The sequence below is a fragment of the Natrix helvetica genome (genome assembly GCF_964273705.1).
Source record: "Natrix helvetica genome assembly, chromosome: 2".
NCBI classification, from domain to species: Eukaryota; Metazoa; Chordata; class Lepidosauria; order Squamata; family Natricidae; genus Natrix; species Natrix helvetica.
Window position 1 is genome coordinate 39,079,136 of NC_138552.1, and position 144,179 is coordinate 39,223,314.

The 144,179-nt window shown below is 36.4% G+C and overlaps 2 protein-coding genes across 7 annotated transcripts; one reads left to right on the plus strand and one right to left on the minus strand.

The window, feature by feature from the left end:
* Nucleotides 1-5,828: 5,828 nt before the first annotated feature.
* TMEM167A (transmembrane protein 167A) lies at nucleotides 5,829-15,785 on the minus strand (the record flags this gene model as incomplete). Its single annotated transcript, XM_081942972.1, is given in 5 exon segments — nucleotides 5,829-8,820; nucleotides 11,584-11,618; nucleotides 14,453-14,562; nucleotides 15,691-15,708; nucleotides 15,711-15,785. Coding segments are annotated over 5 exon segments (309 nt in total). The 3' UTR covers nucleotides 5,829-8,749.
* A 1,283-nt stretch (nucleotides 15,786-17,068) lies between these two features.
* On the plus strand, nucleotides 17,069-120,959 carry XRCC4 (X-ray repair cross complementing 4). Of its 6 annotated transcripts, XM_081942971.1 has the most exons (9): nucleotides 17,230-17,369; nucleotides 27,885-28,036; nucleotides 28,939-29,129; nucleotides 56,185-56,351; nucleotides 59,048-59,200; nucleotides 63,588-63,691; nucleotides 79,300-79,444; nucleotides 117,051-117,196; nucleotides 117,354-120,959. In XM_081942971.1, the coding sequence occupies exons 2-8, from the start codon at nucleotides 27,898-27,900 to the stop codon at nucleotides 117,154-117,156; spliced, it is 1,005 nt and encodes a 334-aa protein (XP_081799097.1). In that variant the 5' UTR covers nucleotides 17,230-17,369; nucleotides 27,885-27,897; the 3' UTR covers nucleotides 117,157-117,196; nucleotides 117,354-120,959. The 6 variants fall into 6 exon arrangements, with proteins under 6 accessions (XP_081799094.1, XP_081799097.1, XP_081799092.1 ...); XM_081942968.1 differs by lacking the exon at nucleotides 117,354-120,959 and having other exon boundaries at nucleotides 17,069-17,236; nucleotides 117,051-117,325; XM_081942966.1 differs by lacking the exon at nucleotides 117,354-120,959 and having other exon boundaries at nucleotides 117,051-117,325.
* The last annotated feature ends 23,220 nt before the right edge of the window (nucleotides 120,960-144,179 follow it).

Consider the following 144,179-nt stretch of genomic DNA (forward strand, 5'->3'; position numbering starts at 1 on the left):
TGACCTGGCTCCCAAACAAGACAAACCCTCTGTAGTTAAATAACTGTTTCCTTTATTAAGAGTGCCAGCATCCCGGGCAAAAAGTCTCTCTTTCTCACAGCAGGCTAACAAGTGTGTCCGGCAGGGAGACTAATAGTTGTCAGCCATATCTATTCATCTCCACCCCTTGCCTTTTAACCCCAGAGCTAGTGTGGGGCTTTGCTAGCAGTGGTCTTCCGTCCCAAGAATTGGCCCATAGATTTCCACTGCTCTTCTCTTCTCCTCTGCATCCACGCATCAGGCACTGGACCAAGTTGTTGTTCCTCCTCCTCATCAGCCACCTCCAGACCTGGGGACTCTCCATTTGAGGGCTGATGGGTGGCCACCTCTCTGTCTATCTCTGACAGCTTCATTCCCTGTTCCCCAATGGAGCTCTCAGGTTGCCTCGATGTTGGCCCTGACTCCCACCCTGCCTCATCTGATTTGGCTGCTGGAACGGCCAACAGCCGACAAGCCACAACACCTGTACTATTATTCGGTATATGAGCCAGTTTGTCTAGTGGTTAAGACACCAGGTTAGAAACTGGGAGACTGTGTATGAAAGCCAGCTGTGTACCTTGGGCCAGACATTTTTCCTCTCAGCCCAATTTACCTCAAAGAGCTGTTGTGGGGAATATATAAGGAGTAAGGATATTAGATTTTTTCTGTCTTGAGGTTTTATTAAAAAATAAATAAAAGTGGAATATAAATAAAAGAAATAATAAACAAAACTACTATTATTCCTATCCCGAGTTTGATAAACAATGCCATTGTTTTAAATATGGCTGTTATTGCAGGCAAATGAAATCAGTCTGCAAGAAGAAATGGAAGACCTCTACATAAATTTTATTTCTTCTCAGAAACATACAGGAAAAGAGAAATTGCCTTTGAGGTGGATCATTTTTCAACTTTATCCTAGTAAGACTCCTTAATGCCTGGAAAAAAAAGAATGTCTGCTTCCTCCCACAGATTTCTACAAATGTTTGATCTCATCAATGCTTGAAAAGCTCTACTTTGTAAAATTAGGAACTGTTTTATTTCAGAATAATATGTAACAATCAGATGCAGACTAATGTTGTTGTAAACCTAGCATTAAAAGTGCTATAAATCACAGGAGTAGTTATGTTTCACTGTCCAAAACATGTGTGGGAAGAGAAATCACTTTTTTTTACTGCACTTCCATGAGTATATTCTCATATGTATCATGTTTGTGAACAGCAATTTCTAGACATAAATTTTACAAGCGAAACCAGCTCTTCAGAACTACTGCAATAAACATTGCCTCCTCAAGGGGACCACTGGGAGGCATTTTCAAAAGAACGTTTGTTGTTCTGGGAGAAAGTAAAACAACAGAACTATGACAGGTCTCTTTTTACAACAGTAGTAAATATACTAAGACCACTGAACACTGTATTCATACCAGATCTTACATAATTGTTACAACTTCAGTGAGTAGATAATCATGTTCAAATTCCTGTCTTATGTATGTAAAATAATATTTAGAATAAGTCCAAATATAGTGGATTGGATCAAGCTGCTATTCTATGAGCAGAAAAGTGAGATTTAGTGGAGGCTCCAGTTCTTTCAAGTGGATGCTCTAGTGAATAGTTTGGAAGGAAGTGATTTTTGGCAATTCTCCATCCCATCTGCAATTTTAGTATCACTCACCCAGAAGAGAATTTTGAAGCAGTCTTACAGGAAGAGAAACCAGAGAATACCACTCAACTCTAACTCTTAGAGCACCCATTGCGTACAATTGTGCTTTGTGCAAAATGTTACTATCCAGAATAACCCCTCCCCTTTTTAAAAAATGCTCTGGTTTTTACCCCAAACCACACTAAAACACACACACACAGCTTGTTTTTTCATTTGTTAAAACCACATCACAATATAATATATCCTAAATATTATTGATAAAACATGATAGTACCTACCTACAGAATCTCATATGATTCAAGCCTAACAAAATACTTGTTGACTTAAACCATATTTAAGCTAAAGTTTATGTACACTGGAACAACCAGTCAGTCATCCTGGACTGCCTAACAAACAAACACATCTATTTCTCCATTTAAAATGTGAAGAGGAACTGGTGGTACACTTACATGTATTTGAATAAACCGTGATGTGGTTGATGTGGAATTTACGTGTTCTGAGGAAGATGAGAGCTATGCCAGAGATCGAACCATAATGGACAGGTCTAGTCAGAGGAACCAGATGAAGAGTGTCTCTCCCATAAACAAAGTGGTGAGACTTAGTTTACAGAAACCCATATTGGATTGGTCGTTGTTTGAGTCAACAAGCACTGTGTTAGGTGTTGGGAGTTTCTGGACAACAGACTTTAACCTCCCTGCTTCAGCCCAAGCCTTCTGAGGTGGACTTTCAGCAGATGTTTCAACAGATTTTAAAGGGACAGGAGGATTTAAAAAATCAATTTAAGGAGATGAATGATTAGCTTAGAGAGAACCAAGACCGGGTGATTAACAACTCACAGAGACTGGATCTTTTGGAGGAGGAGACGGCTGAGATGAGGGGGGAGGTGGGGGGAGTGCAGAAAGGGAACCAAGAGCTAGAGAACCACCAGATAAAAATGGAATTTGAAAGAATGTCCTTTTTCCTTAGGTTTCAAAATGTGATTGAGGCAGATGATGAAGATTTAAGGGACATTATGACAAACCTTTTGGCTGAATACATTAAAAAAGACAAACAACAGATGGGGTGGGACATGGACCTGGTTTATAGAGTAAACTCAGCATACGCTAGAACACATAATGTTCCAAGGGAGGTACATATTAAATTCCTTAGAAAGACTACAAGAGATGAGATTGCACAAAGGGGGCAAGCACTAAAATACCAGGATAGAGAAATAGTCATTCTGAAACAGATCCCTAAGAAAGTGAGAGAGAGAAGAAAAAACTATTCGCTACTAGCGAAGAAATTATACCAGAAAGGGGTGTGGTTCAGATGGCTGATGCCTGAAGGTATGCTAATTTTCTGGGAGGACACAAGAGTCAGAATTAATACAACCATAGAGGCTCAGGCCTTTATGGAAAAAAATAGAGCCCTCCTAGATAAGCCTGATGATACTACACCAGACACACAAGACACGGGAAGGGCCGGAGCTCTGCTGGCGGGGGGAGAAGGAGCAACATCGAGAAAACTCAGATCACAAAAATGAACAAGAAAATCTGTTTGATGTAAAGTGATTGAAATTATTTGAAGATAAAAGTTTATATGCTGACAAAATACCATCAATTTGTAATAATCTAATGTATTAATGAAATGTATGAGTACGGGGGGAGGGACCACCTCCTGCATATTGTAACTGCCAAAATTTGTAACTTATTCCACTACCCCTTTCCTTGTTTATTTTTTTAAAAACCAATAAAATTTTGTTTAAAAAAAAAGAAAAGAAATAATGTTACTACAAATCACGTCCAACGAGATCACGTTAACACCCTCGGTACTGATAAATCATCATCAACCAATTGTAAAAGGCAGGTTTACTTGGAACAGCTTACCTCCTGTAGAGATACCTTTAACACCATGGATTTGGAAAGGACTCCATAGGTGGATTAAAATGCCAAATCCATTGGCTGACTCTGCGAAAATTCATATTAATTTATTAATTTATATACTACCTAATACCCAGCATCTCTGGACTTGACTGAAGTTGTTATCCCAAAGTTAACTGAAATAAGCTGGCATCCAGTTTGAAATAATCAGAAAGGAACTACACCTCTGGTAATATATTCACCTCTGTAATATATTCAAATATATGGACTATACAAGCTATCTTTTATTTTAAATATATAAACACATTTAAACTGTCACCAATGGAGAGGATGCCAGCCTGAAAAGAGAGAAACTAATATACATTGGAGGCAAATTGTGTCTTTTTATATTGAAAGCTTAGAAAAGGAGACAAGCCCAAAACTTATTTACCCCTAGAATAATCAGATCCACTTCGGGTCCATTATCAATTTTATTAACTATTCTCACATTTTATCCTAACAATATTTAGCATATTTTTATTCCTAGCATGCAAGTTTGGAATAAAAGAATACTTACATGCAATACCTCAAGCTTAGCCAAAAAGACCGCTGGCTTACCTGAAAAGTTGTTCTCTGTGCGCTGAGGGAGAATCCAAGCATAGGTTAACTTTTGTCTTTTTGCCCAGAGACTGAGTTAGAAAAATCTTGACCATGCCTCCTCTGCTGGATGGAGCTCAGTTTTTTCAACTCAGTCTATCCTAGGGAGATGTAATCAATATTTCTCCAGCTCAGCCTAAATCAAGTTACCTCAGCAGCCTGGATTTTCCTACAAATCAACAGCACTTTCATCAATTTAGTTGAGCAGAATATTTGGGTTGTTTTTTGGTGTCTCCCGAGCCATTTAGTCAGCTGCAGGTGAGTGTGCTGATTTTCCCTGGCCACCGACTAGAACCGCCACAACAAAGCTCAATTGGCTCCACTAATTCAAGTTCCAGGGAGTTCTCCAGCCTGGAGATACTGCCCGATCACTTGGGCTAGTCTCCAAAAGCCGCGCTTTTGCTTTTCGGAGACAGGAGAGCCGGTTCGCCACTCTTGCACCAATTTTTCAGTTTGAAAATCACGGTTTGTTTTTAGTGCCAGGAGAGCCGGTACGCTGCTCTCGTGCCATTTTGCAACTTGCATTGCTCATGTTCGGATTGGAAGCTTCAGTTCTGAACCAGAGCAGTATAATGTGAAATATACTAAATATGACAGCGAGATCATGCAGTTTAGTTTTGAATACAGCAAATTACCTTTTTTCAAATATGGGTTTTCCAAATTATTTGAGATTAGGAAATATCTTCTTGCCTCTAGTTAAGATACCATGAACAAATACTATTTTTTTTCAAGTTTGAGGGTGTTTTTAAAAAAGCTTTTCTTTCCCATCTCAGAGAAAAAGCAGTAAGTGAAAATGTATAAAAATACATTTCAATAGCCCATAAGGATTGCTACAGGAAACAGGTGCTCAAGTGTGGTAGATTTAGGTCCAAATAAATGAGGAAGAGAATATGGGGTCAGACAGAAGGGTGAAACCAAACGTTCAGTTCTTCATATAAAACGGATTTCTTTCCCCTCTCCAAACTATTATTATGATGGAACCAAACATGTTAACTTTTACAAATTTTGTTACTCCCACATGGTTATATCTTTTCATAAACTTGGCTATAGGAAAGAACATATTTTGCCAAACATGTGATATGCACAGATTATCTTTCAGACCAGGTGGTTTGTTAACAAACTGAACATTTCTTCTTTTTTACTTTTTAATACTAAGCAAGACCTGCGAGTTGTCTAGCTTTTTCACATTAGAGGCATCAATGTGCAGTTTAAGCAAGATATATTGTCCCTCGTTACATTTTCATGAAGTCACATAATTATTTATAAATTTGTGCTGCTTTTCTATTATATTTCAATATGAGTATTTTATAAAAGTCTTTCACCTGTAAAATGGGTACTTTTTTAAAAAAAAGTGAAATAAATGATGGAAGCAGTGAAAAGAATTATTCATATTACTACACTGGAATAGAACCTTCTCTCCTACCTTGCAAATATAAAATCCATTTACAGGAAAGTTTCAAAAATGATCTTTCACTTAACATTTTATCAATGTTTATTCATTGAAACATTTAAGTAGTATTGCAGACTTGATAAATATAACCTCCATTCTACCTTTCTAGGATTAATGTCATTTAAAAAAAGTTTTTAAATATAGGTGAAAATTGCAAAATAATTGTTTGCCACAAGTGAAACTAAATAATAGACAAACATTTAGGAAAATAAGAATATTCACTTTAATTACAGTAAAGTAATTCTATCAAAGAAAGATAAAAAATTATCATAACTTAAGTACTTTTGGTCTTTTGCAAAATATGCATTTGACTACTGCCATCCTTTATAATAATAATTGCTACATATTCAATAGGAAGTTTTGACAATTCTCAAACTTGCTTTTTTGCAACTCTTTGGGATAATACTACGCAGATTAGCATGCAAACAATTTATCAACACTAGCTTCTTATGCTAATTATTCAAGTTGTAAAGGAATTACATGAATGTATTTCGTTCAGATTTAGTACGTTATAGTTTTTACATTAAGATGTTGTAAGATTCAAGCCAGACATCTTTCAGGTGTGCTGGTTTGGATTATAATCCCAAAAACTGATGACTATAGAAGACCATGTTATCTGAAAATATGAAAACAAGTTATGAAGGTTCTGAAAGTGTTCCCCACTCCCCACCATTTAGCTTCCAAACCTTCTAATACATTACTTAAGCAAATCAGTTCTCTTGAAAATATAGTTTTTAAAAGAACTTTTTAAAAGGTGATTTGGTGAAAATAGACTATCGTAGTAGTTTACAACTAAAACAGTTGTGCTCTAAGTATTAAGATGTAAAAATACAGATACGGGGGGGGGGGGGGGTGGAGGAGGGAACCAGTATGAACTTCCCATATCTTTCTAGAGTCCTCATTCTTAGTGAGGTTCTCTTCAAGGAATGTAAGATATTCTTCTAATCTCAGACTGAATTATTCAAGAAAAAATATATTTTAAAATCCTTATAAATACCTGGAATGGAACATCCCATTTAGGCATCATTTAAGGAAGTAGTTCTTGGTATCATTATCTTCTTTACCAGACTTTAAATTAAAATAGAATTTATCATTCCTCCAAACTGGTAAGCTTCTGAAGAGCATCATGTAGCACAATTATTCCTTAGAATTATTATAATTGCTTACTACACAATACATCACTCCTTACATGTTTTATTTTGAAAATATTGCATGCATGTTTTACAATGCTTGCAAAGCAGACTTCCCCCCTCCTAACACTTATACAGTATGGTATTTTTTTTCTAATATATGTCTTCATATTCCAAATAAATACCATATTGTATCATTTTCAATGTTTAACAATATGTACTTCGTAATATCGCTTTATTCTTCTCATGCTCCTTCAAATTAATCTACAAGTAATCTTTGCTTAATAACAGAAACTGGCACTGGAATATCTGTTGCTAAATGACATGGACATAATATCACACAACCTTGCTAGTTACTGACAACAGTTCCGGTAGTCCAAGTTACCATGATTGAGATCGCAGCAGATAATTAAGCGAGGATCTCATGTTATTACGATTTCTGACTTCCTGCTGGGGAAAGTCACAAATTATGATAATGCAATGTGGGAATACTGCAATGGTCAGAATTTCAAGGACAGATCATAAGTACTACTCAGTGGCATCACAAGTTGGAATGGTTGCTAAATGAGTGATTATTAAATGAGGACCAGCTGTATAGTAATAATTTGAAAAATCAATTTCATAATAGAATTTTCATAGTAGAGCTGTTTGAACATAATTTGTATAAATTTAGATTTAAGGATCATAAAACATTTCTCGTTATTTGTAAACTAAGTTAAAAGTCAAAGGAGTATAATTATACTGATACACTAGGTAGGTAATAGGCAAATAACAGATCAGATTAGATAATTTCAGTGAACACTAAAATAATATTGTTTTTTCAGTTTTTGAAGTGCTATAATAACGTACTAATAAATACTGGTGAAATGATTAAAAGACAGTATTTGGATGTTTCTGGAAAAAAAATCGATTGTATTCCATTTTCCAATAGGTGACAGAAATACATGCATGAAATTTAAGTCCAAATAGTTAACAACCATAAGTTTATATAATTGTTTACAAAAAAGCAGATTCAAGGTGAAACATAAATATTAACAGTTGACTGTATTACATAGAAACGTTTGTTTAATAAAGTCTAATAGAATAGAATCCAGGTTTTTTAAATTTTCCATTGCATGTACTTTATAATGTGTAAAACCTATAGATGTAATTAGAAAAGCTATCATGAAATGGATTTGAAATCTTCTGCCCCAAATCGTTTTAAGTTTAACTCTCCCTTACAGTTTAATATACAGATAGTTCTTGACTTATGACTACAATTGGGGCCAGAATTTCTATTGCTAAGCAAAGCGGTTGTTACGTGAATTGTGCCTAATTTTACAAACTTTTTTGCCATCACAGCAGTTGATAAGGAAATCACATGATCATTAAATGAATTTGGCTTCCCCATTGACTATGCTTATCAAAGACCACTTGGAAAGGTTGCAAATGGCAATCACATGATCCTACAACTGTTGTAAATAGATGCCAGTTACCACATGACCATAGGGATCCTGCAATGGTTGTAAGCGCAAGGACCAGTCATCACTTTTTTTCCATGTTGTTGTAACTTCAAATACTCACTAAATCAATAATTGTAAGTCGAGGACTATCTGCATCTGTTTTCTATTATGATACAATTTTACTTTATTTTTGTCTATAATTTAAATATTTTTTCCTAAAACAACATGAAAAAAATAAAGACTTTTAAATAAAAAGCATTAAAAGGGTTTTGGAATTAACATCAAATCAACATTGGCAGACATAACTCACTGTTGTACTCTTAAAAAGCCTTTACTGAAATATAGAATAATTAATATAAATAAAGGTTATCCATTCAAAAGGATTGATTAATAGCTGTATTTTTTCCAACATCACTGCTCTTTAATCAAAAATACTGAAACACAAAATTTTCTTCTCCAAAGAAATTGAGGTGTAGAATGTATTTTTGTCTTCTATGTCTTCAAGTCTTTTATTTGATTGCAAACTGACAGCAGTATGTTCTTAACATTTTCCCATTTTTATTGTACAAACAGAATACTGAAGGCCATTGCAATGCAGCATATTGCTACGTAAGGGCTCTTCCGTTCACCTGGAAGAAGAAACAATACTGAATTACTCTTTTTATACAAACAAGCTTTTTTTCCTAATTTGAATGAAATAAAATACTACTAAGTCTGCATGTGAATACAATAAAAGAATGGCTGATGGCATATTCAGGTGTAAATGTTGTAACAGTTAATCCACAAATTCTCCGAAATCCACATTTTCCACAACTAGTAAATTGCACACAGACGCGCACACACACTTCAAAGATTCTTTTGATAAATTAAGCAGCACACTGGTAATAATTAAAGTATTTTTTCTTTAATTAAAGATCTAAATGCCTGATAAATAAAATGGTTTATGCACTTTTAAAATATTGGCGCAATAAAAAAATATAATTATATTCTTTTTAACAGGTAATTTTTCCTCAGCCAGAACAATTCACCATTTGTTCCTTTAAAGCAAGATTATCAAAATTAATATTATGAGACATCATTACTTGACAGATATGTAATTAAACTGCATATATATATATGAATTAACATATGCAATTTCATATCTATTTAGAATTAATATTGAGCTAGTCTACCTCATAATATTCATGTGTTGAAATTTCCTGTTCTTAATTTTCTTGAAGAAAGCATCCATCATTCATTAGGATTACTTGTCTGTTAACAATACTTTACAAATAGGGAACAGCTTGTCTGAAAGGTGTGAACATTTAAAAGACTACTTAAGTAAAAGTAGCAGAGTTTCATTTTGCATTAATGAAAATTTATATACTGTTAAAATAATCAAAAGGGAAAAAAATCCAGTCAAAATACTTAAAGGCATCTGGATTTCTAAGACAGACACTTATGTATACTTACAGGATCATACAATGCCAATTATTTCTAAAGGCCCAACTCAGTAATATATGGTTTGTTGACAAATAACAAGCACTTGTTATGCAAAACAGAAAGTCCCCTAGCTTCAAACATTGGGAAACTGTTGTTTTTAGGACACTTCATTTAACCTTTTCCTGCAATCTGATCTTCCTCCTTTCTGTGCAAGGACAAAAGTAGAAAGACATCTTTTCCCTCATCCACAGAAGAGAGAGATGTATCTCTGTGTGTGCACATACATGCCTAAAGATTACTGATGTACAAAACAAAAATGGTGAGAGATTATAGTGCTGAAACTTTCAATCATATTTAACTATGATTTTAAGGTAAAACCATTGAGCATTCTGTAAAAATTAGTCCAAGAATCAAACTATGCTGTGCATTGTTTGATATCTGATGTTTTTAAAATAGACCAGAAATCTGTCTTGTTAATGCAGAAATACAAGATCATATATAGTTATTCTCTAAATGAAAGAAAATCAGCCTTAATGTCAGTGTAATTTTTTTTTTGGAAATATGTGAATCATATTATCTTGGCATACAGTAAGGATGAAGTTATCTTGGCAAACCAAGCAACACCCATCCTTGCTCTATTTGACCTCTCTGCAGCTCTCAATACTGTCAATCACGGTGTCTTTCTTGATCCGCTCAAGGAATTGGCAGTACTGGTTTTGTTGGTTCACCCCCTTTCTCCATGTTTGGTTCCAAATGGTGGTTAATGGGGAGGGAAGATTCCATCCCTGGTCCCTATATGGGGTGCCATAGGGTAAGATCATTTATCATGAAGTGTCATCAATATGCTAAGTGATATTGTTGATATCTTGAGACAATTTGGTGCAGTGGTTAAGGCATCAGGCTAGAAAATGGGAGAGTATGAATTTTAGTCCTGGCTTAGACACAATGCCAGCTGGGTGACTGGGCTAGTAACTTTCTTTCAACCTTATGAAGGAGGCACTTATCGAGAAAACTACGGAGACTCAGGAAATCTCTGAGCCCTGGACAGAATTAAATGGAAGTAAAAAAATGGATGTCTTATCCCAGTGTCTGGAGGTTCCTGCTTGAAGAACAGGTAGAAGTCATGATTAAGAGGGCTTTTTTATGGCTTTGTGTTGTTCATTAATTATACCTATTTCTGGATCAGGAGTTGGGAGGCTCTGTTCACAATTACTCATACCTAGTAGTCACATCTCCCCCACATTGGATTACTGTAATATGCTCTATATGGGGCTGCCCTTGAGCAGTATCCAGAAACTTCAGCTAATGTAAAACGTAGCAGCAAGTGCAATTCTGTCTGCTTCTAGACCAGCATATGCTATGCTTAGGTCCAATTTAAGACATGGTTTCTGATCTTTCAAGCCTTCCATGCTATGAGGCCAGGTTATTTGAGGGACCACCTATCCCCAATTACTTTTGCTCATCTCATCAGATCTAGCAAGAGAAGGATGCTGTGGGTCCTATCCCTCAGGAAACTATACTTGGCAGGCCCAAGGAACGCAAGCATTCTCTATTTCATATATTTATGAAATATTCCTCCCTACGCATCTGAAGTGAGATTAGCTCCATCTCTCATTTTCTGGAAATCCCTCAAGGCCCAGCTTTGTCATCAGGCCGGGGGTGGTGGTGGTGGTTCTCAGGTCCAGTGAGATCTTCAGGAGGCTCAGTGGCTGTTTGAATCATGTGTGCTTGAGACTTTTAAAAATATGACTGTGTTTGATATGTTTATTGGCCAGAATAATTTCTTATGAGCTTGGTAGCCGTATAAATTTGATAAATAAGTGAATAAATTGTGGGAACTAATACTACCACCAATTTGCATTTTTTAACAAATTTACACATGCTTAAATGTTATACTGAATTGTATTGTTCGACAATAGTGTATGCATACATGTATATATATGAATGACTAGAAACTAGAAACTACTTACCAATTCTGGCACACTTCCAGAATATGCCCAATAATCTGAAAAAATATTAATTGTAAGAAACAATTTTATATTTGCACTATGATTAGATGCAAATTGCAATATTACAGATACAATAGTAATGACTAATATCCCAATACTTATTTTTAGGAATTGTTAATCTGCTGATGTTTTTTCATGCTCATAAAATATTTTTGAACTGCTACATGCGCCATAAAAAGTGACATGCATAATTTTAAGTATTGCCTTGTAAATCTTGAGTTTGCTCATTTAGCTCAAAATGGATATTATAGCCTATTGTTATAATAACGCCAAGTCATATGATACAGCAGAATAACCTAAAGCTCATTAAAGCATTAATTTATTTTATATATTTATTTGTTAAATTTATTTGTTGTCGACTGCCATGGGATTACTTTAGGTGCCTTACAATAAAAAGGAAGAAAATGAAAGGAGTGTAAACAGAAGTAAAACAATACAATCATGAAATAAACAATGAAAAAGGAACACAAGAATACTTCAATTAGAATACCAAGAAGATGGATAGGTGGAGAGCAGGGAGAAAGTGGTGGGGTGGTCTGCCATCAATGCAACCGTTAGTCTCTAGGCCAAATGTCAGAGCCAGATCTTCAGGCTCATGTGGAAAGATAGGAAGGTAGCACTAAAAACTGGTTCAATGACCGTGGAATTACTGTGCTTGATTGGTCTCTCCAGTCTTCCTCCATACTCTGGGTCCTTGGTTTCCAAATGAGATGCAAAAGTTGCTCTCATCAGAAAAGAGGATTTTGGACCACTGAGCAACAGGACTTTGGACCATTGTGCTTCATTAAGACTAGGGTCAGCGCTGTCTACCAGGAGATTTTGGAGCACTTCATGCTTCCTTCCGCAGACGAACTTTATGGGGATGCTGACTTCATTTTCCAGCTGCCCACACTGCCCAAATCACCAAAACCTGGTTCAATGACCATGGGGTTACTGTGCTTGATTGGCCAGCAAACTTGCCTGACATGAACCCCATAGAGAATCTATGGGGCATTGCCAAGAGAAAGATGAGAGACATGAGACCAGGCAATGCAGAAGAGCTGAAACATCCTGGTCTTCAATAACACCTCAGTAGTGCCACAGGCTGATAGCTTCCATGCCATGCCACATTAAGGCAGTAATTGCTGCAAAAGGGGCCCAAACCAAGTACTGAGTACATATGCATGCTTATACTTTTCAGAGGTCGGATATTGTTGTATGTACACTCCTTGTTTTATTGATTGCATGTAATATTCTAATTTTCTGAGATGGTGGATTTGGGATTTTCATGAGCTGTACGCCATAATCATCACAATTATGACAAATCACGGTTTGAACTATCTTGCTTTGCATGTAATGAGTCTTATCTCATATATTGGTTTCACCTTTTAAATTGCATTACTGAAATAAATGAACTTTTGCATGATATTCTAATTCTTTGAGTTTCACCTGTATGTCCCAAAGGGCAGGTGCTGCAGCAGAGAAGGCTCTTACTCTGAATCCCGATAGAGTTGTTTGACCAACTGGATCCAAAGCAATCTCCCTTTGCTGGCATAAGTAGGAATGGCTTGTCCTCGTGGAATGAGGAGGTTCATCAGGTAGCCTGGACCTATGCCATTAAGGGCTTTAAGGGTCATAATTAACGGAACTGCACTTAGCAGATTAGTAGCCAGTAAAGTTCTCAGAGCAGAGGTGCAATATGACCCATTCTAGGGGCCCCAAAGTCTGTTCTCACTGCTGCACTTTGTACCAAAGGCCATTGAGAGATCAAGAAGAGCAAGAATGGTTGCTGCTCCCATCAGAGATTGTCCATGAATGCAATGAAGCTCTCCCTGCCCCATAGCAGGGCATGACTCCTGACTGAAAGGGGTTCAGGAAATCTGTGTCACCCAGGATCCCCTGTAGCTGCCGAATAACCACCTTTTCCAAGACCTTCCCAAAAAGGGAAGATGGGAGACTGGACAAACGTTGTTCAGGCAGGTAGGGTCAAGTGTTGGCTTTCTAAGGAAAAGACAAACCAAGGACTCCTTAAAAGGTCCCAAGATTGTCCCTCATGCACTAAGGAATGTATCACTTAGATGTGGATTCCAGAGGTTTCCAAAAGCTGTAGCCAAATTTTTATCATTAATGCTTTAGAGAAAATTATTTAACAATTGTAGTATACTAAAATATATTTGAATTGTAAAGATTGGCTATATTTTAATTTGGCTTTTTAAGCCAAATGGCCTTCTTCATATCAGGTTGCTTGGAAATTCAATTTAGCTGCAATCATTCTTAAAGTCCTGAGTTTCAAAGAAAAGGCATGATGTCAAAAATATAGAATGAGTTCTAGAAAAGATGTGCTACTTATATTGCCTATTTTAAAATGATATCTATAAAATTTTATTTAGAAAGAAGGTTTTTAGATTAGGCATTTTAGCTTAATTAGCATTTTACTGAATAAGTATTAAAATTGTAAGTTATTTTATGTATTTATTATGGGATTTGTACATTGTCAGCTTCAAACTAAGTTTCAGCTATTTACAGTCTTTAAAATGCCAAATAAAACCACAGAATTGTAAAATCTCTATAAAATAATAATAAAAACCCAATATAGAACACTGGGGATAACATTAACTTTACAATTATTTTCTCTAATGGTCTATATAGTGAAATCTCATACTTCTTAGAAAGGCAGACTCCATTTTAAGAAAATGAAAATGTTCTGCGGTTATGACTTATACTGTAATTAAGCTTTTGAGGATTAACAATGATTTGTATCAATGAGTCAATTTCAAAAGAATCAATATAGTAAAATTAAAAATAAGCTTACATGCATATCCTTTCCCCAAAGTTCTAGAAATTCACGTACCCTGTTTTATTGTTATCCAGTAATTTGGGAGCCAAGGATCTTAAGTATGCACATGTACATATAAGCAGTAAGATTACTGTCAGAAGACTCTGAAAATTGAAGATCGCAGACTGAAAGAAAAGATAATATATTAAGTTACTCATGAGTTTGTAAAAGTTCTCTTTACTATATTCATTTACTTCTTCCCATAAATATTTACAAAAAAAAAAAGAAATTTAACAGCCTATTACTATTTATAATTCTATTATATCAGGAACAATGAAATACTAGATAATTTCTTTTTCAAATTATTATTGAGAGTTTCAGATCATTCATAAATTACTTGCTTTGCAAATTAAAGTCTTAGCTTATATTCTATTTCAATAATCAAAACAAGTTAGTTGGGTATCGGGTTCTGATATTACAAACTTAGGCTTTTAAAGCAAAACTTGGAATATACCAGGCTAAAAATCAGGGAACACTGAGTTCTAGTTCCACCATAGGCATGAATCCGGTTGTGTGACCTTGGACCAATCACTCTCTCTTAACCCAACCTATCTCACAGTGTGGTTGTTACGGAGCAAATAGGAGGAGGAAGTTGTGTTGGATATGTTCGCCTCCTTGAATTATTGGTAAAAATAATAAAGATGGGATACAAATAAATATTCTAATATGTCCTCTCAATGAGATGACTGTATAAAGTTATGAGAAAAGGGCAGATTTTGCTCTCACCAAAACAGTACCTCAAAGTGCAATACAGACATACATACAAATGAATTAAGTCACGTATAATTTAGATGAAAACCTGGAGAGGTCGGGATAAGATTTAGGTGCAAAAAGGCCCAGCTGTAATCCTTGACATCTAGTTTGGGTTCAGAAAGACCATGTTGATTTGTGCTTTAAGCCTTGGAGAATTGATGCTAATTAGTAACACTCATATTTAGTGGTCTCATTTGTTATACCAGGTTTGTTTGCTCTCATCATGGATTCTCATTTTTTTCGATTAATCAATCAGAATAGAGCTGAAAGGGACCTTGGAAGTCTTCTAGTCCAACCCCTACTCAAGCAGGCCTACCAGTATACCATTTTGAATAGTGAACATACAATGTGGAAATTGAGATTCTTGTCTTATGCACCCAAAAAAGCAGGGATTTGAACGTGTAACTTCAGAGACAGATAAAAACAAGAGAATAAAAACAAATGAAGTAGAATTGGCAGAATAACAAACCCAGTGGAAAGAAAAGCTTCAGTCACCTCACCAAAAGCTTGAGTGAAGAACCAGGTCTTCTGGAAGCTTCAATACATCTTCATTTAAATGAAACACTTCATTTACCATGATGTACAAAGTAGCCATAGTGTAAAAACGAAAAGGAAAAATTTTCTAGACCAGTTCTAAAAAAGTAGTTCTTATAATCAGTGCTGCTAAAAAATTCTTAATCCTCTCAAGGATCTCTTTCAAAACACCATTTTTCTTGCTATCTCACATGGTTAGGATTGCATGCATTTCTTCTTTTAGGGACCTCTGCACTCAGTACCTAATATTTTCCATGAAGTTTGCCTGCCATACTGCAATTAAGTTTGTAATTAAATAGAAGTGACACAAATGGTCTAATTAAATGTCACAATTCTTTCACTCTGTCCCCTACTTTTTTGCCCCAATTGTAATAAAACAAGGCATCACAAAATATACAATACAAGCTTATTTTAAATAGAAATGGAAGGGCACCCAACTTAATGCGGTACAATTATTTCCATGTAAATATGTCTTATATGTATTACTAAATTACAGATTCTAATCTGTCTTTGTTGGGGGGGGATTATGTCATTTTTTAAAAAAAATCACATTAACCATGTTTTAACTGTTGTCCACAAAGTGCTGGGAATCATCAGACTGCAGCACAGTACAAGTATGATAAATAGTAGACTCTGCTTTGTGCTTTAGAAACAAACAAGGCATCTAAATATTTTGCCTTGAATTTCTAGAAATGGTGGACAATTCTATGTAGTAAATATTTGCTAGGACACCAGGGACAAGAGATTATAAAATCAAAAGTAAACTGCAACAACCACAAGTGCAATTGATCACAAGTGCTTTTAATACTGATTACAAATGCAATTTTTTTAGAGAACCCCCCCCCCAAAGTATTACACTTCTTTGAATAATATAAAAGCAGCAGGCACAGAGGTAAGGCACGCTTTTACTGTATACATACAGGGGGTTGTGTCCACACAACCCATTTGTATCCACCATTAACTTAACCCGCAGTGTTACTGCACCCTGAATTACAAAGGAAAGATTCGCACAAAACTCTTGAACCGCAAACCAGCCAGGCTACTCGGCGAGGCAAGATTTCACCACCCGTAGTTTACACAGAGAATAAGACGACGGAGTAAAAAGTGATGCTCCCTTTTTGAGCCACCACCTTTCACGGCGTCTCCAGCTAGGCCTCTTTCGCAAAGCCAAAGGCGGAGAGGCTACCTTGGGGAAAGGGGCCCAAGCGGCCTTCCACGCGCGTTATCACGCCATTGCCAAAGGGCGCGCCAGCCAAAGGAGCCACAAGGCCCGGCCGCCCCTGGTTCCCAAACGGGAGGCCTCTCTCCCGAACGCCGCTCTTACCATAGTTACGCGCCGCCACGAGCCACATCACACTTCCGGTAACCAGGGGAGGGGCGGGACCTGGAAGAAAGATGAGCCTCAGGCGCCTGCCGATTGGACGGAGGAGAGACGCCGACGAGAAAGTGTAGGGGTTGTGATTGGAAGAAGGGCAAAGAGAGCGGCTGAGCCTGGGGTGGGAATGAACGGCGGTAGGTTCTCCATAGTTCGTTTTAAAAAAAGAGAGAAGGAAGGGAGCAAGGCCGTTTATGTGTTCCTGTGTGTGTGTGCTTCCGTGTGCGCATAAACCCTCAAACACAGGCGGAGTTTACGCATAAAAAAACGGTAGTGAAATTTTCAATGCTGTTCCAGGTAGGAAAGGGAGGGTGGGAGCAGAGGAAGGGCAGCGCGATCGTATTTGTTGCAGCGCTCTTATTGTTACCCTGATTCAGGGAAGAACCGGCATAGTTGGATATACACAGACACATAGGGACACCCCCCCCTCCCCGGCCACACTCATGCCACAACCATGGTATTTGGTGTAACAGGTATGCTTATACCAAGGGTAGAACATAGACTAGAATAACAGAGTTGGAAGGGATCTTGAAGGTCTTCCACTCCAACCTAGGTAAGAAACCCTACACCACTTCAGACAAATGGATACCCAACATCTTCTTAAAAACTCCCAGTGTTGGAACATTCACAACTTCTGGAGGAAGTTGTTCCATTGATTAATTGTTCTAAATGTCAGGAAATTTCTCCCTAGTTCTAGGTTGCTTTTCTCCTTGATGAGTTTCCACCCATTGCTTCTTGTCCTGCCCTCAGGTGCCTTGGAGAATAGGTTGACTCCCTCTTTTTTGTGGCAGCCCCTGAGATATCTTAGGTCACCAGTGATGCTCTCTCCCGATTCGTCTTTTTTGTTGTTGCCTGGGTCCAAGCATCATTAACAATTTCTTGGCATTTTTCTATTGGTTCAACAGGATCCCATTTCTGCTTCCCCAAGCTTACATTACATTAGCTTCCTCCTTCTTGTGTCTTTGCATGTGATTGTAAGGTAGCAGAGGGTAAGAAGAATTGGTGGACAAAGGTTACACTTGGTGAGTTTGTGCCTTAAGGATTTTTGAGAACTCAAAAGGTTTCATGTGTAGGCTGAGGAATAATATAGTATTTTTATTTTCCCCAACACCTAAAATTTTCTCTTCCTAATATTGCAAATTGGGAAAAAGGAGAGTGAAAACTTCTGTGATGTATTGCCATTTGTGAGCTGATTGACAGAAATACCCTTTCTATGTCACAGAAACTCTTGTGTTTTCTTATAAAGTTCTGATAAGCTGCTAACTCTTGTCAGGGCTTGTTTTATAGAACAGATTGATGCAAAGGTGATGCCTTTCTCTGAAAGCATTCAGCTCTGTAGCATGGTATATTGATATATTTTGAAGATATGTTATTGATGCTTGATTTGGCTTATGTGGCCAAATAACTTATCAATCAACCACTTACTAATAACTTATCAATCAACCACTTACTAATTGTCAAATTGCTTTTATTGCTAGACTTTTAAATTAGTGACTACTTCCCTATATTTTCTTTTGCCATTCAGTTGAATTTTTGCTTCATTACTCATAGCATTGAAAGTTAATTCCCACCCCCTCCCCTTTCCGGTATTTCGAAGTATTTCAACATCAAACTACCCAGAAATAAACATTAGTGAAATAAATCATAAGTATGGATATGATGACCAAATCTGGTATTAATGTGCATCTTTTAATCATTTTCTTTAGCTTTTATATTCCTTCCTTTAGGCTGTCTGCCATGGCCTAGATTTTTTTTCCTGGTTAGTCATTATAAGTATATGTGCAGAATTGGAAATTTGGTTCCTATGCATCATTATAAATTTACTTTTATTGAACTAGATTTTCCATTTTATTACCTGATGTTCATACACATGTTTTAATCTTGTGTAAATTTGATGCCAACTGCAAACTTGACCATATGATTTGTTAGTCTTAACTTCAGATAATTTATAACCTGAAGCACAGGCCTAAAAAGGATCTTTGGGGAATGCCCTCCACTTGCTTTTGGTATATGATTATAAAAACTGGTAATGTAGTCATACTGTTTCCCATTTTAAAAATCATATATTTATTTTCTATTATCTCATAGCTATTGAATTTATTCAAAAGCCTTTGACGAAAGATTTTGCCAAAATATTTTTTAAAAATCTTCAAGTTTATAATGTCTCACATATTGTCCCATCCAAATACTTTTGAACACTTCCAAATAAGTTTAAACATCAGTACATGAGATAGGACTTATATCTGTAAAAGACTGATGATTCTGCCTCAACAAATATTTTGTTCTTAATAATCCTTTTTTATGTGAAACAACATAAAGTAATACATTAGGGGAAAAAACCCTCTTTCTCGATCTCTGCTCAACTGTTCCATTTCTGTAAAGCCACCAACAAAACCAGAACCATGTCTGCCTTGGGGAAATCAGTGGTAATAAAATGGTGGGCATAACTGGAAGATTAAAGTCCCACTTCTTTTTATATGGGGCCATACACATTGCATCCATACTAAAAAAAAGGCAGGACTTTGATTGCCATTTGCACCCTCTCTTTTGGTGCTGTTGACTTCCCTGTGGATATTCTCCAAGTATTTATTTGTTATAAAATTAGTTATGTTTCTGTAGATATGAACTGGAACAAATACATTGTTTGTTTAAAAGCTGTAGAATTAGTTCTTTCCAGCAATCTTTCTCACATTCCAGCTGCACCTATACAAAACCAGTCTGTTCCTGGGTGAAGAACAGCTTTCTGTTCTTTTTGTTTTGTTATGCATATTAGTTTATTTCAGCTCCTCTGATGCTTCCTTTCTTTAATTCCTGCCTTTTAACTGAATATCACTGATATGGCTCTGTGCCATTATTTACACTTGAGTCAAACTGTACTGATCTTTGACCAGATTCCAAATGATGGTATCCGCAGACAAATTCATCCTTGATGATAGTCAGTACATCCAGTGGTTGACTTAATCCCTTACTGTATACGTTGTGCTAACATGACATCACTCTGCAGACTATGCCAGCCCTTTCCAATCTTGTCCAGCACAACATGGCATAACTCTTGCCAGATTCACATTCTTTTCTTCCTGTTTCTTCTTGTCTTCATCTTTTAGGCCAGCCTTTTTCTGCAGCCAAAATTCCTCTTCTTCATCACTATCACTCTCCAAGAACTTATAATCATTCTTCTAAATAAACCAAGAAGCCAAAAAGAATCTACCTCAGCAATATCTTTTCTTTACCTAAAATACTTACATTAATCCTTGAAGGAAGGGAAGGGAGGAAGAAAGGAATATATTATCACTCTAAAGTGCTGATTCCCTTTTTTATCTCATTTTTGATCCAGAGAACTTTTTAATCATGTTATAAAAAGGTTCATTATCTCCAGGAATAGAGTATATACCAATAGTATACTAGTGTCTATATTCTCTGTTGGCTACTTCGGAATAGTAAGAAAAAAAATATCAGGTCTTATTCTATATTTGAAAAAAAAAATCCCTCTCTTTTGGTCTAGCAGAGAGCATACTCTGTCTTGATATTTTTTTTTCCTTTTCAAATGAAAAATAATTTATTTTCTTTATAAATTGATTTTACATTTAGACAACACCAAATATTATTTCTATTTTTAATATTAATTATGCTTTTTTCTATGAAAAAATAAACAGTAAATTGGATTGGTGCCGGCCGATTTGAATGTTTAACAGAAAGTCATTTTAAATGATCCAGCGTGACTATGAGAATAAAGAGCAAATTAACTGTGCACTGTGGAATACAGGTGGCAGGAAATGGATCATAGCTGAGTTTAAGCTTTTGATAAGCTTTAGATTTGGGTGTCTTCAATAGTTCCAAAAAATTTTCACAACATACTTTGCTAGGAACTGAGTTTTATATTAATATAATTATATTTTTATTATTTTGGGTCTGTCATCTACTTTAAAAGTAAATGTGATTTTCTATTGAAGAAAAAAGCAAGCCTCAAATTTAGACTTCTTCAGATGTTTTGACAAAAGGACTGTAAAAAGTAATATCTACATGTCTTTGTTCCTTTACAGTTTTCATTTAATGCACATAGTACATTTTCATTGAGAAAATCAATAGTACAGTTACTTTTTAATGCTATGCTGATATTGAGTTGATCTTAAATTAATATAAAATGATCCCATGAGAAATGCAATATAATTCAGAAATATAGGTATTTTAACACATTAACAGGTATTTTTGAAGAATTCAGCAGATCCTTACATATAAAGGGAATGCTGTATACAGCAGCAAAAATATCATTTTGATGGATTTCTTGGGCTCGTTTTAGGGATTCCATCCTTATAAACTTCAGCTCTGTTATATATAAAACATATGTCGTTAATAAATTAGAATTTAGTATTTATGGTCCACTTGATAAAGTCTACATTTGGACTGAATTTAAAACTTATGTAATTAAAATTGCCACTAATATGACAAATATTGAAAAATAAATTCTTTTCTGTCCATGTTTTGGACAAGTTTATTATTTTATTTCATGTTTTGGACAGCATATCTTTTTCCCGTGCGCTGCGGTCCAAGCAACGGGTTAAATCCTGTCTTTCTGCTCAATGGACTGAATTGAATTTACGGCCACGCCTCCTTGTCTCCTCACATATCCAGTTTTCAATTCAGTCCATTGCCCATTCAGACATATTTTTTGTGTCTCCTGATATTGCAATTAGATTTTTGTTTTTTATTTGGTGTGATTGTTTCCAAAGTATTGATTTTTTCCTTTCCCTTTGCTTGAATGACTAGTTAGGTTAGCTTTCACTTTCTCTGTCAGCATTCAGTTTCAAGGCAGGCAAGCACAGCTCTACCACGTCAGTGGGCTTCTGCCCGGGCACAGGGGCGACTTTTGTCTTAAGCGGATCTTCACCGCCGAGATTGTCCATTCATTGGTGACTTGCGCAGCTTGCCGCTTTTTCATCACCTGCCTTTCATCAGTGCTGTTCGGCTCTTGCATCTTGTCAAGGTTTGGAGTGGAGGCTGTCCTAATCGACGGAGCCAACAGCGTGGTCTTCACTGGGCGTGGCCATTTTGGATTCCCTCCTTCCGGTGGCCATTGTGGGCTGAATTTCTCCCGCCACTTCCAGCAGTACTCTAGCGGTCGCTGTTTTCTCCCTGAGTGTCGGAAGCAGCGAGGCAGTGTTTTTAGAGTTTTTGGCTGTAGCCATCCTCCACGTAGCTCCCTCTTCTGTCTTACCTTAACTTGGCAACCACCTTTTCAGTCCTGCTTGCCCACACTCTCAGTGAGGACCTTCTCTGCGACCTTACCTTCCACAAGATTGAGGTTTGGCGATCACGCAGCCCCGTTACCACGGCTGATGACATTGTTGAAGCCCCGGAACCGGCACGCCGGGTCTACCAATGTTCAGGCCAGAACTTTTGCCAGGAAAGCGGGCAAGGCTGCAAGGGAGGCCATCAGAGGGGCCAGAACCGGCAAACCCTATGCCGGCAGGCCGACCAAGGGTCAGGATAGGGACTCCCTTAGGTGCCAAAAAGCAATCAAAAAACAGATTGCCAAGGCCCAAAGACAAGTGGTGGCCCAGGTTCATCAACCAGCCCAGCCAGAACCCCTAGCTGATCAGGGAACGGCTCATCCCATCAGGTCCCATTCGGACAGTGAGAGGGCCTCTCAGGCCTTGTCCATTGATGTTGCTAGATCAGGATCTAGATCCCCTTCTCCTTCCCTTGGGGGTGATGCTGACCTTTTTGATTGTGAACTTGATTTGGAAAGAGAGGACCCCCTTCCTCTCCCCTGGACAGGGATCCTTCTCCCTTGTCCGATTAATTGATTTGTAGGATTCCATCATTCCCTGTTTTGTTTGTTGAGAAGTTTAACTTCCACTGTATTAAATGTAGGAAGTGTCCATCAGCAACTCCCTGGTTACAGACTGTAATATTTATGAGGTTTTTGATTTCTGCCTCTGACCCTATCTTTTATAAAACGATAGCTGCTGTTTGTTCAATATGATTTACTATATAATAAATTTGAGTAGAAGTGCAGTTTCTATTTTCAGTCTGTATCCATTGTAATAGTCAAGCGAATAATTCCAATAAACTGCTTTTGACTTTTTTTTAATACTACAGTTCATTAAAAAGCATTTTGAAATCTCAAAGAGAGCTTTCTTACACTGAAAAAATATCTTATTGATTTTCTTTTCACTTGTTCTTATTCATGTCCAATATTTCCCAACCTCCTCCACACACCCCCCCCCCCCAACCCTTAACAAAAACAGTATGTTTTTCCAAAAGAAATTGTGGTGGTGATTATAGTATTCAAAATTATAATAATCAGGCTTAAGCAAATTATTATGGTTTGAAATATTAGTTAAGAGATCGGGGTCAGCAAAAACTAGAGAAATTTCTTTATCCTTGTTTACATTTCCTTGTTTACATTAGTGCAGTTTCAGTGAAACCCATTTGCAAGGCAATAGGGTCAAGGCTGATTTGAACAAAATGTAGGAATTGTATAAAATGGGAGAAGAGTTAATTTCATTGTAAAATAGCATCCCTACTACAATCCTTTTTCTTTAAATTAGAAGTCTAAAATAGTAACCTTGTTTGTGTTGACAGGATGTATTCTTTCCTTTTTCATCAAAACTTCCATCCATTTTCCCCACTTTGATAGCATCTACTAATAGAACTCTCAGAGTTGCCAAAGAAGCATGATGTGGAAAATGTATTGCACAGATTGGGAACATTCTAACACTTATAAAATCTGTACTCTAAATTTAACATAGGATTTTGAGAATTAACAGTTAACAAGGTGTGTGTAAGTCCAGTATTTCAGGCTACTGTTGTTTTCAAGGTTTTAAAGTTCTAAAATCTAAATGAAAGGATACGTGAAATTTTATTTTTTTAATCTGAAGAGGTCTTTGTTCTAAAATATTACTGTAAAACAAGCCATGAAATAACTGTTTCAACGTAGATGCATATGGAGAAGATGTAATAATCCTCCTTACTAAGTACGGTAGCTTTTTAAACCTCTGATTAAATAGATGCTTATACTTATCATGTGTCCTTCATAGATAATGCTTTTATCATGTTCTGAGGTACCAAGAAACTAGAGAATAAGACAGATAGATTCCTTACACCACAATTTAGGTATTGTATATTTCCCCAAGAAATAGAGTCGATGCTGTATGATTAATTGTTCTGGTTTTTCTTATATGACTCACCATTTTCCTCCGCCCCTAGTATACGTCTACTCCTGGGCAGGATTGGACTATGAATGTAACTCCTAAAGTTGCAATATATTTTTTCTTTTAGATCTACATGTTCCCAAAGCAGAATGGCTGAAGTTTGAGGCACCTGTTACTAAACCTTTTTCTTAATCAAAAGACAGTTCTGCAAGCCAGAAATGAAAAGCTGAAGTTGAAATATCAATGACACTCTGTAGTGCAGTGAAGGAAGCCAAGAGTTGGCTTCTGTATTGTGCTTGAGAGTTACCCAAAGCAGCATACAAAATGATTTGTCAGCTAATTAAAAAAAACTGTCTTGTTTATTCATCAGAACTGTGGACAGTCATTGTTTGGGAGCAGACTCCAACTAATTACATGCCAGCCAACAGCTGATTCTCCCCCAGAAGGAAGCATTGCCTAATAAAGATCATAGATGCCAACCACTAAATACACAAAGTACTAAAGATGAGCAGTTCAATCGCCAACTGTCTGGTTTTTCTCAATAAAGCTAGTGATGGACAAATTTGGGTAGAACTTTGCTATTCCCACCTGAAAGTCAATCTTTGTTTCTTACTTGTCTTATGGTGAAATATGGATATGAAATATGATTCTTTTGTGCAGTTAGGAGAAATCACTAGCCTTTCTATTATCATAATCATTCTTTTTAAAAATGCCTGTAATGATTAAAGGACATTGGCACCAAATGTTTTAATTTTATAAATAAGATTAGACATGTGTCATTATTTATTCCTTGAAAGTCGTTTCAATCCATTTGACAATGGTTATTTTGTGTGATGCTAGAATGCAGGATAAACATTCATTCTCAGGAACACACATACTTATATTTCTAGGAAATTCTGCAAATCCATAAATTGTAACGGTAGGTTTGTGATCCTAAGTAGATAGAAGATATTCGTGAATCTTTATTAGATCTTACATATGCCTTTTATTTTATTTTATTTGCTAGTGCTTCTGATATCTCTTCAATTACATGGAATGTTTTGTGTCATTAGGCTACACACATGGATAAGACTATCCTTGTGATCTTATTAGGCTAGGGCAGTGGTGGGCAACCTTTTTTTTCAACTGAGCCAAATCTCGCCAAAACCACGATTGAAATTTACTTTGAGAGCCACATTTTTAAAACCGAAAATACATAGGATGGTACACTGTTTTTAGTTTCAATAAGTTTTTATTGAGAATATTCTGCATGCAAGTATCCACATAGGTCGGGAGGATACAAATAACACAACTAATAAAACAAAAACTTTAGAACGATATTATTTATCGATAATGTTAAATTCCGTAAAATTTGCCTTACAATGTAGAGAAAATTACATCCTGACATTGACTGACAAAGTCACAACCACTAATGTGAACATTGGCCTTGCATTTCCTTGGATAGTTTGAGTAAGTCAGGTTTGTATGTTGTTGTTTTTAATTTCATCTCTCTCTCCCACTTTCTTTTTTTCTTTTTCTTTCTCTCTCTCTCTCTGGCTCTTTGTCTCTCTCTCCCTCCCTCCCACATCTCTGTCACTCTGTGTGTGTGTGTGTGTCTGTCTGTCTCTCACTCACTCTGTGTGTGTGTGTGTGTGTGTGTCTCTGTCTCTCCCTCTGTCTCTCTCCCCTCCCTTTCTCTCTCTCTGTCACTCTGTGTATGTGGGTGTGTCTGTCTCTCACTCATTCACTTAATCACTCACTCTGTGTGTGTCTCTCTGTCTGTCTATCTTTCTCTCCCTCCCTCCCCCTCTCTGTCTGTGTGTGTGTGTGTGTGTGTGTGTGTGTGTCTGTCTGTCTGTCTGTCAGTCTCTCTCTGATTCCCTCCCTCACTCCCTCTCTCTGTTCCTCTCTCTGTCTGTCTTTCTCACTCACTCACACACACACACACACACACTGTGGTCACCTTGTTGAGTGTTCTAATCACATTTGAAACACTCAACAACTGGCCTGCATTTATGGTATTTTGCAGCATTCTGCAGTCATAGGACCAAAATTGGTTGTCACTCGCCCGGGCTTTTGCAGAAGCTTCCCTCCGAAGCCCGAGAGGAGGGAGGGGAGCGGGCACCCGGCACACAGAAGAGCCGCATTAAAGGGTGTAAAGAGCCGCATGTGGCTCCCGAGCCGCGGGTTGCCCACCACTGGGCTAGGGGCAACAGGAGGTTGGAGAAAAAAACATTGGCAGAAGTTATGAAGATATGTGTGCCATTTAAATCTTTGTGTGAGCTTCATTTTCCAGAGTGAACTAATTTTTTCTGCCATATATTATATATAAATTTATGGGAAGATCTGATCTTTAAATACTCCTATCATATCCTCCTATACTCGGGCTGATGGAACCCGCAACATGCCTCTTCTGCTGGCACAAGTGATACAGGCCAATGCCAGTGGGGTGAGACAGTCCGTCAAGTAACCTGGACTTATGACACGAAGATCTTTAAAGGCAATCACCAACACTTTGAATTACATCTGGAAGAAGAATGGTAATGAATGCAGCACATGTGGCAGTGGTGTTACAGGTGCCATGCTTGGGGCTCCCAAAACTACCCAGGCTCTGCACTCTGCATCAGCTGTAGCTTTCGACTGCTCTTCAAAGTAGCCCCATATAGAGCACATTACAATATTCCAGTAATCAGATGACTAGGAACTGAATGTCTGAGTGCAGGGAATCCAGGAAAGGCCACAACTGGTGCACAATACAAAGTTGTGCAAAAGATCTTCTAGTCATGACTGCTACCTGTTCCTCGAAAGGAGCCACAAGTCCAGGAGAGCCCCCAAATTGCAGACCAAGTCTTTCTGGGGCAGTGCCATCCCATCCAGAGTCAAAGATGACAAAGTCCCAGATCCCGGGCTCCACATGCCCAAAGCCATTTGGTCTTACCAGGGTTCAGTTGAAGTCTGTTGTTTCACATCCATGCCCCCACAGCCTCCAAGCACTGTGCAAGGGGGCCTGGAGTATCACCTATGTCACCAAGCATAGAAATATAGAGTTGGGTGTCATCAGCATACAGTATATACCTCAACCCATGGTGATGGATGATCTCACCCAGGGGTTTCTTATAGATGTTGAAAGGAGTGGAGAAATAACCAAGCAGCTGAGGACTGGACCTCTCTCTCCCTACCAATATTGACTGGGAACTGCCACAGGGAAAAGATTTGAACCAGCGCATAACTGTGCCACCAATCCCCATCCCCTATTAAGATTAATAAGGATATGTTTACATAGATTTTACATCTAAAAACTGAATGTGGCATTCATAAGCAATTTTAAGATACATTTAATTATATACTAAAACACTCCATTTTATGCTTAATAATACTGAGGTCTCTACAATACTGAATGTTACTTATTGAATGTTTGCATATAAAAACATTCTTTAAACACCCAAAGCTTAAATATATCTTCATAATAACCTTTAAAAATAAATTTTATCATTTATAGGAAAATGAAATTATTTTATCTAAATATTTGCATTAATCTATAGGTTAACAGTGCTTGTGAATTTTGTATTTTGAAATTTGCTAATGTTCACTGAAATGGAAATATATGTGCTGCTATCCTCTTAACTTTTAATGTCTGTTTTTTTAAAAACAGTGACTAGAAAAATATGGAGAAGAAACTGAGGCAGCTGTGTCCTATTTCTGATCCAGACACAACATACTTTCTGCAAATAACTTGGTGCAAAGATCTTGGTATGGGTTTTGAGCTTATACTAAGCGATGGCCAATCATCTTGGATTGGAAGAGGTATAATAGATTTATAATAAAGTATAATAATATGATAAATTACTGTATGACTTACTATCATTGATTTATTAAAGGGTTACTCACTCCCCCTTTTCTACTAATATTCTATTTACCCCCAAATAAGCTGAAGTTTCCCCTATCCTCACAATTATTTTTTAATAGAAAAAATTGTCTTTTGTTCCCTGAAGAGACTCTAGAGCTGATTCTGAGTATGGCAGAAACAATGGAAGCAAATTTTCCCTTTTCTGCCTCATTATAGCCCTCTTTATTGGGCTACAAAGACTGTATGAAATCAGTAGAGATTATAGATTATTCTAAAATCTATATCCTATAGATTATTAATATAACATCCAAAAGATTGATCCAGGCCAGTATTCTGAACCTACCATCCCTATCCATATACTTATAGAAACTTCTGTCACAACTTAAATACCATGATAGCTTTCTCTTTATATTCTTTAGTAGTTGGTATTTAGAGATCCTCTGACTATTGTACTGGAGATACTTTGTTCTCTTAGTTACTGATAACTACGGTAGTGTTTCCTCCATAATCATCTTTTGAAGTTGGTAATCATTTCTACATATAATTATGTATTATAAAACAGACTACTTCAATTGTCTTGGTTTTTAATTGTCTTTTTAAATATAACCACAGTGCTGTGATCTGTAAAATGTTTGCTCAATTTTAAAAATATGGTATAAGAGGTTCCTTTGTGTAGGAAGGCCTCCTGCATTTTTACTATTTTAAAGAAAATCTAAAACATGTAATATTTTGGTTATATTTTAAGAAAATTGTGATTTCAAATAAATTGAAATCTCTTTCAAACCTATCTATTTATGTCTCAACAACTATACTGGCCTTTCTTTCAAATTTACTTTAATTCTTTGAATTACTGTCTCAGTGTCTGAAGAAGAGATTTCCAGAGAGGCTGCTGACATGGAAATGAAACAAGAAAAGTATGTAGAAGAACTTAAAAAAGTACTGTTGTTTGACCAAGAGTTCTCAGATACATACCGTTTTGATATTTCTAAAAAGGAAAGAAATGGAGAATCAATTCATTTTTCATATGAAAAGAATTTGAAGGATGTTACTGTAAGTATTGCTTTGTTACATTTATTTATCCATTTTTATGTTATAAATCAACATTTGATGTCAAATCTTAAGGAACAATGGATACTTAGACCTTTGTCTTAAACCTCAGCAATTATAAATTCCTGTATACTACTGAATTATTAGCATAATATTCTGTTTTAAAAATCAGTACGAAATATTGTGCTTATGAGAATGTTTTAAATTCTATAGTAAGAATAAAAATTATGTTGACTTTTCAGTTCCAAACTTTTGTAAAGCAGGATTCATTTGTTAAAAATGAATCTATATATACAAACATAGTTACATAAACATGTGCATGTAGATATGTATATATATGTTCATAAACACACTACTGTGATTTGAAACATTACTAAATTTGTTTTAATATACACAAATATATATCATTTATTTATTTATCTCCTGTATTTATATACTGCCAAATCTCTATGATGTTTTAGAAAAACTTACATGGGCAAGAACTACTATACTAGTCCAATTGACCTAGTCCCTAACTTCACCCAATGGAGTTTGAAATCCATCAATACCAAAAATCTGGGAGGGGGATCCATACCAGTGTATATTGTTGATATGTCTACTTTTGCCTACTTTTTTCTATCAAGGAACCATGAAAATCATACTACATAGAACATGATCAATATCATTGATCAGTATCATTTTAATAAATCTCTGTTGTGTGTATTTATGTAGGTCTCTTGTTATATGCAGATACTCTCCAATTTACAACCACAATTGAGATCAGAATTTCCATTTCTAAGCAAGACAGTTGTTAAGTGAATCACGCCTAATTTTATGACCTTTTTTTGCTATGGTTGTTAAGTAAATCACTGGTGGTGTTGAGTGAGCCATGCAGTCATTAAGCAAATCTAGCTTAACCTTGACTTTGGTGTCAGAAGCTGGCTGGGAAGGTTTCAAATGGTGATCGCCGGACCCCGGGACGCTGCAATCATTGTAAACATATGTGTGTTGCCAAGTACCTGAATTTTGATCGCATGTCCGTGGGGATGCTGTAATGGTTGTAAGTAGGAGAAACAGTTGTAAGTCTCTTTTTCAGTGCCGTTATAACTTTGAACAGTCACTAAATGAGTTTTAAGTCGACGGCAACCTGCATTTAAGTATTTAAGACGTTTATATAGTATTTAAGCCTATTCTAGAAGCTGGAGTTTGAATCAAACTGATAGGAAATTGGTCGGAAAACTGAACTAATGAATTTATTTTTTAATGAAATGTATCTTTCAGTTGTACTTCCAACTTAGTTAGTGCATATGGTATTAAGAATTAAAAGAACAATAGGGAAAACAACAAAGGGAATCACAGAATTCTAAAAGATGTATCAAATAGCAGGTTCAAAACCAACTTGCCCCAGGCTTTTTGAAACAGCAACTCTTCCAGTTAAGAACAAGCTTTGCAGAAACATTACTGTAAAGTGATAACCTTCTACAAAAAGGATGCAACCTTTAATGGTAGCATGATGCTCTTATGTGCACGAGAGGAATAAAAGCAACATAAAGAAACAGCAGAATTTAACAAATTAAATGGTGTGCTCTAGTTTCTTTTAACTAAACAATGCCATCTTTTGGGACCTAGGAAGACTGCCTTCTGAGCCTGTTTTTGGAACAGCAGCACTCCAGACATCTGTAAAGTTCTTATATTGGTGATTTTGAAAAAGTCAGAGAAAACCTGGCTGTTGGCATTTTGGGTCAAGGGTGTGCTGCTAAGTCCTTGTAGGATATACACTTGATTATATTTTCTTTCTGATTCACATGGTCTCTGTTTTTTAAATTGTTTTTAACAATGTAAAGCTGCCCAGAATCTTATGGAGTTGAGCAGCCTCTAAACACCAAAAAGAAACAAAAGGAATTAAGGCCAGGAATATGGTGCATGTGATATATGGTTGTATATGATATATGACTGCACAGCTTCAATCTATCTTTGGATACTTACAGGCCCTGATTATTCTGGATGTTGAAATTCATTCTAACATATATTAAAAAAAACGAATGTTACCAATTCATGAGTGGTAATAGAATTGCTGGGAGCTAGATTGAAATGACTCCAGTTGTATTCCTGCAACAGTTCTAGTCTATTTCTCTTGTATTTTTCTGCAGATATTTTTCAGTTGCTCTATGCGATGCCATGAAAATATATTTGATAGTGCTATCAGAAGATAAATGTAAATTCAAAGATCGACTGAAAGAAAATTAAAATTGCTGTACATAACTATACTTCCATTGAAGACAATGGAATATTTGAGAGGCTGCCACAGGAGAGAAGTGGGCTATTCTCCAAAGCACCTGATGGCTGGACAAGAAATAACAGTTGGAAACTAATCACAAAGAGATCCAATCTAGAACTAAGGAGAAATTTCCTGACAGTGAGAATAATTAATCAGTGAACAGTTGCCTCCAGAAGTTGTGAGTGCTCCATCATTGGAGGTTTTAAAGAAAAGATTAGACAGCAATTTGTCCGGAATGGTTTTGGATCTCAATAAAGGAAAATATTTGTAGCACAGATTGAAATGAAGTGTCCTGGTGCTATCTGAGCTTGGTTGTTTTCTTGTAGTAGTTTCATCCCCAAAATTAGGTATAGGATCTCCTGCCTGAGCAGGGGTATTGGACTAGAAGACCTCCAAGGTCCCTTCCAATTCTGTTTTACTGTTATTGAGATTATAATAATAAAATACTATATCTCTACAATGATTCCATACTAAATTAATTTTCTGTTAACATTACTTGGGTTTGAATCTATATAATGAAGACACTAAACTGATATATAATATTGCATTCATTAATATGTTTGCTTGTATCTTATTAAGCTTGCAAATAAAAGAACATGGGTATCTGTAGATGAAAAATAATAAGGATGAATTGCATTTAATCATTAGCAGATTGTTTAAAAACAAGTTGCTTTGTTTCACGACTTTTTAAACTTTTAACATCATCTATAAAGTTTTTAGACTGATAAGGACAAACTAAATGGCTGAGAATCATTTTAAAATAACAATAGGCCTGGTACACTGTAGGGCTTGTGTGTCAAAGCAGCTGCAGAGGCAAAATGGGCCACACACACTGAGAGCTCAGTAAGGGGCCATTGAGGCTTGGCCAGCTAAACTGCTGCCACCTAAACAAACACCATAACAAGAGTCAGAGATTTACTGTTTGATCTAAGTAGGTGACCACTTGGAAGTAAATCTTTCTGAGTACTTCACCTAGGAGCTCTCTGCACATTGCAAATAATGGGACTCCTGCGAGACTTTCTCATTGGAGGTGGCAATTAAATTGATTAAAGAGCTCTTGATAAACAATATTTGGGGAACTAGCAAATCTTTCAGTACAGCCAGGTGGCAGATATTGTAGTGTCTTGTGAACATTAGTAAACTTTTAGCCTAAAGAAATTTCTGTCATATGCAAAATTTGGCTCAAAAAAGAAGTCTGAGTAATTTGTTTCATATTTCCTACACCAGCATTTTATTGTTCAAAAAGCTTAAAGCAAGAAAGTCATTTATCGATTCAATATACATTTTCTATTTTTTTTAAAAAAAACACCTCTAAATGTTACCTAACACTGATGATGTTACCTAATTTGGGTAAGCAAACATCTGCAAGAAAACAAGCAAACTTAGAGAGCACCAAGAACCCCTCACCTCTAAGTGCTTCCAAAATGATTACTCAAGGGCTTAAACTCTGTGAGTATCATTTTCATGTTTTGGAACATATGCTCTGTGCTATAGTTTTTGGTGCTTACAATTTCTTGCTCAGTTGAATAGAAATAATTTCCTGTGAGGAAAACTTTAAAATCCTACATTATTGTCTTTTCACCTTAAAAAAAATAAGTTTGGCAACATTATCTAGTAGACTCAAACTTTGTTTTATTTTATTTTTAATATTAATAGAATTTAAGTTAAATCAAATATAAATATCAGTGGTGGATTTCTAATTTTTTTTACTATGGATTTGCTCGTGCTTTTGTGTGCGGAAGTGTGTGGGCATGTGCGCGGAGCCTCCTGCTGCCACTACTACCAGTTCGCCTGATCCGGGCTGAACCGGGAGCAACCCACCTCTGAATCTCATGTATGTAAACACCCTGCCTACCATTGGCCTTATTGAAAGAGTAATTATGGAGTCTTTGTTGATTATAACTGATTGTAGGACATCATAAATAAAGATCAACAATTGAACTGAAGCTGGAGCACAGGAGGCTTAAATATTTCTTCCAATGCATTTCCTTGAATTAATCCCAATTTTTGCTCATATACTGTTAGCCTTGCATGTATCTAATCTTTACATTTACTTTTTTGCAACCCATAAAGAATTTCAGAAATTGGAAGAGGAAGTGCAAAGTAAATCTTAAAATCTCATTTCATGGTCTTAATGCAATAGGGAGATACTTTTTAAAATGTATCTTTCAGTCTTTCTGTTGTTGTTTTCCCTTTATCTGTCCTGAAATCATGAAATTAATCAAATTACTTTGAATCTCTGACTTTGTACTGCTGTCTAGTTCTAAAATGATTTCGTTAGATTCATATTGGTTAGTTGTATATTGTGTGAAGAATATTTTGATTGCCGCAAGATATATTTGATTTAATTTGATTCATTATTTTAGAAGGTTTAATTTAGTCATTTCATCATGATTTTTTCACTACTTAGATTCTGTAAAAAAAATCATTTAAAAGTTATTAGCAGACACATATTTTAGATTATAAGGTTATAATCTAATAAGAATATAAATAATTCTTTAAGATATGAATATTGCACTTGTATTTTGAAGTAATTAGGAGCTGAACTACGTATTTATTCGAGTATAACGCGCACACGTGTATAACACGTGTATAACGTGCACCCCCTAATTTTCGAATAAAAATAGGTATAAAATTTTGTTTCACACCAAGCATTGTAAGGGTCTATTTATCTATTTCATTAACTTTTACTGAACCAATGCAAGTACTATTATTTTAGTATAATTCTCATTACATTTTGTTTATATGCTAAATATATTATATCATTTTGTTTGCTGTCCTATATCTCACGGAATCTTTTAAAAAATGATTTCCTTTTGATTTTGTTGCATATGCAAAAAGAAATATTTTTGATTGAATACATGTATAGAATAGAAATTTGGAAAATGTCTAGCTTTTTAAAGCTTAGAAGGAAGATGGGTTATTAAGGAAATAGGTTATTAAGGAAAAAATCCCACTGACAATGTAGTGAAGCAGAGGCACATGGAGAAGAGAAAATATGACATCAGTATAATGGGGGGAAATTATCTTTTACCATAAGTTCTAAGAATCACTGTACCTGCTACTCCCAGTAAAATATCTGCGTGCATTTATGCTATAAGTAGAAATTCTGTTGCAATTGCCCCAATTGGTTCACATTTAAGGGAAATCCTCCTGCCGACTGGAGGAAGAGGGTGAGAGGCGGGTCCTGTGAACGGCGGCAGCAGCGGCGGCAATAGTCGCAACTCAGCTGCCTGCCGCCTTTCCCCTCCTTTGTCTCCCAGCCAGGGCGGCCCGCCACCGAGTTGCGACTATTGCCGCCGCTGCTGCCGCCGTTCACAGGACCTGCCTCTCACCCTCTTCGCGGGTCCTGTGAACGGCGGCAGCAGCGGCGGCAATAGCTGGGAGACAAAGGAGGGGAAAGGCGGCAGGCAGCTGAGTTGCGACTATTGAGCACGGCGTGGCGCCGCCTGAGGCCGGGATCGAGGCTGCAGTCCGGAAATTTACAATTTACAATTCGCCTGCGCCCTCAAAACCCCAGCCCTCGTTTATAACGCGCACCCACACTTTGATTCCTTTTTTTGGTACAAAATTTTGCGCGTTATACTCGAATAAATACGGTAGTTTAATTAACTTGTGTTTAAGGATAATTTTGCCAAGATGTGCAAAAAGAACAACCACCATTAATTTTTAAGTGGTATTTAAAAGTTACTACTGCCTGATCTCTAAAGCCAAAAATTTCCATCAGATTGCTTTTCTCATTTCTTTTGAAACATTGGTGCTCATATTTCTTGAATAGATTACCCTTCATTTGAAATTTATTATAGTTAGTATTATGGAAGAATGATTTTGTAATTTCATAGCCATCTTCTGTTTTTCAGCAGTAGCACAAGCCATGGTACCAAGTAGTGAAATTAGTGACAAGAAAATGGATGTGACAGTCTTACTCCATTTTCATTTTGTTATCTGTTTCTTTGTGCCTGTAATTTTGTTGTGTTAATTACCATATTTTTCAAAGTATAAGATGCACTCCCCCCCCCAAAGTGGGTGGAAATGTCTGTGCATCTTATACAGTGAATATTGCACGGGGGAGGGGGATGGTATGGATCAGCTGTTCTAGAACGAGTTGTGGCGAGTGGGCTGTGGCGAACGGACCAGATGAATAACGGATGGATCCTGGGAAGCAGAGGCAGGTTTATATATTTCTTCTTTTCATCCCAAAAGCTAAGTGCGTTTTGTAGTCCGAAAAATACGGCATACAGTTATTTTCTTAAAGTTAAAGCAATTTCTTCAAAATTTTTCCATCATCAAATGAAACCATACTCCTTTGCAGTCTGATTAAAGTAACAGAAATAGACCTTAATGTAGTTATCAAATGATGTTTTCTTTAAACTGTTTAGATACTGAGAAGAATTACCTTTTAATTCCATTTATTCGTAACATTATACATAAATTGATGCTTAAAGTGAAGAAATAAGTCACATCACAAATATGCTTAAAATAAATTGACTTACAGGTTTATAAATTAATTGCATAGATCTTGACTTATTGTATATCTTATAAATGCCTATTAATATGTAGTTGTCTCATTCCTCACAATTGCTTAAAGGATATAAAAAGCACATATATGATGACAAAATGTGGGGAGCCAGTTTACTGTCACAGTTAAGACATCAGGCTCGCCTTTAGCAAGAAGGCAAAGGTTTTCTGAAACATCTTGCCAAGAAAATGGCAAGGTCATGCATTCTCTTGGACTTCCAGGCGGTTTCTGAGAATTCGACATGATTGAACAGAAAATGAATAATATTATTGAAAAGCGCATATATTGTTCCAGTGGATATATTGTACCCTGTTTTCCCGAAAATAAGACCTCCCCAGATAATAAACCCAATTGGGCTTTTGACAGCATGCGCTAAACTAAGTCCTCCCCCCCTGAAAATAACCCTCCTGGAAAATATTACAACACAGCAACAACCATGAGGTGACCACGCTTGCCACTTCCTGCATCTCAAAAATAATAAGACCTCCCTGAAAATAAGGCTAAGCGCTTATTTTTTGGGAGGGGGGGCTCAAAAGAAAATAAGACCCTGTCTTATTTTTGGGAAACCACGGGCATGCTGGTATCTATGTTACGTCTACTATCGAAAAGTCATTTGCACAATTATATATGTGTGTGTGTGTGTGTGTAAAAGAAAGCTGTGATTCATGTTTGTTAATGAGGCAGAAAGCAAACTAATGCATTTTTCACAATAATTGGTATTTTGCATAGCCCTAAATCCAGGTTTCATTGCATACAATACAGTACCATATAACTACCACAGATACTGACAATATACCTATTATCATAATACAAATTACAAAAAAAGTATTGTGAACAGTAAATTGTAAGTTTATTAGATCTAATGAATAAATCATGGTTGAAAAGCCTATTTGAAATGAGAAGATGTCTCAAATGAAAGGAGCATGTATCATTTCAAGTCCTGTGGCTTTTCTCTAGAACATCAAAAACATCTGTAGTTGGGACAATTTTTCCCCACTTAGCATCATTTCCTGGGAAAGAACAAGATTTGTGCATTTATTTAAATTATTTAGAAAGCTATCTCCAATCAGCGATTCTTAACTATGAAACCTAGCCTACTTTTTAGGATTGAATGAGCCTTTTGATAAAAGCTGCTGTGTTAGATTTATGTTTAAAAGTGGCTCTAGCATTCTGACTTACCTGGCACGCAAAAAAGTATTTCCAGCCAACTCATTTACTAAATATTTGTCACTCTGGATACATGGAATCTAAACTAGAAAACCTGATTCATACTCTTCATAAAATGTATAAAATAATATGGAAAGAATTAATATTTTTGACCTATTCCATAGCAGCTAACAGGAAAATGAGACAAAAGTTGTTTAGATTTAAATGTAAGCATTTAAATGGTTTATTGAGAAAGTCGAGGGTAAAGCCTTATGAAGACACTGAGAGTTCTACCCTATGGGGTCTGCTGATCCCCTTCCTGAGCTGGTTTCTTATAAAAAGCAGAAGATGTCAGAAAAGTCTTCTGTTCATGTACATCAGGGATGGGGAACTGTTGGAAGTTATCACCCAGCCCTCTCCCAGAAAAATGAAATATCCTAGGAAATATTGAAAAGGCAGAATATTTCTCTGGATGTGAAAAGAAACATGTTTCAAAAAGACAAGGTAACTCTCCCTGCAGCTTCCTGCCCCCACCTTTTGTCCATGAGCCAGTAAGAAGGCCAAGCTAGTCCACTTTACATAATAAAGAGTTCTCCTCTTCAGCGCTAGAGTGATGGGAATGAAGGCATGGTAATATAAGCCTTTACTCAACTGACCACATGGCATCTGAACTCAAACCTGGATTCAAAACTCAGCCTAGAGGATTGCCCCTGCATGGGCACATGGGAGTCTGAAACCAATCAGAATACATTTCTTACACAGGAACAGGAAACAGATAGGTGGGACCGAACAGGTTATAAAAAGCCCTGCAAGCCCTTCTTCAACCCTTCTTCCCTTTTCTTCTTCTTCACCCAACACCTGGAAGCATGTGATCACCTTTTTCCCCAGGACCTCCAGCCATGCGGTCCTGTCCTCCATTAAAACATTAAACGATCTTTGTAAGCAGCCTCCATGCCTCCAGTGTATTTTTCCCCACTTGGGGGCGAACCCAGAAGGACATTTCTTCCAACAGAACTATGGCCCTTTTATGACTGGCAGAATTCAACTCTCATAATTACTGCTAGCATGAGAGTACAAGTCCACAAGTCATAAAGGGGCCATAGTTCTCAACTTTTGATGTACATGCAGACATTAATAAGGTAAAAGTAGCCTTGTTTCATGTTTGATGCACAACATGACATTTGTTCATGGCTGGTGCATGATACCATTATCATCTGTGGAATTGATGTAGATTATTAACTTTTTATGAACTCTAGTGTTAATATGTTGTCATTTAGTGTTGATGTTCTCTGATTTTATTGTTGCATTGCTTTATCTGAGCCTCTCATTCACTTAAACCTCCCCCCCTTCCCATCACCCATATTTGACTCTCGCTAAGACTTTCATGACACAGCACTGGCATAGTTAAGTCATAGCCTTGGTATAATATTATGACTGCTGAGGCATTTACTTTTACTGTAGAATTAAAGAGCCAAAATCTAAACAAAAAGAAAATATGAAGGCATTGTTTTCCTTGTTAAGTAATCATTTTAAAATGCTTGATCCTAACTAGGCAAAAAAAATAATCATAGTCATCTACAACCAGAGGAAGATCTGTATTTTTCCCAGCTTTACATGAATCATATTTTTTTGTACTGCAGTTTGCACTTTGACCTTTAGGAATAGTGCTGATTTTAGAATAGTGATGATAACCATGACAAGGATAGTGAAAGCTTGTGGATTTTAATTGCCATGTAATTAAAATAAGACATGCCAGACAGTATTTCTATAGCATTTTAAGCACAAAGGTTTGTGTTTGGCATTGTTCCAATGCTGCATATGTTCATCAAATTGCAGCCTATTTATGCTATCTGGAAACACATGTGTTTAGTTTTGGGAACAATGGACGTTCATCAAGGCCACCTCCTAGGACAGCAAAGAGGAGAAGTATGTAGTAAGTACAGTACCAAAATGAAAATAAAATATATACTTGTTCAGACTTCACCTAATCACTCCATAGAGGACAGTGTGAGTCTGCTAAAGACATTTAAAGCAAAAAGGACTTAACTTGTGTCAGTTTTTAAAGCTTGGAAAATAGTTAAAGCATTAAAACACTTGAGGAAAATTTTTAAAAAGCTATTGTTTCCTTGAGTATCTATATAGATTTAATTCTGGTTTTCGTTCACCTCTTCATTTCTCACATCCTTCTGGTATAAACTTTCATTATGCTTTTCCTGTGCAAGTGAGAACAGAAAAGTGCCTGGCTAAAATCTCCCCTACCGCACAAAGGATACCTCCCAAGTTGAAAATCACCATTAAAATAAAGACTTTTTGGCCAAAGGTCCTTGGCCAATCATTTCATTGTTAACAAAAATAATGCACAGTTACTGCGTTTCATATATTCCAATAAAAAATTAGATTTCTATCTGATAGTATATAGAATATAATATATGCAACTTTCATTAATAATTGTGCAGATATACATGATAGCTTCCTATGGGATTTTTTTTTACTATAGCACATTTCTTTTTATATTTAGTATTAATAAGAGTAGAAGTCTTTTGAACTGTGTTTGACCTTCCTGAACAGGAACACTTCAGTACAAAAGGTATTTACAGCTCTGACATGCTGTTCCTGGGTAGACTGTAGATTTAAAACCAGTAACAAGAAACAATTTGTGAAAAGTAAGATGGAGATTTCACTGTTGTAGCTACAAATTGGATGTAATTTTAAGTTCAAATTATGTCAATATTTTTTGCCTTTGCATTTTATTTGGGATTATTTTGCATTATGATTTTGCCCTGGTCTTTGCTTTTTAAAACAAGTCCCCCAATAATATCACACAATAGTATTCCCTTCTAGTAGATACCCTTCAGGATGATATGGCAAAAATAGAAAACATAAACAAATAAGATGGTCTAAAATTGTACTTCATGTATAATTCATTTAATTTCCTGAAGGGGTTCATATGTGCTTACTAAATGCAGAAGAACAGGTGAGACTACACTTATGATGAAAATGTTTATTGGATTTCACCTTTTTGTCTAGAAAATGAGATATTTTGTTCTTGGTTTTCCCATGATAAATACAAAACTCAGTCTGAGAAAGCAATTTCTCTGCAGGATACAACTTTTGGTTAAGTATGCCAATGAAGAACTCAGTAGAATAAGGCTTCAATTTCATTTTTTTATGTGTCAAAATTTGAGAATTTAAGTTTGATAGACTTCAGATTCATGGTATTTCATTCAATATAGTTGATTCCTTATATCAGGGGTGTCCAAACTTGAGAACTTTAAGACTTGTGGACTTGAACTCCCAGAATTCCCCAGCCAGCTGGCTGGGGAATTCTGGAAATTGAAGTCCACAAGTCTTAAAGTTCTCAAGTTTGGACACCCCTGCCTTATATTATGTAACATGTATTAATTATGTATATGTTGTATGCAGAATCATACAATATTGTCCAAGGCCGGTCCCAATTGATTTGAATAGGGAAAGATCTAACCCACAGTTATTTTGTAGTGTGCTGCAGGGCTTGTCCTGTCTTCACTTCTTTTTAAACATCTCTTTGAAGCTGCTGGGTCAGATCATCTGTCACCATGGATTGAGGTATCTGCAGTACATGAATGATACTCTATGGTTCTAGTTCTGGTAACCAGGGTGATGCTGTTGCTGCCCAGAAGACCTTAAAGACCTAGCTCTGCCAGTTAGCTTGGGGATCCAAAGGGGGGGGGGAGGGGGCGTTTCAAATTAAAGGTGATTGAAAGATTAATAACAAATCCCACCTCCGGCCCTGTCATGCTACTCCTGGCTTCGCCATCCTTTATCTAGGGTGCTGTATTGTATTGTTGTAGTATTTTATTTGTATAGTTTTGTCTTTTTAATATTGTAAGTCACCCAGAGCTGTTACCCCATGGTAAGATGTAGCTAATAGATTTAATTAATAAATAATTTACATTGTACATACCGCCCTGTGCTCCACAGGGCCCAGATGACCTTCACTGTCTTCTTCCTCCCACTGCTGACAAGGCAAGCTCAGTTTGGTCCTATGTGAGGTAGATGCTGGATACACCAGGCCTTCTTCAAGATGCTAAGTGCATTCTTCTCACAATGATTTGGGAGTTTTCTGAGATTTTCTGATACCTCACTGGAAAGCCACACCCATTTTTCTCCAAATCACGTGTTCTGTTTTCCAGACCAGGTCAAAAGCATCACAAGAAGGCTGTGCATGATTTGGCATATGGCATGTGTAGCCTTGGGGGAAAGACTTGTGGCCATCAACTGGGGTTGCATAGATCCAAGCCAGTGCACCTTATCAACAGTGGGAAACAGAAGACCAAAAGAAAAAACAGCATGACATTGAATTGCTATAATTGGTAAAGACAGTAAAGGATTGTGACAGTTTTAAACACAAACAGAAGGAACCATGTGCCTTATTATAACAAAGGTCCAGGCCCTGTATCTTGCCCTGTAGTACAGCATCGTGCTGCTGTTAAAGTAGAATCCAGGCCAAACCCCAAGACAGTTCTTTGAGTTGAAATGTGTGACACATTTGTCAAACAGACTGTGCCCCATAAAAATCTTTGTTTTCATTTTCTCCTCCAAATTGATTGAACAACTGCTTCTGTTGCTCTTCCCGAACCAACATTTTTCAACTGAGCAGCAGAATTTTAAAAATCTACTGTATCCTATATATTTTTATATATTTAAATTGATTTTCTCTCCATTGAGGGAAATCCATATAAATGTTTCTTCCATTTTTTTAAAGTAGGAAAATAGTAATGGGTGTATGCTGAGCAATAATCTACTTTAAGTTAAAACAGCTGTAGTTCAGCTTTTTGGTCCTAAAAATCTGGGATTGGCTGAAGTTCATTTTGGAACTCACTAATTCTTCATGCATTTAGCCTTTTGTGTTAACTTTTGGCTTCTCTCTGAAGGAAAAAAAAGGCTAAACGTTCTTAGATTGTAATGTTTAATAAACAGACTGTGTATTGCTGTGGAAACTGAGAGATCCTACGTATTAAAGTTGTAAACTCTATAAATATGAAAGTTGCACATATCAGAGAATAGCCTTTACTTAGGTTTGTCTGCATGTGTCTCAGAGTATTTGTTTTTATTTCATTACCTATTTATGATATCATTATCAGATTGTATTAGTAATAAAAAGGAAAAGTGGTATTATCATACTACCCTCTAATTTCCCTGATATTAAACTTTTGTAATACATCGAGAAATAGTGCACATGCAGGAATTGATTTTTTTTAAAAAAAGGAATCAATTCAAATTAAAAAATAATTTAGCTTCTGGCATGGTCACAAAGTGAAAATGAGATTACTTTGTTGAACATTGAGAATAGATAATTTAACAAAGGGTTAAATTATTCTGCTTTAACCAGTAGAGTATGCTCATACAGGCATTCTAAACAGGGATTACACCAGATACCTGTCAAGCTTCCAAGTAATAAGACCCCGGAATAGATCCTCTTATAGAAAAAGAATAGGAAATGACTACAATAAAACATGGCTTCACATATTCAACTTCAGAGTCGACAACACCGCTTTTCTGAGCCAACCAGATGCACGATCCTTTTCCGTGCTCCCTGAATGAAATCTGAAAGAACATATACTTTAATGAAGGATTGTGGTAATTGGCTCTTGGCTAAATACATTTACCCCTGCACAACTATTCCCATTTGGGAAAGCAGTTTACCACACAACATTCCTCTTAAGATTCAGAATACAGTGGGAGAGGTAATTATGACCAGGTTAAAAGCAAACAATCTGAGTTCTGTTTGAATTACATTGCACATGTATCAACCAGATAATATTTGGCTATTGTTGGATTTTTTTTTTGGTAACTTCCTTTTTCAAAAAGTTACCAATAACTTATCAAAGTTGTATCGTTGAATCACTGTCTGAAGGCTTCTAACTGCTAATAATCAGTTGGGAAAAGCTTGGCACATGAGAAACGGTATCAGTTAAACACCAACCCAGGCTACTGGATCAAGTTGGAGCTGAATTCAGTAAATATGTTGAGTCCACTTCCCCACTCAAATTTTAAAGGATATTGCTGAACTTGCAAAGCTTCTGTACCTTGCAGAACTGAAAAATAAATTAACAAGAAATCCCAATCTGGTTCTGATTTATTACTTGTCAGTATGACAAGTAGATCATTTTATATTTTCCCTACCTAGTGTTGCTGACGTACAATTGCAAAGATTTTGTTGCTTCTATGGCCATTGACTATAATCACATGATCATGTAGAACAAGCTCTTAAGATTCTATTCAGGATTGTAGTTTTATGTGATGACAACTATGAGTTTTATCCCAGCTTTTATTGTGGAAGTGATAGAATATGTTGACAGAACACTTAATTTGTGGGCCTAATCTCTAGAGTATTCTTGATAGTAATTAATATTGCAAAGCAGCATCCCAGGAAACACAATACTTTCCCTGGACTAATAATTTATTTATCACATTAGGTCAGTTAACATTTTAAAAACATCTTCTATTCATTTTTTATTAGAAATTTATCCTGTGATTTCAGAAAAGTTTTTTGTTGGAAAAAAGATGAATGTGGAACTATTTTTCAATGGCTTCTCTGAATTTATGATTTAAGTCTTGTTACTAGGAAAACTCCTTGAATCTGAGAATCATTCCTTTATGTGGTTTTGGTGAAATTTAAATTGTGGAGGTGACTTAGTTTGTATGGGAAGGTTAAGGGATGCGGTGGCTCAGTGGCTAAGATGCTGAGCTTGTCAATCAGAAACATTGACAGTTCGGCGGTTCAAATCCCTAGTGCCGCATAACGGACTGAGCTTTTGTTACTTTTCCCAGCTTCTGCCAACCTAGCAGTTCGAAAGCATGTAAAACTGCAAGTAGAAAAATAGGTGCCACCTTTGGTGGGTAGGTAACAGCATTCCGTGCGCCTTTGCCATTTAGTCATGCTGATCACATGACCACAGAGATGTCTTCGGATAACGCTGGCTCTTCGAAATGGAGATGAGCACTGGTCCCTAGAGTTGGGAACGACTAGCACATATGTGCGAGGGGAACCTTTACCTTTACCTATTGCAGGTTAAGTTTGCAATACTGTACATCCTACTTGGGGAATAAGCTCTATGTACACATCCTCAATTTACAACAGTAATTGGGACTGGAATTTCCATCACTAAGCAATATTGTCATAAAGCTCAGTGGCTTCCCTTAATCATGGCAATCTCTGCAGCCCTGATATTGTACATATCTGTGGTGTCTATACAATCAGTCTAATAAAAATATTGCATAGTCTAAAATACTGTGCAAACTAATTTAAAACTGCTCTTTTGAAAAATTGTCACTGTATGCATGTAAAATAAAAAAGTGCATTTCCTGAAAGACCTAGCAGAGTTTGGAAACAATTTGTCTCAAATATATACAAAAGACATTTTAGGTTAAGCCCCCAGTAAGTAAATCAATGAAATAATGGCCTCTTGAGGGTCACATTTGTTAATCTTGGCACAGATGTTGTAATTCAGCTTGCACACACACAAATTTAAGGGGTCTTTGACATTAGATTTTTTTTTGGTGGCTGCTGCCTAATGGTTAGGCATTATAAACATATCCATCCTCTGAAATGTTACCAGTTCAAAATGCTTTCAAGTCTTTTATAGCTGAAGTCCATGTTCATAGTCTGAGTGGTGAGTGATACCATTCCATGCTTGAATTTGTCTTTTGTTTTCAATGACTGTTAAGAATTAGATATTGGACAGGAGGGTTATTATTTATATTATTCACTACTAAATATCACTGTATTTCATTTAAATTGAACAGTAACATTTATGGAAATACTGATAATGTTGGCTTACAGGCATGTATCCTGCCAGACTGTGACTTCATGTTCTGATTTTTAATAGGGTCAGAATTTTTTAGTATTCAAACAAATTAATTTACTACATTGAATGCTGTTAGTTTTTCTGTCTAGAATTTCCAGAGTTTAAGGAAGGGTTAGATGTACTGATTAAGCTTTTGTCTACAAACAGTGTAATGCATTTTTTTTCTTATTTTCCAGAAATGTTTAGCCTGCAGAAGGGATTATAACAAAGGACATTTTTCTGCTGTTTGCAGTAGTGATATAAAATGAGAGGGTTCTAGATAGTATACAACATCCTTGTGAGGAAGACAGGGATTTTCACGGAATTACTATTCAGTGATGTTAAATAGTCTTGTGGATTTTATACTTCCAAAAAGTACTTCGGTAACATCTGTTTAGAAAACTACTGCCACAAATTGAAAAAAAATTAGAAGGGACTTTTATATTGGTTCATTTAAAGCATGGCATTTTTCAAAGTAGGCTGTGAGAAATTAAGTATGTGTACTTGCATGTATGAATCAGCTCTTGGCTTCCAGTAAAGATGCTTATGATGTGGGTTGGGGGGAAGCTAAGGATGGCTTTGAGAAGGTTATACATCTGGTAGTTTAGAAAAAAATATTTGGAAGAGTGGCTTTTGTATTTAAAAGAAATGTGAAGCTATTGTCTTCATGTCTGTTTTTTCATCATCGGAATAAAGAAAAATTTGTTTTATGATGAAGAAATAGAAATGGGGGAACAAACTCTGTAACTGTCTATAACTGCAACCAAGTTCTCTTTAGCTAAAATTGTTTCAATAACAAAGTCCATTTATGACTCTTTGCTCAGCTGGCACAATCCAATTGTTTTTAAGATAAATATTTTTGTAATTGCCAGGATTTCCTCCCCTTCCAATGTGAAGTATTTTTTCTTTTCCTCTGGAGAGTTTTACCAACATTTCTATTTTCTACTGAGTAAACGTTTAATTGCAAAGTAGAAGAAAATGTTTTGTATTTACATCATGACAAGGCTTGAGTTATTAATTTAGTAAACAAGATTACTATCTCCTTCATTTCCCCTAATCTTTCATCCAGATTGGACAATATTTTCACTCAGATTCCCACTTTGAGGGAGTTGTCACACAGAATTTAACCACAAAAGTCAAGAAGATAGGGAGAAATCACAGCACTTAGGCATTAAATCACATGAATATGTTTTAATATCAGTTATAGTATAATCTTAATCTGCTAACCCAATGTGAGCAACTGGCATTTGGGAGGTCAAACTGAGAAGTAATTTAGGATGGAGAGTTGAAATATTCTATATGGGAAAAGTGGGAGTGCTGTATATAAATTCACTTGTGAAATGTGCAAACCTGCTGCTGAGATTCAAATCCAGAAGGAATTTGGAGACCTGTGGGTCTAGCCATAAGTGAAAAATTATGCATACATTGCAGTAGTTTTCTTTAGTTATTTAAATATTGCATTATTTATTTATCATTTACTTTTATCCATGGAGAAATTATAAATTCATTTATTATTTTTTGGAGTTTCAGTATCATAAAGTTTGAATGCATGTGCACTAGCATGTAAACTCCATTGAATATAAATCTTCTAATTAAATCATATTGGCAATTGGAACACCCTTTCCCTTAGGACGAGACAGGCCTCTAATCTCCTAGCCTTCCAGAAAGAAGAGCTGGCTTTTTCTACCAGCATCAGAGCAGAGTAAGGCTAGAACCCATTAGAGTAGCTGATGCATGAGGACTGTTCTTTTGGGGGATGCTAAGAGTTTCTGCATTTTGTTTTGGGGGGGGGGGCTGTTTATCAGCTATCCAGAATTATGGGGTATAAGATAAGTAGGTATATAAATCAATCAATCAATCAAATAAATAGCATTCTAAAATCCATACTTTAATTATTTTGAACTCTAAAAATATTTTTATTACTTACAAACTTAAACATCAATCAGAAGAAAAATTTTACTGAATAAAATGTCAGTATGTTCTTAACATATTTATCATTAATATATTTATTATATTAATAAATATATAATTACAAGTAATATAACATTTAATATTATATATTTGCTTAAATATGAACCTTCATCAACCTAAATATTTAATATTGTGTTTTTCACAATATATTGATTTGGTTCCAGAAAACTGTGAACAGAAAGAGTTCAATATAGTTCCTCCCAATGCTGCATAAAATTCTATTCCAAAGAAGCTCTTCATTTTCAGAAATAACATTAAGGAGTGTGTTATAGATATCTATAGATATGAAAAACTATAGTTCTGTGCCAAAAGTCCTCTTATTTATCTGGATCTATTCTAATTTTTAAAAAATACTCTGCATTGGATGGTGGTCATCTAAGTCATTTAAAGGCCAACATGTTAACAGTAAATAAATGACGCAAAAAGGATTAAAATCTAATTTAGCAAGAATCTACATTTCTCCTAGGCGCTGCTTGGAGTGTCCAAGCATGGGTTAACTTCAGTTTGCTGCCCAAGGACTGAGTTCAAAGTTTGTGTAGCAACATCTCCTGCTTCCTTTAGAGGCTCAGTTTAAAAAACTCAGTCGCCTTAAAAGGATGCAGTTGGGGAGCTCCAGTCCTCGAGCATCAAGTTGGGCTCTCCAAGCAGTGTGATTAGTGTAGCCTTTTTTCTTATTTTTGTATAGAGTAGGTTAGGATAGTTATTCACAAGGCATAAGTTTCCTTTCATTGCCTTCACGTGGAGCAGGCTGCTCGGAACGAGCCTGCTGTTCGCGCCCATGTGGCTGAGGCTTCACTGCGGGGGGTGGGTGGGCTCGTTCAGCTGCTGGGGAAGTTGATCTCGTGCATCGCAGTAGTCTCCTGGGCACGGCTGCATGCACAGGAGCTTCAATGGTTCCCGCTTCTGATTCAACAGCGCAAGGCCAGCAACTCCAAGAGGGTGGTGAGTGTTCCTCCACGAGTGCTCAGGTCACTCAGATGGTGGCAGACAACGGCACTGGAGAAGGGATCCCTCTTCAAGGAACCAGAATGCCTGGTCATAACAACAGATGCCAGCTTGTACGGCTGGGGCGCCCACCTACAGACACACGTGACGCAGGGCAGATGGTCTCCGGTGGAGCTCACCCAGAACATAAATTGGCTGGAGCTCAGGGCTGCCAGATTAGCCCTGCGCCACTTCCGGTGGCTCATCAAGGGGTCTCACGTCCTCATATTGACGGATAATATCGACAGGCCTATGTCAATCACCAGGGCGGAACTCGATTGAAGGCCCTGATGTCGGAGGTAGAAGCCCTGGGGCGGTGGGCAGAACGCCATCTCTGGTCCATATGGGTGGAGCACATTTTGGGGGAAGAGAACGTTACAGTGGACTGGCTCAGCAGAACAACCATCAGCAATTCGGAATGGCAGCTTCATCCGTCGCTGTTTCACCAACTGACCCAGAAGTTTGGCCTTCCTACAATAGACCTGTTCGCCAGTCCAGAGAACACACACCTCCCCCGGTTCTTCTCAAGATTCCAATGCTCCGGTGTGGAAGGGACAGAGGCTCTTCAATGCCGCTGGTCTCCCAGCCTGTTATACGCCTTTCCGCCTCTCCCACTGATCCCTCAGATGATCAGGAAGATCTTGCTGGAGGGAGCCGAAGTACTGCTAGTTGTCCCGCACTGGCCAAGGAGGTCCTGTTTCGCCGACCTTGTCAGCCTGTCAGTGACCAAGCACTGGCGCATACCTCAGGATCAGATCTCCCTCAGCCAAGGGGCCATCCCACACCCAGACCCTCAATGGTTCCAATTAGTCGTGTGGCACTTGAGGGGGACCTCCTGAGGCAGGACAGCTTCTCTGACAAGGTCATCCGCACCATCCAGGGGACCTTCTACTGTGCGGATCTATGACGCAACATGGACTATCTTCTCCTCTTGGTGTCACTCCCATCATATCAATGCCACAGCAGCGACAATTCCACAAATCCTGGACTTCCTCCAGGAGGGATTGGACAATGGTCTTGCCCCCAACACCCTTCGGAGGCAGACCGCAGCCCTAGCCACCATCTTTTGGAGAGATGATTCTCAACCGCTCAGCAGACACGCAAGGGTTCGCAGTTTCCTAAAGGGAGCTATCAACCTACGCCCTCCGACGGTACACTGTTACCCAACTTGGGACTTATCGATTGTTTTGCAGACCCTAACATCACCACCATTTGAACCAATTCGCTCGGTTAGTCTACGGCATTTGTCATTCAAAACTGCCTTTCTCGTAGCCATCACTTCAACGTGCAGAATTTCAGAGCTAGCCGCGCTCTCCGTTAGAAAGGACTTTTGTATTATTTATTTATTTATTTATTTATTTATTTATTTATTTAATTTGACTTCTTAGTCACCCCCTCTCCCCCCAGAGACTCGGGGCGACGTACAACAGCAACATCATAACAATATAATATGGAGGAGGTAGAAAATAAATAAATAAATTACAGTACTTTGAAACAATTAAAATCCCAATGACAGTTAAAATGTAAAATTAAAATTAACAATTAAAAATGCCCAAGAGGTGGAAAAGATCTAAATTTAAGCCAGGCCGGCTAGTCGGAACAGGTGGGTCTTCAATTTCATACGGAAGGAGCGGAGGTCAGTTGTTGTCCTAATGTCTGGGGGGAGGTCATTCCAAAGGGTAGGGCCCATCACAGAGAAGGCCCTACTCCTGGGCGCCGCCCTCTGACACTCTCTGGAGGACGGCACCCGGAGTAGTCCCTCTCTGTGCGAGCGGATATGTCGCAGGGATGTGTGGGGCAGGACAGAGTCATTCTGCGATTGGATCCAGCATTTCTACCAAAAATTAACAGCTCATTCCACAGAATGCAGGAGGTCATCCTCCCCAACTTCTGCCTGTACCCCAGTCATCCCAAGGAACGTGTCCGGCACAAATTGGATGTGCGCCGCGCCGTGCTGGTATACAAAAAGAGGATAGCTTCTTTTCGCAAGTCAGAATCATTCTTCATATCATTCCAACCCACCTCAACGGGCAGGAAGGTATCATCTTCCACCTTAGGTCATTGACTGTGCGTGTGCATTAAGCTGGCTTACGAGCAACAATCCAGGCCTGTTCATCCTTGTATAACAGCACACTCCACGAGGAGCGCCGTGACTACGGCCGCTTGGGCCACTCAAGCACCTATTGAAGAGATCTGTAGGGCGGCTACCTGGTCCTCGCCGTCACCATTCATTCGGAATTACAGACGACTCCTTTGCATCTGCAGATACTTCATTTGGAAGGAGAGTTTTACAGCGGGTCCTCGTGGGTCCTATTAACCAGGACTTTCCTTCTTCCCACCCTGGGACTAGATAGCTTGGGTATGTCCCATGCTTGGACACTCCAAGCAGTGCCTAGGAGAATGACGGTTGGCTTACCTGAATGGTCATTCTCTAGGTGCGGCGGGAGTGTCCAACCCCACCCTGGGGTCACCTGCGGGTGCATGAATCATCACCTCCATGGCATAGACCTTACTCCTTACAGCAGCCTTCTAGGTCTCATACCTTCGTTTTTTAAACTGAGCCTCTAAAGGGAGCAGGAGGCATGGCTACACGAACTTTGAACTCAGTCCTTGGGCAGCAAGCTGAAGTTAACCCATGCTTGGACACTCCCTCAGCGCCTAGAGAATGACCATTCAGGTAAGCCAATGGTCAATTTCAAAAGAGTCTGCAAGCTTTCAAGTTCTCTAGAACATTTCATCAGTCTAGTAGTATAAAAAGAAAAGGAAATGCACTGCTGTTGTCAAGACCCAAATAGTTGAACAAGATCAAGGATCATTAGTCTAGAAATAAATGCCAAATTTTGAATATTGCAAGAGGAATTTCCATCCCTCATTTCCAGAAAATGAGACTAGATTAGCACCAAATCTGATAACCTTGCAGAAATAAGTACATTTGCGAAAGCATCGAGGGGATAAAGCTGATATCAAAAGAGAGCATTAGTATTCTTTGGGTAACATAACTTTTGATATTTTACTTATATGAATGGCCAACACAAAAGAAACAGGTTGACGTGGTTTGATGATTTGGAGAGAATGAAATTTTAATTGCAAAATGAAGGAAGAAGCAAGACCAAAGAAGTTGTATGTTAAATGAACTCCTAAAAATAATGTGAAAAATATAAAGAACAAAGGGCAATGCATGAAGTGATGTATAAGCATGACAGAAGCAAGCATGGTTTGCAAGTGAAAAAATGATATTTTTATTGCAAATTAATTTTAATTATAAATCTTTTTCTTACCACATTTACCTTCTTATCCCTATTTTCTTTGGCTTACTACCGTATTTATTCGAGTATAACGCACAAAATTTTATACCCAAAAAAGAAGTCAAAGTTTGGGTGCGCATTATAAACAAGGGCTGGGCTGGGGTGGCAGTGGCGAATTGTAAATTGTAAATTTACGGACTGCAGCCTCGATCCCGGCCTCAGGCGGCGCCGCGCTATGCTCAATAGTCGCAACTCAGCTGCCTGCCGCCTTTCCCCTCCTTTGTCTCCCCGCCGCTGCTGCCGCCGTTTAAACCAAGGAATCGTCGCTTGTTCTACCTACAGAAGGTCCAGCATAGGGGGGAGCTTCGCCCGCCTGGTGGGCAGCCTGGTGGAGGCGTTTTCAAAGGCGGCGCCTGGGAGAGATGAGGCGGCGCTCCGGCGGTCCTGCTGCCAGCGTTCGGCGGCAGCAGCGGCGCTCCGACTATTGCCGCCGCTGCTGCCGCCGAACGCTGGCAACAGGCGTGCACAGGCTGCCCACCAGGCGGGCGAAGCTCCCCCCGCTTCTTTTGGTGCCTTTTCGGGCTTTTCCTTTCCGCCTCCTTGCAAGGCTCTCCTCGGCATCAGGGCTGCCTTTTTCATCGCGACGAGCCCCGCCGCTTTCTGGGGGGTGAGGGGAGCTGTTGCCTTCCTTACTCCGAGGAAGCCTGCAGAGCCTCGCAAGGATCTCTTTCGGCTTCGCTTCTATGCTGGACCTTTAGCCTGCTCTTCCTCTTCTCTATACAGCAATCGCCTACTGATTACAATGCCTCCCGCGAGTTTGGTCTTATTTTGTCTTGACTAGAGCAAAAGCTGGCGCGCCTCCGCCCCCTTCCCGCCCCGCCGGCGGCAATAGTCATTACTATTACAATGCTTGGTGTGAAACAAAATTTTATACCGATTTTAATCGAAAATTAGGGGGTACGCGTTATACACGTGTGCGCGTTATACTCGAATAAATACTTCTTTCTCTCTTTCTATGCTTTACATAAATATTGCTTATCAAAAGTAAATAGCATGATGGTACAAAGCATGGGAAAATGGCATGATACAATGTAATATAATATTAAGAATGGCTTTAAAATATATGGTATTTTTCGTCATTGCAATGTTAGACTTTGGATTCACTTAAGCTTTGTTGGCATTTCTCATATATTCTGTGATGATGGAAAAGAGGGGAAGCATCCTCTCTGACTAGAACTGGGAAACTCTACTAATTCTGACCCAAGAAAAACATCTATATGGGAAATGCACTTAGTCCCAACTGGATGAAAACTTTGAATTAAATGATTTCAAGTATCCCATGCTCATTTTTCCTTTAAGCCTGAGTGAAAAATCAGTGCCTTCCTTTGATTTATTGACAGTGTTTAATTCTTCTTCTACTGGGCGCCCTTTGGTTTTGCTGGGACTGCCACTTTCAGCTTTTCCATATCTGGAGGAATTGGGGACAGGGGAAGTTTGGCCCGCTAATGTATGTAATATAATTTGTAGAATTTTGTGATGCAAGTTATTGTGACCATTGCTGATTCAGAGGATTTTAAAAGCAACAGCGGTTTTTTTTTAATGTATCAAATGTGTATATGATATTTAAAGCCGTGGCAGTCAGAATGGAAGTCCCACATTAAGAAGGGTAACCAACAGACACCAAGCAGTAAAAGAGAAAAGACTGGTCTTGAAGTCTAATGGCATAAAATAAATAACTTTATCAGGACTAAGATTTTTTTTTTTTTGGCAGGGGAAAGGATATACTGTAGATGGAGGACTTGGAAGCCAAAGCTAGTGTATGTTGCCAACTAAAACTACTTAGAAAAAAGTAAAGAGGCTGGATGCTAAATTTGGAGTGCATGCTTTCTATGGCCATATCTGTGTTTTGGTGGAAGTATTCTCATTATCACCTGTTTTCCTTTTTGCAATATGTTGCTGACCTCATATTGAGGACAAATATGATTAGATTTGGGGATATCAGAGATGAACTCTGCCTTCTTATAACTCACAATCTCTTTCTTATCACAGGAAGGGAGGACGTTTTTCCTTCTGCTATTGTTTAACTTTACTTTGTTATTCTGGCTAAACTAATAGACTGGGCTTAATGTTATTCCTGGTTAATTAGAAACGTGCTTGTTTAAACCCAAGTTTATTATATAAACAGATGACAGTAAAAAGATTTTCTGCAAATAACTGTATTTAAGGACAAAAGTATTCTGTAAAAACATTTTAAAGTAGAAGAATAACTCCTAGGCATTGCAGTCAAATGAGGCTGGAGCATAGTAAGGGGATAGATTGATGTGTAAGAAGATGTTGCCAGCTATTAAATGCAGTATACAAATTGCAATCCAAATTAAGTTTTGCCATATTGTAAAATTCCCGAATATATCAATAACTGTCTATTGTTATATGTGACTTAAAAGTGATTTCTTAGTTACATTTAGCTAGGGATGATTTTGAACTTCGGTTTCCAAAATGAGTCTGTTTTAAGAAAACCAGCTGTAATTATTTGAGAATGAGAATAGTGCTATTGCACATGATGGCAAAATATTTTTAGTGCTTTGTTTAGGAATTTGCATATTTTGCCTTAATCTAGGCATTATCTCATGCTTATTCTTATGAATTTCCAACTTGGAGTCAAACAGCAGAGTAGAAAAACTCCTTGCCTTCAATTGCTGAAACTTCTAACATTCTGAAAAGTTCTAGAAGGATATAATTTCAATTACTGTCATTGAAAAAAAAATCTAGTCTTTGTTGATCATAATATCTATAAAATAAATAAAATCACAATATTTATATTGTCACATCAATGCCAAGTGTAGATTTGAAATACACATATAATTTCCATGACTTTTGAAAGTAAAATGGCAACAACTCAAGGAGGAAGTAGTTCTCAAGACATGGTACCTGAATACTTAACAGTTATTCTAGTCTAGACACTTCTTATGTGTTTCATAAATTTTCTTAAATGTCAATCTGTTTATGAATATTGGGTTACTGAGAGGTAGCATTAATATGCTTCAATTTATATGCACCATGCATATTGTGATATGCTATGATTCTCAGCTTTTTAAAATGCTTTTGAAAATGCTAAAACTATTCATCATATTATTCTGCCAACTTCGCCATGCTTTGCCCTTATTTCAAAAGCATGATAGCAAGGCTAAATTTATAGCAACTGTGCAATTAAGTTGTAGCAGTATAAGTTAAAATGGTTATCCAAACTATTTGTGGTCTTATATTTGTAACTGATTACTTGGTAATTCTTACATGGGGTAATATAGGAAAGAGAGAAGTAACTGTTTGATCAGTTTGCCCTGTATATTAACACATAATAGGTAAACAAAATCTGCATAGAGTCAATCTCTTTTGTTTTTCCTCTTTTAAATGAAGACTTATTTGCTAGACCCCCAGAAAGCATTTAAAAAGGCATATTAACATGATTGAAGCATTTCACTTTTAAACATTACAGATAGTATTGACTTACAGCCGATTGCTTAGCAACTGTTCAAAGTTATGATGGACTTCCATGGAGGTTCTTACAACTTGGTTGCAGAGTGGGCCATGTTGTAAGATACTGGTAGTCATTAAAGTGAAGGTATTGCTGGTTGAAACTGCAGTTGTGCTTATGATCTTCAGTTTTCCTTTACCTGCTTGTGAAGATCATAAATGTGAAGATTGATCATAAATTTCCTATTTCACCATTGTTGTAACTGCAAATGGTTGCTAAATTAGGCAGTCACTAAAGAAGACTACTTATAGCCATAATATACTATACAACACAGGAAGAAACCTGCTGAATCAAGGTGAATCTGGTTTAACATTTTATGCCACAAATTGGCCAGTCAGATACATATAGTAGGCTCATTCATGCGGACAGGAAAAAATATCTTTCCTCTCCTGTTAATGGTTATTAGTTATTATTCAAAGCAAGCTGCCTATATTCCAAAAATAGCAAATATCCATTAAGCCTTTAGTCACTGACAACTCAATCCTCCATGAATTGGTTCAATCCTCCTTTAATAACCTCTAATTTGGTGGTTGTTATATATGATGATATTGAACTTTTTAGATGAAATATGTATTGTCATGTTAATAAGCAAATACCTAAGCATGGTTGATGCCCTCAAAGAAGAGTTTATTTGGAGGGGGGGTTTGCAGCAGCTTCCATCATATTCATTGTATCTTGCTAGGTTAGTGAGTGATTGATTATATCATTTTTTTAACTTTTAGCAACCATATAGATTTTATTCATGAGAATCTATCTCTAACTTATTTTTTCAAGTTTCTCAATGGTGCATCACTAAAGACTTTATTGCACTTGCTATTTATAACCAGATTGTCTGTAGATGTAGGCTTTGTATAGACAAATAAAATGAAATATAGGACTTATTCATAGAAGGTACAATAAGTTAAAATAATATCATTGTGTAAATGTATTAGAAATACATAAGTATTTAAATAATATTTGCATTAGTGAAGTATATATAAAATTGTAACTGCGTATTGTTGTAATGACATATCATAGTTTTCTTTATTGGATTTCACTTTTTTGTTAAAAGTATTTTTTACGTGTCTTCTAATTAGTTTTGATAACATTATGCCTAAATCATGGAACCGTGGAAAGTTGGGAGGAAATTATGAGAATTGGAATGAAATGAATGAAATTTAAACATTGTCTGTAAACACACATTGATGTTATTAGCAATGAAGCACAAAAATACAACATGCAGAAAGATTGAAATTGTATTTTGTTGACTGACTGATTACTTGTGTAGTTAATCTTTCATTGAAAATAAATCTAATATATTTTCTTGTATTCTAAGAATCCATCTTTTCCATCTGACATCAACAAAGCTTTCAATTTTTAATGTCAGTCATAGATATTTTTAAAATGACTAAGTCCATTAATAATTTTTTCCCCTCACCCAAGTTGAAAAATCAGTACTGATACATTAGGTAATTAGGAGAAATAATCAGATAAACATTCAGTGCTTTCCACCCCCCTTTTGTCTTGTAAGGTGGATGTACTAATGAATTTCAGGGTCTTTTATATTCAAATAATGTTTACTTCCTTTTGTCCTAGTTTAGACTTGGATCATTGATATTACAAAAGGTTACAAACTCATCTGAAGTCATTAGAGAGTTGATTACCCATTGCCTAGACTGTGTAAAAGAGCTACATGTCAAAAATGATCACCTACAAAAAGAGAATGAAAGGCTTCTAAGTGATCTGGATGAAATACAAGAGCAGTAAGTTGAAAAATAATATTCACAAGTGGTTTTTTAAAAAACTTTCTTCTGATTCCCTCATACTTTTTATTATGTGAATATAATGCTTATTTACTAAATCTTGGATTAATGAAGCTGATTTAAAGTTAATTCAAATCAGTTGGATATGACTTTTATTGGATTATATCCACCAGTGAAAATACAGAAGTATATTTTCCCACTGTTTAAGTACTGAAAATTTTGAATCTTCCTAGGATATATTGCACAGAGATATTTATTGATACATTGATACTCACTTTCATTTTTATCATTTCTAAGGTGTTCCTTCTTACTACTCCCCCAACCAGTTAAAACTTAATTTATGTACAGGAGTTCTGCAGGTAGTTGATTAGTATCTCTAATGTTTCTAGAAAGATTTACCGAATTGATCTCTGCAGTAATGATACCTAGTCATTTGCATTTAAATTAGGTGAATTATTTATTAGCTATTGAGTATTTACATCATAGGATTATTTGTCATTGATGAAGTTATTTCATAGATAAAGCTGCAAAAGCTATGTTTTCCAACATTTTGACATGGATTAGTATACGAGGACTCAAATATATTTGATATAAATAAAAGTTTTTAATGGATTTAGTCATTTAACGTGCAAGAAGAAATGTGATTTTAAATTGGAAGACTGAAGTACCAAATCATATGACAGTATTCCAATTGCACATTGCATTTACTTATAGCATGTAGAATTGCAATATAACACACACACACACACACACACACACACACACACACACACGTATTATATTAGATATATTTAGTTCCTACTATGGATGGATATTTTAATGGCTAAATCCCCCAAAGCAGTAACAACTTGCAATTACTATATGCAGATACAAGGTTTTAGTGCTCGTTTAGTAGCATGACAAATGATTGCGCTTCTGAAAAGTTTGGCAGTACTTTGATTTTCTAGTTAATGAGACTGTACAGCAAAACAAGAGTCCATATGGTCGTGATACACATGTGGCAGTACTAACAAAATGACCTATTCATCAAATAGCTGCTATCACTGGCAGTTTAATCCCAAATTGATTTACTGGCAGGCAAATTAGCTCTCAGGATGCTTTCTATCAAAAGGTATTGTTGCAGCAAATAAGATGCTAGAAGACGATGCTTTACTTTCAGGATGTTAGCAGTATGCATTCTAGCAATATCCATTCTGCAAGTAAATTGACAGCGTTCAGTATGAGCCTGAATATTTTCAGATTTTTCATAAACCATTATATAGATTTTTTAAAATTCAGCATGTATCTTTCCTATTCTATTAAAGTAATTATCTCTCCCAAATGTAAAACCAATAAATATGTATAATATTTGTGTCTATAATGAAATTCAAATTGCATTCTTTGACAAAGTGACAAAATTAGTGGACCAGAGGAATGCCGGCGATATAGTTTACTTGGACTTCAGTAAGGCATTTGATAAGGTAGACCATAACCTACTACTAGTTAAAGTAGAAGAATGTGGGTTGGACAGCATCACCGCCAGATGGATTCGTAACTGGCTGACCAACCGCACTCAACGTGTACTCCTCAATGGAACTGCATCTACATCTAGGGAAGTATGCAGTGGAGTACCCCAAGGCTCGGTTTTAGGCCCAGTACTCTTCAACATCTTCATCAATGATTTGGATGAGGGAATAAATGGGAAACTCATCAAATTGCAGATGACACCAAGCTGGCAGGAATAGCTAACACTCCAGAAGACAGGCTTAAGATACAGAAGGATCTTGACAAATTTGAACATCGGGCACTATCTAATAAAATGAAATTCAATGGTGAAAAGAGTAAGGTTCTACATTTAGGAAAGAAAAACGAAATGCACAGGTACAGTATAGGTGGTACCTTGCTCAATAGTAGTAACTGTGAGAGGGATCTTGGAGTCCTAGTGGACAACCATTTAAATATGAGTCAACAGTGTGCAGCAGCTGCCAAAAAAGCCAACACAGTTCTAGGCTACATAAACAGAAGGATAGAATCAAGATCACGTGAAGTGTTAATACCACTTTATAAGGCCTTAGTAAGGCCACACTTGGAATACTGCATTCAGAGTGCGGAGAAGAGTAACAAAGATGATTAGAGGACTGGAGACTAAAACATATGAAGAACAGTTGCAGGAACTGGGTATGTCCAGTTTAATGAAAAGAAGGACTAGGGGAGACATGATAGCATTGTTCCAATATCTCAGGGGTTTCCACAAAGAAGAGGGAGTCAAACTATTCTCCAAGGCACCTGCGGGTAGAACAAGAAGCAATGGGTGGAAACTAATCAAGGAGAGAAGCAACTTAGAACTGAGGAGAAATTTCCTGACAGTTAGAACAATTAATCATTGGAACAGCTTGCCTCCAGAAGTTGTGAATGCCCCAACACTGGAAGTCTTTAAGAAGATGTTAGATGCCATTTGTCTGGAACGGTATAGGGCCTAGGCAGGGGGTTGGACTAGAAGACCTCCAAGTTCCCTTTCAACTCTGCTATTGTATTGTATTAAATCATAATCAAATAATTTTCCTGGTATAGTTGTGCTTCTATTCATTGTCATCATTACTGCCGTACTTGATGACTTTGATTTAAGCTTCTCAGAAAGGTTAGTACTGTATTTTTTGTTACTTAAAAAAAAATTCTTATTCTTTATTATGCAATTAACAGAGGCATTTATTTTTAAGATTACAAAAATGTGTTGAAGCTAAAGAAGAACTGGAAACTGATCTTTATAAGCGATTTGTCTTGGTCCTCAATGAAAAGAAAGCAAAGATAAGAAGTTTACAGAAACATTTAAAAGAAGTCGAAGAAACCCTATCGGAAACTGCACAAGCAGGGTATAATTTATTACTTTCCTTCCACTAAGTAAACATCATACATGCAATATATGTAGCTCTGTTCTCTATCTTGTGCAGGCTTCAAAGTTCAAAGACTGGGTGTCCTTGAAATGCAGTAATATATTACTTAGTTCTATAGAAGAACTTTAGCAATTCAGCATTCTCATGAATGGCAATGATACATTAATTGTGGTGTATATTTGAAGCATTCTATTTAATAATTTAATATGTTTAATTTATTACTGCATTTTTTTTAAAAAAAATGAAATAATTAGTTAATGAGAAATGAAATCTACAAACTATGTTCTCTCGCAAAGGATCTATTTATTGGACTGGGACTGCTAGATCATACTAATTGAAGATAAAGTTTATTCCCTGTAAATTCATAAAAAAAATATTACAGCTTGTGTTGATGCCATTGAAACTAACAATGGGGCCTAAAAGTGGCCATTTTTCTTAATAAGATTTAAAGATTTGTTTCCAGCTGAAAGAAAACAGATGGCTTTTGGATAAAGCCCCTTTGTATTCATATATAATTCAAAAAATATTGAACTACTAAATGTGCAGAGCTTTCAGTAATGATAGTATTATAATGCTAATGATATTAGGACCACGCTGTAATCTGTTTTCCAAGCCCAATTTGTAATTCAAAGTTTATATGTAACATTCATCAGAACATTTTGAAAGTATTTAAGATGTCCTTGTGGGAGATGCATCTGTACTCTCCATCTTTTAGGAATACGATGAGAGTCACCCAGAGGTTAATTGTTGTTGTTAGTTGCGAAGTTGTGTCTCACCCATTGCGACCCCATGGACAACGTTCCTCCAGGCCTTCCTGTCCTCTATCATCCTCTGGAGCCCATTTAAGCTCATGCCTATTGCTATGGTGACTCCATCTAGCCATCTCATTCTCTGTCGTCCCCTTCTTCTTTTGCCCTCAATCTTCCCCAGCATTAGGTTCTTCTCCACTGAGTCCTTCCTTCTCATTAGGTGGCCAAAATATTTGAGTTTCATTTTCAGAATCTGGCCTTCTAAAGAGTAGTCAGGGTTGATCTCCTCAAGGACTGACCGGTTTGATCGCCTTGCAGTCCAAGGGACTCGCAGGAGTCTTCTCCAGCACCATAGTTCAAAGGCCTCAATTCTTTGGTGCTCAGCCTTTCTTATGGTCCAACTTTCACAGCCATACATTGTAACTGGGAAAACCATAGCCTTGATTATACATACTTTTGTTGGTAGGGTGATGTGTCTGCTTTTTAGTATGCTGTCTAAACTTGCCATAGCTTTCCTCCCAAAGAACAAGCGTCTTTTAATTTCTTGGCTGCAGTCCCCATCCACGATCTTAGAGCCCAGGAAAATAAAATCTGTCACTACCTCCATTTTTTCCCCATCTATTTGTCAGGAATTGAGAGGTCAATACACACCTATAAATAGAATAAATACAGGTAGTTCGTGAGTTTAACCATTCATTCAATGGCCTTTTGAAGTTATGGCAATGCTGAACAAGTGGTAGATAGGTCTGGTCCTTGAAGTTGCAAACATTGCAGCACCCTGCAGTCACGTGTGTCACGATGTTAAAAAGTTTGCTAGGCATGAACTGACACTCAAGAGTTAAACTAAGAAAGAGTTATTGCGCAGGTCATAAAAGTTCTTATCTGAAAGTGATTTATTGCGCATGCGTTACACATTCCAAAAAAATTCCTTTCTTCTTTGTTCAGCTGCCAACTTGGCAACCGGAGCTTTTTATTATCAAAATGTAACCATTAGTTATTTCTGTTTCATTTATTTTTTTATTTTTTTATTAAAGTTTGTTTATTAATTAGAATACTTCTTAAAGACTTATTTCTTTTCTTAATATCTCAAAAGATATGCGGAAGGGAATCAGCCTCGGTCCATTGATCTCAGATTTCCCCAGGGCGTTTTTCCCCTGACAACGTGATTAAAATTTTAGGCACTTGGCAGCCGGCCCGCACTTATGACTGCAAGCTCCTCCATCTATCTATGTGCCCCCACCCCATCTTTGTTCCTTTAGTTGCCCTGATCTCACTAACCCTGCAGGCATTGTCACTCTGGATCTGGCGGCCTTGCTACGACCAACTGACCTTTGCTATCTTCCTCCTGCCACTGCTCATGAGGCATACCTTCTTCCTGAGGCCGCTGCTGCCCTTTGCCCAAAGTGCACGTGGCCTTGTCTAAATTGTGCATGGCTTTCTTAAGAGGTTTTGGAAGACGGGTATGTGGAAAATGGCCCCATCAATTCTGTTACGAAAGAAATGCCTGTCTAGAAGGATCCTTCTTTTCCATTAGTAGAGTACAGCTAGGCTTTTCTTTCATGTTGCGTTTCAGAATGAAGTTTTCTCCCTTCCTGAATTCTAGAAAATAAAATTCTGAAAGAAAGTGAACAGGACTGATTGCTTGAAAATATGTTAATTCATAATTGTAAAAATGGCAATGCACATTATACCAAGAAATCTTGGAGGTACTTAGATAATCTGCATATTGGCAAAATGTCTATCTGTCAGTTACAAAAGTCCATGTTGTTTAGAAGTTTAAATGTTGTTTAAATATTCAGATGTTTAGATGATGTTTAAATATTTTGCCAGTATATTATGACATTTTAGATTCTCAGGAAGAATTTGATGAATATGAAGGCCAACACCAAGAAAAGACAGCTGTGATTTTATATAGTTGTGTGTATAATAATTGCCTTTTTTTTAAAGACTAGAAAAAAATCAATTGTCAAAACCTCCATGTTGTTGCCAATAAAATATTCACATAATTACTCTGAACTCTATTGACATAAGAATGTCTTTACTTAAATAAAATTATGTCCATGGATCAAGTTTGGTTAAGTCTTGCCTTGGGATGAAATTTTTGAATTTAAATATATAAATGGGTTTTGAAATAAACAATAAATTTAACCAGGAGACCACTTCATTTCTTATATTTATATTTATTTTTATTATTACATTGACTTCAACATACAATGATGTTAATATATGGTATAAAATTGAAAACATTTATGGAGAGAATATTTACAATGCATACTTTGCTAACAATGAATTTTTTTGCTTTATAGAACCTGCATATTTTGGTGACCTTGGGGTATTTTTTAATATGATATTTTTATGATTAACATAACTACCTTGCTTTGCTTTATTTCTGTTTAAATATATAATGTGAGAATTTATATAATGGGATTCCTGATAACATACTCTAGCATCATCTCTATAGAATTTAGTTATTGGAAAATACTTTATCTCACTAGTTAATCTTTCATGTTAGAATAAATTTGGCATGCACCAAAAGCTTAGCATATACTTATTTTTTCCCCAAGGCACTGAATGACTGCAAAGTTTGATTTAATATTATAGAAACGTTATATACGGAGCTTTGCTGTGCCATAAATTGGGAAGAAAACATACAACAGTGTCATAGATAAGATTTTAAAAGTTTAATGACAACGAGCCTCTGTCAACATTAGTGGTAACATTTAGACAAATGGGACTAACATTGACTTTCATGGCTTTGACTGTCTCACACTGGCAGTGGAACAATAGCTATTAAAGCATTTTTGGAAAATTGAAGCTGGAGATTAGGAAAAGTAAATAGAATATGGAAATATAATGAATTCAAAAAGAAAAAGAGTGAAATGTTCACTCTTCATAAAGTGTGTGTTCTCTATTCCTTTCACTTATTTATTTAATTTATAGACCCCCTTCCCCTACCTTCAACTCTGACTCACAACTAAGGTAGGTAACTGGGTAGGTATGTAGGTAGATGAGTAGGTAGGTAGGAAGAAAGGTAGGTTGGTAGTTAGCAGAGGTGGGTTGCTCCTGGTTCGGCCTGGATCGGGTGAACCGGTAGTGGTAACGGCGGCGGGAGGCTCTGCCCACCCGCCCGGACACTTTTGTGCATGCGCAGAAACATCACACATGAGCGTGCGCACGAGAGAACCGGTAGTAAAAATAATGGAAACCCACCACTGGTTGGTAGGTAGGAAGGGAGGAAGGAAGATGGATGATACAACTGATCTGAAGAGGCAATATTCAAAAGAAGTATTGAATATGAATCAAAACAAATGGGGACAAAAGAAGGGTTCTACAATCACTTTGTATGGAACGCCCGAGAAAACGTACAATAGTTCCTTGAATGTCAGAATGGTGGTAATGACTCAAATCTCTTTTGTCTAGTTTTAGTCCCCATCATTGCAACAAGAAATGTGTTTCTAAATGAATTTACTATTACAAATGTTACCCACCATTATAAAGTAAGATTAATTAAAACCATTCCTTTTTTCTATTAAGGCATTTTGTCCCTTTCTTATCTATTTATGAACTCCATATGTTCTACAATACTAGTGTATTTTGATAAAAGTTTATTTTTCTAGGGACACAGTAATTGCTTCAAAAAGTACAGTTGGAACAGAAAATTATGAAGGAAGCACTGATGAAGAAAGTGAAAATTTAATACAACTGACAACATCAGAGTCAGGTAAGGTAGACCATGTTGCTTACATTGATGTCATTACAACCATCCATTTTAATTTATTCAAACTGTCAAGTTCCTTATTATAAGTTAATATGAAAGCATATAATTTTTAAAATCTTTAATCTTGGAGAGAATCATGTACAATAATTTGATTTCAGTGCTTTAAAAATTGAAATATTAAGATTCAGATCTTTCTAATAGTAAGTACAGGAATAAAATCTGTGCATTGAGATAGAGCAATGAAAAGATGATAAATGCTTGCTGAAAACCGGAAGATCATCTTCCTGGTGCGCGCATGTGCTCCAGGCGGCAGCTCTTCTGGTTCTTAGCACACACGGACGCTCCCATTTCAGCACTCGGTGCTGAAAAGGTTCGCCAACACTGATGTAGTCAGTCCTGGACTTAATTAAAGATTGCACCCTTGAACTGATGATTATTAATGAGAACTCAATGTAGACATGTAATGAAAAAGAACTGAATTCGAAAAAAAATAGTTTTCTTGACAGGCAGAGAACTCATTGACTTTTTTTTCCCTTTTAGCTTTATATTTAATTTGCTTAATTTTTTTTTTAATTATCGAGGGAAGCTATTATTTTTTCATTGATTTTGAGACAGAAGGCCGAAGGACACTTTTATTGTTAAATCCTCTTTCCCTAACTTCTGTCTTTTAGTTTAATCTCCAGAGAACATTGGCTTGCCTTTTCCAGTAACAGGACTTTTGTCACACTAAGTTGTAGTAGACTACTGGAAATCGTTGGAGAATTTCCCTTCTTCCAGAGGATTTTAGACATCATCCACTCATTTCTCTGCTCAGAAATTTGATGAAAAATCTCAACTGTTCTTTTTCCTAGTGTTGTATGTTTTTGAAAAAGTGAAAAAAATATCAGCAAATTTTGAAAAAGAAAATACAAGAAGAGAGAAGAGGGACCTGACTTTATTTTTATATAAATAAAAAGTACTCTATCCACAAGGGACTGGAATTTTAGTTGCTAAGCAATGTAGTTAGAAAGCAAGAGAACACAGGACTGCATCACTTAGTGATCGCATCCTGTTGCCATCATTAAGCAAATTTTACTGGTCGATAGCCAAGGTCTCACCCAGTGCCTTTCAACCGTGAGCCTCAGTAGGATAAGGAACTACCTCCAACTTCTCTCACTCACCTCTCTCACCAGTGGTGGGAATGCCAATTTTTAAAATACCAGTACGGGCATTTGTGCAAAGCTTCTGTGCATGTGCAGAAGCGTCCGGGCGGGCGGGTGGAGCCTTTGGCCACCGCTACTACTAGTTCACCCGATCCGGGCCGAATCGGGAGCAACCCACCTCTGTCTCTCACCCTCCTCCATCTTTGCCTGTTTGTTTACCATGCAAGGCTGTGGGAAGCCACAGTCACCCCAGCCCAGTCCAGTTGCTCTTGCCACCCTGCACTCCAAGATCCCTGCTGCCCTGCACTCTGCCTTCTCAGCACACCTTTGCAATCTTGTTGCTTGACCTGGCTGCAGGACTTGTCTGGTGCTGGCTTTCAATGGAAGCAAGAAGAAAGCAAAGATGAGCTGGGCTAGTGGAGGACAGGGTGGTAGGAGGCCAAAAGGTCATAGACGATGGAGAAATTGGCATGTGGAGAGAGTTGCAGCAAAAAAACCCCACCACCATTTTTAGTGTAGCCAGACTGCCAAGAGCTGAGTTTTGTTTACAGCAACAGCCATAACTTCCTGCATGGGTTGTAAGTCTCTTCATTCTGCATGTTGTAACTTTGAACGGTCACTTAACAAATGGTCATAAGTCAAGAACTACCTTTTGAAATCATGAATTGATACTCCAAGGTCTCTTCTAACAGCTAAAGACTTTCAATGAATGAAATTATCAAGAACATAGTTATTTTTAGGGGTAAAAAAACATAAATGAAGTCTCTAGCAGCTTGCAAGGGAAATTGCTCTCACATTAATTCTTAAGCCTATAAATAATGTTGAAGCAATGTCAGGGCTCTGACATTTGGTCCTAAGTAGATTTGAAACAGACCCTCAATGTGTGGGTAACTTAAATTGCAAGACTCTTTGTAAATCATTGTGCTCTCTCATGTGTTCAAAACAAATTAGAGTGTAATGTTTATGGATCTCTTAGCTGTTTATAACTTTTACCTGACTCTGCTTTCTTTGGCAAAGCATTGTACCTCTGGGAAGCTGGTTTATTTTGTTTACATATATTGTTGCTCAGACTGGGCTGCTACAGATGTCTTTAGCAAAATTATCCTCAGATCTTTGATTTGCAAAGAGTACTTTATCCTACTTTTTTTGTCATTCTTTCCCATAACATTTAAATCTTTCGGTTTGGTATACATTAGAAATAAAAGCACTCTATTCATTATTTTAAGTCATGTCTGGTACTTATTCACAGATTGATTTGGTTGTATTTTCAGCAATTAAAAGTCTCGGTTTTTCCTTTCTTTCTCCATTTGGCAATCAAAATTTGCTATGTAGAAGTAGCTCTTAACAATGCAAATCTCCAATGAAATATTGTATTATTTGTTGGTTAATTTTATCTATTTTCTGATATTCCAAAAATAAAAATATCATGGTAAAATTAGTTAGGGAGCTATTGCAATTAAAATCAATTATCTTATCTCAAAATGTGATTTCATTTATTTCAGAACACAAGATCATTTCCCCATTTGTACCTAATGCAGCACAACATGTATTCAAAACATTATTTTTCTGCTATGTTTCCATGACATTGCCTTCAGAGTTCATGAGTCAGACTAAACCATCATTGACTGGCCCAGTATTAAAACAGTCTTTCCTTCCTTAAATCAGTGACAATTTCAAGGTTCATAAAATTCATGACACTTCATCACTCATTACCTCAGTACTGGATAGGATCAGAGAGGTGCTAATTGGACATTTCAGCCTGGTATGGGTGTGTCTCATCCCTGATGGTCTGTGCAGTGCCAGAACTGACAACAGCGGTGCTATTGCAGTAGTACGTCAAATTTGTATACGGACAGTAGAGCTCTATTTTTTAGCGCAAGGGTTCCCTTTCTGTCCTTTAGCAACCCTGTTGTAGCTGCATTCAAATGGTTAGACCCTCGTCTACTCAGAGAGCACAATTTAGCAGGTGGACGCCACCATTAAAAAAACTGTGTGAAATAGTGGAAACAATCAGTAACCATTACTATAAATGATAACCTCACCCTAGTAGTAGGCTGCTCAGCTGGCAGTACTGCAAGTGTTTTAACCTTATGACCTTATAGCTTTACTACAAGACTGAAAGAATAGGACAATTGAATGGTGGGACCATCCACTGTATCTCTACATCTTGAACAGACTACAAAGGCACTTGAAATTTATTTATATATGTAAAGAATGGAAATCAAGCAAAAGAAACCCAAAATAAAAATATTGCTTTTTATCATTTCCCGTCTTTAGTTTAGGGATTTTTTAAAGTTAAGTTCAGAATGTGGTGTAGGAGGGTTATAAAAAGAAGGGTAAATATGTTGGAGCTGAACAAATGCAAAGGGGACACATAACGTTCATCAATGTGACAGCAGATTTATTCTAATACTAGACAACTTTGGAATACATTCACAGAGGTATCTGACTTGAAAATAAGCCATGTGGAACTGTATAGCAGAGTCAAACATCAGCACAGGAAATGTCTTATGACATTTTGAATTATGTCATAAGGTGTTTTATGATGTTTCATAATTTAATGTCTCATAAAATGTTTTATAAAATCGACCAACTTTCAATTCCATAGGAGTCATGGGCCCTACATTTTGACTGCATTCAGTAAGTTAGCCCAGTGTTTTTCAACCTTGGCAACTTGAAGATGTCCGGACTTCAACTCCCAGAATTCCCCAGCCAGCGAATGCTGGCTGGGGAATTCTGGGAGTTGAAGTCCAGACATCTTCAAGTTGCCAAGGTTGAAAAACACTGAGTTAGCCCATTCGAGGTACTTTGGTTCAAAAGATTTTGCCTTTTGATGAATCGTTTTGCCCAGTTAAAGATTACAGGTATCAATATTATCGGGTAGATACTTTTCTGTGAATAGCACTTAATACATCAGGATAGCTTAGACAGTTCTAAAGATTAACTACTGAGATATCATCTGAATATTAAACTAGATATTTATCGACTTCCATTCTCCATAAAATTAGGTTCCAATAGATTCTTTTGATACACATTTATTATTATGCAACAGACAGATATATCAATTAAGCACAGAGAAAAGCAGTTTCTGTTCTGTTCACAAGTTCTGTTTATCTAGGCCCCTTGAGGTATTTGGAGGTGATAGTTTCAAGCTGACATGACCATCAACAACAATGCAGTAAACAGACTGTAGTTCCAAAATATCTTGAAGGAAAACAGATCAGCAAAAGCTGAGCTAAAAAAAAAACATCCTTAGAGCTATACAGGGTCTCAGAATTAATTTGGAAAAGTTATTTGAAATATGTGAATGTGTGAATGAAGCACAGTTTAAAGCATCTGCAACTTTTTAAATGAGCCATGTCTTTTCCTCGGATCATGTGGCTGTCCTTAATGCTGCCATACAATACCAGGAAAAACACTTTGAAGAGTCATGTGGCTGCAAGTTCCAGTTCAAGTAAACTTGAAGCCATATTATTAATTATTTTTACATATTATACATCATTTAATTATTCCATCAGAGGTCTAATATGTTCAACAGAGGTCCATGTTTTTCAGTTTGGAAAACTTTCCAGAAAATCCTATACTTTTTAGTACTATCATACTTTATATTGTCATAGTGTCCCCATTGCATTTATTATGAATTACTGCAAAAATGAGGCTGCCTTAAATACACATATGTCGCATATGCTAGAGGTTGATTCTTTTGGATTTGCTATTCCTCCTCTTTAGCCTTCACGTGAACTTGAAACATTTTTAAAAATCTATTCAGAGTGAAACAATAAATGCAAATTGGCCTAAAAGAATCAAAACATGCTTCCTATTAGTTTGGTGCTTTTTAACTGTCTTTCAGAATCCTTGGCTAGCAAAATCAATATACTTCTGTTTTGAATAAAAATAGGTTGCAGAAAATACTTTTGTAGTAAGGAAACAAAGGAATAGTTAAAATTGGTACCCTTAAATTTTCTTTGTCAGCAGAGGTGGATTAAAAAACTTAATCTGAGACTAAATAGGCAACTATGGAGGCTAACAGCAAAGCAAAAGACTTTCTCTTAAATGAGAATCCATACTTGAATCAGAACATGGGCCCCTAAAGATTGACCTTTGACTTGTCAACTCAATCTGTTCTGCTGAGCTTTCCCTCAGGCCTGAAAAAGATTGACCATTTAACTTAAGATGCCTGGCAAGAATAGAATTACCTGCACTGTATAAACAAGTTACTTTAGTTGGAGTGCATAGGCAAAAGCTAAAAGAGTGCATGGAAACTCTTGGGTGATTTAGTGTGACTGTACATAGGACTTTTCTCACTTGACTGAGGGGGAGGCTGTTCAACAAAACATTCTAGCATTTGAATTTGTACAAGCTGTTTATCATGTAGGAAACTAGAAAAGCTGGTTGAAGTTGTTGTGTAAACACAGTAGAATTTGGGGCAACAGCATTTGGGGCTATGAATGAGATCATATTTATGACTACCGCTATAAAGAAAATCCCTTTTTGTGATACAACTGAAAACAGCAAAGAGTTGTTGCAGTCGTGAAACACTTCTTTCTTCAAAACTTGAGAATGTATGTAAACTCAGTTAAATATTTTATTGGAAACAGTACAGAGATGTATAGTTCTTGTAGTGCTATTTCATTTGTTATAATTAAGCAAATTGGTTAATTTCTCCTACCTTTATTTAAAATAAGGTATTTATGTTTTTGTCAAAGAGAGAGAAATGTAGCTCCATATTTAGAATATACTATCTTCTTTCTTCATATCATTCTAATTGTTTCAAACTTATCATACATTCCTCTCTGCCTGTAGATGCCAAGTAATCTGATCTTTAAGGGGAAAATAATTTACTTAATTAACTGCGAAATGTAGCTGCATCTGGAAACATCACTGAACTACTGAATATTTCTCAGATTATTGTTTCCTTATTTTCTTTATATTTCCTCAATTTCCCTTGACGCTGCAAATCATATTAGAATTGTAATTGGCTTTAGAAAACTTTAAATTAAAACATATTCAAGCCCTAAATAAAATAATTTTATATACTCTCGATATATAATGCTACTGAAATAAACTCCAGAAGTAGGCATACATGGACTCAGAAATAGGATTAGGGGAAAATAGGTATATCATGTTACCTAATTCATTTAAAAATCTACTGGATCTTCCAATCAAAGATATCCTCTCAGGGATCTAACACATTATTTATTAACATTATATTGTATGTGTCTTACCACTACTGCTGAATAATATATACCTAAAACATAAAAAACTTAGTGTGAATCATACAGCAAGTTTTTAAATGATATTTTAAAGAAGGGAAGGCATGAATAAAGGCAGAAGAAATCTGTATAGAACCAATCGATAAAAACCGAAACTAATCTGTATAATTAACAGGCAAGTGTCTTACGAGTTGAAGTACCTTCAAAACAGCTTCTTCTGAATGTAAATGATAGTCAGTCACCCTAATAGCCAAGTCCTAAGAATTTAGATCTCTTGAAGTGGGTCTGAAAAAAAAGACTTCGTCCAGATTTTGAATTACCGAAATAATAGATCATAGATTTCAGTGGATTTTCTGTGTGGTATTTTGCAGGATTGCTTGCTGATGCTTTCCAAAGATAGTGCTTTCTATGTAGCTTATCTCAGTTGTCCAAATGTAATGCAGCTAATGTATTACCAAAAACAAATATTGATGGAGCTATTGGAGCTATTTAGTGAAAGATGGAGCTATTTAGTAAAATATGATCAATTTGGAATAGGTAAAATTGAATGCTAAACATTCAAAATTGCAGCAAGATTGAGACATAATTGAACACTACAACTCTTTGTTGATAATTCACACTAGATATTATCTAAGTGGCTTTATATTCTTAATGGCAAGAGCATCATATACCGTTACACATCACAGTCTTAGCTAAATTGATTTTCTTTTGATGTACGTTTTGGGTTTTGTTATTCCTTACAGGTATATTTTTTAATATTACTTGAAGGTTTCAGTTACATATTCATTATTATTATTTTCATTTTAATAATATTTTAGAGCTGTGTTTCTTAATGTAGTCTGTGAACCCAAGATACTTTCAGGGAGTCTGCAAATTCAAATAAATATTTTAAAATTTCTTATTTTTAATTTCTAATGCAGTACATATTTATAGATACAACAAACAGAAACAAAGTTCTTCGGATTCTTCAATAATTTTTAAGAATGAAAAGGGGTCAAAGGCCAAAATATTTGAGAACCACTGTTTTAGAGGAAAAGTGGGACATAAATTTATTAAATAAAAACAAAGGGCAGCAGAACTAAAAATATAGATTTTAAACTAATGTATATTTTTGTTATCCTACTGTTACCCAACTATGTTCACAATAGTTTGGGCCAGTTAAAAGTCAAAATAAATAATTTTAATAATAGTTTAGAATATTTAAGAAATTTTATGGTTTTGGATGACATTCAAACAGTGTAAATAAATAAATGCATTGCATTTATTCCCCAAATTATTTACAACAATGGTACTGTTCGCTAGTCACTTTCTTTTCAATATGAGAAAATATTTTCAATGTTCTAATTATCAGCTTAAAGAGATAAAAATCAAATAATGAAGGTATTCTATTACAATCTATTAGCAAAATGCCAAACATGTTTCAGTCTGTAAGCAAGCCTGCAAAATAAAATTGCAAAAAAACTTATTAATCTTTATTTGAAACATAAATTAAGTAACCAGAGATGATATTGGATAAATTAAACTCTGGATAATAAATCCAAAATTCCAGGAAAATATTGCAGAAATAATTTTTATATAATGAACATGTTATATTTGAACAAGTTTTGGTTGTCAGTGCTTTCCCACTTGCAGGTACACAAAGTACGAAGTATTTATCCTGTTGATATAGTTGGTTCCTGCTAGGCATTTAAAAGTGAATCATTTGGGGCAGAAGAAACTAATGAGTACAAACTTCAGATAATAAAATTATAATTCATCAGCTTTCACCAGTTTAGTAATGGAGCTTTTACCTATCCATGTCCCTACAATTTCAAAGCATAGTACAGAGCTTTCATTGTTATGCTTTGAAGGAAACTTTAATTCCTTTCATAGTCAAAACATTTTTTTATAAACCTTCATTACATTTTTTTTTCCTTCTTGGTAAACCTATAATTGGAGCTAGAGGTTCATTTTATATCTTAAATGCTTCATTTTAACAAGCTGACAGTTTATGTCACTGCTATTAATATTATGGTTAAAGTGCATGAAATGAATATTTAACATGTAAATATAAAGAATTTGGCACTAATCACTGTCTATTCTCCAAGTTTAAAAGTATTTCACATTTTGTATTTCAGTTTTGGGTGGGGGGAGTTTGAAACCAAAGATGCTGCCTTTTGATAGGGTATCCTTGTGGCAGAGATCCTTGTAGACAGTTGGGGGGCTGACTAGTGAGTTATGAGTTATGGAAAGCAAACACTGGATTCTCCAAAGATGTAGATGTCAAAAATGATTTTATTTCCTCCTATCCATTCAGGGGCAAGGGTTCAAAACAAAAATAGACTCTTTGGAACTGCAACAGTCCAAACCAAGAACTCAAGGTAACGTTAAAAATAAAAAGTCTAACAAAGGAATTAAACTGCTCTGGTAGCATCAATTTGAGGCTTCATGTCTATGGAGATTCTTAGTCATCCAGGTCATGATTGTCCCAAAAGTGCTTTTTCAAGAGGCAGCTGGACTTCGTTTTTTCTTTGAAGACATTTTGTTTCTCATCCAAGAAGCTTCTTTACCTCCCACTGGATGGTGGGGAATAGAAGGATTTATACTCCTTGCAGACAGCTAGTCATTTGTGTTCTTTTAGCAGGTCGTTAAGGTCACCTGGAGGCTTATTCAAAATAACAATTTTGCTATCTCAAATAAGTTTCAACAAAAAGAAATTCTAATTTGCTCCAAGAAGAAGGGGTCAAGTGACATCATTCTATCAAAGCCTCTTGTATAGCTAGGTCCTAGCAGTTTTTTCTCAACCCTAATAGGATTGATCCAAATTTAATCTGAAGTGTATGCTGTTCCAAAGAAGAGAAGCAACAATGGAGAAATGTTGCCCTTCCATCCTCTTAATATAGGAATCCAGAAAGATTCCTCCTAGCTTTGATTGCGTAGGTAGATATTAGAGGGATATTAGATACTAAAGTCCTAAGTCATGCAAGGCTTCAAAGAGAACAACCAGCACCTTAAATAATGCCCAGAATTCAATCAATAATGCAACTTGTAGGGAAGTGTGATGATGGCTTTGAAAAAGAAATTCAACAGGATGCAGAGGGCTAGAAAGAAATCAAATGAAAGACCCTTTGATCTATGTTGTTCTGTACTACTGCCCATTTCAAGGTGAATTTTAATTCATCTTTATATATAAACTTCTAGTGATAAGGTGTCAACCTTGCAAGTTATTCCAGACAAGAAGTTTACCAAAAAGTTGTTATAAATTTAAATTAACAGAATTCTGCAAATCTGAAAGTACATCTCCCCCACTTTACCGTCTAAGAAACTAGAGAGAGTCCTGTCTGAGATTTTTGCCATGCTCCCATTTCTTCTGTTGATTCAGCCACTGCTTGTCTAACCATTGTGTAATCTGTGACTCCTTTCTTCTATCTCCCAATGTCATTCCCAGATACCATTACATCAATCCTGTCTTAAGCCTGCAGATCTGCAAAATATGTACAAGAAAAATAGTTATTGTTACATGCACAGACCCGGATTTAGGAATAAACCCAAACCATGAGTTTAGGTTCAGGATGGTTTATTATATTTATATAATCTGTTTTTAAGCTTGTGAACTGGTCTTTGCTAACCTCTTCCTCTTAGTTACCCCCCTCCCATGTTCCTTATCTGTGAAATGGGAATAATAATAATGATGACTTGTTGCATTGTATAAGTAGGTAATAAACCCCCAATGTTCTGTCTGTCAGTCCTCATGCCAGATGGCAAGCTGCCAGTTCAGACCTATAAATCAACATGGTTTTGAGGGAGAGGCGCATTTAGAATATAACAAATAGAAATTATTACTTCCCCTTCCCTTTCTATAGTTTTTATTCTTTTGTAAATTATTGTGAATTATTAGAGTGGATTATGATTTATTCTGAAGGCAAACAAGAATATATATGATGTAGGAGGGAAGAGAAAGAGAAAATTAAGATGCCCTTCTTATTAAATAGGAGTTTCCAGGAGAAAGGAGGTTGCTTATTTATTTAGTCAGTCTTAATAAGCTGCTCCAACCATGAACTGATAAATAGGCTTAAATTTTTAAGTTCAGTTAAAACTTAAAACAAATTCAAAATAACAATTTTGCTATCTCAAATAAGTTTCAACAAAAAGAAATTCTAATTTGCTCCAAGATGGGGCCAAGTGACATCATTCTATCAAAGCCTCTTGGATAGCTAGGTTTTAGCAGTTTTTTCTCAACCCTAATAGGATTGATCCAAATTTAATCTGAAGAGTATGCTGTTCCAAAGAAGAGAAGCAACAATGGAGAAATGTTGCTCCTCCATCCTCTTAATATAGGAATCCAGAAAGATTCCTCCTAGATTTGATTGCGTAGGTAGATATTAGAGGGATATTAGATACTAAAGTCCTAAGTCATGCAAGGCTTCAAAGGGAACAACCAGCACCTTAAATAGTACCCAGAATTCGATCAATAATGCAGCTTGTAGGGAAGTGTGATGATGGCTTTGAAAAAGAAATTCAACAAACTTTGTGAACATCAGTTTAGCCTAATTACACAGAAGAGGGTAATGAAGATAGCTTTGCCTTGATCCTCTTTAGTATATAAGAGAATGTCTGTCAGGCATTCAAGCTTTGTTATTATATCCCATAGCAATGAAATAGAGTTGCAATATTTCTTATGCTTTCTGTTTCCTGGCATGGTCTATATTGAAGGATTGATACATAGTTCTTGCAGTAGTGATGTCACTTGCATTTAATGATGTACACCTGTAACCTAAGAAGCTGCTATATTCAGCTGTAGCTTTTGGGTACTCTTCAAGAGCAGCTGGACATTGCATTAGTAACCAAGAGATGAGGAGAGCATAAGGTACTGTGATAGGAATGATAACCCTCATCCAAGAATAGTTGCAACTGCACTAAATCAAATTCAGCTAAAGTCATCCTAGCCACAACTATTTCCTACTTCCCTTAAATTTCTTGGTAGCAGTTGTATCTAAGAGTGAATTTTATTTGATATTAATCTGTTGTGTAGAAAGAAATAAAGTTAGCTAACAACTACCAGGTTTAATCACAATTAAATCTATATTTAATTAGCATTATCCCCTGAAACGAGATCAGCTCCATCCCTTATTTTCCTAAAGTTGTCAGTCCTGGAAGGATGTGTGTGTCTCAGGGAATCAGTGAGATCTTGAAATGACTTTCATGGCTAATCAAGTCTCGTGTGGTGTGCTTTTCAAAAAAAAGTATCAGTTTGACAGGTTTATTATTTTTATACTTTTTTTGAAGTAGTATATATTTCTCAGAGTCTTTTCTTATGAGATGGATGGCCATATACATTTGATAAATAAAATGAACACATGAATAAATTTCTGGGTATGTTAGTTTATGCTTCTTTATCTCAGATTCAGCCATTTTGTGTTTTTTGTTCAAAGTAGAACAATTTTCTAAATTAGGAAGAGACCAGCATCATCTTATGGTTGATTAGAATTTTATATTTTCCTGAAATATACAGTATACACACAGACATACATAATATACATACATGGGGTCGGGTGTTTCTTTGGATGCTGCCTGTTATTATAAAAACTATATTTTTTGTCTCTTCAACCACTGAAAACTTCACAGGAAACAGCTTAGAATTTTATCTTTTTCATTTTGAGCTAAACATTCATTTTACTTAAACCCTGTTTGATTGATATATCTCCTAAAGGTGGGAAGAGTACTGCAAGCTAATTATGTCAACAGCCAGCAGTTCGATTCTCACCAGCTCAAGGTTGACTCAGCCTTCCATCTTTCTGAGTTCAGTAAAATGAGGATCCAGATTGTTGGGGGCAGTATGCTGAATTTTTAAACTGCTTAGAGAGGGCTGTTAAGCACTATGAAGCGATATAAGTGCTATTGCGATAAATGCCTTAGCACACAGGGCTAGAATGTGTTGCTATAATTCATCTGTTTTTTCTTTTTTTCAATTTGGGTCTCTAATGCAAATAAATAGAACAATTTGTATACAATTTAAAACATTTTTGGCTTATAATGGCATGTTTAGAACAAATATATCTTTACTTTGAAAGGAATGTATTTTAGTACCTCAAATATTTGTGCTAGTTTTAACCAAAACCAGTAATCTAAATTTCATTTAGTTGCTTGACGTTGTGTTGTTCATTTCAAGAGATACTACATAACATGTAATGCATTTTTCAAGTGGCAAATTAATAACAGTTTTCCTGAAAATCTTAAAAGAGTGCAAGTAAAGTTAGACAAATATAGTTTGTCTCTTTGACAAATTGTATGGAACTTTATAGTTCTATGAACATTATGTAAGCAAAGAAAAGGATTTTCAAACTTTTCTTTTTTAAAGGATCAGTAGACTCTGAGCCAAAGAATTAAAGGCAGTATTCTCCATCAGAGCATGAAATGCACTCCTTGTCCTGACAAAAAACCTTTTATTAATTTACTGTGAATTCTATTCATTCACATCCCGTAAAGTCTTTCAAGAGAGGATTTATAGTCACAGACCTTATCTGGCTTGGAGAACTGCCAGACCGATATCTGCAAAACTTGAAAAGGAGTCTTGGAAAGTCACAAACCAATTAAGCGAACTAATTGTCTTCTGCAAACTCCACTCCCCTTTCGCTCCTCTTTTATTTCCTCTGGGAGGGGCCGTTCATCGTCCACCTGTAGCCTTACTCCCAAGTCGACCCCTGTTCTTTAGTTGTTCCCTGCATCTGGCAACTCTGCGCATGCGCACACTGGAAACAGGCTCCAGCTGTTCATCTGCCTCAATGATGTCTGACTCTGAAGGCAGCTGATAACTGCTATATGGCTCTGGCCTCTGACACAGAGCCCTCATCAGCCTTCCCCAGACTCCAGGACTGGCCCATGTTCCTCCCCAACCTCCTCACTGTTTGAAACAACAACCATACAAAACATTAAATGCTTCTTCTCTTCCCATATAGTCATGACATGTCCATGCCTGCTTGCCCATGAAACAGAAAAGAAGAGCTTGATAGAAATTATGGAATCTCATCCTTAGTGCAAAAGAGAATAGACTCTTTGGGTCACTGCCACACTTGAAACAAATGTATTTGTGGGAGAGGGGGCTTCAAGTCTATTTTGACTCTTGGCAACTGCTTGGATAAGTCCCTACAATTTTCTCAGCAGATTGATTGGACCAAAGGCACCCAGTTGGCTCTTTGCCTAAGGTCAGACCATCTCCTGGTTTCTATCCTGATGTCTTAACCACTACACCAAACTGAAAGAAAAATAACATTTACATTTTTTTATACAATCAGTTGAATGTTTGTAATGCTCTAAGCAAAAGCAGATATTTGATTATTCTTTATTATCCTTTGAGGATGCCTGAACCAAATATTTCGTATGGCCTCCTCGAATGATATCGCACAAGGGTTCCCCTCTGTGCATTTTAATATAGCAGAACAGAATGCATCAGGAAACAAATTTGCTTTAAATTATTACAGCAAGGATTTGTCATTATTGTTAATCTGAGGTTATATTGTGCAAAGTATTTCTTTTAAAAATGTGTATGGATACAATTTGCATATATATTTTGTAGTACTTATATTACATATGAACTAAAATTTTAAGTCTTGATACGACTAAAAAACATTTCTTTATGTAGAAAAATCAAACAGCATCTGTGAGAACTTAAATTTAATAAGTGAAACTATTATCACTAATACCTTTTATTTGTCTAGGAATGAGACCTATTGAGACCAGTATACTTATTCTAGTAATCGAATTATCCTCTGTTTAAAAGCTTGAATTAATGTGTGTTCTATCTATTAACCTAAATCCTAGGGATCAATTAATAAATGGAGAAAAATGTTTATTTTCTCTAACATTTGCATCTTGGGAAACATAAAAATGAGGTTGTATGCCATCAAGCTGGTTCCTTGCAAATCAGAAAAGGGGAATCTGGAAAATGAATTTCCCATCTTTTTCTTTTGCAAACTTTGATCTCTTCACTTGGATATTTGGGAATATTTTTAAGAAAATGAAAGGTTTGAAGATGTTAAAGAAATGGTAGAGCTACCGCTAGAGAGAATGTAAACATTTTTTAAAGTTTAGAACTCTACGTTAATAAAATGAAAGTTTATTCTTGGCAGTAGTATGTAACTAGATTAATGTGCATTTCACTGCAACACACTCCACATAGGGCTGCCCTGGAAGACTATACAGAAGTTTCATCTGATCCAGAATGCAGCGGTATGAGCAGTGATGTGGGTGTTTCGGAATGCCCATGTAATACCTTTGCTTTGCAAGGAGCACCAATTGCCAGGTTGCTTCTGAGTCTAATTCAAGGGTATGGTTGTTACTAGGGGTGGGTTCCAGCAGTCACTATTGCCGGTTTGCTCATGACCATACCGCATGCACTTGATGTGCGCTCCACGTGCATGTGTAGTGCAGTGAAAATCACTCTGCTCAGAAGCAAAAACCAAGATGGTGTCACCTATGGTGCCACCCAAAGAACCAGTTTGGGGGCATGGCAGGCCTGGGTCGCTGCTGGTTGCAGTGACCCAGGCTGCCAAAATACTACGAGTTCAGCCAAACAGGTCCAAACCGGTAGGAACCCACTACTGGTTGTTACCTATAAGTCCTTTGTGGCATAGGATTTCTTGGAATAAACAATGTTATTTATCAGGATTCTGGAACTGCACCTTCTCTGTAGAAGTACATGCCCTCTGGAATAAGTTTTCCCCTGAATCTGGATGATCCTCATTCTGCTGTTGTTTAGAACTCCAGTGAAGACCTATGACAACAAAAAGAGGGACCCCTTAGTCCATTCCATCTATACTGTGGCACTTGCCATCTTTTATCTTTTCCTGATTTTCCTGTAATTTTCTTTGCTTGATTATTGTGAGTTGCCCAGAGTTGGGAGTTGGATTACATATAAGTTTAATATTTATTTATCTATTTATATTATTATAGTTTTAGGGTTGGTTGCATAGTCAGTTTAGACTGCATTTGGTATTTTTCTGTAAAGTGGAGAAAGAACAAACTTAACATGGTGAGCAGAAGCAAATTTAAGAGGAGCAGAGGAATATGGCCTAAATTTTGCCCAGAGATATAAATGTGCATTTATGAAGGCATCAACAATTGTAACATTTGCTATTCATATTGCCTAAAATAATTATCTTGAATTATTTCTACTCTAATTACCATTCAGACTACCACAGATAAGCAGCTTCCTCATAATGTTTCCAGAATTGATAATTTAATTCCCTGTCTTATTATGTTATCTTTTCTGTTCTGACAGTCAAATCCAGAGAAGATTCATTACTTGGTAATCTAGATATTACTGATGTAGTTCCAAGTAGAAAAAGAAGACAACGGACTTCAAAAGATGGAAATACTAAACCAAAGATGACACTACAAGAAGCCCACACTTCTTCAAAAGAAAAGTAAGCCTTTAAAAACATATACAAGGGATAAATTTATAATACAAAAATCTTGGTATGTACATAAATACTTCATTTTTATTGTGAGTGTTACAAGTGAGGAATAAAACCTTATTTATTCTTTTTTTATTCACCAAAATGATATTATAAAAATAATACCTATATAAACTTTTCCAGATGAAAAATTACATCCTAATACTCTGCTTAAAATCAGTTATCTTATGCCTTAAAATTTTAATTCTTAAAATGACTTTTACTGTTTCAGACATTTGATCAAATTTTGCATCTACCAAAGCTGTACTTACTGAAGTGTGTTTCTTTGGTTTTGAGACAGTCTTCCTAGATCTCAAATGTTTGATTACATATATTAATCTAAATTATTTTCAATTATGATTTTCTTGCTGGTTATTCCTATAAAAATCCCATATGAGCTACCAGAATGGTATATAGTGTCTACCATCACATAAATATTCCAAGGAGAGAAATATAGATGTACCCCATCCTGTTCATGTTGGAGGCACCGTTTAAGACACTTCTGGGTTGAAAGGATTAGTCAAGAACATCACCTGAGAGATGCCCATGGGACTTCTTTTTTTGTCTTTGTCAAGGGCCTGGTGGGAATCCACCACAACATACAGCAGTACTTAGGTCTCAAACGCAGGCTTCCTAACCATCAACCCAGTTTCCTAACTACATGAGCCACCATGCTCCTTTAATATAGATGTTAAATTATGTCATGTCCCCCTATATGGGATTCTAGCTTATTCACACCTCATGAGGGAGAGTGAAAGTCATATAAAATATCAAACATGATGACATAATGTAACATCAGTATCTCTGCTGAGAGTGATTAATGGAAGCTACTGCATATATGCCATAATATAACTGGTTCTGTAACTATTGAGCATTAGGACGTGGAGAGCTCCTAACGTTAATGTACTACATATAATCATTTAAAGTGTGAAGGTCTGTGAGTTCAATTCCTCTTAAAGAATTTGAACCCCATAAAATAACATCTGGCTAATCATGTCGGATGAATCGTAATAGAACCAAATTGGTCACATGTTCTTCCTTGTGGTCAGTATAACTGAAAATATTGCAGGTGATAAAAATTATAGGATTTTGGTTAGATGTCATAAAATCTAAAAGAAACCGCATATTTTTGAGCTTTCCTTGATTTTTATGCATTAATATAATAGATATGTAATAATTTCAAACTGTCCTTAATATTTTCATCAACTCTTAAAAATTTTAGTACTTTAATTAGAATTGATAACTGTTGTTGGTACCTAGGGTAATTAAGAAATAAAATTATTTTTTTCTAATCATACCTCTTTCTGTCATAAAATAATCTTTCTAATCCAGACTTGTTTATATTGCACATTTTTAATTGTGTCTAATTTAATATTAATTAGGGATGTGGTGGCTCAGTGGCTAAGACACTGAGCTTGTCGATCAGAAGGTCGGAAGTTCAGCTGTTCGAATCCCTAGCGTCGCATAATGGAGTGAGCTCCGGTTGTTTGTGCTAGCTTCTGTCAACCTAGCAGTTTGAAAGCACATAAAAAATGCAAGTAGGAAAATAGGGACCATTTTGGTGGGAAGTAATAGCGCTCCGTGCGCCTTTGGCATTTAGTCATGCCAGCCACATGATCACAGAGACATTTTCGAACAGCGCTGGCTCTTCGGCTTAGAAACAGAGATGAGCACCACCCATAGAGCCAGAAACAACTAGCACACATTAGGATCCTTTACCTAATTTAATATTAATATTTTAATTCCCACTTAGGTAGTAGTATGTGAAATTGTACTTGTATTTTCTGGTGTGATTTTACTTTTAAAACTTCAGAACTAATTGTTTTCCCCTTCTTTTGAAATTTAATTACCTCTCACTATTCATTCCAGAGAAGAAAAGAATAAGCATTCTTTTGCTTTTTCTGTGGCACAATTCTTTTCAAGACACTAACCTATATCTTCAGTTAATTAGCATATTGGTGGATTCAAGATATGTGATTAATATATTTTATTTTCATTCACATTTCTTCTTTTAGATACTTTTATCCCGCCTTTATTATTTTTATAAATAACTCTGATACTTCCTCCTCCCATATTTCCACCAAAACAACCCTGTGAGGTGGGTTGGACTGATAAAATGACTGGCCCAAAGTCACTTAGCCAGTTTTCATGCATTTTTAATGTTCCATTTATAAATTTTATAAATGTAAGCAGTCATTAAAGCTATTTTAAGCTTCCAAGATCTATTTGCTTAAATAAATGCTATTTAAGATAATTCTTTAAGATTAAGACAAAAAGTAGTGTTAGAGCTTCATTGCTGTATTAGTAATTAAAATGGGTATTTACAAATACATGAACTTCAGATATTTTTGCAATACTTTTCATGGGAGAGGTCAGAATCTTCATGCTATTTTCTACAAATTTCTAATTTAAATTTTTGATGTTACATTTTTATTTACTAAATTGTTCCATTAGATGAAGCATCACTATATGTTTTGGCTCTTATTATCCCTTTCATGAAAGAAGCAAACAAGAAATACAAAATGGCAGGAACTGCCATTATATCAGAAAAAAAAGACTTCTTTATAGTTCAAATGCAATAAGGTGCTCTATATAAAGAGATTTCACTATATCGGTAAAGTACATAGTAAATTAAGTCTTTGGGCTGAAATCTTGACTGAACTTTTTGCAGCCTAGTGAAACACTAAGATTACTATCCTGGGATTCTGGTTAGAATAGAGTTCTTTTCCTTTTTTGTGAAAGCATTTCCAAGAAATCTCGGTGGAACAAAATCACTCTGTACATCAGGATTTTGGAAGGCAACGTCATGACATAAATTTCAAAATGGAATCTTCAGAGTAACTGCTAAATTTTGATCAATGTGTTTTTCCATTTTGCAAATAATAAGCTATAGAAGTTGCAGCAATAAAGTTCGAAGGAAATGTCTGCTTTATATTTTAATATGCACAAGGCTGAGGTAACTCTTAAATAATGGTCCTGTCTCTTACAAAGGGCAGTGATGGTTCTTAGTCAAAACTATGAGACATTTACTTGCTTACTTGCTTACTTACTTATTACTTACACTTTTTAATTGCCCATCTCCCTCAAAAAGGGGCTCTATAACAATAACAATAGGGTGACAACATTTTCTTTATCTGCATATTTGACATAAAAGTATGACTTAAGTCTACTCAGAAGGATGTAGAAGAACAAACCTTCTAGAAATAGGTTTGGAAGCAGTAACATTGGTGCTTGTTACCATTTGTCCCTTTCCTTAAAAAACAGGAGCCTCGAAGTGGGGCAGGATTGAACTTGGCATGCTGAATAAAAAAGTGAAGCCTATTTTATTATTTGCAGGAAATGTGAATGGTTCATTTATCCTGGCTATGGCAAAAATCTCCAGCTTATTTTCAGGGTCATGACTCATCTTGCATCTGGATCCGAAACCAGTGTGGTCCAGTGAATAGTTTATTAGGCTTGAATCTTAGAAATCTCATTTCATATCCCAGCTCAGTCCTGGTCTTACTGGGTGGCCTTGGGCAAGATGCTCCCTGGGCTGATTCCTCCATCTGTAAATGAGAATGCTAAAGACTAACACCATTGTGCAACTTTTGAGGATAGGTAAAGTTATTATGGAAGTCTTATAACAAGTTATGATACAAGATATCTGAACCAGGATACTTGATATTTAACTAAGGTTTGCTCCTTTTTAAAAAAACCAATTCATGTCCTAGTTGTGTTAAAACAGTCTTTGCTGAATAATGCTAGTTGAATTCTGTTGTAACTACTACATTTTTGTCAGGCGGATCTGAAAAGCCACGGCTTTGCATTTTGATGCTGAGAACTTTTCTCTCCTGCTGCCACTCTGTCAATTATACTTTGAATTGGAGTGGGTTGCAAACAGGGATCAAAGAAAACTAAAGACTAACATTTTTCTTCTGGTGGGTGTGAGACTGACCTGTGCAAAGACACTCTCATGGGAATTTTAAGTGCATGGCTGCTGTACCATCTCGTTTAGTAATGTATATTATCTCCTTGGAAATGTCTTGCTAAAGTTGTGTAGGATTTTCTTCAAAACACTATAGAGGACATAAACAGCTTTTTTTTCTCGATAACCCTCTGCCTTCTTAAAAGCATAGCAAGTCTGGGGTACATCATGAATTCCTGAAGGATTATATCTCTTCTTTTGCCTAATTTATTGCTTGTGGCTCGCTTGTTTAAACTCTGAATTCAAGCTTTGTTTAAAATGTGGTTTGCTACTACCAGTGATTCAAATTGCAAAACGCTTGGCTTATCTTGAATTTCAGCTTTCTCGGAGGACCCTGCAGACGTTGGTATTGTTGTCTCATATGAAGCAATATTTTACTGAAAAGGTTTAACTCTCTGAAACTGGATGCCCATATAAAAAGGCATCAACCTTTTCCACAGCCCAATGAGAGTATGAAGTTTATACTGCAGTTCCTTTATTAAAAAACATTATTATTTTCTTTCAAGCATACAGTACATGCTAACAAAGCACTGCATTTTAGAAACATTTACTTATTCTAATTTACTGGGTGTTTAGTGCTTTTATAGTGTTCATTTGCAAGAGTTTCATACAGATAAATTGGTTTTTGGAAGACTAGTACTGTAAACTCTTTGTCTTCTATTTCTGTTTAAGTCTGTTTCATACAAAATCCTTAGCAATGCAAAATGAAATAATTAAAACAGTTCAAACAACAGTTATAGGTTAGAAACTTGCTTCTTCATCCTTTACCTCTTAATCCCAGAAAGTTATTCAATTATGACTTTCCCCATCTATTGCCTCAGTATTTTTTTAAACAAAACCTGAAACCAATTTTGAAATCTTTAAAAAAATTATCCTGCCTGTATCATTTTATAAGTAAACAATGTGGCAAACATACATAATATTCCTATTTTCTCCACAACAATACATTTGTGAGGTGAGTTGGGCTAAGAGTGACCAGCTCATAGTCACCAGCCAGTTTTCATGCCAAAGGTAGAACTTTGCAGGCAGGATCACTATTTTGTTCTTTGTTTTAGGTAGGAAAGTATCTTTATCCAAACTGGAAGGACAGACTGAGTTACTAAAATCTTTACTTAATAACATACATTCCTAACCCAAATGAGATGTCAGTGGAATATTATTTAATCACATGCTGTAAGTGTTTGACTTCTTTGAGGAAGAGGTACAGGAATGGCATAGATATTGGATATTAATGCAGTACATTCTCAAATTGATGCTATTTTTTTGGCAAATCATGTATAATTTGAGAAAATAGGAGGAGATATGGTAGATAGATCATTTATATGCTCTCTTTAATATGAACCAAAACATTAGACCCATACTATCATTTCTGTTTGCCCAAAGCTAATCAATCATTTTTTCTCATGTTGACCATAAAAATGGGAGGTCTTCATTTGACATGAAACATAGCATAATTCCAATTAATAGTAGGCGGCTAGAAGACTTGAGTTCTAGGTAAAGCTTTCATGTCATGTTTATTAAAAATGATGTGATGTTGATGTTCATTATGTTTCATGTCAATGGAATTAAATCATTCTCATAGAATAAGCTTTTAATTGGTCTTTGGAAAATGAAACTGCAATAGAAGACACTTTTCCCCCCTTTAAATTGCATTGCCATAGGCATCATATTTTCAATTATATAAGCAGAATTACAATTTAGAAAACACTTTAAATTGCTAAATAAGAATATCTAATAAAAAAAATTGTATGAAAGAAAGCTCTTCACCTTAATATGCTTACTTTTGCTCCATCACTGAAACAATTTAGTCATGACTAACTGGCCTTATTAGGTTCCAAGCCTATCCGTAATAAAACCATTAGGTTTTTATTCATCCACGAGTGGCATTATATAAATTAATTTACCATTTTAAGGGGGTTGGGTTTTGCAGACTTGTAAAATTCCTACCTTATGGGTTTGAGAAATTGATGTGAAACTAAGTGGTTTGTCTAGTTGTTTGGATCCCATTGAGACCTTTGAAGTCCTAATCATCTTCAATTATGTCCATGAACAAATCTGTATACAAAGTAGTAGAAATTTGACAGTATTCTAGGAACAAATCCCTTTAATATGAATTCCTTTAGATAGTGAAATAGGCAGCATATAAATTAAATAAATAAATAAGGGATACACAACTTTTTATGCATGTATGTAAAATAGAAATGCATTAATATTGAATATTTTCTGTAATTAGTTTGCATTGTTTCTAGCAACTATATTGCTGCTTTCTTATGTTTAAGAGAACTGGGCTGCAGAAAAATCTTGACAACAACCAAGTGGTATAACCAATATGTCTGCTGCTGTTTAGCAATCATCTGGATGTTTTCAGCCTTAATATGATAACCCTACAATTTCTATAGAACAAAATATGTTCTAGATATTTTGAGTATTGTCAGTGAATAATAGCAAGCACTGCATGTATCTCCTTATAATAATTCAAAGTTCCTAAAGTTGAAAATGATTCAATAATAACAAAAGGCTTAGTGTGTATGTTTTGTGAAGGTATGTTCTGGTGTAATTTAAATTAGTTTTAAAAGGTGTAAGTTTTTAATATGCATTGGAACTTGGTCCTCAGCTGAATTTTGTTTTGACAACTGTGACTACTTCTATGAATCTACACTCCATAGAAAAGTAAAGTCTTTGGGCCTATTTGGTTTTTGTGTGTGTGTGTGTGTGTGTTGCCAAACTTCTTATAATTCAAAGTCAAAGTTTGAAAGATTAGACAACTTTATATTGAATTGATAAGTTCAAGCCCTCTTAATAAGGGTTTGCATCACATCTATCCTTATTTGTTTGTTTGTCTGTTTTGTGCCTTTATATTTTTATAAATAACTTAAGGTGGCAAATAGTCTTTCTTCCTCCTATTTCCCCCACAACAACAACCCTGCGAAGGTGGGTTGGGCTGAGAGAGAGTGACTGGCCCAAAGTCACCTAGCTGGCTTTCATGTTTAAGGTAGGACTAAAACTCACAGTCTCCTGGTTTCTAACATGGTGTCTTAAGTACTAAACCAAACTGGCTCTCTGATTATTACTTTAATTTGTTATATAAAGTACAGATTTGCTTTTATAATCATTGTATAAAAACAGGAGACATAAGCATGAATTTAGCATTTGCCCTTACATTATAGTTGAGAAAGATTGATCAATTTCTTCTGGAATTATAGTGAAGTTTCCTTTCAAATCTGAAAAAAAATTGCAATGATATCATATCTGGCTAGTCAACCATGATCAAGTACTACTGAACCAGTGAAGCCACTTACAAATGACTAAATAATTATTACTGGGGAAAAAAATCTATAAGCTACAGTAATTACAATGTATCTCCTTATAAGGCTTCTTAACCGTGATTACTTTTAAATGAATTTGGCCACTTTTGTGTTAAATGTATTGGTATGTGAGAATGACTTTGGGAGATAGGAGGAAGAGCCATAGACTAGCCCAGCATCATGCAAAAAGTATGTCAGTCCATAAAAACAAATGGAAAGTGAGAAGTGTTTCAGAAGGAAAACTCCCTAGTTTTTTGGATAGTGAAAGTACAAGACAGAAGTACTTCAGACTTGCAAAATTCTGTTAATCTAAGCTTGCAATGAAAATAATTTTAGTACTCATAGTTCCTGCTTCTTGTCTGAACTACCTTAAAGGTCTACAATTGATCCCCCAAAGTGTAGTTCTTTTATGTTATGATGTCATTCTTATATCCTTTTCGCTTTCTGAGTTACAATTTTGATTTTTGTCTTTCCAACTATGATTTTAGGGCAAAATCATAGTTCACTGATAAAATCTAGTTCCTGGAATATTGAGTTAAGAGGATTAGTAGTTATAGAAAAGATGCATTAGACTGCAGGTCAAATTACATATAGGAAGATGGACGAATGGTGTGATCTATCACAAAGTTTTTTATACAGTATTCTTAAATTTTTCACAAAGAAACTCAATATGTATTGGACAGATTTTGGTTATGGTTCCAACTATCTATATTCTTCATATCCTTTTATTATCAAACTCATTGTTAGCATGGTATTAACCAAGATAGTTTCATTAGGATGAAGGTAAAAGTCCATGATTAGCAATGGCAGTAGCACTTAGACTTATATACCGCTTCACAGTGCTTAATAGCCTTCTCTAAGCAGTCTACAGTTTACAGAGTCAGCATATTGTACTCAACAATCTGGATCCTCATTTTACTGACCTCAGAAGAATGGAAGACGGAGCCTGGTGAAATTTGAACTGCAAATTTGCAGACAGAAGCAGAGGTAGCCTGCAGTATTGCATTCTAACCAATGCCCCACCACTGCTCTTAATATAAGGCCCACTGTTTCAGTGATAATATTCTAATTATGACTCTTGACTTATGCCCATAGTATTTAAACAAGGAGTTTTGTGAACCACTTTTACAAATAAATGCTTGATGGTTTACAACTTATTTAAACTAAGCTTCTAAATAACTTATCTGAGGAAGATTAGTTGGACATACATGAGTATAAGAAGAAGTTAGTTTAATTTTATGTGTGTGTTTTGTAGAGTAATATAATCTCTTATTCAAATACTTTGAAAACATTGTAAAATTATGTTTCATATTACATTGAGCCTATGGGAAATAAGGAAACGCTACCACATGCTGAAATATTTTAGAAGCTAGTGTTACTATATGCTTTCATAGATTATCTTTTCATTACATGGGATATTTTCAGAAATCTCATTTTAGTAATACATTTATGAAAGCCACTTTAAAATGCCTGTTCCATCTACGAAGTAATTTTAAGGCCAAAACTCCCAAAAATATTTGATCAATCAAAAATTGTTCTCAGCCGAACATTAGTTTCTTCATTATAGTACAACTATACAATGGATTCTGTACCTTTTCAGATTGTAATTTGCAACTTCCTAGCAAACTTAGTTTAGCATGGGAATCTCTTTTGATTGTGCAGACATGTCTCTTCTGGCCCTGTTCCTCTCAAGCCTTCCCTATCTTGGCGGTTTTTAAATTACAGTTTTGTCAAGTGTTCACCCATTTGTAGCATTTAGTCTATGTCAAATAGTATATATAGACTGGAGTGTTTGCCATGAATGTGCAAGTTGCAAACCCCCACCCCTCATTTACTGGCAGCCTGATAGCATCTGACTGCCAGTCAACTTATAAGAGGGGAAGTTGTCCTTTGTCGTACAGGAATGAGATGTCTTTGGCACACAGGTTTGCCCATGCCCTAACAGCTTCCCTTCCTGAATAGAAAAAAAAGCTTGATTTAAAAAAATACTAGTAGCAAAAATCTGGGGAAATGGAAGAAGAAACTGCTGTATTTGAACTGGGGAAATTAACATGGTAGCAGGCCTGTCAAATGGGCAGCCTATGGGCCAGATACGGCACCCACTGGTTGTGCCCGCCCCAGCTCTGCAAAGGCAAAAAAATTGTGATATGTCACGTGACTCAATCAAGTTTGATACCCATGTGATATAGCATCTCCAATAGCACTTACATATTGTTAGAATTACCTCAAGAAGTTGATGAGGTGCAAGGAAAAGAAGCATAGGATTTTATTCCTTTTCTTTATTCCTTTCAATATAGTATTGGGATTTTTTAAAAAAAACTGTCTTATACTATGAGATTGGTAGAATCTCATTCTCATTCCTCATCTTCCTGAAATCCCTTTGCATGGCCAAATCTTTGAAAAGTAGGAAACCCTCTGGAAAATTGTGCTTAAGTTGAGAGAGAGAGGAAGGAATGAAAGGAAAATCTGCTTATGTAACAATAGGCGAAACTCTTGGGAAGCAATGCAGCTGTTATTTCAATTAAAGCAGATGTGTTTTTAACCATCTAGGCAGACCTTGAGAGCAGGTGGTACATTTTTCTCTAGAGAAAGCCATCTTTATTGTCACTGTTTTTCACACAGGTAGTTTCATGTAAGTTACAATAAGGCTGTTCACCAGCTTAAATGAGTAGGGTAAAGTGCTGTGAAATTACCTTTTTATGTAGGTAGAAATATATCACAGCTGTGAATGAAGTTTGAATGAAAGCAATGTTAATTGCAACAGCTGAGATAATTCAGATGTTGAAATTTACATATCATCACATGTGAGCTGTAATGCTTTGGTGACCTAATAGAAAAATGTTCCTTTTGAGGGAAAAGGTGTCATTTTATTTTTGTTTTGAAAAATACTATTTATCAGAAAGATAAGGTTTTCTTCAAATAATTTACTTTTTTAAATGAGAATTCCATTGAAATTTACTGAAAATATAAAGTAATCATAGCAAATGAATTTCTTCTAATTTTCTTTTCTGACAAGATGGGTTGGATATCCATTTGTCAGAAGTGGTGTAGGTTTTCTGCCTAAGCAGGGGGTTGAACTAGAAGACCTTCAAGGTCCCTTCGAACTCTGTTATTCTAAGTTCTTGATTCCACTTTCAAGACCTGTTGCATTTAAGAGAACTAAAAATATTTGTTCCGTGTTGAAATCTGAATATAGTTTGAGAATCCATTTATGAGATTTTAGTAATGCCTTTCAAACCCAAATTCATCCAGGAGCATACTACTTTTCACTGTTTATTCAGCTTAATTGACAATCAACACCACAGTCATGTGTTATAAAGAGGCCATAAGTATTTAGACCACAAAATATTTTCATGGGGAATACTATAGAATCCCTTCTCAGCTGCACCACTCACTAACAGATGCCAGACCAACATATAAATGCAAGCCAATATCTTTTCTTAGAAACGACTCAAAATATTAATCCCTGGGCCTTATGTAATGCCAGTGTATGAAAATGTAAATAAGATACAATCTAGAATGTATAAATTCTAGAGAACTATAAAAAGGTCTCAAGATTAACCTTGTGCAATATTTTGTACATAAAAATTCTGAGTTTGGAATGCTTTCAATGTTCATTGGTATTCAGATTTATGAGACTAAGCTTTATTGTACTTGTAGAATTTTAATTTTCATGTAAACCAGTGTAGAAAAAATATTTGGCTATGAGAATTAGAACACCGTTAATGTCATAAATGCTGCTGTAAGGTGGTTTTTTTTGCCAGTTTTAAATCTACCTTTTTGCCTTATATACTGAAATATTAGGCATGCAATCTACCTTGGAAATAAGCAGAGCATCCATGATTTGAATGAACTAGTTAAGTTAAATATAGTAGTTGATTCGCTGAGACTGAATTAAGCTGATTGAATAAAAACTGTGGATGCAAAAACATCCATTAAAATTACTGGATTTCTTTGAGGACTTCTGATCAGTGCATCCACTGTATGTTAACTACTGTCGCATTCCCAAGACTGCATGGAATAAAGTATATCCTGAGCAATTGATCGGAGGTGGAGATGCTGGCTTTCTGAATGACAAGTATCTGACTTAGTTATGCCCAGGGGGTAAATCCAGATTACATAACTTTTAGCATAATTTCAATTATCTAAGGAAACAGAAGAAAAGAAGTAGCTATCTAATCTTTTCTTCACAGTTAACTCAATTAGAAATGTAGTTTTGGATAGGTTTTAAGAAAATGAAAATGGTAAATTAAGCAAACGAATAACTTCTTTCAATACAGATAAGGCATTGTTCTTCAGACAGCTGAATAAAGGAAGAAGAACATGACTTGGAAACAATCAATAGTTCTTTGTTAACAAATTACTTTTTAAAATCTAATATTATCCCATTGGTAATTCATACACTTAAGTAAAAGTCAAACAAGGGTTTTATCTGGAGGAAATCTTGCTTTTCCAGATGAATAGGGTTTTTTTTTTTGCATGAGGCAAAAGAGTATTTTTTCTGTGGCTCAGTAAATTGTGGAGTCACTTCTGGTCTGGAAAGATCATAATTTCAGGGGGCTTTTTAAAATTTGTAGCTAAACTTGTAGTTTAGCATTTTGTATTACTATATTTTTGAACATTTTTATAATTGTCAAAACAAATTGTTGTCTTTTTGCATACATTTTGAGTGCACTAAAAAAATCTGCTGCAAAATGAACTCTATTGATTAGTAACAAGTATTAGTATTTAAATGAAAACAGGTAATTCTTCAGGTTTATGTTTAAGTCTAGTTAGGTTTTGTTTTGTATAGTTAAAACATGAAATCAATGTGCCGGAGAGAAAGCCACATTTTCCTGTTATCGTAGAGACAGCAGCCAGACTGGGTATGCTCCGTCCATTAACCAATCGGACTGAGTCTACACTTATGATGTCATCGGGCCCTTGTGGCTCCTCCCCAGTTTTCAGACTCAGTCCAACCTGGATTGGCTGTGAGAATTGATCTCTCCTCCAAATTATTTAATTATATCTTTAATTGGTGAATTTTTCCAAAAACTTTTGTTGTTCCTTTAAATTGGTTCCTTAAATTATCCTTTATTCTACAAATTGGAGGGAAATTTGACACTGATTTCTGACTGCCTCTCCTCAGCCGTCTGATTGCCTGCAGCCACGAGTTCGCTCAGAAAGCCTGCCTTGCAATCAAATCGGTCAGCTCACGAGCTACGGCTCCATGGCTGTTTCCCCGCGGCGCTCCTTGATTCTGGGCACTGAGGGAACTTGTCAGGAAGGTGCTACGTCTACGCAAGGCATCCCTTCTTTTCTCCCAAGTCTTGGCAAGATGGTATCCTGCTTCGGGATTGTCCCGTGGGCCAGGTTTCACAGCAGGAGCCTTCAATGCTTCATGCTTCCACATCAAAAGGCCGACAGGGGCAACTCTCCTCTCAGGGTCCCCCTTCCCAGACAGGTATTAAGACTCTCTCAAATGGTGGCAGTACCCGGCGATTTTGCAAGGGACCTTGTTCAGGGAGCCGTGGTGTCTCAGTCTTATGACGCATGCAAGTCTGACAGGATGGGGGGCACACATGCAGGACCTAGTGGCTCAGGGTCAATGGTCCCTCGAAGAGAGACAAAGCAGCATAAATTGGCTAGAATTGCGAGTGGTTCGACTCGCCCTCAGACACTTCCACCACAGAGTTCAGGCCTGACACATATTAGTCCTCACAGACAATACCACGACTAAGGCACACATAAACAGACAGGGGGGAACTCGTTCCTGGTCCCTGATGCAGGAGTCCAACCTGTTGTGCCAGTGTGCGGAATCTCACCTGTCATCTCTTAGGGCAGAAGGGTCTCCACTGTCCAAGCAGACTGGCTGAGCCGGACAACGATAGATCAGGCAGAGTAGAGCATCCATCCGAACCTCTTCCATCAACTGACACTACGGTTCGGCATCCAGTCCTAGACCTGTTCGCGATGGCAGACAACAGCCAGGTAACCAGTTATTATTCAAGGTTCATGGACCCCATGGCAGAGGGAGTAGACGCTGTCAGATGCCAGTGGCCCAGGGGTCTCCTGTATGCATTTCCTTCCCTTCCCTTCATTCAGAGGGTAATTCAAAAAATGCTGGAGCAGGAGGCAGAACTGTTGCTGCTATCGTCGAATTGGCCACGTAGGCCTTGGTATGCCGACCTAGTGACTCTGTCAATCTCCACCCCATAGCACATCCCATGGTCCCTCCTGTCTCTACACTAAGGGTCAGTTTGTCATCCCGACCCCCAGTGGCTGCAATTAACTGCATGGCGATTGAGCGGCAAGCCTTAACAACTGATAACGTCTCCCTCAATGTCATTGCTACCATTCAGGCATCACTACTAACCGCATTTATGATGCCACGTGGCGTACTTTTGCTCTGTTGTGTTCCAACCAGACTGTTGACCCACTTAGGGCATCCATTCCACAGATATTGGACCTCCTGCAGAGGGGGCTTGATCAGGGACTTACCCTTAACGCGCTACGCCGACAGGTGGCCTCTCTGGCCTCTGTTCTGGATGGCTTGGCATCCGAACATCTACCTTCTCACCCCTTGATCCGGAGATTTCTCTGTGGAGCATCCAACCTGCGTTCCTCTGCCATACATAGATATCCAACTTGGGACTTACCTCATGTCCTAGAGGCTTTGACTTCCGCACCCTTTGAACTTATGAGATACACTTCTTTGAAACTGTTGTCCTTCAAAATGCTGGTTTTGGTGGCTGTAACCTCAGCCAGACGTATTTCTGATTTGGCTGCTCTTTCAGTTAGGCATGACTTGTGCGTGTTCCATCCAGACTGAGTTGTCTTAAGACTAGACCCGACATTCATACCGAAGGTCAATAGCTGTTTCCACTGAGGTCAGGAGTTGACCTTACCTGATTTCTGTCCATCTCCCCATCACAAGAGGGAGTGCAAGTGGCACACTCTTGACTTACGTCATTCCCTCAAGACCTACATCGACCGCACTGCCTCCTTCCGCCACTCGGAAGCTCTCTTCATCTCCTTTCGCCAGGCCTCCTTGGATACCAAGGCTTCATCGTCTAGTCTGGGGCGCTGGATAAGAGTGTATTAAACTGTCTTATGAACTTCAATCCATATAGGTCCCTGCAAATATTACAGCTCACAGTGGCACGCAGTGCTGCGACATCTGCGGCTTGGTCCACTCGAGCCACCTTGGAAGGAGTTTGCCGGGCGGCCACCTGGGCGTCTCCCACAGTCTTCATACGTCATTACAAGTTGGACAAGTATGCGTCGGCTGACGCGGCCTTTGGGCGCAGGGTGCTGCAACAAGTGTTTGTGCCCTAATGGACCTTTTTTACAATTTCCCACCCTAGTGGACAGCCCAGTCTTTGATACATCCCAGTCTGGCTGCTGTCTCTACAATAACAGGAAAATGGACTATTTTATTTATGATATATTTGAATATTATATTCTGTTGTTCGTTGGCATGTTTTCAGCCCTTCAAGATTTCCATTTCAAACTCTTAATTTATTTTTGTAGGTGTTAAAATAGAAGAATAGAAGAATAGCATGGCAGTTTGCTGCCATGCCACAAATTAAATTGACCTCAGAGTTATTTATTTTTTAGTTTTAGATACTGGATTTCCTTTAAATAAAGGAAAAAAATAGTTTTGCCAGAATAATTTAATCCCAACCTCAGCCAATCACTGACAATTAGTTAAGCAATACAAACTCTAACTGTAATAATATTACTCATGTCCTACTTTGATCATCTGCCCTGCTTGCCAAATGACAAGTAGGAAATTTGAAAGCAAAATACTAAACCATTTATGAATATTTGGCAATTCTCTCTGAGTTTTGTCTCTTAAATTCTAGTGTTGGGTGGAGGTGCACTAATATTCCTTCAGCCTTATTTTCAACCATCCCAGAACATTGAAATTGATTCTCCACATTTATAAACATTACTTGCCATCAAAGCAATTTTGTTGTCAAAATTAATAGTACCCAAACTGAATGTTTAGTAATTTATAATGGACAACTGGCATAGAGAGGTAAAATTGGATCCAACTCTTTAATTCCTAGTTATGGGTTGCATTTTATGAGATGAGTTCTATGAATTTTATATTGAGTCGTTCCAGTTATCAGATCTAGGAGAAGACTAAATTAGGCTTTCAAATTTGAAGACTAGATAGGTTGAATGAACATATTTCCTGATATAGCTGGCAGTCAGATGTAATCTCAATGTGTAGGCTAAGATTACGTTGCTACTTCATCTGCCATTTCTTTCTATATAATTTCTCTTCTTCCTATAAACTTTGAATGGGATAGGAAGACATATAAGGGAAATGGACAAGTGTGAAAATTTTACTCAGTTGTTCTCACTATATGTAAGTTCACAGGTAGGGAAGCTGAGGAAGGTTACACTAGTTCATTGCTTTATCACAGATCTTATTACATGTTATCTACTACACCTATTTGTTGATTCATATTGTTTCTGTTCAGTCTAAAGCAGATATATGCCATATTTAAATTTTCAACCATATACATTTACAAACAGTAGCATAGTATTTTTTTTGTCTTGTATCTAATTTCTGATCTTTTTTCATATTTGCACATTTGAAATGCACTGAAAAAAATAATCTGCTGAAAAATGAACTCATTATTGATTAGTTACAAGTATTAATATTGTAAATGAAAGCATAATTCTTTGATTCAGTTAAATTTTGTTTTGTATGGTTAAAACATAAAAACAATGTAGCGGAGAAAAAGCCACAGTTTATTTATGATATATTTGAATATTGTATTCTGTTATTCAACCATTAAATTGAAATTATTGGCATATTTTCAATCAATTCAAGATTTCCATTCCAGACTCTTAATTTATTTTACAGATGTTAAAATAGAATAGCATGGCAGCTTGCTCCCATGCCACAGATTAAATTGCCTTCAGTTTTGCCTCTACATCCACTCTTTTGGCCTTGTGAAAGGCCCAAAAACTGGTTCTGCCAACTGGTCAGGGGCCCAATAGGGACAGGTTATTCTGGAGGTGGTTAATGAACTTAGATAAGACCCCACTTCCTGCCCATGTGCATCTTGCTCCCTTCCTTCCCATCTTTATTCATTTTTAAATCAATTTTGGTGTTAATTGATTGTAAGCTGCCTAGAGTCGCCTCTGTGTGAGATGAGTGGCATATATGTTAAATAAAATAAATCTTAAAAACAGTGCACCATTTTAAAAATACCTATAATATATTATTGAGCAAATTAAGCATGAATGTTGAAGCAGAGAATGCAACAGATTTAATCAAACACCTGGTACTTGTTAAGGTGTGTACACACAAAGAGGGAATAATATATTTATCAAGTACTATAGTGAATTCTTGGCAAAGGTGATACATTCAAAAGAACACCCCCCCCCCAAATTTTAATATTCAGGTAGGTATGTAAAGGAGAGCCAAAGTTTGAGATTTATATAGAGCAGGGTTGGGCCAAATTAACTCATTGCATAATTAAGTTGGACCTTTTTATTTCTCTGATTATACTGTGTGGCAGATGATTACTTTTCATACTGTATTGGTAAATTACAGGTTGGATGACTTTATTTATAAAATAAGTGAAACAAGAATCAAACTGCATTCACTCAAAATCCCCTTTATATACAAATATAGTAGAATAGCTGTGTAGTGTTCAAACGTTAAGCAAGAAAGTTGCCTTAGATATGGTAAGGTTTCCTATAACTGCTGGTGGCTTTTTAAGGAAACCATGTCTTTCCCTTGTCTCCTACAGTACCTTCATGGGGCCAGGAAAATGGGTTAAGGTACATTAAGGGGACAGTAACATTTGCTCATTGCTTCCTTATCTCAAATGCACTTTCTGAACCTCACTGACTTAAATGTGTGCCTTTCTGGGCTTGAAATCCTTACCAGGTGTAATCAAGAAAAGATACATATCTTTAAGGAATTGCTGATAGGTACAGCAATCATATGAAATCCATTTTTTCCCTCTTCAGATCTGAATTTTGTACACTTTGAGTCAATAGGACTCACATGAAGCATTGATAACATTCAGGGGCAAAGTCGTACAAGAATTCAGAAAATCCCAAAGGAGGAAAACATACTTTCACAAAACTTCATGGACAATTTCCTCAGTTTTTGACTTTTTTTTTATGCTCTCACCACCTTTAAATTTATCTCATTGATTTCATAAGTTCTCTTAAATTAATATTTCTTCAGATACAGAAAGGAAAAAATTCTAGTAATATTGATGAACATCAGTAAATATTTAAAAGTAAAGCTGAATTTTAATCATATTGATAATTCTTCTTGTTATAGTCTTGAAAATACATTGTCCTATCCAACATATTCTATTTTGTTAGCTGAAATATTTGTTTAGCAAGCATATTCAAAGATAATAGTAATTCAATGCATTTCCCCATAGTGTTAATCAAATTTATTCTACAGTTTTGACATTACTTAATGATGGACCCTGTTTACCCGAAAATAAGACAGGGTCTTATTTTCTTTTGCCCCACGAAATATGGCATTGGGCTTATTATAGGGGAGGGCTTATTATTTCTGGGGCAGATGAGAAGCGAGGCGCGCCTTTTACCTTTCCAGCTCCGTCGCATTCCTCGCCATTGTGCTCAGGGAAGCGGCTGGTAAAAAAAAAACCTTCAAACATTTTGAAATCGCGTGAAAGTTTTTTTTTTTTACCAGGGGCTTCCCTGAACACAATGGCGAGGAATGCGATGGGGCTGGAAAAGTAAGAGACGCGCCTCGCAGGCCAACACCACCTACCTCGCCCCAATGGTAAAGGCAGCCTGCCTGGTTTTCTTCCCCGTCGTCCCTTTAACGAGGGGTGGCAGGTGGGGGGGAAAAGCGAGGTGCGCCTCTTATCTTTCCAGCTCCTTCGCGTTCCTCGTCCTTTTGCCCATTGAATCCCCTTGTAAAAAAAAAATCTCATGAGTTCAAATCTCATGGGCGAAAGGAAGAGGAATGCGATGGAGCTGTCAGTCTCTGGTAGTGCTAGGACACGCGGCTCGCTTCTTTCCCCCCCCCATGCCTGCCACCCCTCGCTAAAGGGATGGCAGGGGAAAAACCTCACGAGTTCAATTAATGAGGTTTTTTTTACAGGGGGATTCAATGGGCAAAAGGGCGAGGAATGCGACCGAGTTGGGAGGGTAAGAGGCGCCCCTCACTTTTCCCTCCCCACCTGCCACCCCTCACTAAAGGGACAACGGGGAAGGGAACCAGGCAGGCTGCCTTTACCATTGGGGTGAGGTGGGCGGTGTTGGGCCGCAAGTGCACCTCTTACTTTTCCAGCTCTGTTGCGTTCTTCGCCATTGTATTCAGGGAAGCCCCTGGTGAAAAAAAAAACCTTCTCGCGATTTCAAGATGTTTGAGTGAACTCGCAAGAAAGTTTTTTTTTTTCACCAGCCGCTTCCCTGAGCACAATGACAAGGAACGCGAGGAAGGGAACCAGGCAGGCTGCCTTTGCCATTGGGGTTGGCAGTTTTTTTTTTTGAACAAGAAGGAACAGGCGGGAGGGGGTGATCACATTGCTGGCCTGCCGCTGTTTTTGCGGTGAGCCCTCTTTTTGCCCCGCAAGCTATACCGGTAGGTGGTACAGTGTTAATGGTGGGGACCAGTTGCGCATGCGCTTAAATAGTTGGGGCAGCCTTATTTTCAGGGGAGGGCTTATTATGGGCTTATTAGCAGGGCATGTCTTATTTTTGGGGAAACACGGTATGAAACATTGAAAGAGGTGTTTCACTTCTTTTCATGCTATCAAAGCAGCTATTTCTAGTTGCTGATGAGACTTGCATGGCTATTTCCAGATGCTTCCAGATGCTGCACATACTCAGATACTTAACATCTCTGGGAAGAAACATGCTCTGCGTGGTCGTATTCAGATAAGAATATATAGTTTTGCAGAATTATAATTATTTCTTTATTATTCTTCATTGACCAAGTGACATGCAAGGAATTTGTCTCCAATGGATAAGCTCTTGGTGTTCATACAAGTAAAAATGTCATATAATCATAAGATACCAATATGAAATAAGATACGCAATCCATGCGTCTTCAGTGTTTAGTCATGCCGGCCACAGAGATACAGTATCTTCAACAGGGCTGGCTCTTCGGTTTTGAACGGAGATGAGCACTTCCTCCTTTTACCTTACCAATATGAGAAGATAATAGGAAAGATAAGAAGGATAATAAAGTTAATAAATACATTTAAATTTAAACATCTAGAATATATTACCTTATTAAAGTGTAAAATATGCGGAAATATTGTCTTTTTTACACAAAAGTTGTAAAATACAGCACTGTTGGTGGTAAAAAAAAAGCATAAAATAATATAAGTGTTAATACTTGATTTGTCACATAGTCAGCCAGCTGTTCAGACTGAATATGGCATTTTTGTCTGCCTATTGAATCTTTCCCAAGGACTTTGGAGATTTGAATATTTAATGGTATTGCAAATATTGTCACAGGATGTTGCAAGTAAAGCTGGCTTTTGGAATTGACTGATGGTGAATTTATCAATGCCATGGTGTTCAAGTGGTACTCCAGTTGTTTTGGGATTACAGCCAAGGTGCTTAAGCACTATTGATAGCGCTAATACTATAATATTGCATGTATTTCACTAGCTATATACTATTTCCTATTGCTAAATACTAGAGTAATTTACAGATAATTAAAGTGCAAATAATAGATCAATCTGATTCATTTAAAATTGTATATAAAATTTTAAAAATTACCGTATTTTTTGGATTATTAGATGCACCAGAGTATAAGACGCGCCATGATTTTGAAGAGGTAATTTTTTAAAAAAAGTTTTTGCACTCTGCATGCCTCCCAAACCCTCTGCACGCCTCATTTTTTGCAAAAAAAGGGGGGGCGTACAGAGCTTTGGGAGGCTTGTAGAGTGCTCCTGGCGCCTGGGGGGAGACAAAAAAGAGCAAAAAAACCCAGCCCGTTTTTTGCCCCCAAAAAGGGTATGTAGAGGGTTTAGGAGGCTTGAAGAGTGGGGCCTGGGGAATGGCCTGCTTTTTGCTCGTTATTGCCCTCCCCAGCCCCCAGGAGCACTTTGCAAGCCTCCCAAACCCTCTGCACGTCCATATTTGCAAAGGGGGGGGGGTTTCAGTAGTCCAAAAATGCTGTATTCAGTGTATAAGACGCACCCAGATTTTCACCCTCTTTTTGGAGGAAAAGGGCGCATCTTATACTCTGAAAAATACGGTAACTGGACTGCAAAAATAAAAGCCAAACCATGCATACCACATTCATACATGTAAGATATTGGGAGCTTCCCTCCCGTTTTCCATTGCCTAAAACAAAATCTTCGCAACTCAGTCTTCCTTAATGTCTCCTGCAGTTCTCTATGATGCAATTATACTATTTGATTGCTGTTCGATTGTTGACCCATTTCTTGGCTAGTCACCATTATACTGTGGAAATGAATAATCCTTTTAGTAACGACTGAATATATTAGCCTGCAGCCTGAGACAGTTGACAACCTCATTTATAAATATTTGGTTCTCAAACCTTTATAAAGTCCTCTTTGAAAGTCATCAGATCTCTGGGGTTCTTCCTTATCTCTTTGCTTTTTTCAAAAGTAGCATAGCAGCCAAGTACTTAGCAATTAAACTTCAGCCTATTTTTCATGTTTCAAAATGTGAACTGACATGAATTGCCAGTAAGGCCTGAAGTCTGTCAGTTGGCGCAGTTATTTCTCCTGACTGCAAGCAGGTCTCTAGAGTCTCATGCAGACCGTCTCTCCAAGCCTAATGTTGAAAGCTTTTAAACTTGGAATATGCAAGGTAATAAATATACTTGATTGCTTATCTGCTTTAAAAAATGGCATGGAGTAGAAAACAAAATCAATAAAAGTCGTACAGGAAAGAAATGGGAAAGAAATTGGTACATGCTTACAGAACATATTTTCTAAGTATAAAAGGATCTTCTTGTCCTTTTCTTGTGTTCTGTTTTTAACTCTTGCTCTTTAAGGCAGAGAGACTTGCCTTTATGTCTTTTATTTTTATTTAATTTCTTTTCTCTTTGAAAGCATGGAAAGAAATTTTTAGATATAAAGATTAAAGTGAACATTTCAACTGGAGAAGAGGTTGAAGTATGTGGTGAATACAGTATAAATTTGATGAGATAAGGGAAAGGTGAGAAGTAGTAACTTCTTGCATCGTCGCAATTGTTGGGAAAACAGGATGGTCTAAGAAGAAAAGGAAAGACAACTGATGCAATCATCACTGAAAGGGAGTTTGGACTTGTTAGTGAGGTCACTTGGGAACAATTGTTGCTCTTGCTGCTGCTGCCTTGACTGAAAGGCATTTTCTACAATTTTTTTGTGGAATATTATAGAACAGTGATGGCGAACCTTTTTTGGCTCCCGTGCCAAAAGTGAGAGCGCAGGGGGGTCATGCACGGATATGCTGTACCCATAATGCTATGGCATGACACACCCCCATGCACGCATGTGTGCGCGACCAGCAAACCCCCCCCCCTGCTTTGGACGCAGTTTATTCGTCCTCTTCAGGCTCCAGAGGCTTTCTAGGAGTCTGGGGAGGGCGAAAACAGCGTCACCCACCCATCTACCCCAGACGCCCTCCGGAGGCCTCAGGAGCTTCCCGGAAGGCTCTGGAGGGCAAAAAACAGACCTATGGGGAACCCTGAAGTTCAGGAATGACGACTTCCGGTTTGTCCGTAGGGCCAATTTTCGACCTCCGGAGCCTTCAGCAGGCTTCCCTGAAGGCTCCAGAGGGTTAAAAACGGTCCTATGAGCAAACCAGAAGTCCATTCCTAAATGTCCGGTTTGCCCATAGGGCCAGTTTTTCGTGCTCTGGAGGCTTCAAGGAAACCTCCAGAGGGCGAAAAACGGCCTCAATAGAAGGCTGAAGTCAGCTGGCCAGAGCGCACATGCTGACAGGGCAACACCTTGCGTGCCCTAACAAATGGCTCTGTGCTGGCCAGCTGACAGGGCAGCGCCTCACATGCCCTAACAAATGGCTCCGCATGCCATTTGCCATCATGGTTATAGAAGCTGTCATGTATGATTTGTATGAACAGCCTCTTGGCTTCTTCCAGAGATCTGTTCCAGCAAAGAATACTAGTGGCAGAAATAGGTGGAAGTCTCTTTGCTATCCACAGTGAGAAGCAGAAGAACGCTGGGACAGGAAACATCTGCATGCTGAATGCCAGAGAGGAGTTAGGGCTCACAGTCCAGGAACAGGTGCAATTGATACCTGTTGTATTTGTGGATCAGATTCACTCACAATTATGGCAACCATGTGTCAAAGCTTGGATTAGTAGTGTACAAGGATATCCCTTTTTATGAGGCTGAAGAATTTTTTTTTTCACAATACTTATTTATAAATTGCATTATGTTTGAAATGAATGAATGAATGTTCTGATTTTCCTCAGCTGGGAAAGTTAAGTAAGTGGGGTCCCAGAAGCTTAGGAATATGCTGTCCCCCAGATCTGGATGTTTCCCGAAGTGGTTGGAATAGCTTTTCTGAGAAGCATTTGGTGACTAACGCAGAGGCTTTACTTCCCATCTGTAAGGGTAAAGAAGATAAACTTGATAGAGAAAGGGAAGACCTGTTACCAAGGCAATGGACAGATAAACATTACAAAAGCATCTAAGCTCTAAGGGTGCGATTCAAGGTACTAATTATGACCTTTAAAGCGCTCCATGGCTTAGGCACAGGGTACCTGCGAGACCACCTACTGCCACCAGTAGCCTCCCACCATCCGATGCGATCCCACAGAGTTGGCCTCCTCAGGGTGCCGTCGGCCAGACAGTGTCAGCTAGCGGCCCCCTTTCTCTGTGGAAGCGCCTTTCCTCTGGAATGAGCTGCCCCCGGAGCTTTGCATAATCCCTGACCTCCGGTCCTTCCGACGCGCCCTAAAAAATTGGCTTTTCCAGCAAGCTGTCCTGACCTGAATAAAATAAAATAAATGATTAATTTAATTGTTAATTTTAATCTAATTTTTAAAATTTTGTTGTTAATATTAATTGGGTTTGTTTTTGGATACTTTATTTAATTTTCTTTTTAACTTTTGTAATATGTGGGGGTTTTTTATGTTGTACGCCACCAGAGTTGGCCTCCTCAGGGTGCCGTCAGCCGGACAGTGTCAGCTAGCGGCCCCCCTTCTCTGTGGTAGCGCCTTTCCTCTGGAATGAGCTGCCCCCGGAGCTTTGCATAATCCCTGACCTCCGGTCCTTCCGACGCGCCCTAAAAAATTGGCTTTTCCAGCAAGCTGTCCTGACCTGAATAAAATAAAATAAATGATTAATTTAATTGTTAATTTTAATCTAATTTTTAAAATTTTGTTGTTAATATTAATTGGGTTTGTTTTTGGATACTTTATTTAATTTCCTTTTTAACTTTTGTAATATGTGGGGGTTTTTTATGTTGTACGCCGCCATTAGTCCTTTGGGAGAAGGGTGGCATATGAAATCCAAAAAACAAACAAACAAGCCAAGCATAACCCAAATTTACACAAAAATCAAAGGAGAAGCATATTCATGATTCAGTAACGATAGGCAATCTTAATAAAAGTAATTTTAGGCAACTCAGCATATCTTTCTTGGTCTGATCCACCTTATAGGGCATGCCATTATCTGATTGGCAAGTGCACTATTTTTAATTTTATAGAGGTTTTATGAGCTTTATGATGATTCTGGTTTTTGCCATTTTTATTGATTTGTGAAACATTTACTGATGATGTGGTGATATAGAAATATCAAAGATAGATAAGTCTGTTGGTCTAGAATTTACCTCAGGTATCAAAAGTCCTATTTCACAATTTTATGTTTGAAGAAAATTCTAGTTGGAATCCACACATAGTTTATCTGGTTTCAGCATGTAATCCCATGAGATATATTGGGTTTCTATTTAAATGTAATCATATCACCACCATCATCATTATGATGCAGGATTAAAAAAATATGCAAATATTCCTCTTTTTTCTGCCGGCAGTGTAAATATGGCTATTTTGGATATTTCTTTCTTGTATTTATATTAAAGCTTGGGCTTTAAAGTCTTGTTCCTTCTAAGCAACTGGCAATTTTACACATTTGCCTGCCTTATGCTTTCTTGCCTTATATCTAAGCTAAAAAGGTTTATAAGTGCATTTATTTACTGAAGTCTGCTGATTACATTTTTAAAAAGATTGTTTTCAATACGCAAACAATGAAATAAGTGTTCTATAGAGTTTTATTAATGGTGCATTTTTCACTCCTGTCTCATAGTAGCCTGCTCATTTAAGATAATTTGTGAGTGTTTTAACTTGCAGAGAAGGAAGGAAAGCAAGGATGATGGGGCTCATTACATTTCTATGCTGTGTCACCTTATGTCAACCAAATGGTAGCAATTTTGAAAGTATTTCAATGTAGTCTTTGATATTCAAATTGATCTTTACATCATATGTTATTAGAGACACCTGCTGCCACTTCTGTGCTCAAAGGCATATTGAAACAATCTCTTAATGTGCTTTTTATTGGCTTTGATGAATTTTTGTCTTCAGTTTTAGACCAGAGTGTATTATACCAAAAGCAAATCTTTTATTGAACAACTTGATGTACTGGTGGTAGTGGAAACTGGAGAGAAATTGGATAATTCAGATGAACAGTATGGCAACCTAGTTTGCATATATATTTTTTTATTTGGGTTTATGTAAACTAAAGAGAGGTAAGACGGAATTGATTACAGTAAGAACATGTCTCCCCATCTTAGCTCTTCCTTTGAAAGTGCCATTCCTTTGAAAATAAAGTAAAATAAGCCTGTTAGGATGATTTATACTCTTTTGCGCATACAATATCCCCCCTCAAATCATGCCTTGTCTTGTGCTGCACTGATACCAACTTAACCCTAAACCAGTTTAAGGCAAACCAGTTCAGATCCAGATATTTTGTCAGCTGCTTGCAAAATATTCACATTGAGGACTCACGCTTCTACCATGGACACATTATGCATAGAGCCAGTTATATGCCATGGGATCTAATGCTGGGAAAGGTAGAAAAAAGGAAAATAAAATCAAAGGATGACCAACCACTTGAAGACTTAAAGTGGCAATGAATGCACTATTAGAAGAAGGAAGACAAATTTAGATCTCCCTCTTGGAAGACTTGAAAGACCAGATTAAGGACAAATTGTCACATAAAACTTTATATCTTTATATCTCTATCTTTATATCTCTATCTTTATATCTCTATATATGCCTGCCTGCCTGTCTGTCTGTCTGTCTGCCTGCCTGCCTATCTATCTATCTATCTATCTATCTATCTATCTATCTATCTATCTATCATCTATCTATCATCTATCTATCTATCTATCTATCTATCTATCTATCTATCTATCTATCTACCTAATCTCTACTGCATATTGTTTGTTTTGTTTGTTTTGTTTTTATTGGATTTATATGCCGCCCTTCTCCCAAAGGACTCAGGGCGGCGTACAACATTAAAAAACACACATCCCGAAAAGTTAAAAAGAAATTAAATATATATCCAAAAAAACACAAATCGAATTTATAGAACAATACATTTAAAAAAATAAGTTAAAATTAACAGGCCAGGCTGGCTTGCTACATGGTATCTACACAGTCACAAGTTAAACATAAAATGCTTATAAATTAGGCACAACAACCATCTTTAAAATAAACATTTCTGTCTTGCTTTTCACTCTACTATGATTTTTGTTAAATTCCTTTCTCAGTGGCCTTGCAGTTATAACACAAAATACTTCTGGTTTTCAATGGAATTTGGATTTTTCCGCCTGAACTACCTATTTCTTCACTCAGTTTTTAATTTTTAAGTAACTCCACTCGTGTACTGTTTCACACCAATCAAATAAGTAATACAATACGGTGAAACATTGTAGTATTTATATTCATTGGCTTCCTTTCTTCTTTTTATTTAATTTTTAAAAAAGGATTACATATGCTATCACAAGACAATATACGATTCAATTGTGTTTCACACTGACTGTTGTATTGATTTGCTCAGTTTGCATCAAATTAACTGAAAGGATTCATGTTTGTCATTTAATTACATTGGTAAAGTGTGTTGTTGATCGTTTCTGTTTTAGTAAAACTGGGTGTTGGGCTGTTTTATTGCTGCTGAACACTTTTTCATTCCTTTTGTTGTTTTAGCTGCTTTGTTCACATTACTTTTGATTGCATTACTCCTCTTCCTGTGGCATGTCAGTTTATTCTTTGGATCTTACTAACTATTGCATGGTAGTATTTTATAACTTACTGAGAATGTGAACAGGTTCAGTAGCATACAGTACACAATTAGTAAATAAATAAATAACAATGCTTGTTTTTATACCTTTGAAATGAAAGTAATGTAAATGTGGGACATGCATATCCTTTTGTCAGAAAGGTTGCCTAGCTATAAATCCTAACTAATGTTGGCATTAAAGATTTAAGGATACAGCTGTCTCTAGCCATCTATCTAGAGAAGACTACATTTAGCCTTTGCTGTCTGCTGGCAACCTCTTCTCAATTGAGTTCATTAATTCTCTTGTCTACCCAAAACATTACTCTGTTTGTCACTCTTTTGGCTACCACTATCTATTTAGAGGAGAAGGGCCAATTTCATCAACCAATACTATTGATGGTAGTTTTATGAAAGTTCGCCTGTGCTTCAAATAATGGACTAACTCATTATAGTTTGTACACATCTCTCCTTTGCTCCATTGGACAGAAGTGAAAAACAAGTTCCAGTACTTGCATAACCATTTTCAAAATATAATTATTTACATCTCTGATTATTTCTGTTTTTTCTTTAATGTGATAAATTGATTGATTGAATAGTAAGATGAATATACCTATAAAATTAAAATGCTTTATATAATGAGCATGCAAATAATTTCTTTTCCAAATAATAAAAATTTATAGCTTCATAAAAGCTACAGTTGTGATCAATCAAAATGAACATACCCATTAAAGATATTATATAAAGTTAATTTTAATAAAAATAACATTTTATTAGAAATAGCAACAAGAGAAATTTGAATGATGTATCTAGATCTTTCCACGTTTCATGTTATTACAGTGGTAAAGTCCCCTTTGAATAGAAGTTAACACACTGACATTATTTTCTCGGAAATACTATGGAAGTAACTTTTCCAGGATGGTTCCTAACAAAAGCCTAGCAATCCCCAAGTCAGGAATTTGGTTCAACTACATTTGTAGGTGCCTTACAGCACAAATCAAGGTGAGCAAAAAACCTTATTATAAGGGTTTGTCTACCTACTCCAGTGGTTCTCGACCTTCCCAATGCCGTGACCCTTTAATACAGTTCCTCATGTTGTGGTGACCCCCAACCATAAAATTGGTGTCTTGGTTCCTAAGACCATCAAAAATATGTGTTTTCCGATGGTCTTAGGCGACCCCTGTGAAAGGGTCATTCGACCTCCAAAGGGGTCCCGACCCACAGGTTGAGAACCACTGACCTAGTCCCTCCTTAGCTATGAAAGCCAGCTGGGGGATGTCAGGCTAATCATTCTCTCTCATCCCAACCTACCTCAGGGGTAGGGTGGTTGTTGTGGGAAAAGAGGAGGAGGAAGCTGTGTTGGATATTTGCTGCCTTCAGTTATTTGTAAAAATAATAAAGACAGGATATAAATAAATAAATCTGTGAAGGTTTTGTTTTCTACTCCATGCCATTTTAAAATATCAACACATAATATCAACCTAAAGGATTGAATCCAACTTTATCACCAGGAAGTGATATATTGATAAATTAATAATTATAAAGTTGGATTCAATCTTTTAGGTTGATGTTACATGTTAATATTTTAATGTGTTGCACAAAATAAACCATACACAAATCTGCAGAATTGTTCTTATATAGCACTCAGTTCCATTAACTTAAAATGTGCCTTGTTTCTATGGATGGACAGATTATAAAGACTGTGAGAGAGAAATACTTGTGTATGTCATGGTATATGAGAAAGACCTTGAGAGATGATGCAAAGAAATGGGAATGATGAGATAAGAGAGGACATAACCTATAGTTGCATAATGGGTGGAGAAAGCAACTCAGAAGGGACCTTCCCTAGTTTCTCATGCTGTTTAGGAGAAGGTGAAAGGTTTGAACTTTCAGATTTTTAAATTGATATCACCCTTCCTAGATAAACCAGACATAAGGCACCACCAGATGAACTAACTATACTTTATTGTAAATCTACATTAACAGAACCTTGCAAGTAAAAGAATCTCTATGTAAAAAAAATGAAAATGTCTCCAAAATTTATCCAACTGATTTCATAACACAAAAATATAGTACAGCTATTTTAAAATCCTGAACAAATACTTTCTGTTTATTTCAGCAATTTCCTACCAATTAAGTCCTCCCTGGACCCACATAAATGGTTATTCCAAAGTATAAAATGAAGATTGTTTTCCCCTTCCTGGGATTATTCAGCATGCATAATGAAACCAGGTTCTACAGCATAAACAACAATGTGCTTCTATTTAATGATTGCAGATGAGAGCTTTCCCTGTGTTAGGAAATTATAAGCATATTATTGTTATTTATTTTTCAGAAGAGAAAACCACACATCTTCAGCTTTAAGTGAAACGTTTATGCTTGCCAAATATTATCCACCCATTCTTCCTTTTTTCCTAGCTGTTAGGGCAGTGAAGGGATTCATTTAAAAAAACAATAATTAAATGAATCAATTAAACTTGAAAAAAGGAAAGGAAAATGGGAAAAGCCTTCTTCATCAATATACTCTGTACTGCAGTCATAACTTACTTCTATATCAAGTTTATTCATACTGTACCAACTATAAATTTGGTGGCACAGATAGTCCTCAACTTAAAACTCATTTGTTTAATGACAGTTTGCAATGACACTGAAAAATGTGATGTACAATCAGTTTTACACTTATGACTGTCACGACATCCTCAAAGTCATATGATCAAAATTTGGGTCCTTGGCAACTGACATGTTTTTATGATGCAGCAGGCTCATGTGTTCATCATTCTTCTGTTTCTGTTTCTATTTCTGTTTATTTGGATTTATATGCCACCCTTCTCCAAAAGGACTCAGGGCGGCGTACAACATTAAAAAAACACACATTCCAAAAGTTTAAAAAAAAAGTTATATACATATCCAAAAAACAACCAAATTTAAAAGACGATACATTTAAAATAAGTTAAAATTAACAGGCCAGGCCGGCTTGCTGGAAAAACCAACTTTTTAGGGTGTGTCGGAAGGACAGGAAGTCAGGGATTATGCGAAGCTCTGGGGGCAGCTCATTCCAGAGGGAAGGCGCTCCCACAGAGAAGGCTCTCCCCCTGGGGGTCACCAGCCGACACTGTCTGGCCGACGGCACCCTGAGGAGGCCAACTCTGTGGGATCGTACTGGAGGGTGGGAGGCTACTGGCGGCAGTAGGTGGTCTCGCAGGTACCATGGGCTTTCTTGACTTTCCGAGCCAGCTTTAAACAAACAAAGTCAATGGGGAAAGCAAGTTTCGCTTAATAACCTCACAATTCACTTAACTGCAGTGATTCATATAACCATGACCAAGAAAAATTAGTTGTAAAATTGGGTATGACTCACTTAAGAACCATCTTGCTTAGCAGCAGGAATTATGTTCCCAAATGTGGTTGTAGGTTGAGAACTGTCTTCTCTCTCTCTCTCCCCACCCCTACCCCCTGCCCAGCATTTTTTACTATTTTGCAGTATGCAGAATATAGACAAGCCTGTGAGGACAGTGTTCAAACAAAACCACTTTGTGCATTTTGGAATGAGAGAGAAAATATACACTGTTAATATACACTACCTAATGGCTATGGGTTTATTGATAAGTGCAATTGTCAGGGCAGCTCATATATAGCAGAAACTGAAAGTATAAAAGCACATTGTGATATTTGATGCCGAAGTGGGATAGAAGAATCGAGACAGATGATGTCCTTTCATGCTTGCAGCCTGTTTGGTTGTTTGTATTTGCAATGTGTAGGGGGGCTTTTCCCCCTTCAAATGTTATGCACTGATGATGTTACCTAGTTTAGTAATGAAACACATGCAAGAAAAAAATGAAGCTCAGAGAGCACCAAGGACCCCACAGTTCAACCCTCCTCTACAAATATTCTCTTCCATTAGTGGTGTTATCTGTTTTCTGTATGTCTGTAGTTGCACTATGTTCACACAAGTTGTGTTGAGTTGAGTTGCAGGAACTTCAGTGAAACATTCAAGTATCAACAAATGTGGAATATCATTATTTTTCCAAGGTGTAATTCTATACCAAGAAAGTCTTGAGAAGTCAGAGAAGAACATGATTGAGTTATTTCAAGATGATAAAATAAGGCAAAGGCAAATTATTAATCTACCTGCATTTCACAAAGCATTCTTCTGTGAGATTTGCCTCTGCTTGCAGACAGGAAATTACCTTCCAAGTTAAATAATTTACACCCTGCAAGTTTATTAAGAATTGATCGTAGCATTCCTGTCTGCAAGACTAACCCACTACAGAATTTAGCCACTCTTTCCAAAGAGAATTACTCTTTCCCACAGATGGGAAAAAAATAACCCACCTGACATTTTAAGGAGCTTTGTTAATCTTTGTGTATAAATTATTGGCAGATGTTAGTGCTCATTAAACATTTACTTTGAACAACTATTTCTGAAGCTAATGGAAAACGGTGAACATTTCAGAAGGGGAGAGATGCAACCAGAGCAGGTTTTTCCTTTTCACATTTCAGAGGAAAGGAAAATGGCCATTTAAGGACTAAGTACAAACTCTGCATTTTTGTATTTCACAAATTCATGTCTTTTTCTTAAATGATTAAGAACTGGTATCATAGAAGCACTTGCTGTCGAGATAAACTTTCCAATAAAGTAAGCACAGCCTATGCTAGGGAGGTTCTAGATCAGGAGTGTCAAACTCACGTCGTCATGGCATCGTCACGAGACGTATTGGGACTTTTTCCCCCTTTGCTAAATCGGTCGGGAGCATGACATATCCAACCCGTGGGCTGCGAGTTTGACAGCCCTGTTCTAGATATAAAATGTGTTTCTACATGATGAAATCAAGAATCCATCTAGTATTCTTTCATTTTTTCAAACACTAATAGGGAAGTCTTGTACAAGTTTGTGCAATTTTTTATGAATTGGCCTCAGCAACCACTGGGGAGGGCCATTCTTTCATTCAATCATTCTTTCATGCATTTATTTATTTATTTATTAAAAATATTTTCATAGGGTAAAAGATAAGTTGAAAGGGAAAAAAGGAAAGAAAGTGAGTAATCAAAATTTCCACTGCAGGAATTTCATTATTCTTCCATTTTTGTGCATACATAATTTTGCTGCATATGCAAAATCAACTTACCATATTTTCTAATTCATTGTCCATAAGTGCTAATAACAATAATTCTGTTTTTTTAATATAATTTTTTTAATTCTTCGCATCATTGCGTAAATATATAACCAACATTTCTTAGCTTTCTTACAAATCTATCATGCATGTTAAAATGTCCCTTCATGCTTTTCACATTTCCAACACTGGTTTGAAATACCTTAGTACTGTTTTAATAATTTCTCTAGTGTCATGTATCAATAATACATCATTTTATAATTTTTCTCTCTTAAATTATGACACTGTAAATTTAATATATTACCCACATTCTCTCTCAAGTGTCCATCTCTATGTTATACCCCAAATTAGTAGCCCATTTTCATATGAAATGTTTCATTTGTTCTGTTACAAATCTTAACAAAAATGAATGTTTTTTTCTATTACATATTCATTTTTACATAATTCAATTTCAAATTCTGTTTTGTGTTTTTCAATTCCAATTAACTTTTTATCCAATTAAACCTTACTTTTATCTGTTTGTATAAAAACCATTGAAAACTATGTCCTTTTGTAGTCAATTGTTCTCTTGGCTTCATCTTAATTTCTCCATCTTCTGTATTAATAAAATCTTTAATTCGTTATCTCTGATGTTTCTGTTCTTTAAAATGTTTCATTTGCTGAAGTCAATAACAATCTGAGCTTGTATTTTTTTCATATTTTCAATATACCACATACATAATGACTTTTTAAAATCCACATTAACTTTTTCGTACCATAAAAAGCCTGCCAACCAAATTTCAGGTTATGATCTTCCAATTCGAACATTCTTTTATTTCTCAACAAGACCCATTCTTTCATCCAAACGAAACAGCAGGCTGCAAAAGACATTTAACTGATCGGAAGGAAGCATGAAAAGGCAACAATGCATTCCTTTCCTGGGTCACTTTTTTTATCTGATCCTACAGAACAAATAGTCTCAGCGAAGAGATAATAGAGCAACAATAGTTTTAGTGTTGCTGAAGTTTAGTGTTTAAATTTAAACTATCAGTTAAAATGCCTAGTGTCTTAACCACTACACCAAATTGACTCTCAATTCATTATTATTACCTTAAAAAACTAACATGAAAATATACATCTCATAACCTCATTTTTTATTACATTTAGAATTATATTAATGCATAGCACTTTTTTCTATTGTGCAAAGGTACAAAGGCTAATCAGTTTAACTAAAGTCTCTAATTCTGACCTTGTATATTTTGTGTATAGTTTTAAATGATAGTTTAAATTTAGAGAGCCAGTTTTGTGTAGTGGTTAAGGCGCTAGACTAGAAACTGGGTGACCATGAGTTCTAGTCCTGCCTTAGACACAAAGCCATTTGAGTGACCTTCACCCAGTCACTTTTCGCCCCAGGAAGGAGACAATCACTTTTTGGCAAACCACTTCCAAAAATTTTGCCAAGAAAATTGCAGTCACCAGGAGTTAACAATGAGTCAAAAGTTCGATGATAATAAATAATAATACTCACTAGATGGACAAAAATGCCAAATCTAGCTTGAACATCTGGCTGACTGTGCAACGAATGATAAATAATAATGGATTAAACTTAGTGTAATTGCCTGCATGTTTAAACTTCCTCTTTTCTCTCTTGTATCTTTACTTACCCTACTCCAGAGAATCCTCTTCACACAAAAGGAGCTTTGCAATACATACATGAGGGAAAGAAAAGTCTATTTGTCAATAATCCCTATTGCACTGGTAGATAAGCAACAGCAGAAAAGAGATAATTAAAATGAAACAGGGATTTTCCCAAGAAAATGAACAGTTGCTAAATAAAGGAAATGCTGAATTAATTGGCACTGAGTAATTAAAAATAATATACCTGTGTGGTTAACCACCTATGTACAGCAAACATAAAAAGCAGATACCATATTAGTAAAGTTTGATTGGTAGTGTTTAGTTTATTGAATAGTCATATCTAAGTATGACGGTTTCTACATCTAATCCCAATATTATTTTAATCATAGACTGTAAAAAACTTAAAATGTAAGTCAAAATTTGCACATATGCTTTGCTAAATTGGCACCTAGAGAAAGTGTTTATCTAGAAATTCCAGACACCTTTTGTATATCAGTGTTGTGACTAAAGCAAGTGCTTTTTTTTTTTTTAACCAAACATTTCTGCCGGATACTGATACCTGTCATACTTTAGTTACTCTAATCTTTAGAAAGAGTATGAATGAGCAACTCTTCTCCTCTGGCTCTTTTGGTTTTCAGCATCACCAGGTATCTTTTCAAAAAACGGCTATTCTTTCCTGGACACGTGAAGCAGATAGCTAAGCCTCACATCCATCTTTTTGGTCAGAGCCAAACATCAGGTTTTGGTTGGTTGGTTGGTTGGGTATTTTTAGGTGAAATTTCAATGAATGCATTGTACTTTACAATATTGATAGATTTTTTCCCACTCCACTGCCAACCCCCTTTCCAAAATGTGAACTATTCCTAAGGCCAGGGATGGTTCTTTCCAGAAATATTTGATATTGAACTCTCCATCCCCCCCCCCCCCCCCCAGCCAAACTGTATGGTGTGAGATTTCATTAGTTTGCCTTGCCTTTCTGGAATCAGTACATAACAAGAATATGAATACTGCTTTGTAATATTTCCTCTCTGGGAGTCACCTTGAGAGCAAATGGCAACAAGAGAGAAGAAGAAATTAGTCATCTTGTATAATTGTCTGTCTCTTTATTTTTATTGGTTGTTAAAAATGACTAATACTAGAAGAGAGGATAATTGAGAATGTAACAGAGGATGTGTTCTTTTTCATTAATTACAAAATGTATATATCACTTTCCCCAAGTTTCCAAATAGATTCAGAGTCCTCGCTTGTTGTTTCCAAGCAGTCTTAGTTTAAATAATCTGAGTGTCTTAGAGTCACTATTGAACCTAAGATGAGTAAAGTCCAAAACATGGTTACACAGAAATTCATATTGGATGAACATCAATATCTCACCACCATCACAGAGACCAGCTTGAGTGGAATGAGGTGGAGATAATTTATCCCAGACTTGTCTTTCTGAGTTTTTATACAAAACAGCAGCTAGATTTAGGGCCAAACGATGTAATTGCAGTCAACTGTGGTTCTAATTACCTTTGTAATTAATATATATGAAAATAGGTATGATAACTGAATGAAAATAATTGAAAATTTCAGTTGGAGCAGATTGCTTTGCAAAATTGACTTGGCTTTTTCATTCCTGGAGTTCTATCCAAATATGCAAATAATGTTTTAGTCCAGTCTCCTCCCACCCCAAGTTTAGTATTGGTGAGTATAGTGTTTAGATTTAGAGCTGATCCTTCTGGCTGACAATAATGATCAAATTCCAAGAATATGGAGAATACTTCAATTATTTGGACAGTTGGTGAGAATTTGTATTCATGAATAAGCATATAGATTTTGCTTTGCATGGTGATGGGAAGCAAAAGTCCATAATGTTAGGGATGTAACCCTAGGGTTGGCTTGGCAATGTATATAAGCTATGATTACTTTACTATTACTTTAAATGTTAGAGAGATGTAATTGGCTTGTTACCTCATGCAGCTATAAGAGAGAGCCGGAATGGCTGTTAGCTCTCTGTTTTGTTAGAAGCTGGTTGGTGTATTTTGAGGTATTGTGGTTTGCTACTGTTTAGCTGTGTTGTGTGTTAAACTGAGAATATTGATAACTGAATTACTGAACCGTGTATGACTTGGACTGTTAACCGGACTCTGAATACTTCTATATTTTCTACATTATAAACTACTATATTTTTATACTATTCAGTATCTCTGTATGCTGGTTTATGTGTGTTATTCCATATCACTCTCATTACGCTTCTCTGCATACTCGCTCTTCTAACAGGGAGCTTAATTACTTAACATCTGAAACATCTGAAAACTCAACATAGATTGCAAATACTCATTTTATAACATAGAACATTTCTTAGTAGAACATTGTCAAATTCCATTGTTATGCAATGCACCATTAACTAATAAAGCACTAAAATTGAGAAACCAATTAAACTGTGCCAAAAGGTTTCCAGGATATTTATTCAAATTTCTAGGGAAATATTTCATAATACTTGAACCATGCTACAATATGTGTCCTTTCAAATCCCATACTGGGAATTCAACAACAAAAGACCAGTAGAAGTGTCAGTAATTGATGGATATGTCAAGTTGGGGAGAAATCAAATATTGTACACATACATAGATCTTATGTAAAATTTGGCAAATTTAACCCTATTAGTTTAAATTAACCTTAATAAAGGCAAAATTATTATTGTAACTGAAACTGGCACGTCACCTCTGCTTCAGGCTGAGATGTCAGTGTATAGCAAGTCCCTGGTTTGAGAGGGCCCTGGTTTAACCCTTAGTTAAGAATGGAGAAACTTGAAGTATATAATTTACTTTGTTCTATCACATAGCCTCATTCCTGTTAGTTTTAGGATAGGAACTATATCACATACGGTAGTTATTGGATTTTGTAATTTGACTATTGAGATAGTCACATTTGTATTTTCAGTTTGTGTTGCTCATTTCAGTTTTTTTAAAAAGCCCTAATACCTTAAAAAAAGCTTACTGTTTGTAAAAGCAATGCAACTTTTGTGTTCATTCTTTGTGCTTTGGGCATAATTCATAGTCATACATGATTCCATATTTGAAATTACATTGATATTGAAAGGCAGGTGTATTCATGCATTATTTCATTTTGCTCCCATTAATTTTAAATCAGCAGTAAATTTAACAGCCCAATATGGAAAGTGAAGTTATGAAAGCACTTCAGAGTATTTGAACTTAGAAGTGTTGCTGTTTTCAGCCATTTTTGAGACAGGCAGGGGAACACTCTCTCCAGTATTTACTTGACTTGAGTTGGACTTGAGGTTGGGGGCTTATGAGGAGGAGTTTCAGGGCAGTTAAATTTGATGGCTGGTTTATGGATAGTTAGACTGGTGGTAGTCACATCAAAGAAGCCACAGGAATAAATGTAATATGACTGACTAGTAAGGAATCTGGGTACTAGAATCATACACCATCCACAGTGATGATGAATGGAATACAAGAGAATAGTGTAGACAGAAGAGGAATTGTATTAATGTGGTGATATACTGAGGAAGATATTGCAGAAGACAGGACAGGCTGCCTTCAAGGAATACATGTCTTAGGCTATTCTTGTCCCCTAGTTTTAATCTGGGGAATTATATAGTGGTGCTTTAGTATTTAGTGCCTTGAACTAAATTATTAATTGAAATCTTGCACGATTTCAAATATTTTTTGTACAATGCCTGAGATATCTTTTCAGGTATATTATATGCTTGGATTCAGAAACCACATTGGCTTCTGATGTAATGCCTGATAAATAACTACATCAGTTGTTAAAAGAAAATGGCTACCGGTAACCCTTTTCTGATGGTCTAATCAGGTCTAACCTTGTTTAGTTGTTTTGAGATCAATTAAGAATGACTAGGTGCTGCCACCTGCTAAGAAGAATACACAAAATTTTTAATGCCTGGATATTGTGCTTTTTTTTTAAAGTATAAGAACCACTTACTGGATATACAGAATATAAAGCCCAGGAACTTGAAACGTGATTTGTCAAATCTTTATTGTCAAAACAGTTGAAAATATTATAAATTGCATACAAGAAAGTTTTAAACCACTCCATATTATCATTTACTTTGTTGCTTGAATTGTTATTTTATATATATTTGTAATTAAGTAATATACGAAGCGCAAAACTGACACTATCCAATTCTATAGTTTAAATGTTGTTTTTGCCGTAACAGAGGGGGGGCAAGCTACAAGCACCTTTGAAAAATATTATTTCTCTCCCCAATCTGAATAAAGACTCCAGTATATTAGAAGATAAAGTTTTGTACTGTTGTAGTGTATAGTGTTTTAGTGTTGCATTTAGTTTTATTTAAAGTAACAAACATAAATTTATTTCATATGTCTTGAACTTTAGACTACATTTTGCTCCATCAAAATCAACGGAGAGGCAACTGGCTTTGAAAAAGGCAGAGGAGGAGAAAAGCACAGATGACCCCGAAGACCTATTTGATGATATCTGACTTTTTTGGAATTGTAATTTTACTACAAGCTGCTAAAAATGTAATCTATTATCTCTTCCAAAGAAACTGTTTTACATGTAGCAGTGGAGGGAGTTACCTATTTGTACTGTAAAATAATATTCAACTAGTGTTTTATCATTTACTAATAAAGGTTGTACCCATGAATAGTTACTAACAGTCAACATTTTCCATTTAAGGCTTTACAGATTTCAGGGAGTTAATCTGCCTCCAGTTGATGTAAATGAGAAAATTTAATTAATCCTCAGGATTAAGAAGGACAATTACCAGAGCATCAAAATGGCAGCAATGAAAACTGGGAAGAAAGATGAAAGGCTGCGACCCATGGCTTCAGGCAGAAAGGTGTCTTGAAATCTCTATAGTTGCTTTATGATTAACGAAAATATATTTCCCAAATTAAGAATCCATTAGACACTGCCTCATCCATTAGACACTGCCTCATCCATTAGACCCTGTTTTCTTTCTGTTTGATCATCACTTTTAAATGTCCAAAATGAAGTCTCTTGCTGCAAAGATATTTTCAGGCCTTTACTCCATTTCCTTCTCAGTAATGGTCCCTAGCAACCATTGTTTTGAGAACAAAAGCAGTGACCCACAACTTCTGCCAGCACTCTTGGAATATCAAAAGCAAGGGTTTCTATGACATTTTGGAGATAAGGCAATCTGTTGTATATCGTTTTACATTTTGAATTGGAGAATTCTTATACATAAATAATAATATACATAAATAATATTATGGCCTATTATGGCCCATAATTGGCCATAATAGGCCAGTTTGTCCCCAGTCTTATATCTGGGTATATTGAATTAAAACTCCCAGAACTCTCAGCCAATGAAGGAATTTTGCAGTTTTAAATCTAGAAGATCGGAGAAAGTCCGCATAAAACTTTTAAAAATGCTTATAATAATAGATTAATTATTAAAATAATGAATTAAGATTGAAAATATTCACGTTCTGTTCTCAGCTATCAAATAACACTAATGAACAACTTTGGACTAGCTGCTATCTTTCAGCCAACTCACTTCACAGGATTGTTATGGATTAAAAAAAAGAACTGATGAAATTCTGCCATGTGTATTATCTTTATACGGAGCAAAAATAGGATTATAAACTAATGAATAAGAAAATGGGCACATATGTATGCTGTGGGGGCCCTGGGAGGCACATGACAACATGTACTTAATGATGTCAAACAAATTATATAATTTATATCTTGGTTAATGGCATTTCTTCAGCAGCCTTTCAAAGTCACAATAACACTGAATGAGGAGATTTATGGCTAGTCCTTGAAATTGTATTGCAACATCTCTGTTGTTACATGATTTTGATATAAGCATTTAGCAGAAACTAATTCACAATTATGAACATTGCCTCTTGTCACTGTCATGTGCTGGCCATTTGCAACCTTCACTGTCAGCTTCTGACAGTCAATGGGAAAGCTGGCGGAAGATTGTCCATGGCAATCACATGAGGCTACACTAAATGACCATGTGGGATTTGCCTAATAGTTACAGCTGAAATTCATGAATGAAGGCAAATGTTCATGTCCCAGGATCTCTCATTCTGGTGAGAGAGAAGCCCTGAGAATGGGTTCCAGCACAAGTCTAAAAACTCGGAGCCTAAATCTTTGATTCCGGTGACTAACCCAGATTGGGCCCTACAAGAACTGAAATTGCTGGAATAGCTATTATTAAGATGGTATAGTCATGTGACATCACACTTTACAACCATGTTGGTTAACAACAGAGCTTCCAATCCCGACTAGCTAATTGAGAACTATTTGTCCTTGCCTCAGACCTCATACCCATGTATGTAATTGAAGCATTTGAACAATGCTGACATCACACTCATGCCATTTGATGTCAACACAGTTTGTTACAGACATCACTAGGAACACAGGCCAAATTAGAAATCTAGAAAGCCATTAGAAGCCAGATTGCCACTGAGTTGAGCCCATCTTTTATTCTATGACCTTAAATTTAATTTATTTTTTCAATCTGAAAGTATTATTTTGCTTGTTTTTCCCACTACTTTTACAAAATATTTGACCTTTGAAAAATTGCCTTGACATTTCATATAAACACAACCACTTGGTGCTTTGTTTGTTCAAGCATTCTACTATGGAAATTATCCTAGGGTTAAGCATTTATGCAAAGTACTCCTATAAGAAGTAATTTTAGGTCATTTCAATACTTCCTTAATTTACAGAGTAGCTGAATATTCAGTTCTGCATATAATTCTGGTTATGCCTACTGAACCGGTATCTTCTGCTGGATAAAACTTTTGTGGTGGTGGTCTATTTTTTTCTGTAAGCCTTGAATTTTCATTCTCCTCTCCCCACAACTAAGCTTGTAAGATTTTTCTTTCTTTCTTTTAATAAGACAATTAAAATACAGTTTTAAGTATTAGCTTAAACCTGGAAGTAGTCCTCAATGGATCAAGCTAGTTTTTAAAAATGTCTGGAATACTGAAAGAAGTTACTTTGAAAGAACCATCCATGAGAACAAACTACTGTCTGCAAACAATCTCATTTTTTAAAAAAATAGAAAGAGCAATATAAAAATAACTCCTAATTCCTACAATTTTCCTCAAAAGAAGTCTCTTGGAACAAAAAATAGTGTAGACAGGTAGTGAGGAAGTCAGCCATTTGGCTATTATTATTGTCTATCTGGAGCAAGGGAAAAAGATGATCCTATGAATATGAAAAAAAGAGGAAAATGGAGCAGATCTCCAGTTTTCTTTTAAGAGAACTGACTTGGTCATATGATTATAAACTGTTTCCCAGATACCAGACACAATTTAAAGAATTTTAACTGCAAATAAGTATTTCTATTATACTACATATGAATGCCGTGTTCTTCTAACAACATAAAACTCTTAAGTTTTAAAAACAACATTATTTAATCAACGAGATTACTGTTTTGTTATGAAATGTAAACTCCAACTAGTAGTAAAGGGATAATTACCCCATTTCTAGAATTCTAATCTTGTAGATTACAGGTCAGGGGTCATTGGATACAACTAGTAGGGCACTCTAAAGTGCTGCCCAGTTTCAGGAGGAAGAGGAACTAGAGAAGCTATAAATCACCTTTTATGGTATCTTCTTAGTAGCTGTGTTAAGGAAAGTTTGCAGAAAATGCTTTTTTACTTTGAAATGTTTTCAAAGTTTTCCTAAAATGGCTATCAATAATGAAATCTCATACCAAACCAAACCAAACTAAATATAAAACAGCAACCATTGATAAATCCATGAACCATAAACACTTTGGGTTACTATAACAAATAGAAATGAGTACAATTAGTTTCATACAAACCTGATCTGAGCTAATTGTCTTGCTTCAACCAATGCTTGGGCAATTGACTTGGACAGTATATGTGGATCTTATAATGTCATTTATGTATGTATAATCCAAATGTCATTTATGTATGTATTATCTAGTGCATGTTCTCATTTTTTCACAGAGAGGTACTGCCAGCATATTTGTGTAATAAAGTCAATTTAGATTGTCATAATTACCTGAAATAAAGGAATATGAGAACTTCAAACTGATTACATGGTTTTTCATAGAGACAGCACTTTACAGTTAAGACTGTCCACTGCCTATGGTTTCCTGTTTATAATGCCTCCATCATATATGGACTGAGTCCTGCCTCAACCATTATTCTATATAAAATGAATGAATAAATAAATTACATTCAGTTGCATATTTGTATAATTTGTAACTGTTTTTGTATTTTAATGGTTTTAATTATTGTAATACTATTTGCCACTATTTGTCAATTTGAGATAGGTATATATAGAAATTGAATAAACAAATAAATTCCATAAATAATTGCCATATCAACCTCTCTGTCAATGTGGTCGCTTCCAGATTCCTTTGAGCCATAGCAACAAAGCTGTCAGGACAAGAAATTCTGGGAAATCTTACAATCCTGAATAAACAATCTTGAATATGTACTTGAAGAGAAACCTGGATCTACACGTTTTTGAACACTGAATTTGACCAACTACCATACATAACACTTTTCTGGAAATGTAAAGGAAATTATTTTTATGAGTAATCTCAAGCACAAATGCTAGTTCATTCAAAAAGAAAGAAATTTAAACCTAGATTCTGTTTTTGGAACAAAACTATTGAATATATGAACTAATAACCCATTGTAATGATACAAGTCTGAATGTTTCTCTTGACCTTTAATATTTGTTTCGTTTTTAGAATTAAAAAGACATTTCCAGGAAACTTTATGTTCTGGTGCCATTAAAGTTTCTGTAATTAAGCACTGGGTGTTTGGTGATGACTGTTGGAGTTGCCTAGTAACATCAGCAATGCAGTGATTCCCCTTTCACTCTATCCTAGAAAAATGAACACTTCATGGGAAACAGCATAGAAGATACACTGCAGAATCTGGATACATTCAGCAAGAAGACTCTGTGTGCCAGATAATGCATCATGGAGTTCCTTAACTGACAAACAGAGGATGCTACTGGTTATGAAACCATAAGCTGTGTGTCTAGACATACTGAAGTGGGTATACTATGCAAGAATCATAAATGTTGAAGATCAGCCTTCCTCTGACCTTTAGTTGTTTGAGAGTGCAGCTCCCATCATTTTCAGACAGCAAAGTCATTGGTGGAATTCTAATTCAATGTATTTGGGCTTGCACCACATTGGGACAGCTCTTGTAACAGGAAGAAGAAATGGCAGGAAAGAAGTTTATTGCCTTCAAATATATTTGCTATAATAAATCAGATGCTTTGCAATAATATTTTTCTTAGATGCCACGGGACCATTAATCTTTTTCATGTTGAAAATCAGCATAAGTACTATTTTGGTTCGGGGGATAGCCACTTGGGTAAAGATACCTAGATTTTCCAGTTTTTCTCAAGCAGTAGTTCCTAATGTAAGTTTTCTCCATGACCTACCAAGGTTGTACTAGTAAATTTTAATGTGAAAGAATATGACAGACCCTATAGCTATACCCCCAGCAGATTCCATAAGCATAATCCAAGTGTGTATGTGTGTTTATCACACACATATACACACCACAGGTTAGATTTGTATTCATAATTTATTTACTTTTCAGAATTATGTGATCAACCTAAATAGTATTACTTGGGAGTGAATTCTATTGAGTTCAAGAAAAGTGGTTTGATGTAGTGATAAAGACACTAGGCTAAAAACTGGGAGACTGTGAGTTCTAGTCTTGTCTCAGGCATGAAAGATTGAATGGGTGATTTTGAGATAATCGTCCATATAATTTCAGGCTAATAAATAAACATTAATTTTTGTTTGTATTCGGTGCCCAACGCCTCTTGTTGCAGTGTCCAACAATAGTCAGCGAGGATCAATGGATTCCAATTTGGCAATGACCTAATGAAACATTTCACCATGTTCATCACTATCGAGTTTTTGGGAAAGAAATCCAAATTGAATGCAGAAAATGAATCTTCAGAAACATCTGTCTTGAATGACAAAAACCTTCACCTTCCTGCTTCATCATTTTCACAAAAACTTTCACCAGTGCAAGTTTTATGTAAAGCAGAGGCAAAAATATCTTTATTGAGTGAACAAGTGGTTCATGTGCCACTTTTTTTTCTGTCCTGGAAATAAATTCTTTCAAGGTAGCCATTTCTTTTTAATGCAATGTGACTGTCCCATTCACATATGTAACAATACTACTTAGTATATGACGTTAATCTCCAAACACAAGAATCATTACTTTTAAATACCTACAGATATTCCAGTTGTACTTGGTGTACTAGATTTGTTTTAACAAAGTTACATGTTTTTATATGTTTCTTTACATATGTGCAGCATAGCCGGCAGGTGCTAAGGGCATATACTGCCATTGTGTTGTGGCCCATCAGCATCCAGTAGAGCTGGCAGCAGAGTCAGACAGTGAGGAGATTGGAGGCTGGGAAAGGCTCAGATGAGGGCTCTGTGTCAGAGACAGAGACGGGGCAGAGGCCATCTGGCAGTGTTCAGGTGCCTACAGAGCTAGACAGCAGTGGAGCAGAGGAACAGCTAGAGCCTGTTCCCAATGTGCGCATGTTCAGAGTTGCCAGAAGAAAAGATCAACTCAGAAATCAGGGTAGATATTTGAGTAAAGTCACAGGTGGAAGGTGATTGGCCTCTCCCATAAGAAATAAAAGGAACGAAAGGAGAGTAGACTTTTGCAGGAAACAATTCGTTCGTTTGGTCATTAGATTTATTTCAGCAGTGTGAAAATCTGTCCATGAATCTCAGAGACTCTGCCCAGTCTTTCCTTGCATAGCACCTCATTTGTAAAATATTTACATGGCAGCTTTCCAAGATAGATAAGGTCTGTACTCACAAATATTCCTTTGAAAGACTGTTTGCCAGGCCTTGCTGAATGTAAATGAGAGGAATTCATATTTGTTTAATAAAAGAGGTTTTGTCGGAACCAGGACTCTGCCTGTGCTTTTGGGGGAAGCTTAGGTCAGAAAACATTGTCTTAATAAGACAGCCTTGAGGGTTCACACCAATGAATCAATAAAGAAGCACCATTCTAGTGAGTTATGTTCACAACTGAAAGCTGTGAACAAGTGATCAATGTCAATACAGAAAATGAGGTTGTCAACCTGTGCAAAGAAATTTGTTAAATCATCTTGGTGGCTCCAAAAGACAGATATTTTTGTACCTGGTAATAGCAAATACTATCCTGCCACTCTTGAACCCAGTAGTTCTGCTTTTGATTTTGACAAACCTAAAACCCTGACTAGGTATTTTAATTCTGACTTTTATGAGATGAGGGTCACCAGTTCACATACACAGTTCAAAATGCAGATCATTGTCACTGACTGGTGCATTGCAGCATTTTAATCTGTTTTGTCTAAGCTCTGTTTCTTTGGTAGCTTTGATACTGGCAGATTGTCATTGTGTGACACTGTTCTTGTGGCTGAAAGCAGATTGGGGTATTTAATTGATTTCTTATTTATAGCGGAGAAACTAGTGACATTATTCAGACGGTCTGTCTCATATGATTATTCTGTTCTTGCCAAATCACTAGGACAGCAAACACTTTTGACTTCTGATTTCCTCTGAGCCAACAGCAACTTTTGCACAACAAATGAGAGGGGTCCTGTCCTTGCCTTGATCACCCATCATATAACCAAGTTACAGTTCATATGCTTTCTTAACAAGTCCAGTATGACTTTGAGACTTAAGTGTGTATTTGCCACAAATGTAGCAGGACATATCATGGCTGTTCTGATATTGATGAGACATTTCTGTTGTTACTAGTTGACCAATAACAAGTCTACAAGTGGCTTACTTGCTATGTAAATTACATGTACATAGACAGTGCTATCCTTGAAACAATCACAACAAAATACATGGAAACTGATATCAACAAACTGAGTAGCATCTGTGTATGTGAGCTGCTTTTATAGCCTTTCCAGGTAGCATCCATCCAGCCTAACCATTTCTAGGAATGCCCAAACTGTACCAGTTCCATAAACGTTATGCTATATGTTCCAAGTGCATAACTGGATCTACATGAGCTACACTCTCATAGACACATATGGTGCATCTTATAAGCAAACAAGTGAAAATTAGTAAACTTAAAATATGTATAAGAAAAGCAAAAGCAGATTTCTATAAAATGGTATGTGATAGGTTAAATAACAGGATATTTTTGTGATTAGCAGCAAAAAATCCATACCGTACAGTCAAAAGTTCAGCAAGCGAGGGAAGAGCCTGACGTCGCGACGACACAACATGCGGCCTCGATAGTCCGAGACCGCCATTGATTCTTTTACTGCTGCATGGTCCATATGGACCTAAACCATCCCGAAGAGACGGTGAACAGGGAGACAAATCCTTGCTAGTCTCAGGGACATCGCAAAGTCCCTGATTTACCCAAGGGAAGCTCTCCAAGCCAGCGGTAAACAGACAGCCCCCAGGCTGACAAAGTCAGAGACGGCTCCGGAAAAAAGGCAGTGAAAGTGAGGCCATCTGGGGAGATTTTTTCTTTGAGAATGATTGCCCAAAGAAAAAAATTTTTAAACATAAATTAGTCCTTTAAGCAAAAAAATAAAGTGGCGAAATTTATCTCTATTGGACTGCCTTAGAAAGTTTTTTTTCCTTTTTCTTTGTAACAACGCTTTGTGGATTGAAGTGATTGTAACGCTTCCTGTTTCTCCTCTTAAGTGAATGAATTGGTTTTTTTCTCCTATTCTTTGCTACCTTATTTTTTATCCTTTTTTATTTTAATAATCCTTCCTTCTACTGTTTACTAAATTTTATTAAAGACACCTAGAGACTTTTGTTTTCCTTAAGCCTGAAACGAATAAGAGAAAGTTGAATCTGCCATTCAGAAGCCAGAACTTGGTCTCTTTTTTTGAAACAATGTATCCTTTGTTCCATTTTCTTTGATTCTACTGACGTTGTAATTGGAGGGTTTGCAGCTTATTTGTGAAGACTGATAACGACTCAAGGACACGGACTGTTCCTTTGCAGGTGTTTTTATGAAATATTTAGGGCAAGGGAAGGAAGAGAAAAGAAAAGATAGAACCCCCCTTTTTGAAAAAATTAAAAGAATCTTGTGCTTAAGTAAATTTAAAACAAAAGTATTTTTATACATAAAACAGACATTGAAGGTGAGAGTGGCAGTGGATTTTAGACTTTTTCTTCTCTTTTTGGAAATATGTATCTATATACAGATGAGGAAACCCTAAGTTTCCAAGATTTTTTGGATGGAATTCAAAATATATTGGAAGGATTTGAGAGATTTGATAAGAAGTTGGATAGACTATTGTCTTGCACAGCAAAAGATGAAGGGGTTGGAGCCCCAAAAATTAAAGAAGAGAATGAAGATATAGAAGATAAAGACAAGATAACAGATGGACCTACTAATGGAGCACTCATGAGTGAAAGTGGAAAGAAGGGAATATGGAAAAGTAAACTTGATTATCTGGAGCTCTACCCCTTTTGCCAAGATATGGTTTTGATGATGGAATTAAGAAGAGAAACAGCTTTAGAAAGACGTCTGATAATCAAAGACATGTTAATTTTAATACCAGCTCAAGGGCAACGAGACTATATGAGAGATCTTTCAAACAAAAAAGTGCGGAGAGAAGTCTTTTAAAACCTTATAAAGAAGTTAATAAGAGAATAAGAGAATAACTGGCTAAAGAGATAAGATTGTTTTGTTACTGGAAAGACACAGGCTGATAATGAATGTTGATAATTAAAAACTTAGTTAATCTTTGGTGATTAATAAGTAGGATTTTGTAGACGCTTTTAGAAGGTTTTTTTTAATGTTTACTCGTTAACAAATAATTCATTATGATAATAATAATGAAATAATAATTTTAACTAGTAAAAACAATTTGGATATAAACTATAAATTGGGACCTGGGAAAAGATTTATCAATTTCACTAATACATTTTGTTTAGATTTTGTTATACAGATGTAATCTTTCTTGGATACTTATAAACTCTACTAACAAATTTTTGTTTAGATTTTATTATAAAGATGTAATCTTTCTTGGGTCTGATGAGAGGAGATGTGATATAAATAGTAAAAAAAAATTCTTTTTTAGATAACTACAATAACAATAAGGAAATGTTAATGGATAATGTTTCATGATTTCTGCATTGGTAAAAAGCAATCAGATATAAGCCTTAAATAGTGAGTTGGTGAGGGGAAAGGGGAATATGTTATAAAAGGGTAATTATTGGAGGTTTCTAGAAATAGTTAATGAATGCCAGTAGGTGGTTGTGTCTTTAAATACAAATGATTCTAGATAAAAGCACGTTTAAATAATTATAGTCAAACGAGAATGATGGTACATTGATGGTAAAATACATAAAGATTTTTGATTTAAAATGTACAATTCAATATGAAGGAAGTATAAAGAATGATTGTGGTAGTAACGCACAAAATTTATTTGTAACCAATCGACATGCTTTCTACAAGATGTAATGAAGAATGTTCTCTATTTTTGTTTAATTAAAACAATTTAAAAAAAATTTCCAAAAAAATGTGTTCAGCAAGCAAAATCTTTGTTGCCCTGTGAAATAAACTGGATTGGCTTGACAACATAATGCTGTCACCATACATATTTGTCTCTCTTATATATACACAATCACATACACATATGAATAGGCATTCACATATATATGCAGAGTGTATCAAGTCAGGCCCCAAAGACAATTTATTATATACATTACACTAAATGTTTGGCATGATTGCCATTTACCTTTAAGCACTTGTTCGTTCATTTTACACACAACCTGTGAACATTAAGTATAGTAACATTTTCTTTGGAAAAAATATATTAATAAACATGTGATTGACCTAAGGGGTCTGACTTTTGGTAGACCTTGTATGTGTGTATGTAGGACTATATTCTCATTTTTATGACATAAATAATAATAAGTGTGAAGCATTATTGCTACCTCATGAATTTGTCTCAATAAATATAGTTAAAGCCATGATGAGGCAGACAACGGATATAATTTCTGTTCTGACAAAAAAAAAAGTGCTAGAGTTTTCATTCACCATGACCAGCAAAATTGCTTTTCAAATGCATGTTTACAAGATATTGCTGTTTTTATTTATAGCCCTTTTCTCTTGTAATGTTATTAGAAATAAAAGAAGTAGAAAATAAATCCTTAGTCTTATTTGCATGATTGCATGATGTGGAAATAGCTGTTCTTCACATAACATAATGTGGTTCCAGAAATGCAACTATGAGGTTGAAGTATAGTGACTTTTTGATAAATTGTTTAGTGGCTTTTAATGGAAATAACTGTACGGTAATATACAATAGCTGCTTCTTTCACTGTCCTTGATGGGCAGTAGAAAACTGTTGCAAATTGGCAGCTCTCCAATCAGATTAAATGTATTCCTTATTCACAATTGACTTTGGGAGGTTGTTAGGCAAGGTGAGTCATTCTGATTTATGACAGCTATTCAGCCGTGAGGTGAAGTATGAACTTATCTTGACACATAGTTCACCTGGAGAATTGCAGAACACAATGCAGTGCTTTCCGCTGTATTAACTTTTTTTTGGTAGCCATTCTTTCCGTGAAATGTTAATGAAATAAAAACAATGTCTGCAAAATAGATTGATGAAAGGTTTAATGCAAGTAAAATTCAACCAATAGAAAGATCACAATGTATGATACTGGAAATGCACTCTTCCATCTGTTTCCACGTGTGCTAAGGATAATGAGGCCAAGGAAGCTTGGTTAATTGGAGCTGACAGCTATTCATGATAGAGATATGTATCAAATAAGGCAAATAAGCACTTTCTAAGCTCAGGGCAAATATCGCATATCACTTAGGGTCCTCTTCCCCAAAGCTTGGGGTGTGGCTCTCAGAGTTTCTCCAAAAGTTTTTGCTGAATTGCAATTTTGGACATACTAGAAGAAGGAAATCATTAACTATATGGGAGGTGGGGTTAATTGCCTTAATTTAATTTAATTTAACCTTGAAATGAAATTAAATCAAACCAAGCTTTGTGCTTTGTTTTCATCCCGTTCCCACACACTTGATTGCAATCCTCAACATGATACGCACGGATTCACTGCAGCCTCACACACATACATGCCACTTGACATACAAATCGGGAAGAGCCACAGTATTTAGCGTATGTTCCAGTTAGATTATTGCATTCTAAAACGTATTTCCAAATAGTGGAAAGAGCGTGCCAAAAGGAAATAGTTTCATAATCACTAATGAATCATTTTTTCAAAAAAAGAAAATCTGTTCTTTGCAATAGAATAATAATTTTTGCATTTCTGTGGGAAGTCAGCATGTTATTTTTCTTCATTAATGTGGTAATTAACATAACTGTAAATAGAACAGGAAAAGATTTACTAAGATGTATTTCTTTCTTTATTTATTTAATTTGTTTAATAACTATATATGCCACCTATTCTCAAGGCTGTGGGCTTCCAGCAACAACCTCGGATAAAAAAATATGGTAGTCATAGCATGATGAAATTAAATAAATAAATAAGTCATTAAGTAAGTAAATAAATAAATAAATAAATGATTAAAGACCTGCCTCTTTTGTACATATGGGCGATGTACAAAAGGACTGAAGCTTTAATCACGCTCTGATCATCATCTTGCCTTTGCTTTTTTTTTTAAAGAAAAAAAGAATTCCTCTAGCCTCCGCTATGTTCTTTGGTCCCTGTTTTTTCCCCTCACAACTACCTGGTAAGGTTTGCTTACTGAGAGATAACTGCCCCAAATCATTTATTGAGCTTGATGGCTGTGAGAACTTGAGTCTAACCTTTTAACCACCCTTTCAGACATTACATTTTTGCCTTTTTTCGAAGTTTCCTATAGGTCTCATTTTTCCAATTGGATTTTGGATAGATCTCCTTAACAATACCATTTAAGCAAGGAAGAAGCACAGAATTATGTCAAATTGTTACTAAAATGTGAAGCTTCTTGTATAGTAATTGCCTCAGTATCGCACACTTAAATTCTTCCAGAACTTTTGCTCCTAAAGGCTGTTCTAGTGTCAAACTGCATTATTTAGCTCAGCTGATATTACCTCAGTTAAAAGAATATGATTTTTTTACATTTTTAGCAGGGTTAAATAGTCTTTGGCTTATGTAGCAAAATGTAAGACTTGAAATAAGGCATAGAGTTGGGCAATGCCTCTGCTTTAAGGAATCTACTTGTTAAAAATAATGAGATGATTAAATCAACAACACTCTTTTTTCAGACTCGCGCAGAAGCCTGACAGAAGTTGTTATGCTTTAATGAAAAGTAGAAAAGTGCTGTCCTCATGAAAAGTCAAAAACAGTTCTTTTGAATCGTCATCAAAGAGTGAACATCCCTAATAAATAATTTGATTATCCTCTGCAAAACGCCACATGCAAATATATCTTTCTTTAGCCACATGTTTCTAAAATGAAGCCATCTGTGTGTGTGGATAATGTTGCTGGCATTGCAAATGGGTCATAAGTTGGCTTTTGTATATTTATTTATTTTTATTTATTAGACTTGTGTACCACCAATCTCATCTAGAAGTGACTTTGGGTCACTTTAAAAACCAGTGAACATTAAAAGCCTAAAACAATAAATAATAATAATGGTGATTAATTTAGTGATGCTTGACTGTTTGTATTTTCCTGAAATAAAATTTGGGGCCATTCAGACTTGATCTCCTGGCTTGAGATATTTGTCCAAAATTACCTGGAATAATTTTGCTTACAATGGAGAATGGAACAGCATGATATATAAAAATATGTTCTTATTTTTTCACAGTCAATTGTTATTCTTTTGGAATTATGAATAATACTTTATTTACAAATAGATTTAAATCATGGCATATATCTTATTCCTAAGGAATACAATTTATTGAGAAATTGACCTGCATGAAACTCACTTTTAAAAAAAGGTGGAAAATAATCCAAGTATTCAGTCCTTATTTAGTTAACAGAGCTGGTAAAGAACCAAATATTTAAACATTTATAAAAGGTACCATTTAAAAAAAATCTGATAATTCTGAAGTTAAGATTTTGCAGGCAAAGTGGAAATATGAATCATTATTTGTGAATGCTTGTTGCGGGGATCCCTGATACAGGGAAATGAAAGCAGAAGTTATTTAAAAAAGGACAACTAGTGCTGAGATTTGTAGTAACTTTGGAGCTGTTCAAGAAAAACAAGTAGCATCAATTCAGCTTTCTTTCTGGGACATGTAGTAGACTGATTCTCAAGACAAAAGCATCATGTGAAAGAATAACCATTTATTTTCACAAGGAACTGAAAAAAACCCAAAGAATCAGACTGTGGTCACCTATCATACACATCCATATCCCAGCTTAATCGATAGCTGTAACTCTATTGTTGTTCTTAGTTGCGAAGTCGTGTCCGACTCATCGCAACCCCATGGACAACATTCCTCCAGACCTTCCTGTCCCCTACCATCCCCCGGAGTCCATCTAAGCTCACATCTACTGCTTCAGTGTCTCCATCCAGCCACCTCATTCTCTGTCATCCCCTTCTTCTTTTGCCCTCAATCTTTCCCAGCATTAGGCTCTTCTCCAGTGAGTCCTTCCTTCTCATTAGGTAGCCAAAGTATTTGAGTTCCATATAACTCTGTTATGGAAGCTTATTGTGGCAAGCGAAGAACTTCAACTGAAAACCGAAAACAAAGATGTTTTATTTTGTTGGTTATTCCTGTCATTTCTTAGCTACTTATCAGTAAATCAAGCCAGACTCCTAGTTTGCATGTTTCACTAAATTTGCCTAGCAAGTTACAGATTGCTTGTTAGCCATTCTCAGTTATGGAGTATAGTCAGTAGGTCCTTGCATGAGTTTTCACTACTCAACTAGCTTGACAGTTGAGCCTAAACTGTAAATTCGTTCAAAGCTTTAAGTATTTTCCATAGACTGAGAAGCAGAAGTAAAAGTAAAATTTCCTGACAGTTAGAACAATTAATCAGTGGAACAGCTTGCCTCCAGAAGTTGTGAATGCCCCAACTCTGGAAGTCTTTAAGAAGATGTTGGATAGCCATTTGTCTGAAATGGTATAGGGTTTCCTGCCTAGGCAGGGGGTTGGACTAGAAGACCTCTAAGGTCCCTTCCAACTCTACTATTGTATTGTATTGTATTAAAAAGGATGCGGGGAAATGTTCATTTATTAGTTTATTTAAATTAAAAATTTATAGAAACCCTGATCTTAAGATCTCAAAGTGAAATTATTTAATATTTTAGACAACCCTCTGATATGCAAACACATTTTATTCTTTATATTTCTCTAGGGACTGTGTTTGAAAATCTAAGGGTAATTTCTCATATTTTTAATAGTTGTAATTGTACAGTATTGATTAAAGATTATTAACATTCTAAACTTTAGTTTAACAGATCATTAAATATAAAAAGAAAAATATATCAGTTTTAGTTATGATTTTAACATTAATGTTAAAATGTAAGATTGGTAGCTTAATTCAGAATTTAATATAACATTTTAAAAAAACTGCTGGAGATTGTGTCAAAGTATATAATAAAGGTTTTGGTCTTCTGCTTAAGCTAATTACTTAATATGAAGGTTACTATAATGTATTATGTAACTTTCAGAATAATATAATAAAAATATTACTATTAAAAAGAAAGAAAATCTAAAGATCATTCCTGAGAAGGCCTGACTACAAATCATTGTTTTGAAATATATTGATGTAATTTTTCAATGTGCTCAATTAACCAGTTACTATTTTTAATTCCGAAAGAAGCATACTAAGTACTTTGGTATAGAGATTGTTAAATCTGAAAGTTGCCATAAATGATTTATATTCTATTTTTTTTCTCTTAAAATCATAAAGAAATAATCACAAAAGCAAATAGTTATTCTCTATTTTCTTCTCCATTTCTTAATTTTTTAAGTTTGTGTTTTTTGCTCTTCTGTATATCAGTCACACAAGATATACAGAAGAAAGATATAACAAGATATATAGCTGTAGTATCTAATTTTCTGTTTGCCTCTCACATTAGTTCACTTTAATCTGGACACATTGTGAAGTGGACACAAATAATCATTTGAGTTTATCCAGTGTGAAACTGGCTTAGTCATGCTCAGATGGTGGGTCTATTTACCCAGAAAAAAAAGCTAAACCAAAGGCTCTGAAGACATATTGTTTAGGGAAACCAAGAAGATATTAGTAAATTGTGAAGCCATATAAGTGCCATGGTCTGCCAATGACATGCAGATACATGTTGGTGCTAGAGTCACAATAATGATATTAAGCATGCTGTCTTTACAAAGTTTCTTAAAGTTTGTAGTCCATGCTTGTAGTGGATGTTGTTAGGCAAGAAAACCAAATGCACAGGTATAGAATAGGTGGTACCTGGCTCAATACCGGTAGTAGTAACTGTGAGAAACACTGCAGGAATTGGGTATGTTTATTTTAATGAAAAGAAGGACTAATGGTGATGTGATAGCAGTGTTCCAATATCTAAGCGGCAAACACAAAGAAAAGGGGATCAACCTAGACTCCAAAGCATCTGAAGCAATGATGGGTTCCGGATTCTGTTCCAACTGGTGCGGTTGGAACAGCCCTGCGTCACCCACATGTACGCACGCAGCATGCGCACACACCTGTCCGGTGCACACATGCATTGTAGCTGCCAGCAACACTTCCGCAAGCCTCCGCGACGCTCCAGTTGCTTGTTGGAGCATTACGCAGGCGCTGTCTGCGCCATGTGCATGTGCGGAAGTGCCAAAGGCTTTAAAGGACAGGTAAGGAGCTCGGATTGGCGGGTGGGCCCTCTGGAGCACTGTACCGGAAAGGTACCCGGTGCTCCGGGCAGGCGCCGGTACATCCATACCGGGGTGTACTGCCTGAAACCCACCACTGATCTGAAGGCAGGTCAAGAAGAAATTGATGGAAAATAATCCAGGAGAGAACCAAACTAAGGAGAAATTTGCTGACAGTTAGAACAATTAATCAGTGTAATGACTTCCCTCAAGAAATTGTGAACACTCCAACCCTGGAGGTTTTAAAGAATAAATTGGATTACCATTTGTCTGAAAAGGTATACGGTTTCCTGCTTGAACAGGGAGTTGGACTAGAACAGGGATGTCAAACTCATGGCCTGCGGGCGAGATGCATCACATGCTGCACACACCTACCCCAATTTTAGCAAAGGGTAAAGAAGTCACAATGTCACATGACCACAATGTGACAATGTAAGTTTGACATCCCTGGACTAAAACAACTCCAAGGTCCCTTCCAATTCTGCTATTCTGAGTTCCTTTGAATGTGTTATTCTTTCCCCAGAAACTCCAAAGTTGAATCTGGTGATATTAAGCAATTTGCTGAGAAATGATGCAAGAGGAAGTTATGAGTGAGTATCACCATTCCTATGATGCTTGCTCAGCAGTTACAGTTAGTGATTCTAAATCAGATTTTATAGCATGTTTGGGGATAATAGATATTTTTTGCCCATCAACAGAGCATAGAATAGGGGTCTTCTTTGTGCCTACCTGGGTCTTCAGCCTTGATCTCAGTGAGATAAATGATGTGACAGCATTGCTGATAGAGGAAACTGTCAGTAATGAAAGACTTTTTATATATATAAAAAATTCCAGTTATGGTATTATTTCTTCTTGCTTATTTAGCGGGAGGGCAATATGAGGGCTAATAAGCTTGTCATCCTTGACAAGATTCTGATATTCAGTTGCTTCCTTTCTCAGAGAGCATTCACTTAAAATTGGCCTTGAGGGAGATAAAGGAGCCTCATGACATTGAACAGGTTTCTATTCCTCCCTCTGATTTAGCCGTTGTTCCAATGAGCCAACCATTGTTTCTGTCTTTTCCTTTTGTGGAAAAAGAGCGGAAGGTTATAGGGGTATCCCCAAAGATGCTAATTTGTGCTATTTGAAATGGTCTCAAGAATGCTTTTGTGAAAAACGGCACTCTGTGAAAGGTGCTCTTCTAAACCTCAGTAATAATTCTGTCCTCTTCGTAGTATATAATAATATATATAATAACCAGTCTATAATGCCAGATCATCAGGTAAATTCGATATTGCATCAGCTGTCTAAGGGAATTTAGAACTGCTTTATGTGAGCTCTGTTTTTCTGTTAATATTGATACTTTTAATTTGTAGGAACATTTGTTTAATTGAAAGTCTGTCTATATGATAGAAGAGTTGTCCTCATCACCTAAAGAAGGAAGTACATTTTGGAATTGTCTGAGACTTCATTTTCCTTTGAAGCTGACTTTGTTGTATTCTTTTATTATGTCTTTCCTCTCTTTCACTTTCTATATGGTTTGTTCTTGAGTTAATTCAGTTAATTTAACATTTCTAGCCTTTTGTGCCTTTCTATCAGAATATGCACTGTATGAATAAAGCAATAACAAATTGTTTTAATTCTTCCTTTTGTTATACATGTAACTCTTACATAGTTGTTTGGAAATAGAAAGCACAGTTTGCACAGTTAAAAAGCATTGGTGAGATATAAAACCAGTTGTTAGCTTGTATTGACTTACAGATTCTCTGAAGCTCATTTATCTGCTTTGATGTTCTTGCTGTTTCTTCCCCGGCAACTAAATCCAGCTTGTTCTTATAATAAGGCTAATTTCTTATATCTATTGTTCAACTGTAGCAAATTTTAAAGTGCTTACTGAGGCTTTGGATGTCAGCAAATTGTCAGTTGTCAGCTGTTCTGACAGTTTGTCCAATGTTTCTCCAAAGCCTATCCTGATTTGTTTTAGATTCACTTTTATTTTCCACCTCTGTGTAGTTCCCTGTTACTTTTCCTGCAGTTCCGAGAATAGCACAAGTCATAAGTGCATTGTTTTAATAGGCTTTACCAGAACAGGTTCTGAGCAGTTGGATTTCACCCAGTTCTGGAAGAACATGTGCATGTGCAGCACCAGTCACAGAAGATTGTGTGCATGTCTTATTTAAGTGCCAACTGTACACCCTAACAAAGGCTCAGTATTAGCCATTGCTGTATTGACAGTACACCACATTGGGACCACAGTGTAAGACTGTGATATTTTCTTCAGGGCACAGACACTATAGTTTTATAATCAATAGAACTGCTTAGTTTATAGTTGGAGTTGTTCAACCGAGAAGATGTTTTATGGAACACATTGGAGTAGTGTGTAAAGGTGATGCATTCATTTAAAGACATTCTCTTTTCTATTTTAGCATACATCTTATTTTATACTTTGGTATTCTATTTTATGTTCCATCATTTTATATCATTCGATTTTATCTCATGTTACTTCATTTTATCTTAACTTATTCTAACCTATTTTGTTGCAGCTCATTCCCATTGTTTCTTGATATGGTAAAGCAACTTGCTGTATTTAACAGTAGCAATGTAATCTAAATAAAATAAATTCCAAGTTAAACAGCGGATTAGCATGGTGCTTAGATTGTGTCCTACTCCCTCAGGGCATTTTGAAAATCCATTCATATTGAACCATTGCACAACTGCTCTACCTCTACCTCTGCCTTATCCAGGAGAGTTAAAACCTAAATTAGTTAAGATGCTCCATGAATCGGAAGTAAGCCACCTCTCATGAAAGCTTATGCTCTGTAATAAAATGTGTTTATCTTCATAGAGATTCTACCAGAGAGTTTTAGTTACCACAGACTGACACAGCTCCCCTTATATAATGTCGACAGAGATATATTAATTTAGTCTGTGCAATGCCCTTGAAAGAATGTTTTGCACAGCTGAAGATCACTTATAAAATACTTCTTTTGAAGCAGCTACATTATTTGCAGGCCTTGGACAGACCTTTTGCAAGCTGTTCATGGGCAACTCCAAACATATATGCATACATAGTCACTTTATTTTGCTTTTTCTTCAATGCATTTGAACAGGCAATCCTCAACTTATGACTATCATAAACTATTGAGTCATTAAATGGGTCACCAAGTGATCATATCTGATTTTACAATCTTTGTAAAGGTTGTTAAGTAAATGCCTCAGTCGTTAAGTGAACATGGCAGTTGTTAAGCAATCCAATTTTGTGCCAGAAACTAATAGTAGTTGTTGAAACTGGCAAAAAATATCACATGACTGCAGGACACCACAAACAGCCATAAAGGTGAGCCAGTTGCCAAGTGACCGAAGAACGACAATATGACCACAGAGAGGTGCCATCATCAGGACTTTGTAGCTTTGAATGGTCATTAACCAACTGATCATTAAGCAATTGATAATCAGAACTGCCTGTGCTCTGAAGCATCTCTTTTAAAGGCTAGGCATAGCTCCAATTTGCAGTACATTATTAATGCTAATGGAATTTAGGGTGCTGTATCTGTAATAATATAATAATGCGGTGGCTCAGTGGTTAAGACACTGAGCTTGTCGATCAGAAAGTTCGAATCCCTAGCACCACGTAACGGAGTGAGCTTCCGTTACTTCTCCCAGCTTCTGCCAACCTAGCAGTTCAAAAACATGTAAAAATGCATGTAGAAAAATAGAGACCACTTTGGTGGGAAGGTAACAGTGTTCTGTGCACCTTTGGAGTTTAGTCATGCCAGCCACATGACCGCTGAGATGTCTTTGGGCAGCACTGGCTCTTCAGTTTTGAAATGGAGATGAGCATCGCCCCCTAGAGTTGGGAATGACTAGGACATACCTTTACCTAATAATTGACATTTAAGCATTTATCTCCTTCTAATTTCAAGAGCAATTATTATACTGCTTCAAAATACCAGCTAGAAACAAAACCAAGGTGCTAGTCTTATCCATCACCTGTGTATCCTCATTATGCCATGTAGGAAGGAGAAATAGTTGGTAGAGTGCGTTCATCAGTGAATCAGTTTGGCGGATGCTTCAGCTTGAGACCATAAGAGGTCACAGACCGTCTGTCACAAGATGTCTTAACCCAAAGTGACAATGTTTGGATTTCCATGCCAAGTCTTATTATGGACACATTGTTAAAGGATAGCTTTAGTTAACAATATTTAGAAATGAACCAGATTGAAAAGAATCTGATTTCCATGCTTGTCTTGTACCTGTCAGCAAATATCTTTTCCATTTCTGTCACATTTGAACAAGAGCACACATATTGTATTAGGCCTATTGACAAAATGTGAGGTTTCATGCATTTTTCTGGGCCTCTTCCTTTTAAAATCACACAACTCTAAGAAGATTCATTACAACTTGTAAATATTCTGTGCTTTCTTTGCTGGAGATCCATTTCGTTGGTGGGAACCTTCCCATTTTCAACGGAATTCTTTTTTGCAGCTGCTTTCTTCTGTTTATCTAGATCTGTCACTAAAGTAAACTTGCATTTGCTTGTTTAGGAAGCTACAGTGATGTCCAAAGGCCTTTTGGTGTCCAAATTCATGAAAGGCCTTGGTTTAGTATCCTCACTTAAAGGTTATAACTCTGCAGTATTTGAAGAGAAATGCCCATTGACTGAAAAGCAGAATCACTTAAGTCATTCAGAAGAAAGGTTTTAATACAGCTACATTCTATTGTATTTTCCAGGCTAGATTTCCCCAAATGTAAGTTATAATGTTAATAATGTATTTGTATTCTTTTTGTAATCATCTCCAGGTACACCTGGACCAGTGGTGGGATTCAATTTTTTTTACTACCGGTTCGGTGGACGTGGCTTGGTGGGCGTGGCTTGGTGGGCATCGTAGGAGAAGGATACTATAAAATCTCCATTCCCTTTCCACTCCAGGGGAAGGTTACTGCAAAATCCCCATTTCCTCCTGATCATCTGGGACTCAGGAGGCAGAGAATAGATGGGGACAGGGCCAGTCAGAGGTGATATTTACCAGTTCTCCGAACTGCTCAAAATTTCTACTACTGGTTCTCCAGAACTGGTCAGAAACTGCTGAATACCACCTCTGACCTGGATTCCCTACATTAGTTCTTAGTCCCAGTCATAAATTAAACTATCTAGGGTATGGTCTTCTCAAATAAGTCTACTTTGTAATGAATTATCCTATTGGTAGAACTAGGTCCATTATGTCTCATTGACTGGTAATAATTTTCCAGAGTTTCTGACAGTATCTTTCTCAACCCTCAATTCTCCTTGTTACATTTTTCTCTTGTTATGTACAAAAAGCCCTCTAGAGCAGGGGTATTAAGTTCAAGGCCTGGCAGCCAGATCTGGCCTGTGGGGACCACCCTAGAAACAGCAAAGGACGAGCATGTGGTGTCTCTGCCAGTGAAAATGGAGCTCAGGAGGGTTGTGGGTGGCTCTCCCGAGCTCCATTTTTGCTGGCAGAAGGTTGCAGGAGGCCGTCACAGCCAAAAATGGAGCTTGGAGCCCATTTAGCTGGCAGAGTGCTTGGCCTGCCACAGGCTCCCCGACATGAGTGACATCAATCTGGCCATTCCCACCCTGGCCTCCTGAGGTAAAACATAATCCTGATGCAGCCTTCAATGAAATTGAGTTTGACACCTCTGTTCTAGAGTCAGGCTCAGTCCAGGAATGATATAGATCAAATTAGCCAAAGTTTAGTTCTTTATTTGTTTACACCCAATGAACAGAATTTTGCCAGACTAAATCTTTACTCTTTTCATCCTAACCAATATACCCTGGGGGATTCTAGGGAATGGGTATCCCAACTCTCTTCTTTGGTCTCCAATATACTGCTGGTTGTGTTGCCTCTTGTTATGCTTACTGGGAAACTGCTGCTTCACTGTAGTCCATCACATCAACCTAGTGGTTAATAAAAACAAGGGAGAAAGACTAATATATTGCATAAAGTATAAAGTGAGAATAAGCAGAGATCAAGTCCATAACATTGAATATGCATTTTCTGAATAGAAAACAGTGTAAATTTCTTTTTTTGATGATGCATACTTTTTTTGAAGGGCAGACTGGGTACACTACAGATGAGAATTGCTCCATTTCTGCTATCTGATGGCAGGCTGATGTCCAAATGTTCTCAAGGATATTTTTCATTTCTGCCCATTCAACCATTCCACTATGAAGGTGATGGATATGTTAGAAATATCCATCAGGAGGTCAGAATTCATGTGTCCAAGGGAATACAGACTGAATTAAAATGTGATAGTGTACAGCACAGCAATAAATGCTTAATGAGAGACTCTTATTTATGGATGGTATGTATCTTTCACTAGTGGTGTTGACATCCTTCTCTCTGGAAACTAGCCAATATAAAACCATGGCTTCCTAGATAGAAAAATGTATGTCTTTATCTTGGGCCCAGAATTTTGATTGTTTTATTCTGTATCAGGCTTAACTGATGTAGCAAAAATTGATTAGGAAACTATCCTGAAGCCATCTGGATTAGATTCAAATGTATAAATACATATCCTTTGCTCCAGGCTAGGACATCTGTCACATAACCCAGTTCTGTTTACTTTGGTTGCATATTTGCACAATATTAAGCAAAGATATACAGCTGAAGCTGATACCTAATGAAATATTTGTTTTCAAACTGAGAAACTAAATCGAAGTGTTATATTGTTATTATTCTGATTTTTCGAGATCTCATATGCCTTCATCATCAGAAGTTCTAAAGGAACCTGACTGGGAATAATGTTTGTCCCATGGTCTTACCTGTCTGCCACAGTTGGTGACAGTGACAAAACATTTCTTTGAGTCAATGCCCAGGAGTTGCCCTGAGTTGAATTACCTGTATGTGTCTTTCCAAAAATAATATTAAGATTCAATGTGTTTGCCAAGGTCATAAAAAAGAGATGGCAAAATCCTGTTCTATTGCTTTGGCTGGGATAACTTTGTAAACCTTTAGTCTGCTGGTAATTAAAAGATCTTGAATCTGATCAATTCCATTCTCAGTCTATACTGATTGAATATCAGATTTTGATTGGGTTGAAGGAGGGGTTACAACTACACTAAAATTTTGGCAAGACAATCTGTGTTTCCTAATTTTTTTAAAAAAAGTATCATAGCATGAGCAAAATAGCTGTTTATAAAAGCATGTTTCTCCCTACTTTGTGTTATGGAACTGAAGGCTGGATACTTTAGGAGACATTTAAATGTAAGCGGAATGCAGTGGGAAAGAAATAGTTAAGAACTCTATGTGATAAAATAGAAAGAGAAAGGGTCAAAGATAAATAGTTGCAGAAGGAGTGGGGACTGAAAAAAAAAGACTAAGTAACCAGTGTGAAAGAAGTGAAATGGGGGTGGGGTGCATATAATGAGATTGCAAAAAGATATAGGAAGTATGTTTTATTACTAAAGCTGAGAGACCTGGAAACATAACACATTTGCTTTGAGCTCTTTGGAAAAAAGCAGATTTGTAGGCTTGAATTTTAAAGATGTGAAAAATAAAATGTATACATAGAACTACTTGAGTTAGAAAAAATAGGGCTCAGCATCCACAGAACAGAACACACTATGGTCTTCCAGTCGCCTTTTTCCATATGTTGAGTTTGTATGTAGGAAACCCAACGTACATTTTAATTATCTGTATGGTGAAACTGGTATGTCTCTTATAAATCAAATGTCCTTTAAAGGGCAAACTGTTCCACATGGAGAAGGCCTACGTAATAAAGTAAGAAGGACCTAAAATATACATACACAGAGAAGATTACTGTAAGCAAGATGCCAAAGAGATTCTAATTAAGGGAATTAATACATTTCATTTCAGAGAAGTTGAGAAACTAAAACCTCTCTTCAAAATTTCAGCTGAGATGGGTAGGGATGCTTTTCATATTATAGTAGAAAGAGTAATAGTAATAGCACTATTACTCATCACCATGTTGCTAAGATAAACAGAAAGCTGTTTTAAATGCCAAATTGGGACATTCTACCATTCTCATTCAGATATTATAGGCAGCAAACACAGAAGAATAAACCAGTTCCTCAAGCCCTAGGGTAAAAATAATGATTAATATCTATTTTGGAAAAACTATTTCCTGTATTAAATTAAACAATTTAACAAATGTTAAAATACTATTAAATATTTCAGCACTGAAATTAATATTAAACTGTAAGCCGTAAGTATTTGTTGCTAAATATAAGAAGACTCTAGAGGACATTTGTTGATCCAGATCCTATACCCTTCATTACACCTCCCAGCCAAAACTCAATAGATCACTTAAGAGAAAGTACCATCAGTGGATACTGCATCATTTTCTTTACATTGTTGAACTGATTGAATAGCAGTCAATCAAATTCCCTCGGAGTGAATTAATCACATGTTGCTGATTCTCAGTGGCCCGTCTACAGATTGGCTTCCAACATTCTCTTGGATGACAAATGCTGTAAATAAAAAGCAAAGATCTGTCTCACCTTGAAGTTGTTCCGGAAGTTGTTAAAAATCTGGCTACTCTCCCATTCCTTGTGGCACCTTGCTTCTCAGCACCTGTCTGCTATGTTTTATAGTGTGTGGAGTGAGATGTATCCAGAAGTACATGATATTTTTGTTTTCTACCATTTTAAGTGTAATGCTGTTCAGAGTCAGGCAGCCTCTAAATGTAATAATGAAATAAATAAAATTAATGCATAAGGCAAACATTTTATTAATAATATTTGAACTTCTGGGAACCTTGAGACGTGAATAGACATATCAACGTGGCATAATATTCTTTCATTCAGCAGGTCTGTGTAATACTGAAAACAAAACTCTGTGAGCTCCAACATACACAGCATCTTCTTTTCTTTCAGAGCAACAAAATATGTGGACTTGGAAAAAGAGAAAACAGTAAAAGGGATAATCAGGATAATGCAAGAACAGCATAGAAGTACATAAAGCAGATAGCAAACTTTTGTAAAAAAAAAAAAACAACAACAACAACACCTTGGAATTTAGCAGATCCCACTAATAGGCTTCAACAACTATGTAGGTAACTATGGATAAATGAGAATTTGTGTTTTATGGGACTGAGAAATAGATTGTTTCTTTTCAAAGGTGGTGGCTTGGGAGTCAGTTGTATTGTAGCCTAGTTGTGTGAGTCATCCTGAATTTAAGCATGTTTAGTTGGACAGAGTAGGTAATGGCAAACTTTAATCACACCCATTTAACTTAATTGAAATGCTCTAAGGTGCCAGTTGAAATGCTGTACTATTGGTTGGAGTCAAAATGAAACCAAAACCTCATATTTCTGAAAGTGATCGTATAAAACTCTCCCTAGCCATTGAGAACTGTGAATCACAAATCTGATTGCCTCAGTTACCAAAAGACATACAGATCTACTTCAATGACACAGACTGTCCTTTAGGATTTTCTTTACAAATACAGGTTGTCCTTGACTTACAACAGTTCATTTAGTGACTGTTCGAAGTTACAGTGGCACTGAAAAAGTGACTTTGGACCATTTTTCACACTTACGATCATTGCAGCGTCCCCATGGTCACATGATTTACATTTGGATGCTTAACAACTGGTTCATATTTATGACGGTTACAATGTCCTGGGGTCAACCTTCTGACAAGCAAAGTCAGTGGGGAAGCCAGATTCACTTAACAACCGTGTTCTTACTTTAACAACTGCAGTGATTCACTTAAGAAAAATGGCAAGAACAGTTGTAAAATGGGGCAAAACTCACTTAATAAATTACTCCCTTAGCAACATAAATTCTGTGGTCAATTGTGGTCGTAAGTCAAGGACTACCTGTAAGAAAATAAAATAAAATGTAACCTATATCTTTACAATATTTCACTTTTAGAAAAGAACTTTAAAAAAACTATAAAAAGGAACATAAATGGATCATGTATTGAACAATTAGAAAAATACAAATATAACATATCTCATCAATGAGATATATCAGCTATAACATTTATCAGATATAACATATCAGCAATGACTAATAAATGGCCAACATTTAAGTCCCTGATCTCCCATTCTAGCATTATCTTGAATTTGGGCTTCCTTCTCTGTTTAACTAGCCCAGCTTTTATCCAAAGTCAATACATACCTATCAGAGCATACCCTTGAAGTATAAGCAACATTATGTACCGTACAAAAAAAGAAAAGAGGAATAGTAGTAAAATGAAAATTTAAAGGCACAGATAAGAAAAACAAATGAAAATATAACTAAGATTACTGTACATCAAGATCATTCTCTCCATATCTTTCTACCCTTGAAAAAAATCACCACTTCATACATTGCCTTGTGCATTGAACTTTTTAACTCTTTTTGAGAAATCACTTTCATTCAACTATGACTTTCTGAGTCGTCCCTTCCCTCTTGACCCATTCACCATGCACTATATTTGTTTCACAATTCAATTCTCAGATGCGGTCTTTGAATAATCAAACTTTCTCAAAGTGCTTCCTTCATAGTAGTTATTAACATTTATATTCAATTTACATTCTTTCCACAGCCATTTATCCTTGACCTACATTTTTTTTTAACATCCAGTTACCCATGTAAGTTACCCATTTCCAATGCATTCAATTCAATTTATGTATTATCTTGTGAGGCAGGTCTTACTACCACATAACAAACTGAAGCATGCTATTTCATGTAGCTAGATTGATTTTGTTGGAAAACATTATTTTCCTTGCAAAAGTCACATACTATCTACTGTATCACTATGCTTTATTATATCTTAGATTCACCTGTTCCATTTTTTTCCTG

Coding starts and splice junctions, on each gene's coding strand:
- XRCC4 (XM_081942968.1), top strand. CDS start 27,898: ATGGAGAAGAAACTGAGGCAGCTGTGTCCTATTTCTGATCCAGACACA. Junction 29,130..56,184: donor AGAATTTGAAGGATGTTACT/GTAAGTATTGCT, acceptor CTTTTGTCCTAG/TTTAGACTTGGATCATTGAT. Junction 56,352..59,047: donor CTGGATGAAATACAAGAGCA/GTAAGTTGAAAA, acceptor TTTATTTTTAAG/ATTACAAAAATGTGTTGAAG.